The 144,179-nt window shown below is 40.2% G+C and overlaps 1 protein-coding gene across 2 annotated transcripts; it reads left to right on the plus strand.

Moving 5' to 3' along the window:
- Nucleotides 1–30,717: 30,717 nt before the first annotated feature.
- GREB1 (growth regulating estrogen receptor binding 1) lies at nt 30,718–90,529 on the plus strand. Of its 2 annotated transcripts, none has more exons than XM_059835049.1 (32): nt 30,718–30,874; nt 38,358–38,477; nt 39,194–39,370; nt 45,968–46,150; nt 46,464–46,607; nt 47,916–48,041; nt 49,917–50,039; nt 50,919–51,056; nt 51,241–51,426; nt 51,996–52,346; nt 53,041–53,169; nt 54,998–55,123; nt 55,589–55,786; nt 55,877–56,057; nt 57,894–58,086; nt 58,696–58,832; nt 59,505–59,844; nt 61,112–61,227; nt 61,940–62,139; nt 63,967–64,056; nt 66,235–66,851; nt 73,395–73,497; nt 75,830–75,988; nt 78,430–78,572; nt 79,344–79,505; nt 81,196–81,400; nt 82,218–82,392; nt 83,349–83,567; nt 85,860–85,995; nt 86,531–86,731; nt 88,348–88,486; nt 90,366–90,529. In XM_059835049.1, the coding sequence occupies exons 1-32, from the start codon at nt 30,718–30,720 to the stop codon at nt 90,527–90,529; spliced, it is 5,838 nt and encodes a 1,945-aa protein (XP_059691032.1). The 2 variants fall into 2 exon arrangements, with proteins under 2 accessions (XP_059691032.1, XP_059691038.1); XM_059835055.1 differs by having other exon boundaries at nt 66,241–66,851.
- Nucleotides 90,530–144,179: the final 53,650 nt, after the last annotated feature.

Here is a 144,179-nt window from a genome sequence, read left to right on the forward strand (position 1 = left end):
CCTCTTTTTTCCCCTCTTTTCTACTGTTTGCTGGTATATGCCTTATTTTTTATGGTAATAAATGAATATAGAGGAGAAGAGAGTTTCTAAAGATGGCAAGATTCTTGGTAATTCTAATCACACTCCATTCCTTTTGTGAATTCAGTTTCACTCTTTTCCAATAGACATCTACATTAAAGTAAATAAACACTGGCTGAGATGAGTAGATAATATTAGGTGATCTAGAACTGGCTTTAAAACAAGCATTATAAATCCCCATATTTGCATTACAAATTATGAATAGTTTAATTTTTAAAATGTTGGCATGTATCCTTTCTTTATCTGTTGCGTTATCGCTGATATGTCATTGACTTATAAATTAGGAGGAATATTGTCAATGTAGAAAAAAATTATATCAATGCCAGTTTGAAAAAAAAAAAATCAATGCAAAACGGTTTACCACTTGGGCATAGACTTTTAAAAAGTTATTTTAGAAGAGTGTATACTGTGAAATCCATCAAAGTTTGAACTAGACTGTGCTCATTCCCAGCAATAGAACTTCATGACAGAACGATATTTTAGTGGTGTGTTGCAAAAGTGGTTGTCCAAAGAACAAGAGACTGAATATAGACACTACTTTGGACTCCAAATTTGTACATACTTATTGATCATCAGTAAGCTTGTCTTGTTAGAGTTATTACTTACATACGTGATTTCATTTACGTATCTGGAGTGGGTTTTCAGCAGGACTTGCCATAATCATGAAGGGGAGAAGGGTGTTTCCCTAGGTGTTTTCCTGACTGAGATTGTGCAGAAAATGTTGTTTAAATGCTGCAGGGAATGTATTGTGTTGTTAATGATGTTAGGGGACTCCCATTGTCTTGGTTAGATGTGTATTATTTCTATTTGACCATTTTGTTCAATTTTAATCCCTCAGAAAGGGGGAAAATGAAACTGCTTGATTAAAAGTACCCATGGTCATCTCTGATGGTTTTGTGGAAAATCTTTTCTCTAAATATCCTGGAAAACAATGGAAACATGATCCCATTATCAATCACACCGTGTGTAGCATGGAAAAGATTTTGAAAACCATTAAAATTACATCTCTTTTTAAAATATGAATAAATGTATAGAAATTTATATCAGTCCTTAAATGACAGCATGCATGCCATTTAAAATGTGTAGATTTATCAAGTGAAATTACATTAGCAAGCTCATACATCTTCATGTTAAAACTGGAATTCTCTGACACTGATGAGGTAGAAATACTGGGGGTACGTGTACACAACGTGGCGTCATCAATAAGCCAGATTAGACAGAGTAGTTTGTGAAAGAAAGTAGATGTTTGAGAATGGTTTCAAAACCAGAAAATTGAAAGTTTTTTCTCATTGACACTTTTCCTTCCGCTCTTTTTGTAAAATCTTCTTAGTGTTCCCACTGGTACATTAGGACACAAAGCAATTTTGAAAAGCAAAAGAAATCCGTAGTTTATTGGCTAAATTTGGAAAGAATTTTTGACATGGCTGACCATCCTTCAAATAAGATCTTTGTGTCAGAGTGCAGAGGTCAGGGTATAGAAGCCTTGGGATATCAAAAGCTGGTGAGAAGAATGGCCGGGATTTCCAGCAGCCTAAGAGTGCTCTTTTGTCTCTAGTGGTCAGTTGTCGAGGATGATGCCTCTGGACATCAAAGAAATGTCTAAACAGTGTTATCTAGGCCTGTCCTTTGCCCCCTGCCATGTAATGGGCCTCCTTTCAGGAAAACATTGGGAAAGCTGAGAAAGCGAGTTGTCCTATGCTAGTGCTGTTAAGAAGATCTGCAAGAGAGCAGATCAATAACATTTGCACTAACCAGTAAAACAATCTGTTAGTTTCTAAAAATGTAGATTAGTCAAGCCTATAAATTACACATTGCACATCCAAGAATCAATTTTTATGGTTTTTTCATAAGGTATATGTTATGAGACCTTACTTTCTAAAAAATTCCTTTTCTGCCCACTTAAACATATTATGGAGAACTGTTCTGACAAAACAAAACCCCCACCTTTCTTTAACACTTGCAAAGAAGTTTGATTTTTTTAATTCATGGGTTGTATGTACTGAGGTACTTTTAAACTAAAAAAATGAGCTGGTATTTGATGCAATTCATGCTTAAAACATTGACTTTGATGTCTGGAAGAGTTATGCCATCATTTTCAAGATGAATTGCTTTCCTCATCAACAAATAAAAGTTACAGTATCAAAACAAAACCTGTACTTAATACATTTCGGCTCCTATATCGCCTATTCACCCTGTTTGTACACTGGTGAAGGAATAACGATTGCTAGCTGTTTCTTTGTGCTAAAAGCAATAAAAAAAAATGTATTCTGAAAATGGTATGAGAAAATAAGTCTATTATGAGTATTTTCTAGCGTTGCTCGTGTGCAAAAGCAAAACATATTGTTTGCTCCTTTTCATTTTGGATTTCTTTTTAGAGATGAGAGTTCTCTAAATCCCCAATTTTGCAAAGAGGTATTGCAAGTTTTAGTGGTGAACAACCAGGGTGATATTCCGGGGCCCAAGCCATGTGAGAGCTCATTAAGCCTAAGATAGGTAGCAATAGAGAGGAAGTCAAACTAGAAATGGGCCTTTGCTTGTGATTCCAGTGAATCTAACTCTCGGGTTTTTTCGTTGATTCAGAACCAATGATAGTGCCTATGTCATTATGCAATACCCCTGTCATTCTTGAATTACATAGACACAACGTGAAAAACATTCTTTGCAGGACTGAGGGCTAAGTACGATTTCTGGTTATGGATCAGTTTCTAGGAATATTTGTTAAAACCAGCTTTTAGGAGTCACTGCTCCCCACATTTTGCTAAGAGTGTATTATTAATTAGAATATACTTGAAATCTTTACTAATAAATTAGGCCACATCAATATACATAAATGCATTACTGTCATGAGAAAACTGTATGAATTCAATATCAGATACTTAAGCCAAATGGTAAAGTAAGTATTAAAAGTAAAACAAACCTGTGGTTGAATCAGTAACACTTTCTTAAAAAGAGGAAATTGGAGCTGGGATTTGTCAGTACGTAGTTATGTGACATCTTTAAATATAGCTAAAAATGTAAGTAAGTGCAACGTGGTTTCAAAAGTCTGAAATTAAACTTTTTAAGGAGAATGTGTTTCTCTACCATATTTCATTTTATTTTATGTTAAGACTGAAGAGAAAACTTTGATATAAGTGTATGAGTTAACTTTAACTAGAAGAACATGTATAACAGTATCACTGTTGCTAAACTAAACTTAACAGATATTGCACTTGAAAACTGATATTTTGGGCTGCTAGATGACTCACCATTACTTACCTTCGTACACCCTCATCCAGTAAAGAAGATGAAAAGCTACAGATTTGCTAGCACGCCTCAGTGACCCCAGAGAGGCTAGATGATTTTCATTGCTACACTGAGAGTCCAGAGTAAATGCTTCTTACTTTCAGAGTATGGATCTTGAACATCGAGACTGCAGCTTGTGTATTCTATAGTTAATATATTTTATAATATATAATTTAATATATTACTTTTAGGAAAAAATGGAGCACAAGGTATTGCACCTCTTATAATATTTTATGCTTTTTCTTATTACACCTGTATTGTTTTTCTTGTCATAGCTGCATCCTGATTTTGCAAACACCTCTGCCCCTAGCTTTATACGAGAGAACATTTCCAATGAGTGAAGAAGGACGAAGACCGCACAAAAGGGGCGTGTTTACACAAGTGAGATCCTGATCCTGTAGTTAAATTCTGATCCTATGACTAAATAGATAAATTTAAATTTTTATCAGAAGTGATACATGACTACAAGTATCATATTTCAGCAGTGGCTTAGATAATAGACATAGCTAACGGATAGGTCACTGCTGTTTGCCAGCTGAAGGCATATTCTATTATGTCACAAATGCATAATTTATAGGTAAGGATAAGAAGACAGAAATCAAGGAAACAAGAGAAAAACATAATTTTTCTTATAAAGATTTCCAGACCATCTTTGAGGTTTACAGAATCACCTCTTTATTTATCTCTACTGGACACTCATGCAGAACTTTCTGCTATATGAATTTATGAACAGTCTTTCTTTCCCCACCACCATTTAAAAACGTGTTTTTAAAAATAGATTTGCTGTATAATATTTCTCATGACTATGGGCATCATCACTTAGGCAGTTACTGCTGCTGGTCACTCATTCCCACAACAGTTGCACAGCTGCATAGGTGGCATATGCATTCATGTGGCTATATGATGAAATAGTTTAAGGGACTGATCTGGCTGAAAATTAACTTAGAAAAAGAAGCAACAGATATTTTTTCAGCTAGGTTGTGCTCTAATCCCACTTAACATGTCCATGTATGAATACCTGTGCCCAAACAAAATAATAGACATGAATGTGTAGCTTGGGTCAGCCCAGAAAGGAGAGCTACTCACTGCACAAACTGGTAAAACTACTGAAAAAATTATTCAGAACCTGTGCTAGGGGAGAATGGATTTGCCCTACTGACACCTACTTGTACACATTTGCAAATATTCACATTTGAAGTAAGAAGTGCAAATGTGACATTCTTAGAAGCACAGAAATTGCCTTTTCCAAATTCAGATGGGCTGCCCTGTCTCTGATATTTCTGTATATCTGCTGCAGAACACTTGTTTGTCAAAATGATTTTGAAAAAAATCCTTTTTTAAGTGCTGGCCTTCATTCTACATCATTCAGTCTAGAGAAGCTTAATTAGAATTACAAAAGCTGCTGGAAAAGTCATCGTAACTTTTGTAAAGGGAAGTCAGACATTGTAGATTTCCATCACTAATTGTAGGGTAGATTTAATGACCTAGTACTTAGATGATAGATAGTGTCTAGTGTTATAAAAAAATTAAAAGTAATATATATGGCAACTAAATATCCATGCATAGTGATGTGATCTGAATTAACTGTTCTCCCTTAAGAGACAGGTTTTAAAAGTTGTTAGGTCAAAACTCAATGGCAGTTAGGCAAGTAAAAAATGAATGATTATTAAGAGGAGAATAAAGGAAAAAAAAAAGGAAAACAGTATTTTGCCACTGTATTAATCTGCTGTCTACCCATATCTTGAATAATGTGTGCAGTTCTAGTCTTAGAGTAGAGTAGAGCCAGAGGAGTCCCAGAATGGAGACATGAACAGCTGGAGGTATGGAGGAGTTTCGTAGTAAAGACTGGATGGGCAAGAGTTCTTCAGGTTTGGGAAGCACAGGAAGAGGGGATAGAAGTTCTAGAAGGTAATGAAAGATAAGAAATTGTACTGGACCTACTTATTCACTATTTTTTCTAATAAAAGAATTGGGGGAGCCACTGGAATTATCGTGCAACAGATGCCAAGAACTAAAACATTCAGCAATGAAACAACTAATACTGACACTTACACACCATTAGGCTTTAAAATTATCATTGTTATGAAAGATTAAGAAAGTTGCCTTTTGAGTTTGTGTTGCAGACCCAGAGGCACCATCGTGGTTGTATTGCAGCTGCACATATACCCATGCAACCATGCACGCAAGCAAAGCAAAACAAGGAATTCATTCAGTACTTCCCATTGGCAGGCCATCTTCAGGAAAGCAGGGCTCCATCACGCGTAACGGTTGCTTGGGAAGACAAATGCCATCACTCCGAATGTCCCTCCCTTCCTTCTTTTTACCCCAGCTTTATATGTTGAGCATGACATCGTATGGTATGGAATATCCCTTTGGTCAGTTGGGGTCAGCTGTCCCGGCTGTGTCCCCTCCCAACTTCTTGTGCACCCCCAGCCTACTCACTGGTGGGGTGGGGTGAGAAGCAGAAAAGGCCTTGACTCTGTGTAAGCACTGCTCAGCAGTAACTAAAACATCCCTGTGCTATCAACACTGTTTTCAGCACAAATCCAAAACATAGCCCTATACTAGCTACTATGAAGAAAATTAACTCTATGCCAGCCAAAACCAGCACATAGGAATAACTAAAAGTTATATTACTGTGTAAGGGGCATATTTTGTCTTTGCCTTTTGTGCGAAATGCTTGTGGGGTCATGAAAGTAGAGCAATGAATGTCAACTGATGAAGGAAACTACTGCATAAACGAGTGTCATGTTACGCATTGATAACTGAGCCTCAGCCTCAGGACACATAAGACTCTGTGCATATGTGTGCATCTGTATGTGTTGATATGTGTGTATGCACAGGTAGTACCTACACACCTGATTTATTTTTATCTATAGCTGGGATATAGCTATTGCTTAAAAAGAGCTTCTTAATAGCATACTAGGACACTGTTGTCTGAAAAAATTAAGACGGTGATAAGCAGAATTTATTTGAAGGAAGCAAAGCTTACTTATAAAGTAAAAACCTATTCAGTAAGAAAAAGTTTTATAAAGCTCTAGTTTGGTAAAGAATAAGCACCTTAATGGGAAGATGGTATTTATGTAGTATATAGGCTGTTAATTGAATGGAGAAGATGATGAGGAAAAGATAATAATATACTATTTCTAAGTTCATAATGACCATCACTGAAAGAAATCACCAGTCACGGTGACAGAAGAAAAGGAAGGACTTTGAAAACAATTCTAGTAGAGATACAGTTTGCAATTGTGTGAACCAGTTATTCCTCCCTTTTCTTCTTCAAAGCTTTTGGCACAGGAGACAATGAAGAAAAGTAGTATTTCTATCTGAAAGTGACCTGGGCCCCTTGTGGGCTTGACTTTAGTCAGAGATCATGTTCCTGAGGCTTAGACAGCTTGTAGACAAGCAGCAGTTATAATGGTTATTCTTCAGTACTTATGGAGATGTTTCCCTACATAGGGTAAATTCTTTAGAATTCTTCATGTATTGTTCACCCCGTATAGTGTCATAGAGCTACTTTTTGGGTACCTTTAGTATAATGTTTTACTTTATTCTTCAAAAGTTAAGTTCTAATGGAGTGCTGTTTCCTGAAAGTTGTTGTAGTAGCATGTAGAGATTAGGCAGTACTTTGGGATCCAAGGCATTTTCAAGAAACTACATTTTCAGTAAGTAGAATTATCTGTATTTTTCAGTGAGAAACTATATATAGGTTTAGAAAACAAAAGCTGAGATCATAACATTAATGTATTAGGAAGTGTTGTAACAAATTAAGATAATCTTAAGCCTCCCAAAATCAGAGACATGGGACAAAATATTGGGACCAAGGTGCCCTGTGGTGGGCAGGTGAAGGGACCTTCTTGGAATCAAAGAAAATTGTCATTTTCAAAGTTTGAATTAGAAATCTAAACTTGTTGCCTGCTGATCTTGTGCTAACATTTCTGAATGCATCTTCCTCATGATTTCAAATTATACCATAAAGCGAAGATACATTTTTCTGAAAGGGCCTTTATCAAATGTCTAGGAAAAAACCTGTCCTTTATAAGAAATGTTTACTGCTGTTGAACAAGTGATATGCGTGTGTAAAATATATTGGATGCATAATTACAGGGAAAATAGATGCTGGCAGATGTGAAAGCGCCACCCCTGTAAGCAAAGAGTTTTGCTCTTATTCAAAATACAGGATAAATGGATGCTGGCAGACATGGAAGAGTCAGCCCTTTAAGGCAAGAATTTTGCTGTTACATAAAAGCTTGTTCCTAACATTTAGGTTGGTACAGTATGTCCAGTTGTGGTGTTTCAGACATACCATTTTGTACTGTTCATGCTGTCTGTCTAGAGTGCTATTCCATTCTTCCATCTAGTCCCATGAACTCTTCTTTTAAATCTTTCTTGATCATGGGAGACTGTTCTCTGCTGTAGGGACAACGTACAATGGATAATACTTAAACGTGAGAGCAATGTCCAGCTTTTTTGAAAAATATAAGGCACCATCAACCAAATTAAATAATGGCATTAAGAATAATATAAATGACAGAGTGTCCTAATTTTTATACTTGAAGATACAGTGAACTATGTGTCCTTACGCAGCCTTGGTGTGCCAGTCATGATTTTGCAGACTTCTAGCGTACGCCTCTAAGTCACCTCTTTTCTGTTCCGAAGAGGCTCAGCCAACTAGATAGTCCTGAAGCTTGTTAATCCTTTCGGTCTTCCTTCTTGTCTTTCTTTGAACCTTTTCAAGTTTTACTATGTCCTTTTTGACACAGTGGACCGAAAGTACATACAGTGCACTCCAGTGTGAGCAGATTATGGATTTATCCAGTGGCATAATCATGTTTTGTTTTTGCTCTTGGCTCCTTTCTGCTTAATTCTTAAAATCTGATTTGCTTTTTTGCTTGCTATTGAAAAAAAAAAAGTTAGAATGTTAGAAGTTACTAAGAAAGTCACTTAATACACTGCTGAGATTGCTTTTCTCAACCAACACACTGACGTTCTAGGCCATTTTTTACTATAGGAGTATAAAATAATTTCAGGTACAAAAAAATAATTCTTAATAGCCATTTTCTTTGATCACTATAATTACAAACATAAACACCATAATCATTAGGATTATACAACACATACAACAGAGAAAGAAAATGTGATTGTCATTATGTGGTATATAATTGCCATTGTGCTGTCTTAAGATTTTTATGGTAAAAAAAAATTGCTACTTGTAATTTGTATTCCTTTTTGTACAGATCTATTGCTCTGGATTGCCTCTCCTACTAATACTTTTTGTGTATATGTCATATAACATGCAGTAATGATTTCAAACCAGAGCAAGACAAAATGTCAAACAGGGCAAAAATGTCATAATGACAGTGTTCTTCCTCTCCAGCTTCTTTTCTGTAGTATGAGGTGTTGAAAGATGGTAAAGATCTTAACATTGCTTTCAGCATAATGTCAGAAATCACACATCAGTCAAATTAAGTTCTGATTTTGTTGAAGAATTTATTATCATTCTGCCAGACTTGAGTCCAGAATTGCCTTTTGATAAATTCTGAGGATAAAAGAGCAAGCATTACACTTATCATGTAATTTTATAATAAATGCTCGCTTTTTTAAATTTTTGCTTTTTTTCCCCAAAAGTCAACAGCCTCATATATAGTCGCTATGCTATTTCAGCACCAAATTTTGGATATGCAGAATGTTAAGCAAAAATAGATTTTGTAGGACCTTTGCCTTGGCAGCTTGACACTCAGTATTCTGTTAAAAGCTAAGTTTTGAGGCCTTGGAAACCACTAAAATTTGTTTGGTGATAACATAATGAAAGTATTTTCACATTATTCATACTATGTTCACAGCTGATAATTCTTATGTACTCAGTTGAAAAGTACAATGATATTAATACATGAGAAAATGATGCAAAATTAGTTCCTTTGTATTTTTTGCTTGGGGTCAGTTGATAGACTAAACTTGTTTAAATGGCTGTGCTGTTTTGAATTAGGTATAATAAAGCTTACAGTAATTATGAACGGATTCTCAAGAACAGAATGTGAGAAAATGGATCCAAAGTTTGCAAAATAGTGTCCATAGCTCCTTCAAACAACTGCTTCTCATTTTTATGTAATGAAAAAACAAAGGCAGCTAGATTCCTAGTCTGCTAATACTATTTTATGCTATTTGCATATACTAGACCTGGTTTGATTTTTTTTTTTAAATGTTAGAAAAATCCCTATGTACAAGCAACTGCACTGTCAGCTACAGAACTTTCCTAGGTAACGAGGTAGGTACCATAAAACTGGTTCATGCAATGTGAAATCTAAAATAAATACGGAATCCTTTATTCCTTTCTTCTGGTTCTTCCATTTTTAGCAAATAGTTACATAAAATTGACCATATCCGTGTCATCTGCTCTTGTCATATCTCTAGGGAAAGGGAAGAAGGCATTTCAGCAGGGCTGGAGGAGGCATGCTGAGCTGAGTTCTGCTTAACCTTCATTTTTACTATTATAAGCACCAACAGCTGTGTCTCCTGCTAGAATTTACTCTGCAGAAGAGTTTTGAGTAAGCCATTTTCACAACCTTTCTGAACTCACATGTAAAGATATTTGGTTTTGGGCATGATTCTGGTGGGTGCTATTCTGCTGTGCATTTACAGGCCTTACCAAAAGGCGGCTACCATTAGGATTGTTCACAAGCAGCCCTACAGATCATGGATGCAGAGGGAGTCAGCATTTGTATAGTCCAATTTATATCCTGTTTCTTAGGTTGGAACTTGTTCCATAGCCTTCCAGATGCAAACTGAAGCAAATTTAGCTGCTTACCCACCTTTCCTTGGATGAAAACAAGTATTTGTTTCTTAGTTGCTTGATACTGACTTTTTTAATAGAGTCTTGAGTAGTATTCAAAGGAGTCTGTTGTTAACTTGCCTATCTACTTGGGTATCTAAAACCTACTGTGAGCTCATGATTGCAGCATTTCAGCATCTTTGAATTATTGGCCTATTCATTTTTATTCCACAGGTAACTTCCCACTATACAAGGTGAGGTTGGGCTGGGGTACCTGGGTGATGAGAGATTAATATGGAGACTGCAATGCTGGCTAACACAGTGTAGTATCAACTAGAATAGTTCTGTATTGACTCTCAGTTCAGCAGGACCTATCTGTACAACCCATAGTAGAGGACTAGACCTGGAAGACTATACTATAGCTGTAGTTACATGGCCTATACTTAACCTGATAGATCATATGAGATCCAAGTTGGTTTTGCTTGGAGTCACACTGAGACCCTCTGTACCTCTGGCATAGCTAACACCCAAAGCAGGTAACACTTGCATGGATATTTGAGAGTTGCTGATTTATTGACATTGTATTTTGTATTGTTTCAGCATTACTTTGTTCCAGTGCTGTTAACCTTTGTAGATGTGAGTAATTTTCAGTGTAAAAATTTGCAAGATCTGTTCTGTTTTCTAGTAGAGCCATATGACTGATAACTATGAGAGCCTGGCAAACTAGAGGAGTAAGATGCTAGCTGTGTGACTAACTAAGTGCATTTTAGAGGAGAACCTTTTCTTAAATTTCTGTAACACTTATAGAAAGTTTGATATGATGATGAATTTGCACCGGAGCATACAATATTTTAATGAATGAAAATCATCAGAAATTCTGGTTAATGTCTGAGATAATTCATAAAACAGTTGAAAAGTATGTCAGGTTTGACCCAAGGCATGTTGATCTTACTGTGTTTTGATCTCTACTCTTATTGCAGTTCAATTAAGAAACTGTAGAGGAAGATGACAGGAGATAGGAAAGCTGTATGCTTTATTTTTCCTCATCCATAGCTTACAATAATTTAGAAGTTATGGGGAATTTCTAGCACCATTTACCTAAATAAGGAAAAAATCTACTTTTTATTGGAAAACTTATTTCCAAGGTTGTTTCTACATGGTGGTGTCATTAGGCTTTCCAGGTAGAATTACAGAAATTGAAAGATTAACTCCTCCACACCCTCCAAACTCCACACATATACCAGCATTTAAACTAAATAGGTAAATATTTAGTAAGATGCTAGAACAGATGATGATCCAGTAGAGAGAGGTATCCCAGGAGACCTGCACTCAGATCAGGGCTTTTTCATAGTTCCTGTATAACTTTGATTGGAATATTTGAGCTCGGACTCTTTAAAGCATGTAGAAAACATAACTTGCCATGGATTTAAGTTGTAATTAGGGATTCAGATGCTCGTGGGAGCTATGCTAATATCAGTTCAGATTGTAATCTTCCATCAGTAAAATGGAGGGAGAACATAACCTTACTTCCCTGTGGTTCTCTGAGGGTGATATTATTAACCACTGAAGTGTTCATGAATTATGATACATAATCCATGGTCTGAAGAAAGAGAAATTGGAGATTCTGGTGCTTCTCAAAACTAAGAAGGCACAGTTTTTGTTTAAGTGAGATTGAAAACTATGCTGTTGTGAGCATTCTCAGTTAATGCATCCAATATGCAGCACTAGGCTCTTTCATATCAATCAAGCAACCAGATGATAGAATTCTTAAGAAAAATGTATATAAAACGAAGATAAACTAGAGATTAAAGCTCTAGTGATTCCTAGTAATATAAGTAAGAGGGTCAGATAGAAAGTTGTGCTGTAGTACAACAGCTGTGTGTGTAGTTGTGCTGTGGTATATTTGTTTTGCTTATAAGCAGAGATATGTATTCCTCTCTGATTCACTGAGTATGAAAAAAAGCCATCCATTGGTACACATGGACATGATTCCTTCCCAAGAGTATGTAGGGGTTGGGAACATCTATAAATGGCAGATTGGGAAATAGGTACAAAACATGGCAATGACAGTGGAAATTGTGTAAGTATCTTTAATAGTTTGCCGTGTCTTTGAAGTTGGAGATAAGTAGTGGGTTAACGCAAGCGTATCAAATCACACACACTGAGCACGAGATTTGTTCCATTAGTTTCAGTTCCTATTCGCAACAGAATGTAATGTGCTTGTTCCCCAGGTATAAGATGGTGCCACATCTTGTCTCCTGACCCAATGTACTGTACAGTGTCCTGCATCACATGGCTTGGCATATGAGGTCTTTCACAATGAGAGCGAAGAAAGTTGAGAGTTCTTAAGAGCTGTTTTTCTAAGCACTCAGATGGATGTTACTCAGCCTGGAGGTTTGGGGGTTTTTTTGCCAGTATGACAATTACCAGAGATGAAGGAACACTCTTAAGGAAGTGTTTTGAACAGTTAGAGCCGTTAATAGCTACAGAAGTATCAGTCAGGCTGTAGCTTTTAAATTTTTAAAAAATGGGTTTTGAACATTCATTTAAGAATTTTACACAGGTACAGCATGACTGAACAAGTAGTGGGTGCTTTTGTGCAGTGTGTGACTAAAAATTAAATGTGGGTGAGATACAAAAGCATCAACAGTTTCAGTTACTGTTAAAAGCGATGAAGAAACAGTTGTGACACTCTGAAATGTTCCTGTTGTGCACTGAGAAAATGAAGGCTTTTTCTGGCATAGGTTATACCAGTTGTAAAACAATGTGTCTGATTAATAATGCATTCTATTGAAAAGGAATGGGAGGTTTGCTTAGGTATGATTCATCATTGTCTGTTGCAGTAATTAAGTCTGTTGCTTGCCTTAAGGTCAGCATGACCCTGTTTATTTTAGTTTTTCAGTCTTGAGGGTCTGTACAGTTGGTGTTTAAGGAGGAATTAGCAAGAGACAGCAAGTTTCTCTAGTTTTTGGCAAGTGTGTATTGCCTTTCATTATTTTCTTTCTTTTTTTTGATTTGTTATTGAAGCACTTGTTTGTTTTATAAAACTTAATTGACCTTTTATTTTATGCTTTAATAACATTTTTTCTCAGAGATTTTAAAAACATTTACTGTTATAGTTAAGATCCTTGTCAATTCAGTGATATGAAGAACAAAAGTACTTGTATGATTTTAAATACAAAGCAGTATTCAAAAAGGTTCTTATGTGCCTTTAATACACTATTCCAGCTATCCTGTTACTTTATAAATACCAGTTCACTAGACTTGCCTCCTCAGTTTCTTTCACATTTGTTAGTATTTCACAGTAGATGTCTGCACATTATTTTGCAGTTACCCTCAATGTCTTTTCTAAAACTCCTGTTTCTTTAATACCTACAAAAACTGAAGAGTAGTCTCCTGGCAGCATGATTGGAATAGCTTGCAATCTTGAGTATAACTGTTCTCTGCACCTTAGAGAAGTGATATTATCCCCAATTTACAGTCAAACAGTGGAAGGACATTGAGGTTACAGAAAAAAAATCCCACAAAAGAAAAAGAAAAAATGCTTGCAAAGGACTGACTTAGAAGAATTTACACAGAACATCCCAAACTGAAATCCTGAGAACCCTAATCAGTTGTTGCTACCCCAGAAGAACCCAGCTCCAATTCTTTGGACTCACAACTGTCCAGGGAGATATGGCCCAAGGGCTGTGCTGTGCAGTGGCTCTTACCCACACTGTTCAAGGTAGCATTCTTCAGAATGGAAGGGCTGTGTCTGTAGTGCTCTTCACATGACTTTTGAGCCTCTGAGGCACAGCTTTTTTTTTCACAGCTAGCCAGAATGGACTGTTCATGGTCTCATGGCATGGCATGTGCTGCATGCCTGGGAGCATGGAGTGAGAACAGGTGGGTGAGGGCACCAGACTTTTTGGGAAACTGTTGGAGAACTGCACAGGGCGATGGGAGCAAACCTTACACAATCTTGTCCATGTTGCCTAGAGAAAGGAGTGCCTTGTTTAACTACTAGCAGAACTAAAGCTGAGTGCAGAATGCCTGGATGTAAACTAACATGTATGCAGTGTAGACAATCGGGTGATCAGGAGCTAGAAGCAAACTGGAAGCCAAGTCATTCGACAATGGAGATGTATCCGTAGATGTGCCATTTTTTGACTTTGAGGGTGGGATTTAGTTTGAGATTAAGGATTTGATTCAGTTTCTTGTTTGCTTCTTTTGATATTTGAGATGTCCTCGGGTATTCTGCCTGGCTTGGTCTCCTGCAGGTCTTACACTGTGTTTGTGGGACCTATGCAGCAGTTTCAGATACCCTGGAGCATATCAAAGACCAGTAAACATTTATGTGTAAGCAACTGAATTGAGCCCCAAGACGCCTAATATCTACAGCTGCAACTCCTGGTAGTCAATGAATATATAGCCAATGTGGTCAGTGGAGCCAGGTGAGTGATTCAGCTCATGTTGAAGTAAATAAACAGTAGCGGCTGGCCAGCTGAATCGCTCTCAGCTCCATTGATTTTATTAATTATAATGGAAATTTCTGCCTAGTGAACCAGTAGACACCTGCAGTCTGATTCAGTTGCATAAATGTAGGTACCTCATTTCATTTTAAGTTTGTTGGTTTACCTGAGATGTCCATAAAGGACTGGCAGATATGACAGAGGACTTGCCTCAGACCTCTGCTTCTTTGGAGTAGCAGCTAGAATCCAGACAGGGTACCCCAGGACATCTCAAAGTTAGAAGATGCCTGTGGTTAGGCAGCTGAATCGCACTCTGTATTTCTAGATGATCTTAACGGTCTGCTTTTGTACACGTCCAAAGTACAAGATTGAGAATATTTCTCATGGAGAAGACCACCTGGGCTCCACATGAGTGAAAACCTCAACGTGACAGGTGTTTTTCGCCTATATATATGACATTATATAAGATTTTATACAAATTTCAATATTTCTGCATAAGCAGACATGGCAGGTATGCCTGCAACCATTTCTAAAGCATTTTGAGAAGGAAAGTAGTTGTCTTGCAGTTAAACCAGTCATTCTACTTGGCAGGACCCAGTTTTAGTTCTTTCATACACAATCTGCACACAGAAAGCTTCAAATACTAAGTTGTTGGGTGTTTTGGAGGGACAGTCTCCTTTTTTCCCTGCTAAAGCTGCTGGACAAATCAGTCATTGGATCACAAATAACTTTTGCTCATCTTCTTGGGGAAAAAAGCATTAAACTTAACAATTACCTCTTAATTTTCCTTTCTGGTTGCACAGTGGACCAACTCTTTCCTTGTTCTTCGTTATAAATGAATGTCCTCATAAAATACTTTCATGATGCTGTTTATCATTTTTGTCTTTGTATCTTAGTCTGTGCTTCGAACTTCTGAAAATATTATTACCCCGAGGTTATAACCTCGGGGTAATGTTTCTTGTTTCACTTCTATTCCAGTGTTCTCAAACTTTGGAAAACATGCCCTGTAGATTCCTGTAAAAAAGAAGATTCTTTGCTGTAAGTACCTAGGATACGAGGTATATATTTTACATACCTTTTGCTGGGATAATTACATGGTCAGCTTTCCCCTAACAACTGTTCTGTCAATTTATCACTCACATTGTTGACTCACTTCACACAATTTCAGCAACTCATTTCAGCAGGCAGACCCACTCTTTTCTGATGTATGTTGCATCAGCAGCTGCATAGTGACCAACTCCCACTGGTTCTGTATACAAGATCTCTTGTACATAACCTCCATGCTCATCACCCATTCCTGGCATTCCTGCTCTGGATACTAATCAAGGACAATAGGCCCCTCTGTGCTTGCTTGCCCTTCCTCCTTCTCTGGAACTTCTGCTCCATGCCTAAATCCAACATAAGCAGGCCTCTTTTACTTTCTGCATTCCATGACTGAATATCAGGTTAACCTTCTTTAAGACCTACCCTATACTAGTATTCTTTAAGAGTGATGTGGTGTTTCCAGCTCCAAAGCAAAGTCAGAGATAGGCACTGCAGCATCCTAGACTTCATTCTAGACAGCACCTTGCACAGCATGCCAGAGAAATTTTGTTCATGAATGCACTACAGTTATGGGGCAATTATATTTGGCTGGCATCAATCAAGTTATACCTCTTTCAAATGTGAATTTTCTGGCTAGTGTTATTGTTGATCTGGTAAATGATTAGACGTGACTCTTCCAAAAATCACGTGCTTTTACACACACATTCATATGTATTTCTTTCAGTGTTTGTTTTCCTTTTGGATTTCTCTAAACTTTGGCTGTCAATACAGTCTTTTATGTGTCATCTTGTCAGGTTAATATGTTTAAGGTACACAGTTGTACAGTGCTGATAGGAAACCAGACAGTGATTTCTGCGTTCCCTAGCTGAATGATTTTGTACCCTACTTGAAAATGACATGACTGAGGTCTCCCATATTTTGGCATTAAGTATAGAACATTTGTAAAACTTCTAGTTCACTTCCATAGTAACAGAAAAAACATACCAGTCACTCTCCTGGAGCATTACTTACTACTTTCTGTGCAGTTCCTTTTTCACATTCTTTCAAACAGTTTCATCTAAAATTTAAGTATAGAGTATATATTTTTAAATTACCAAATAAACAATTAAAGCTTTCCATTAATAAGAAAATAGTTTTGAGTGAAACCTGCTGTTTACGAACAGGGAAGGACTGGTGGGAGAAGTGAAGGTCGGAGGCCATCTTGGGCTTAGAGACCATGAAATCATAGAGTTCTCAACTCTTGGTGAAGGAAGGAGGGGGGTCAGCAAAACCACTACAATAGACTTCTGGAAGGCAGACTTCAGCCTGTTCAGGACACTGGTGGAGAGGGTCCCTTGGGAGACGGTCCTGAAGGGCAAAGGGGTCCAGGAAGGCTGGGCCTTCTTCAAGAAGGAAATCTTGAAGGCACAGCAGCAGGCAGTGCCCATGTGCCGCAAGAAGAGCTGGCGGGGAAGACCATCGGCCTGGCTGAACGGGGAGCTTTTTCTGTGACTCAGGAAAAAAGAGGAGAGTTTATCACCTTTGGAAGAAGGTGCAGGCAACTGAAGAAGAGTACAAGGATCTCGTTAGGTCATGCAGAGAGGGGATTAGAAAGGCAAAAGCCCAGCTAGAGCTCAATCTGGCCACTGTCATAAGGGATAACAAAAAATGTTTTTACAAATGCATTAACAACAAAAAGAGAGCCAAAGAGAATCTCCATCCTTTACTAGATGCAGAGGGGAACATTGTCACGAAGGATGAGGAAAAGGCTGAGGTACTTAATGCCTTCTTTGCCTCAGTCCTTAATAGGCACACCAGGTATCCTCAGGGTATTCAGTCCCCTGAGCTAGAAGTCAGCAATGGAGAGCAAAATAAACTCCCTGTGATCCAGGAGGAACCAGTTAACGACCTGCTACGCCACCTGGACACTCACAAGTCTATGGGACGTGGTGGCATCCACCCAAGGGTGCTGAGGGAGCTGGCGGAGGAGCTTGCCAAGCCACTGTCCATCATTTATCAACAGTCCTGGTTAACAGGGGAGGTCTCAGACGACTGGAGGCTTGCCAACGTGACGCCCATTTACAACAAGGGCTGGAAGGAGGATCCAGGGAACTACAGGCCTGTTAGCCTGACCTCGGTGCCAGGGAAGATTATGTAGAGGTTCATCTTGAGGGCGCTCACAGGGCACGTGCGGGATAACCAAGGGATGAGGCCCAGCCAGCACGGGTTCATGAAGGGCAGGTCCTGCTTGACCAACCTGATCTCCTTCTATGACCAGGTGACCCGCCTAGTGGGTGAGGGAAAGGCTGTGGGTGTTGTCTGCCTGGACTTTAGTAAAGCCTTTGACACTGTCTCCCACAGTATTCTCCTAGAGAAGCTGGCGGCTCGTGGCTTAGACAGGTACACTCTTCGCTGGGTAAAAAACTGGCTGGACGGCCGAGCCCAGAGAGTTGTGGTGAATGGAGTGAAATCCGTTTGGTGGCCGGTCACAAGCGGAGTCCCCCAGGGCTCGGTTTTGGGGCCAGTCTTGTTTAATATCTTTATTGATGATCTGGATGAGTGCTCCCTCAGTAAGTTTGCAGACGACACCAAGTTGGGTGGGAGTGTTGATCTGCTCGAGGGTCGGAAGGCTCTGCAGAGGGATCTGGACAGGCTGGATCGATGGGCCCAGGCCAATTGTACGCGGTTCAACAAGGCCAAGTGCCGGGTCCTGCACTTGGGTCACAACAACCCCATGCAACACTACAGGCTTGGGGAAGAGTGGCTGGAAAGCTGCCCCGCAGAAAAGGACATGGGGGTGTTGATTGACAGCCAGCTGAAGATGAGCCAGCAGTGTGCCCAGGTGGCCAAGAAGGCCAACGGCATCCTGGCCTGGATCAGAAAGAGTGTGGCCAGCAGGAGTAGGGAGGTGATCGTGCCCCTGTACTCGGCACTGGTGAGGCCGCACCTCGAATCCTGTGTTCAGTTTTGGGCCCCTCACTACAAGAAAGACATTGAGGTGCTGGAGTGTGTCCAGAGAAGGGCGACGAAGCTGGTGAGGGGTCTGGAGCACAAGTCTTATGAGGAGCGGCTGAGGGAACTGGAGTTGTTCAGTCTGCAGAAGAGGAGGCTGAGGGGAGACCTCATCGCTCTCTACAACTACCTGAAAGGGGGTTGCAGAGAGGTGGGTGCTGGTCTCTTCTCCCAAGTGACTAGCGACAGGACAAGAGGAAATGGCCTCAAGTTGCGCCAGGGGAGGTTCAGGCTGGATATTAGGAAAAAGTTCTTTACTGAGAGAGTGGTGAAACACTGGAACAGGCTGCCCAGGGAGGTGGTGGAGTCACCATCACTGGAGGTGTTCAAGGAACATGTGGATGAGGCATTGTGGGACATGGTTTAGTGGGCATGGTGGTGTTGGTTGATGGTTGGACTTGATGATCTTACAGGTCTTTTTCCAACCTTAATGATCCTGTGATTCTGTGATTCTGTGAAAACACTAAATTATCTAAGTCTCCAAGGGATTCCTCAGCAGGCTTTAAAATTCAATTTTTTTCCCTTTGTGTTTCAGAAGGAGAATCTGAAGGTGCAGTTTTAAGATTTAAATATGTTATTTAAAGCATTTCCATAACCTGGAGAAAAAGACCCTGACATGAGTTTCTGGGCCTTTTCTTTTGCATGTATTAATGGCTGTATATTTTATGCATAGGTAGTTGAGGGATCTGATGTAGCTGAACATAACCCTACAAAAATTACTAGTTTTCAACCATATCAGCTCTGATCCATGCCACTGAACAACACAGGGGGAATATATGATCAAGAGTGAGAGGCATTCCTTTTCAGCTTTAACTTGAGTTTAGTGCAGCTTGAATCAGTCATGAAACCATACCCTGAGAGTGAAGGGTGAAAATGAAGTTTCACAAGCTGTACTGAAAAAGAATCTCTTTTCGTTGTTCAGCGTATCCTGCATACAAAGGTTATACAGAACCCAAACTCAACGGAGAGCCTAGGCAAGTGCTTAATTTTACTAATTTCAGTGATACTTAACTCAGTTTAAAATCAAGCACATATCTGAATGTTTCATTACTTGGAGCATAGAAAAAAGAAAATTCAATTTGCAGATGTACTGCAATTTGTGACCTAAGGAAACATTTGATAAATATACTTTTACCAGAAATAAACATTCTCTGTACATGTATTCTAGATGTATCTTGAAAAGATGCAGTGTTTGTTTAAACATGATACAATAGCTGTTTCTTTGTATATCCAGCAGTATATTGAACATAATCTCTCAAATATTGTTTAGATTTCCTATCCTTTTATTCAGAAGATACAGGCATAGTACCAACACAAACATAATATTGCTACATATCTAATTTCTGTTCTGCTGATAATCTTTCCTTCTGTTAGCAAAATGAGGTATCCCCAGTGTACACTTTATGCTTTCTTTAGTGATTTCGTTATCTATATAGTGCAAAAGGACACTTCCATTTGTTTAAAAAACCCCACCTTCATTCCTTCCAAAAATCTGCAACGGAACTGTTGACGTTAATTACACTTCAGACTGATAGATTGATATGTGCCTGACCAGGAGCACCATGACCCAGCACAGCACTTCTGTATTAATAAGACATAAAGTCAGACCATTTATCATTTAGTATAGCCAGCACACAAATTAGAGAACAGCTTGCCAGGGTATATTGTGGTCTCATTACTTTGTTTTTGCCATAATTGCAGAATAGATAGCTTTGAAACCTTCCTGTGTTCTACTGTGACAGGAGAGTGTTCGTGTCGTGGCGACCTGACTGAGTTATTCAGTTGCATACAGTGCTGACTCAGGAGCCTTAAGTGTCCTATCCAATTCGCCAAGCAGCAGACTCTTCTACATCAAAAGAAGGAAAACTCCATAAAGATACAATCACTGGCAGTTACCACAGGTGTAAGATGTTCAGCAGTGCAATCAGAATATGACAATTTGGGAGTAATTTACTGGATGTCACTGAGGAGCACATGCTTTCGTTACGGTACAGTATATTTTTTATTACAAAGCTAGTATTTCCGTGCTGAAAAATACCGTTACTGTTTAATGAAGATATTAACATATCATAAGGTAACATACTCACACTACCTTATATGGGTTACTGTTCAAATATTGTAGTTCAGAGACATTTTACAGCTAATGTTAATGTTTTAAGTGTATGCATTTGTCTGCATTTTGTGTACCTCCTGCCTTGTCAGTCATTTGCTGTCTTTGGGGTGAGTGATTTCCCCTCAGGAAAACTTTGAAATATTAAAAAAAAAGCAGACAACTTGAATTTTTAATCCCTTAAAAAAGACAGCTCAGATCTCATACTGCTAAGTTCAGTTTCTTAAATGGATAAAATTTGAGCTTTGCAGTGGTTCTTTAGGTAAAGATGCTTCTTTAATGCTTTTGGATTGCATATTTATGTTCATGAATGTTTCTTGTTTAATATCTTTTCAACATATAATACATGTGCAACTGATCTGATTGAGTACAACTTGATGCTCGGTTTTATTTTGCAATGTAATACATTCATCTAGAGATGTATTTGCTACCCACAGATGGTGAAGCATACTTTAGACTGCTCCCATTGTATTTCTGTCCACTCTTTCTTCATTGGGTGGAAAATATGATCAAGATCTAGCATAGTGTGCTCTGTCGGAAGAAATCAGTGAAGATATCTTTCAAGCAGTGAGACTCTTCTCTGTGAATGAGGTGAAGCCTCTAAACCTGTGCACTCTGTGTAAATCCTTGGAGAACAGCCACAGATACTGTCTGGATCTGCCTCTGCTGCTCTGAAAGACAGCTTCAACGTGTCTTTAAGGTATACATCCCGCTCTCCCTGTGTGCATGTGGCTGCCCTACATACGGCTGCCGCACTGCTTCCAGGAATGAGCCTAGAGGGGTAGGCTTGGGGTAAGGCAAAACAAAAGTCAGTTTTTGAGGATGACTTAAAAGCTAACCTGTACAATCAGTGTAGGATTACCCTTTGTATATTCGTTTTGGATTCTGGAAAGATTCTCAGAAACAGCCTCGAGCACCAGTGACTGGAACAAAGAGTAATATACCCCATGTGCTGATTTCTTAGAATTTTCTTTGGAAAACAGGCATTTCAAGATAATCTCCTTCTGGCTTGCCAGTCTGCTTCCTACTGCTTTTCTCTAAGATTTCAAGTGCTGCTGTATTCAAAGGTACAGAGCAGATGTGTGAAACAATTCTTGGAAAGAGAGTTGTATCTCTTTCCTGGGTAATAGTGAGAAAGCCTTTGCGCTTACGGAGCTGGGAAAGGGAATGACCTAGACCTGTACAACTTAGGGAGTATTTTTTACTAATTTTCCACTTACCACTTTGATCATCACTTCCTAGCATTGATTTGTGGCACCTCCTTCCCTCCCTTTCTCCTCCCTCTACTTGGCTTCTTCCTGCTGCTTAACAAGCTCAATTGGTTTTATGTATGTAATTCTTTTTTTAAGAGAGTTTGAAGGTGGTCTCTAAAAGAATTGCTTTCATCCAAAGCCAGGAGCTGATCAAAGCAACACACAAAAGCCGAGTGGGAGCCAAGGCAGAGCTGCCTGACCAGCCATAGGGTCAGGGTCCTGTGCTGGAGAAATAGTAAAGCATATCAGCTGAACTATGCTGGAAGCTGCTGATAAGGGGTTTTCTCTCCAGTAACACCTGCAAAGTTTATGAGATCCTGCAGGAAAATCAAAGAAATCTGCATCAGAATACGTTGTCTCCAGCAGAGAGGAATGTGAAAGCATTTACAGGATGAAGTGCTATTGCCTAAATGTATTTATTGCCATATCATATATTAGGCTCAGCCTGCACTATTATTACAACACTGGACTATCACCCAGCTCTACATTTACTTTTATGAAGTGGCTCCTTAGCCCAGTTGTCAGGATATTAAGGAATGACGTGTATGATATGATTGCCTATGAAAAGAAGGTTCACGCTAAATCAAAAAAGCAAGTAAATGAAAATTAGTGTTATCATTGTGTCTGAAAATAGATTTCCAATGAAAATTATAATTAAGAAACAAGATAATAATAGATTTTCAGTCATCTATGAAAAGTCTAATTAAGATTTCTTCCGAATTCTTTTTGCAGATACAGCTTTTTGCCAGGCATCGGTCCCAATAGTGACTATGATTATGATTTTTTAAAAATTTGAGTCATAATCCAATGTATGACTTTTCACAAAGGACTTTCTGCTATGACCAGTTTGAACTGTGTCTGGCATTTTTTCTTCTATATTAAGATAAGCTAAACTAGAGTGCCATTTTTAAACAAATCATTACTTGAAATGTCTCAGAAAAATTCAACTCTAGTTTGAGAGTAGGCATAGAAGTTTCTAGGGTGAAGGAAGTTAAAGTTTTCTGTAGACGTAGAGGAAGACTAAGCTATGTCTTAAAACCAAAACAGCCTTTCATCCTTAAGTAATTAAAGGAATCTGGTTGCAGTTGGAGTTTTCTGTTTCCCCAGAAAACTACAATGCAGGCTGTCACTAGATTCCTTGTCACTAAATTGCCAGCATGCCTTAGTCCAGATGTCCAAGCATTGCTGTATATTTTAATGGGTTTCTGACAACTTAGATTGGTTTGTATTTAGTCAAGCTTTTTTTTTTTTTGGTTCAGAGTAAAGTTGAATTTGTATGAGAAGTTTAAAAATATGATTTTTTTTTTGGTAGACATATCTGGAAATTCTTTTTTCCTTTTTCTGTAGAAAATATTCACTTGCTATTTTTGCTACTGTACCCTGCATGAAGTGTAGCATTTTCATTGAAAAATGAACACTCTGTCCTCAAAAGTAATGCTTGTTGGTTTGCAGTTGAAAAATTTCAGCAAAAATAAGAAAATACTTGTTAGCTGAAGTTCTCTTTCCAGCGGCCAAAATGGATGTGAAATAATTTCATATTAAGAATGATCCGTTAAATAGTTTGATTTATTATGTGCCTGAAGGAAAAAAGAAAGCAACAGCTTTTTAATAGTGTTTTTATTGAGGTTGTTTAACATTGATTTGTTCAAGTCTGTTTTCTTCCCTTTTGATATGGATCTGTGTGATTTTTTTCCAAGGGCACAGAGGGCGGTTAACAAATGGGCTTGATTTTTCAGTAGGTGGGGAAAATGGCATATATTTTATTTCATTGCTAAGGTGTCCATATTAAACTCTGCAGTGGTGTCCTGAGAATAAAGACAGCTTCCTGTTATTTACTTCTGAAGTGAGTGAGAGAGCTGATTTCAGTGATTAGTAAAAGCAATTTGGCTTGGAGTCTGAAGTTGCCAAGAAGCTCGGTGATGTCTTCCCACTTCCCACTCTTCCCAGTGCAGTTGAAAGCCTGGCACCTTTCGATCTGCACTCTCGTTCCAGCATCCTGTTGCTTGGAAACATGAGTCAGCAGAGGAAATTATCTCACTGTTAATGCAGGAGAAATCCCTTGCCTGTAGTCAGCCTGATTTTCAAAATCAAAAGAAGATATCAGATGAAAGGTAAATACAAAAGAAAAAGAAGTGGTAGAGAGATCTGAGTAGTCTTCTTGCAGTCCGTCCTTTTTAGAGAAACAGTAGCAGAATTGTTCTTGGCTGTATAAAGATGATAGGATTATGTTCCCTGTGATCTGTCATCAACAGAGTCTCTGTGTTTAATCATGAACTACTTTCCAAAGTGGCATTATTAGGAAACCATTAAGTTTAATCTGGTCTCGTCTGTAGATAACTTCTCTAATATAATTCCACAGGAGATACATGAGTTCTAAGATCTGGTAACAGAAAAGGAGCTGGAATTTCTGGCAAAGGTAACTGTGGTTTAAGTTAAAGGTTTTATGTTGCCTTTAAAATGTAATGGCCAGATGGGGTCTACTGAACTGCCATAACTTTATTCATATATGAAACACAGAACGACTAGAGACTTTTCAGTGATCTGACAGCTTTATTGCTGTGGAATAAATTACCTCACTGAAGAAGTGGATTTCAGTCAGCAGATCCATATGTGACTACTGATTTTAATCTTATTAGTACTACGGAGTTGAGCTCAGCAGAGGATCAGAATGTCATTTCTCAGCAACTTTTGAAGTTCAGATTTCTCTTTCTGGGTAAGACTAACAGCAGAAATTCGAACCCTTTTTGGAGATTTTGATGAAAATCGTAGGAATAGTAAAACATTGGTCTGGAAGTCATCTCAAATGAGGAAATGTTTTTAAATGTTTCCCACACTCCAGCATTGTATCATAACCATCAGTCTCCTGAGCCCTTTTTTCCCCTCTTTTACTGCCAAGTCATTCTGGCAGAATATTGTGAGGAAACAGATTTGACTTCCAGAAACGAATATTTTTTGCAGAAATTGGCAATAGTCCACCTATTTACTATGCCTGTAGATGGCTTTGTACTAACAAATAAAAAAACTTTGTAAATTACTTCTACGAGTGATAATTTTGTGGTACATGAACAACCAGATTGCTTTCTGAAAGAATAAGGTTTTCTTTGTCTTTGCCCATATGAGCTACAGCTGTATTAGTAAATTAAACAGTTGCAGGAAAAATTCCTGTGTGCCAGAAATCAATTTTCTGTTGTAATGTCTTGGCTTGGCTCTGGTGCTAGCACTCACTCTCTGTAGCAATTCCCAGGCACTTCAGAAGTTACGAGGGGCTAGTGACCATTCCCAAAAGGCATTTTGGATGTAGTAACCTTGTTTTGGGGCTAGTAGTAAAGACATAAGCTACAATACTATGCTGAGTCTGGTGGGGGGTGAATATCAGTAAGAGGTTCTTTTAGTTCTCCTGAATCAAGAATTTTATATGTGGGAATAGATTAACCACACAGTATCACTTTTACACAAGACAGATATTAATATAGAAGATTAAAAATAACTTATTCTTCCAAATCCAAAACTAAGGAAAGCACTGTCTGTAATTACAGATAGCTTCATGGAAATAAAAGAGTAAAACATGATTACAGTCATGTGGCTGAACTGAATCCATGAGGAGGATCTTACAGTATGTATTACTACCATTGAAGAGAATCAGTTTTGTGCCGTCTCCAAATTTACTTTTCTTCTTATAGTTACATTTATATATAAGTCCCTGCCCTAGGATTTCTTTCTCCTTAATCAGATTGTTGTTTTTAATACAGGTTTTCAAGAATTACTAGACACTTTACTGAAATTTAGAAATATTGATGGATTTTGAATGTTACTAGATGGATCTAACTCATGTTCAAAGAGCAGAAGGATCACACTAACAACTTTTTGGGTACTGATCTGTGAACAAATTGTTAACCTGCAGTAAAGAATGCTTTCTCCTCCCAGACAAATCTTAATAGATAGCCTTTTGGATACCTAAATCCATAGTTCATCCAAACAAACCTCTCATTTTATGCAAGTGAGGAACTGCCTCTTGCCATAGCGATAACAAATTATTTTGGAATAACAGTGAGCTTGGAAACATCTTACCATTATCCTCTTAAAAACAATACAATAGAAATTTCTCTGTTCGGCCATTTCAAAAGTATGAAAGCTGGCTGCTTGAACTGGGAAAATGTATCCATTGCTATCCTGTTTTGCTGGAAGGATTAATATATTAAAGGGGTAATGTCAGTTATATTTTATAATGCAAAAAATTCATAACTTAATATGAAACTTTTCCTCCTGTAATGATTTTTAAGTCATATCTAAGATTGAATTTGTTAGTAATTAACTATGTCTTCCTAATTTCCCACTTAGATCCCTTGACTATTTTTTCAAGCCTTCTTAACACAGCCCACATATTCTTTACTTTACTCAGTTTCTGCTGAAGTCAGACTTTCTTTATCAGTCTATTTTAATGCAGTTGTCAAAAGCCCTGGGTTAATTTCCGTGCTCTGAAGTCCATAGCTTTCCTTAGGATACCCTGCCTGTCCTAGGTACAGGATAAATTTTGTCCAGAATTGTCGTGCTAGATCTTCAGCCTTCACAAAATCTTAACACTCCTCACTGACCTTTATCACAGACAACTGCAACTAAAAAGTCACTAGTGTATTACTGTCTTTGTTCCACTGTGCAAAAGATCTCCCTCCAAGATCTAGGTGGTGGGACTGCATGTCCTCCTGCTGCTGGCAATCGTTCTGCGTTATCGTGACCAGTCACTGTCACGGTTCTCGTGGTAGGTACTGCCCTCGTGGCCAAGAGGGAACTCCTTTTGTAAATCATAGCAGCTGGAGTACAGGGTCATAGCAGAATAGTGCAGGTTTTCTTCAAAACCTGACTAGTTCAACTGCAGTTGAACTTAAAGTTGACTTTATATGTGACAGACATTAACCCTTAAGATCCCTGTTTTTCCTAGCCACGTAATCCCTGTTTACCACAGGTATCCTGACAGTTCCTTGTTTGGAATTTGAGGGCTGTTCTCTTTAGTGACTAACACACTTCTACTCTCATTTCAGATGCTTGGACTTGACATCTCTCTTTGGCAGCATTATCCATGGGTTTCTAAGACATTGGCCTGACCTGCTTCATTTGTATCTGCAATTGTTTCTTAGGCTCCCAAGTTCCTCACAGTGGTTTTCTTCTTTTTATCATGGTTTTAAGCAGCTCTTCCAGGTCCAGGTCTTTCCCTTTTTTCTCCCTTTTGTATTGACAAGTATTTTTCTCTGCATGCTCTCCATGGAAACTGACAGTGTGATAGGGAGGTGCCCTTTGATTTATCAGTAGTTGGGGTCGAGGGCTATCCTTCTATGTCAGTGTGGGGTTGTTTTTTTTTTTTTTAACAGATCTGGTCACCATCTATGTTCATGGCTTGGAATTTCACAAGCATTTGAAAGTTTAGCCTGTGCCACCCACTTGTATCCAAGAGAGACATAAATCTGGGCTGGGACCCCTGAGTTCATTGGAGCAGGAAAATAGGACTCAAAGCCTTTGCTTCCTGGTGCCACGGAGTCAGAAATTTACAATTCAGGTACCACAGCCTGAGCAGCTTTAAAGAAAAGAAGGGAAGACAACCATCATAGAATTAGTGAGAAACAGCTTCTCCCTTGCTTGCTTTATAGAAGTAATTTCTCTTGCAACTGAGTCACTGGGACTCTGAATGACAAAGGCTGATGCTGGCAAAAAAGCTCCTGCAATGCCCGTTTTCTGGTTCCAGTGGTGTGTGTATGATGATGAAAAATGGCTATAAAATACTTATCACATCTTCCAAGGTATGTTCATGGATTGATGATTGTGTTTGGCACTGCGATTGTAAGATCCCACAGGTACGTGAGAGCTTACAGGGTGTACAAATCCAGAAAGCATATTTTTGTTTCATTTTACAAGCCCATTGACACAATTAAATTAGCACCCCAATGGATAAACAAACACACTTATATTGTAAAGGATTCCAGGATCTGGCCCTTGCACAAATAACTTAATCTTAACTGATTCCTTATCTGTAACATCACATTGATAAGATGCTGGTTTCTGCCATCCTCAGGGTTAAATATAGGGTTTCTGTTTTGTCTACTGGTGGGCTCTATACATCCTGAGCAAGTATGTTAAATCTTGTAAAGAGTGTATCTATTTCTGTTCCTAATAAACTGTACAGAATAATAGCTGACTGTGTCTATGGAACAGAGTTCATAAACAGAAATACTACAGTTTTTTCTCATTAATCACAGTCAGATCCAGATAGCGATAAGTAGACCAAGTAAGCCTTCATTGCATGAAGCATTCTGTGTGCCTATTCATCTGATGTAATGCTTTAAAGTTGTCTCAGTATGTTTTGTCTCACTCTGGATGAATTTAAAAATTTCCTATTTTTCATGTGCTTTAATGAAGCTTTTCAAGACGTAAGTAAGTAAGTAAATTTGAAAATCAGGTAGACCAGTCTGCTTTGCATGGTCATGTTGAGAACAGGTAGAATCCAGCCCTTTTTAAGACAAGCCTCTGCCAGTGCAGTCAAACTTTTAGATATTCTCTTTGTGCTCTATCAGTGAATTTGGCTCTGTATTTAAATAAATAAATTTAAATAAATAAATAATAAATAAATAAATTTAAATAAAGCAGACTATGTAAGAAAGTGTGGAATGGATGATAACTGAATGCTGTTTCCATTCCTGAAGGTGTAACTTCGAATGTTAACACATTGAGAGCATGTTCATGCATTTTTATTTCTCTTCAGTCTGGACTTTCAAGATTGTGATGAACAGTCATGTAGAACCATATTGTACCTGCTCCTGAAAATGTAGAGATGGGTCCCTGAGCCCGCAGATGCCTCCAACCTAACAAGAGAAAATATGAGTTCATAATATGGGAAGGAATTTAAAAGAACAAAAAATTAAATAGGTATCTGTCAGGTATCTTGATACTTATTTGTCCTTGTTACAATAAACATAAAACATCAATGTAACAAAGACAAATAATTATCAAGATACCTGACAGTCATATAATGGTTGAAAGATGGATTAGAATTAGAACTAAACACCTTCTAGTGCTTTTGTGTAGAAACAGCATTTAGTATGATTCATTTCAGAGCTTGACCTTGGGTTTCCTGCATACACCTCTGATAAAGCTTTTTAAGGACAATACTGATGTCAGGCTTTCCTTGTTGTCTTCAGCTGTGTTTGGCATAGGTGAAGCAGTACTTAAAACAAAAGGAGCCAGAGGGTTCCTATCAATGCGCAAAGGGAACTGTAATCCGTTTTTTGTGTTGGAAGAGAAGATGCATCTTCACTTCCATATTAGCACTGAACATCACTAACAGGCTTCACAGCTTCCCATTTACCCTTCACCAAATGGATACATCAGTACTACTCACTGCAACTTTCTGTTTGATTTTGTGCATATACACGAATATCTTGTCAGTAGTGCCTGTTTTTAATCTAGATCATGTTCTTAAATGCTGCCTGCATTGTTTTATAGTTCTTTTTGTGCTTCTATTAATACTATATATATAATACCAATATGCTATATTATATAGTATTAACTATACTATACATATAGTATTAACATGATACAAACAAGTATACAAAAATTTGATTATATATGTAAAATACGCTTTACAAAGTCATGAAAAGATATCCAAATGCAACTTTGTATGTTGTTCCTTTTAAACCCCTTTTTCCATCAAGAGCAGTATTTGGTTTCGCAGTAGTTTTTCTTTTGCTTGACTGATTCCTACAGGATGCTTCCTAACAGGCTCATTTCCCAAGCAGCACCCAGTGCCGAGGAGGGGCTGTTCAGTGTTTAGGAATTACTGCCACAAACAGGAAGCGTTTCATGCTTTCTATTCACAGTTACTTGAGGAGGGAAAGGACATGGGGCCCAGGGCAAGAGCTACTTTGTAGTAGGAAAAGAAAGCTGACATGGCTTTTGGTTATACCAGTTCATTGTATTCGCTGTGGAAAGCAGGCGGCAGTTAAGTATGCGGGATATTCAGCTGGAATAGACTGACTCCTCCATGACAGAATGAGTAAATTATGCGGTTTCACTAACAATAAAGTCCTAATAATTAAATGCAAAATCAAATAGATAACAGATAATGTCTCATTCTAAAAAAAAAAAAAATGCATGTTATACAGGGAAAAATGCTGCTTAAGGTGAGAAGGAAAAGCCATTATATTTCACAATATCTGAGTTAGAGCAATGCTACATTATTTATGAGACAGCACCTCTTAAAGAAACGTTGAACTGCTTTAGCCATGAGTTTTCAGCCATGATGGGCCATGCAAAGATAAATGCACAAAACTGTGCTATTCCCCAGATACCTTAACGTTTATTCTGTTCAAATCATGTAAAACAGAAAGGCAGTTTAAGAGATGAGATTGCTGACTGTTGAAAATGCATCTCCTCAATTGCTATATAAAACAAGGAATTACTCAAATCAGATTTCTAGCCACATCTTCAAGAAGGTGTCAAAGCTTGCTGCCTTTCTGCTGAATTACAGAAAGCTGTTACTTTCAGATAACTTCCTGTAATTTACCAGCAGGATTTGCTCAGCGACTGCTGCAGTCAATGTTCTTTTCCTTTGCCTTTCTTTGTGGACAATGAAGCTCCTCTCTTTCATGAGAAATGTTGTAGTCTGACATCAACACACAGTGATCGAGTTCTGACTGCTAAAATTGAAATATCTTTTTTTTTTTCTTTTCTTCTTGTCTCTGTTTTTTTGAGAAGATGGGAAATTCTTACGCTGGTCAGCTCAAGACAACACGGTTTGAAGAAGTGTTGCATAATTCTATTGAGGCCTCTCTCCGCTCAAACAACTTAGTTCCCAGACCAATCTTTTCTCAGTTGTATTTGGAAGCTGAACAGCAACTGTCATCACTGGAAGGTAGGAAATAGTGGAATTTATATTTCTGCTCACAGGCAATTCTGCCGTTTGCTCTCCCAAGGCTCAACATATGCATTTCAAATCAGAATACAGAAAAACAAAAGTATTTAAAGTTTTTCTTTGGATTTTTTATGATTTACAAATAGATATATGAATTAGAATTGGATTAAAAATACAAACGGGATTGCCTTTTTTTTTATTGTCAAAATTAAGCCACTTGTTTGCTCAGATTTATCAATATACATAAATTGAAGTACCAGGAATTGTTCCATTAAATGTGTGGAGGAATCTTTGGAGAGTTGGAACATAAATCTGTTTTCCTATATTTTATCATACGCTACTGAAAGTTATACAGTAAATGATGGTAAACACATGATAGATTTATAAAAGATATATGCTAAGACTGATCTTCATAGTGAATAAATACAGCAGAAATATTTTTAGCTTTTAAGAAGGCTTGTAATTACTTTGGGCATAATATTTTTAGTTATTCTGTGGTTGCAAAGGCAGAAATTTAGGATGTGTTCTCTCGTAAACCCTGCACAAGTTGGTATTTAACACATGGGATTTCTCACTGAATTTTTGTGTGTGCTAGAGAAACCTGCTTCCTGAATTTCATTTCCTCAGTCTTTTTTTTTTCTTGGAAGTAGTATAGTTTAAATGAACTGTATAGATCTGATAATCAAACTCATGATACAATTTTGTGTTTTGGTGTGATGCTAGGTGTAGTAGTCTTGTGGTTTTCAGTGAGTTTACTGGCATATTCAGAACACTGGCATGTTGGTGCAAGGTTATGTTTAATAATTTCATTATTTAGCTATTTCTGTCACCAGGGTGGTGTTTCATTTCTTTTGACCAGGTCTACTTCCCCTGTCATACTTTTCTAAAGGTGCCTTAGATATATATGTAATGAAAAATGCATAGTGGTTAACAATCTACAGCAACAGAAAAAAACAAAATCAGCCCAAGAAGGTAGTAGTAGATAAAAGTATTTTGCACAGATTAAACTCTTTGTTATTAAATCATGGTAACAACTGAGAAAACATTTCTTGAAAAAGTAAATCTGCTCACAGCTCACACGTCATTAGTCATTTCTTCTTTTTTTTTTTTTTTGCTAATATAGGACATAATAATGAATACACATTCAATGTTTAAATATATATGCTGCTTATTCTCTGCACAAAGTGATCCTTCTATCAAACCCTTCTGTGAGGATTTCATAAACTTTTCCATGGCAACCAACTGTGATGTCACAAAATGGATTATGACATCAGTTGGGAAAGATGCTACAGGAGCAGATGCATTGTTCAGGAACAAAAGTGCGATTTCACACTTCTGTAACTTCTTTCTTTCAAGGCTTTCAAAGAACTTCCCAAACCTTGAGGGGCTGATTCTGTTTTCTTTGCAGTTAATGGAAACAGAATCGAACTGTAATTAATTAAAAGTCTCATAACAGCCTGGCAGAGAACATTCCTTTCATGAAAGTTTCAGACAAGGGGAACTCTGAAGGGACCTGTTAGAGAGTTTTTCCTACGTTGTTCCTCATGTGGCAGTGGTCTGCAAGCTGGCGTCATGTACTCCAGCCCCATCATAAATTGAAATTTCCACTTACAGCTACATGAATCCCTGTGCTCCAAGGGCCTGGAAGCATATGAAGCAGAGCGCCATACTTGGGGTCTTGTATAAGGCCCTGTGCTCCCCTCTCATTGTTATCTTTCTTTGGCCCTGGCATTCTGACATGGTGATATACTCGGACTGTCCTTGGTCATAGCTGCCTGTTGGTCCTCAATACAGCAAGTGTTTTCCTATGGTGAAGCAGGCATGATATAAATAATTTAGACAAGATATTGCAATGGGTCAGTGCAACCCAAGTGTTTTGGCTTTCCATTTTGTGGACTGATAACACATTATAGATGTTCAAAGTAGCATTTAGCAATAAAACCAGCCACTGGTAACTAAGGCTGATATTATGGATTTTTGTCTGTGATAGTGTTACAGTATCAAAATTGCTAGAGACCCTGACAACTGAGTATATAGTCAGTGTAAGAACAGACATTTGGAAATGGTTTTTTTAAGCTTCATAAATCACCTATTGTAACTTGCCTGGCTGAACGGGAAGCTTTTGCTGGGACTCAGGAAAAAAAAGGAGAGTTCATCACCTTTGGAAGAAGGGGCAGGCAACTGAAGAAGAGTACAAGGATCTCGTTAGGTCATGCAGAGAGGGAATTAGAAAGGCAAAAGCCCAGCTAGCGCTCAATCTGGCCACGGTCATAAGGGGTAACAAAAAATGCTTTTACAAATACATTAACAACAAAAAGAGAGCCAAAGAGAATCTCCATCCTTTACTGGATACAGAGGGGAACATTGTCACCAAGGATGAGGAAAAAGATGAGGTACTTAATGCCTTCTTTGCCTCAGTCCTTAATAGGCACACCAGGTATCCTCAGGGTATTCAGTCCCCTGAGCTAGAAGTCAGCAATGGAGAGCAAAATAAACTCCCCGTGATCCAGGAGGAACCAGTTAACGACCTGCTATGCCACCTGGACACTCACAAGTCTATGGGACGTGGTGGCATCCACCCAAGGGTACTGAGGGAGCTGGCGGAGGAGCTTGCCAAGCCACTGTCCATCATTTATCAACAGTCCTGGTTAACAGGGGAGGTCTCAGATGACTGGAGGCGTGCCAACGTGATGCCCATCTACAACAAGGGCTGGAAGGAGGATCCAGGGAACTACAGGCCTGTCAGCCTGACCTCGGTGCCAGGAAAGATTATGTAGAGGTTCATCTTGAGGGCACTCACAGGGCACGTGCGGGATAACCAAGGGATGAGGCCCAGCCAGCACGGGTTCATGAAGGGCAGGTTCTGCTTGACCAACCTGATCTCCTTCTATGACCAGGTGACCTGCCTAGTGGGTGAGGGAAAGGCTGTGGGTGTTGTCTACCTGGACAAAAAACTGGCTGGACAGCCAGGTGGTGTTGGTTGATGGTTGGACTTGATGATCTTGCAGGTCTGTTCCAACCTTAATGATTCTGTGATTCTGTCATTATTTTTACGTATATATTTTTTTGTTTAAAAAACGTTTTTCTGTTTTCTTTTTGATGCATAAATAACCATCTAAACCAGAAAAAAGTACCCAGCCACTGAGACTAGCCTAATATCATTACATATCTTCCATGATAATTTATGCCTAAAAAGAACTTATTTGGGCCAAAGAGACTGTAGCGTGCCTGGAGACAAGTTAAATGAACACGTTAGTCCCGTCTGGCCTAGATGTTACATTTTTTGCAATGAACTTGCAAACACATATTTTCCAGTGAGTATGATTTTCCAGTCTACACATTCTAGATTTGAAAAAAACATACATATTATAAACGCATGCCTTTATAGTCATTTACACAATTACATTTGCCTGTAAAATTATTCATAGCTATGTAAATTAAAAATACTGTGTTCATCTAAGTTGGCTTAGACCTAATGTCAGATCTCTTTGGCTCCAATAATAGTATGTAATATGTTTTTCATTCTGTTTTTTTTTCTGCCTTTTTATTATTGGTGTGTTTCCTGTTTTCTCCAGACATGGCAAATTCATCTAGTGCTTGAAATAGTCCAAAAACATGATCATTATTTAAACAAACCTCTTCCTTGATTTTTCATTTTATCAAAAAGCCTACAGTTTGCTGTGGTCTCACTGGTCGTACATTTCTAATGAGGGTCTTCTAAAGTCTCCTTAATTTTCTTAGCCTTTGTAATTGCAGAACATATCTGCAAATGCCAATAAATGGTCTGAATGTTCAGGAGTTTTCTAGGAATGTGCATTAAAAACTCTTTACAATAGAAGGCAAGGTTATTTGGATCTAACAGGTTTAGATTTCTTGCATATCTCTGTTTGCCTAGTTATTACCATATAAACTGGAAATTAAACCTGTGGACTGGATTGCCAGTTATTAGAAGTCAGTATGTGCAAATCAGTGAGGGTCTTTAATCTAATTCTTCACTTCTGAAATCAAAATTCCATTTGAATCACAATCACATTCACAGTTTCAATTCTCTAATCACAAAATATATTTCTTCCATTTTTCTCTTGTGCTCTTAGATGCATTTGGGTGCCATTTTTTAGGCCTGTGTATTATGTTTGTGCCAGAGAGGTATGAAGCTGATTACAAAAGTTAATGACAAGCATTATTTTTCCATTAGCATCCAAGTCCTATACCACCATTATCACTGGGACTTCAGTGGGAAAAGGATGGGAAGCAGCATGGCAAAGCAGCGCAGAGCAGCAGTGTGGCAGTTGGCTCCACTGCAGTGAGGTTGTTCACTGAGTGTTGTATTCAGCTCTGATAGCAGCACCACGTTCTGATGTGAACTTTGCAGCGAACTTGTGTCTACGGTTAACTGGTTCCTTCCTTGATCTGCATTTAAGGGAGGCTGTCTGTTCATGGCTACAATATATTTTGTGGCTGTCGATTTAAGCCCTGATGCTGCGATCAGTTTGTGGATAATATCGGCCCTATGAATAGTCCCACTGAGAAAAAATTGTATTCGCACAACTTAACTTATATTTAAATTATACCTTAAGGAGAGAAGAATTTTCCACATGAAAAGTCTTAATCACAACTGTATAAGCATAAAGGGCTAATAAATCCTTTGTAAGAACTAAAAAGAATTCCTTAAAGCAAACAATGGTGTTTATGGTATCTATAAATAAATACAAATTCAATAAAATATGGACAAAACCTTCACAGTATATCTGTTGGTTTAATGGTGGTATATCAAGTTACGTTAGCTTAGTAGCCTAGTTCTGTGACACAACAGAACTACAGTTGTGAGTCCATTGTTGCCATTATCTTGTCTCTTGTTTTGAGTGCTTGATTGTGTGTTCTTTTGAGATTGGTTAAGAAAAGATGTGGAACAGACACATGCAAACATAGAGTTCTTTGAAGGGCCCCTGCTTTAAAAGTAAAATGGAAGCAGAAACTGTAGATTTTTCTAAAACGAGCAGCAGAAACCCTAATGATGCCCTTTACAGGTGACAGCAGCTCATTCTTCTGTATTATAGGTACGTATTTGCTCTTGTACTCTTTTCATTTTCAACCTGAAAGAGCTGTAGCTCTCCTATTTCTTAGTCTCCACTTCCATTTCTTGTCTCTGACTTTTTTTTTTTTTTTAATGTGAAATTACCTGTTATGGCTGAACAAACCTAACAGTTTACCACTGCCCAAAGGAGAAAATCCCACATCTTGCTCCCCCCACTCCTCCTAGCCATTTTCTCCCTTTTCAACAGTGTTGGCATTCTTTGGATCTTCCACCGAGCTAATTTAATACATAAACCCAGTAAAAAAAGCTGGTCATCTTTAGTGATCACTCTAGTGGTCACTGGTTGGTTTTCTGCTGGGTTAGCAAGCTGGGATGGCTCAGCACAGGCTCCAGTAAGTGTCAGAGCTGGCACAAAGAGGAAGGAAGGAATTTCATGGCTGGAAGTGTGGGAAAAGAAAGGAGAGCCAGACTCACCCCTTTTGCATTGCATTTGGATGTTAGTCAAGGTTATGTCATAACACATAACTTGCCCCTGACTTAAATAGCAGGGACGGAGAGCTTCACTTTTTGCTTTGTTCACTTTCAGCATTTTTGTCTTCAGACTACGCCCTTAAAACAGTCATGTTTAACGTTCTGTCCTTATCTGTGTGCACCAGGACTGAAGCTTGATGTTTAGATACTTAAAAGTAAACATACCCTTCAAATCCTCTTCTAGACTGGGGTGTAAGACTTAATAACCTTTAGAGACAAATCTTCAAACTCCAGATTTACTTTCTTCAGCTTCCTTCCTAATTCTCATTTATCCTGTAGTATTTGTTTAGCTGATTCTACAATAATTTGTCAATAAATTAAAAAGATATTCTGAGGAGGGTCATAGGAAAAAAAAAAATCCTTGATGAATATCCTATGGGATTCTGAGCATCTGATCCAAAGTCAGTTGAAGCAAAAAGAGTATGTTCAGTTGACACTGAGCTTTGGAGGATGACTGCAGTGTGCTTCATTGTTTTCTGTTTCAAGACTAAAAGCTAGATCAACAGAATAATGTAGGAGCCTAACTGCTGTTTTACTTGCCCAAGTCCAAATAGCTATTTGACTTCTTGCTGATCCTCAAGTACCTGAAGCCCTTCATGACCCAATTTTGCCAATGCAAGCTCTTTGTGTTTCCTGCAGGTATGTCTCTACAGAAGCCAAGAAGCTAGAAACCTAAGACATAAAGCCCACTGGGTTCACTTAGCACTTGTGCCCTATCTCTGTTGTATGTAAGGCTGGATCTGGTCTGAAATTTTCCTTAGTCCTGTCTGTAGAAGTGTTCTCCCCATTTACCGTTTAGCTGCACTCCTCTGCTCGCCGGCTTTGTCCCACTTACCATGATTGTGTCTGAGCCATAAGAAGGGATGGAGTCCTTGCTCAGTACATTTTGCTGGAGCTAGTGCATTATGCATGAAAAATTATTGTCCTATGGGTGGAGAGAAGGAAAGAAGCAGTCTCTAGTTGAAAGGCTGAAACATACACCAATAATATGCAGATGAATTCTCTTAACAAGCAAGCTATCAGGTAAAAAAGCTTATTTAGGTAGCCAGCACACCAGAAAAGTGCTTTGCAGCAGAGAATCTGAAGAAGAAACACCTAAAGTCCTCTAAAAAACGAAGCCTACATCATGTATTCTTCTCCCCAGCATTCAGTATTGCCTTGTAGACTGGCACAGTCCATGCATAGGCTACTGTGAATCGTCTTCCTAGACATCTGCCTTTCCTTGACATTGCACAGGGAGTGGCAGTGCTTCACTCAGAGCTCTAGATTCTGGTAGGAGACAGACGGCCTGAGAATTAGGTGTTCTTACCATGGCATCATCTGTGGTGAACCTAGTTTTAAGCAGGAACCATTTCTTCAGTTTCCTGTACAACATCAAGGACATGGTCAATACCTAATTAATAAAATCTGTACTTGGACTGTAGCCAGGACATTCTAAAGTGCTAAGAAGTAATGACTTCGGGTTTATTTTGGCTGTTAATATTATAAACAAAGGATACAGTTACACTCTTATGATCAGCAAGAGTTCAAACACCAGGAGTTAAGCCTCTAAAAATTGTGAGGTTAGCTTAAAAATAATGAAATTGTAAAAAATAATAAATTGAGGCTTCTTTTTATTTGTCCTTTAGTTTTTTTACTTTCTCAGGTACAGTTGGGTCATGCTTTTGAACGTTGTTTTGCACAGGAGCTAAAAGCTTCATTTTTTTGATGAAAGACATTCTATTGTAAGCATGAGTGGAAGTTGGAGCTTTAAGGAAACAACAAATATCTTAAGAGTTGGCAACAGTAAAGTCATTGTCAAGAGGAGAGAATCCAGTTTGCTGTAATACTTTCTGTAACTGGGTCACCCTGTTCATTCATTGGTTTGTTGCCAGCGTTTTCTGTTGTCAAAGTCATTTATGCTATGATAATTTGTAGCAGGCAGCAGAGCAGATAATGAGGAAGAAGAAGAGGAGGAGGAGGAAGAAGGCTCAGAATCAAGTAGTCCTGTTTCTTACCAGATGAAGCCTCCCCCAGAAGGATGTTGCACTACTGATGGTAAGAAATGCACTAAACATGCTGTCAGAAGGCATTTGCCCTACTGAAAAGGTTAGGACTGGGGCCATTTCCCCTATAATTCATCAGAATGACGTAATCTATATGATATAGAAATCCTAAAAATTTCAGTGTTCATTACCTGCCAGATAAAGCTGGATTGCTCTTGGTTGCTCTTGTATTTGACAGGGTCTTTGCCCAGTGTGTCAGATAAGCATTTGTGTTGGAATGCCTGGCACCAGGACAGAACTACTGTTCTCTTAGGCAATGCGACCTTTAAAAAGTTGAGTTCGCAGGCATGGCGTTTGCTAAAATAAATGTGGTAATGCTTATGGCTTTATCATTGCTCTTTTCTATTTAAAGTGTACATCATTCAATGTTGCTGTAAAAAATATTCAAAACCCCAGGAAAAGCCAATGAAATTCACCAGATATTGAGAACTATTATCTCCATTTTTGAATGTCTGTATGTTGCAAAACATCATCAAGAGAAGCGTCACTGTACATTTTCAGATTTTCGTTTGTGTTTTGTACTGGTAGCATTTGTTTATGGCTGACCAAAAGGCAGGGAAAAAAATTATCTCTTAGTTTGCCCTTGACCTCAGAGGATACAACATTGTTTTGCATTAAAAACACAGGAAGTCCTTTAATAAAGGCAATTAAGAGTGTTAAACAAAAAAGTCTTGTCAACTTAAAATATGTTTAATTGATTTTTTCTAGGTTTCTGCCAGGCTGGTAAAGATTTGAGACTGGTTTCAATTTCCAATGAACATATTGAGGTACCATCAGGGTTTTTACTTGTTGGTGCAAAGTCACCAAATTTACCTGATCATCTTTTAGTGTGTGCTGTGGATAAAAGATTCCTGCCAGATGACAATGGGCGCAATGCCCTGTTGGGTAAGTGTCTGTGATTGCAGTAAGTAGATTCTTCTGTGGGCTACAATTAATAGCTAATCTTTTTTTTCAGGGTGAGTTCAGCAAATCTTATTTCCATTCCACGTCCACAGTAATACTCACTGGTGATGCACAACAAGATAACAACTCAGAGCTGGCTATGTTTGCTTTGGAAAGATACAGAGTGAGCCAGTTCCTTAGAAATGCTTCATCACCTTCTATCCATTAGTCCAAAGCTAAAGTCGTTGTTCGATCAGTTTATGTCCTAGTTGCTGGAACTGCACATCTGGTAACTGGACTAGTTGAACTGCTGCCTGTCTCTATTTTAGCTTTCCAAATACTGACAGGGACAGACTGTAGGTCTGTCAAGTGGAAGTTTCAGGCTACTGTATACACATAAACAGTTTGACGATAGTTTGGACTACAGAAATCTATGACCTTTTTGATTTATCTCTTTGAGATAGGGGTAGTATTCTCCACTGTGTTTGAACAATAGCATGGGTTCTGGATCCTAACCTACGACTTTTTGCTATTATCACAATATAAATAAATATGAATGATTATAAGTTGAAATTTTTCCTATATGTCTAAGCAGGTAATACCGTGTGTTTGAATAATACTGTTTGTAGGACACTTCAATTTCTTGCTTTTCATCTATGTAGAAGTCTAACTTCTGACATAAAACTAGGTCCTTCTATCTATTTTTATTATAGCCTTTCTGATGGCCATTAGCCTCATCCAAATGAACCCAAATAGGGAAGATCTGCAATCATGTGAATGAATGAACTGAATATTAATGTTATTAAAATGGAATAGTTTTTATAGTGGGAAAAGTGGTATATAATCGGAGGGAGAACTCTTTTTTCAATCAGGCATTCTCAGGTTCTTATGTATTATTTTCTTAGTTAATTAATCAAACAACGCTGCATCATATATCTGTGTACCAGTCCGAACTTTAAATAGCAAAAAGAAAACATTTGTCGTGTCTTTTAACAGTTTTCTTTCACAAACAGTGAGGAATATGACATGAACTCAGTTGTTATCTCGGTTTGAGCAACTCTTCAAGGCATTTGGGATGACAGTGTAGTGTGAAGGTGTATAATGTAATTCTATGTACAGAATTTCTTTCCTCATGAGATCTTGCAGAGTTGGATTGGTCACAGTACATTTGACCAGTGATTGTAAAAGAATTAAGAGGGCTGTAAATCACCCGCGTGTTGTCATTTTAAAGATAAAGACAGGAATGTTGTACCACTCAAGTCATTCAGTGCTAGCACTATTAACAGCTTAAGCTCCTTAGGCTGTTAGCAGAGAGGAAGTAGTGTATTTGTTAATTGCATGCTAAACAAGAGCAGAAAAAGGCAACAGGAACATAATGGAGAGGTTTTTATGCTACTTACCTCCTCAGCTTGCTTATTTAATACATTTTAGTTTCCTGAAACCATTTAAATGCTTATTTTTGGCTGTTGTTATACACTTAAACAGCAGTGAATCACATTCTTTTGCATAGAATTTTAGTAATTCTGTAGGATGACTTTAATGTATTCTATAGCAAGCTTAAATATGAGACAACTTACATACTTTAAGATCCAAAGTCCTCACCTGGAAGCTAGGAATAAAATAATGTTCCTGGTCCCTAATCTAATGAAAAAACACTATATATCTTATTGACATGAAGATAGCATACTATTTGTACAATAGATCACACTGTAGATAGAAATGATTGTTTGATTCTGGTTTTCGTACACTGATGCAAGTCAAATCAGGGTAAGTATAGTTAGAAGGAGACAGGAATAGTCTCATGGCTTCAGACACATAGTGAGATAAAAGACAGAACCATTCTTGCTTTAAATTATCTGTCTATTAGTCTAACAGAGTGACCTCTGTCTTGTGACAGACTTAAGTTGAAAACATTTCATATGAAGAAGGGAAGCTCTTTTTTATTGTCTTGCTTTTAAAGACGGTATAGAAGGCTTATTTTTGGTATTCAGAGTTTGGGTGTTCTCCTTCAAACATGTTGGCCTTTTGAAACAACATGGAAAGTGGTGCCTTCAAGCCTTTCTAAGTTTAGAAGGAAATTGAATTGGATTAATTTTTAATTGAAATGAGCTGTCATCGTGAGTATATCCCACACTTTTGGTAAGGCTTGGTGATACAGGCACATCGCTTGTAACCCTTCAATCCCATTGTTCTTTTCTTAATGTCATACTTTTTCTCTTAATATACTGTGGTTTTATAAGGCAGCTGTTACTCAGTACTGTAGATTTTTTCCAAAATAATTTATTTGAAGGGAAAAGACACTTACGAAATACCCAATAGTTTCCTGATTTCTCATGGTCCGCCTGCATATGTTTGTGAAGATGCCTGTGGAGCATACAAAAATTCCAGAAGAAAACAGGAAATGTCTCAGTAGTTTCTAGGCCAGCGTTTGACTTATGGTCTTGTTCCCATTAGGGGCTGTTGATATGCCTCTGGGGCATGTGCCAATTTATTGATTATGCTAATAAATTGTCCCACCATCAAGGCATATGTGCTTGTGATTTGAAAGTCATTTCTGTTGGAGGTTGTTTTATTTCTTTGTTTTTATAATTGATGTATTATTCCATAGAAAAACATCCCATTTTCTGGAAAAGGCTATATTTTTGGCAAGCAAAAAGTTCTCTGTGTCTGAGCATGTACCTCGTATGCTTCTGTTTATCAAGTTAGATCACAGGTTTAACTACTCTGCAAACCAGATTCAGCTCTTTGCCTTTAGGAAGCTGTTTCTTGGGGTTTTTGTGACCTAAAGGAATGCTTACATGGAGGAAGCACTTCTGTGATAGTGCGATATTTATTGTTTCCTAATAAAAGCAGCTAACGTACCACTCCCAAAAGTTTTTTCTCTTTCATTTTTTTTCCCCAGTTCTCAATCATAAGGAGAATCTCTCATGATAAACAAAGCAGCTATTCAGCCATCATTTTCCTTCCGAAAGGACCAAACAGCTGCCCACTTTTCTATCAGAGAATAAGAAATCCTTTTTTTTTCCAGTGGGTCTCTAAGATCAGAATGACAGAGGAAAAGATTAGTTTGCTTGCATTGTAAGCTGTGTGTAAGATGAAAACACTGTAGTATAAAATACTGTGGCTTTTGTAATAGTAGTGAGTTTCTGTACAACGGAGCTCTCAAGCTTGACCATATTGATTTAATTTATTTTTTAAATTCAGGACTGGTACTGAGTGGTGGGAAATGGAGTGGTACTGAGTAGGTGGGAAAAATGTGGAGCATTGTCTGTGTTTGTGCGCTTTTTCTTGTGAGTGGAACTGAAAGGAAGAAATACTTTTGCTGAAAAGTTGAAAATATAATCATTCTTTGTCTTAAGCAAGCTGCCGTCTTTCCACAAAGATATTAACATTAATTAAAAGCCTGTTATTCATTTAAAAGAGAAACAGGAAGAAAATTTTCTGCCAATTTATGAAAGATTAGATTATGAAATATTAGACTATGAAATATCAGATGGATATCCTTCCATCCTGAAGTCCTCTCTTTATCCCTAGCACAAGCTCACTGTTGATCCAAAGGAACCATTTCCCCAGTAAGAAGGTAGGTCAGGTTTCATACCCTTTTAGTTCAAGGTCCTTCTTCTGACCACAAGGTCCCTACTGTGGAAGAGCTTTTTAAATTATGGGCAATGGATCATTGTGATGTGAGCAAATTCAAGCAAATGCGTATGACAAAATTCCAGATACAATCAAGTACCTTCTGATTAAACAGTCTTCAGAGGGTAACAGCCTTAAGTCACTACTGAACTGAGTTGGATATGAACTGGTGACCTAAAGGTGAAAGGCTTTTAGCCCCTAAACTCCAGGCATTGATTTCTAATTCTCTTGTGAAACCAGTCCCCTGACATAGATGTATTGAGTCACCCTATGGCTGCCCCGACTCCCCTGACCTTTGTCCTCTCTGTAATGTATGGAAGAATATTTAATGCAGCTTGTTTATGAAACAAGCTGTCCCCTCTATCAGCTGCTGCCTCGGGCCATGGCACGTGAACAGGGCATTCAGAGAAAGGAGGATGATGAAATATTTGGGTTCTCCATGTTACTCAATCTACTGCATAAAGTGCAATGAGCAATGTTGGCAGAGCCCTGCAATGGGTAGTTATTGAACAACATTTTATTAGATTGGAATTATAAGATCATGCTGTGTTCTATCTGTGATGTCAGGGCTGAGCTGTATTAATGAAGCAATGGCTGTCATCAAAGAGAGTGTCGCTCAGAATGAATGGGATGAAAAATGGTGTTGGCAGGAGCTTGCAAGAAAGGACTCAGTCTGACTCAGGATCTGGGCAAGCCTAAGGTGGAAGATGATAGTTTGACTTAAAAGAAAAATTAAAAATAAACTTCTAAAATGTTTTCCAAGGACTTCTCAAAACAAGTGGACAATTTAGATCTATTTAATCCTTACTAGGGCTCACCCGTATGCTATGCATGGTGTAAACTAATTTTCCAGTAGACCTCACAGAGTTAAAAATAGGTGATTAGGAAAAAAGGTTATTTCAGGTAGAAGTTATTGCTAAATCTGGTTTAGGCAGATGATGATTTACAAAAGTCACCAATAATGACTGCTCTAAAGTCCACGTGAAAAGATTTTTTGTCTACTGTCCAACTTCTGTTGAACAAATATTTCTACCTGTGGCTTTGGCAAGTTGGTGGGCACTCTCAGCAAAATGATAAAACCTAAAAAGTGTACAGGTACTTCTATTTTACTTTTGGAAATGGTCCCCTCATGCTTGTATTTGAAGACAGTAAGGGCCCGTAAGTGGCAACCAGGCAAAAATTGCAGTGCTGCTGGTCACGCTCAGCATGTTGCCAAATGTATGGGAAGTTTTGATTTACTAGCAGAAGCATTTTTTATGATTTCTTAATCTGCATAAATGCATGCAAACTCTACAGCTTTTGCCACATCCGTTCTAATTTTGTTTCCTTTTGTTGTTGCTTTTATTGCAGCTACTGAAGGCTCTGTGATGTTAGACAGATGCTTTTGTGCTGACTGATATAACACAGAGGATTCTGCAGAGTCATGACTTGTCCTGATTTTATGAGTCATAATGACCTTTATCATCCTACCAACCAGGATCAGAGAGATAATAGGCAGCTTTCAATAGTTGTTAGCCACTTGTTCCCATGGATACCAGACCAATTTCCACATGAACTTAGGTTTTTAATAAATTCTTCTGAGCCATTTGAAAACTAATGAAAGTGCTTGGTTGTAAGCCAAGCAACAGGTATTTACAAAGCATTATATTTCAGTGCTTGTATTTTACAGAAGGAAAAAGGTATTGACCATTAATTTGAAAACTTGATTTGTTTGAAATATGTGATTGTAATAATAATTTTCATAAATTTTATCTACCGTATAGTTGATCCTTTACTCCCGTTATTTATTTCCGATGTTATTGTCCGTATGTTATGTGAAATATATTTTCTTTAGTTTTGCCATCTTCCAATTCATTGAACATGCCCTTTCCATTTCAATTCCTGTGATGACGCATTAAAATGTTCATTATATATGATTAAAATAAAAGCAAACTTCGTGCTTCAGGTCATATGTAGGGAAGAGAGAGAAAATTTTCGTGGGGAAGATTATCTTCTAATTGCACACTATATGATTTCTTTTTAGATAATAAGTATTTTTCAGACAGTTGCACTGGTCTGATGCAAGATGAAAATTTCTTGGGCAATATTTTGGAAAATGGACAAAATAAGTTGTTTAAGAATCAAAAGACAGATAGTCAGCTGTGCAACAAATGCCCTTTATTTACGGTGATAATGACATCACCATCACAAGCCCCTCTTTGAGGCTCAAACTGTGTATCTCGGAATGAGAGGAAATGGCAGTATCCCTGGAAATGCCCCATCAAGCCTGAGTACAATAAGCTTCTTTACATGCAAGGACTATGTCTCTGTCTTGTCTATAAAGTTGTAGACACTTTGTTTCCGTAATCATAAATAGTTTAAACTGCTGTGAAGTGCTAACACAGTCCAGCCATAATTTGAGAACGCTACTTTAAATTAATAGCCCAGGAAGCCTTAAGTATTTTTTCCTCTCTAAAAAAGCATCTGTAGTAGGAACTTGGTACTTAAATATGCTTAGATCTAATTAAATATAATAGATGAAATATACTTAATTTCTTGAGGCTTAATTGCATGTTTAATTTCAATGAAAGCTGAAACAGAAGTGAAGCATCTGTTTTCTGTGGTGTTGAATAGGGCTGGGGTTAAGCACATGATTCAGTACTCTTCAGTCAGAAACTTCTTGATTTAATGTTTCACAGGTAGTTAATAAATAGGAATTGTGATCTGTTTCTGGTGGGAGATAATGAAAAAAAAATGGCCTATTTTAATTGTTCTGTAAACATGGGGCTCGGTTTTTGCAATCTCGTAGCCAAAGTGCAATACAGTGGACTTGGTGTAATATTTTTTGGAGGAAAATGTTAAAAAAAAGTTCACTCTCTGAAAAAAGTATAAATACAGCTTTTCTCCAGGAACGAGTCATGTTTGGATGTTATTAATAGTGACCCACCTATCTCATTGGATAATATGTATTGTTTATTTTATCAGGCTTCTCTGGCAATTGTGTTGGCTGTGGCAAGAAGGGTTTCTGCTACTTTACAGAATTCTCAAATCACATTAATCTTAAACTGACCACTCAGCCCAAGAAACAGAAACACTTAAAGTATTATCTGGTCAGGAATGCACAGGGAGCTCTGACCAAAGGATCTGTAATCTGCTGGAAAGGGGCAGGTAAGATAATGAAGCTGTCTTCCTCGAGCTCTGGTTTTCATCATCCAAGCTTAGCTATCACAGGGACTGGCGTCTGTGTAAAACCTGAGAGAGATCAGTTGAAAGAAAGACTCTTTAAAGCTAGCTGATTACTGGAGCAGCTGTAAAAAGCCATTGACTGACCTAATATGAGGATGGCATGTCTGAAGACATCGGTTCCTCCCTTCCAAGTGCTGTAGCCTCTAATTCATTCATGTGTGAAATTATCAAATCAAATATGCAGAGAAAAAGGAAATGCCACTGTCAGGGGATAAGAAGTTTCTTTTTTGTTAAGAGTTCAGAGGCCGGCAGTCTTCATCCAGCACCTGCTCAAGCACATTGTTCCAACTGCCAGAAAGTTCGGGCCTCTCGGGAAGCACCTCAAGTGAGCCGCTCCCAGCAGCAAACCCAAGCGCTCCAGCTGGGACTCAGCAAACAGGTACCGCTTAGAAGGAAAACCTGCTGGGTTTCCACCTACACTTACTCTTCTGTGCATGGGTATTTGTGTGTCCTTGCGTGAACGGAAAGATAAACAAATAAGCACACTACCACATAAAATAAAACAAGTTGAATAGATATAGAGATATATTACAAATAAAGAAAGCAATCGTACTTTGAAGGCTTCTCGCTGTCCATTTTTCCCCCTCAGCTTTATGTATAAAAGGTTAGCAAATAATGAAATAGGTGTTCTGCAGCTTGCTCATAGCTAAGACAAACCAAAAATTTTTTAAAAGCCATTATTTTTAAAGTTTCTGAGAACAGGTATTACATTCCTCGAGCTGTTACTTATCTGGTCACAGATGACAAATGTTACAGGAACCAGTGTCATTCCAGCTTTTTCTTCTGATCCAGTCTATTTTACATTATGACCAGAATCCTCTTTACTGCACGTATTATATAGGCATCAGCTTAAAATCGTCTGAGTTTTTTCTTCTGCTGAGAAAAGTAGCTTTAATATTAAAAAACAAACTAATGATCAGTATCTGTAAGTTTTTGTTGTATTAAGAATTCTTCCTGAAACATTTACTATTCCATTAGCTTGGCTTAAATGAAAGGTCATGGATGATAGAGGCTAGAGTGATTTCTCTGAGCTTCTTCATTATGAAAACAGCTCTTTAGTGTCTTTTGACTGTTACAGAGATTCACACAGGAGAACTGAGGCACATCTGTTGGTGGTTATATTCTCTCTGTGAGATAGAAGCCTGTTAAATAATTGTGATCTGGAATACTGGTATCCCTCCAGAACAAATCATTAATCTCTTTAGAATAGCAGATTGGCATTTTTTGTCAGAGATTACATATACAAAAAAGCTACATTCATTACAAGCATATGAGGCTCGAGAAAAAACTCTCCTTTTAATGCAGCATAGTTAAAAAGAAGGTTGGAAAGAGGATGTCAAATTGGACTGTAAGCTTAGGAGATTTTTAAATGACCTCTCTCACTCCTTTAAGTGATTCTTGAGTAAACTTCATGTAGGAGCTAGAGTCCAGCTGCAAAGAAGCTAAAGGATCTGACATATGTATTTAATTGCAGAATCAAATTTTACCCAGGCACTTAATTGGGAGTCAGACAGCAATAATCTGGTATGAGATCAGAAGCAGGTTTGTTTTATTCATCATTGCATTCACTCTGAGCAGATCCCAAAGGCTCTATTAAAGTAAATGATGGAGTGATCAGTTTATTATATCCACTGGAGATCTTGACCTAGAAATGTTTAGTGTAAATACTTTGGTTTTTTCTTGCCAGCTGCAGCCATAGATCACATCCCATCAACAGCAGCATTCAGCTCAGCAGTTTATAATGGCAAGGAATCGCCTAAACAACAGTTGGTGAAAAATAACCTGTCTGCTCTGACAAGACCTTCAGTGTTAGGTATTTATATGGATTTGTTGTTTAATAACCCTAAACTGTATATTCCATGGGTATAATAGAGGCATTGAACGAATATATCATGATTGTAATTTCCTGTATTAATCGAAATTACTATTCCCTTCCAAGTCCTTTCTCTCCATAACACTTTTTTCTGTGTTAATTTAAAAAAAAAAATATTGTTTCTATGTTTTCAGCCATAGCTTTGTTTCAGTTCAGATTATTAATTGGAAGTTTTTTGTTATATTTACAGTTCACTCATTTAATAGAAGTACAGACTGGATTCTGAATCCAGGTTCTTAAAGAATGCATCAGTTTGCATCAATCTCACCAACAGGTTTTGTGAGGGGAATTAAGAAAGATTTATAAGTAATCACTCATAGGATAACTCCTATGTTGCAGTTCACCTTGGGATGGAGCACTAGACTTTGACGACTGGCTCCGAATTAAAGAAACTGTCCCCACTGAACCATTATTATCATGATTTGTGTTAATTATTCTCTGTCACAAACTGTATTCTGTGTCACTGGCTTGTTTAAGCAAGAAAGTTAGTCTTCACTATGGCTAGAAACATGCTATAGCTCTATTGTAAAATAAGTTTTCCCAAGTTTCCCTGCTGGCATCAGGTCAAATTCTTTTTCTCGGCCCATTCAGGTGCTTGAGCTCTTTCTTCCATGCAGCAACATATTCTTGCCAATTCATTTCAGATAGATTACTTTCACATCTCTGCAGGAAAGAGTACGGCATTTTCAAATAAAAAAATTCCTTGTATTGCTCTAAGTATCTTGTGACTTCTGTCACGTTTTGCCAGGAAACTAAATGAAAGAATGAGTAGCCCAAATGGGTAAATACTGCCCTCACGTGGTAAGAGTTTAAAGGCCAAAGTAATCTTTGAAAACCTGTGAGTACAGTTCTTCTAAAAGTGAACAATCTTATTCTAGATCTGAAGACTTCAGGTTTATTTTTAATTTTAATATATTTTGCAAAATTAAAATCCCCTTTTTATATAAGATTCTTACTCTGTCTTGAATTTTACGTGGGACTAACCGTTTTGCCAGGAGATATAGCCCTGCCAGCATGAAGTAGTGTTATGGCCTCTGCATAGTCATGTCCAGAACCAGAAATAGCTCAATCCTGCAAGATGCTGAGCAATTCCTGGAGGACCATTGACTCTCAATAAGCAGAAATACTTGATGTTAGTGGAAGCTCATCATTCTAGGACTTTGCAGGAGTATACAAGAAGGTTTAAGAAATTAATGAAAGAAAATTAAAGAAATTAATCATCAGGATCTCCTAGAAAAACTGTGAGAAAGTTATGTTTTTACAGACAAAGGTGTTGGAGCTACATGCTAGGAGTTAATACGCAATAACATAAAACCAAAGATGGTAACCAGGAAGAAGTGGCAAAAATCCTGTAAATGGGACAATTGTTGAAAAGAACTCAGATCTTTCATTAATACTACCCTGAAACCCTTGAGAATTTTATTTTGCAATGTTACATGACAGACTGTCGTGTGTTCCGAAATAAAAGGAGCAAAATGCCCACAGTGTTGACTTCAAAATATTAACACTTACAAGCATTCTTAGTAAACATCTCATTCTTACTACGTTATTCTTAGTACAGAGAAAATAGTCGTATAAAATAAGTGAAGTCTGCCTAGATAATTAAGAGTTCTCTGCACCAGAAAGTTCCCAGAAATGTAAGCAGGACATAGCAAAGTAAAATAAAACCCATAAAAAAAGATTATATTCATGGAGTTGACCCTGTCTACCAGTGCTTAATGCACACATTCAATCTATCAAAACATAATGAATCACCATGCACAAAATCGAATACATGTTATTCTAATACTTTTCTGAAATATTACTGTTATTTAGGCACTTTAACAAATCCAGGGCCTCCAAAAAAGCGCCATAAAGGTTGGTCACCAGAATCTCCATCATCTACTGAAACTTGGAACTTGCAGCTCAACCCACAGGCTCCAAACAGAATTAAAAATGGTAAGCTATACCCAAGGTAATGATAATGTTTGTTTCATTATTCAGAAAATAATGGGGGAAAAGAGGCAATATTTTAAAGACGCATGCAGATTTGCATTAGAGTTTTGAAAGGTGTTTGATACTTACATGATCACCTACATTTAGGTCCTTCATTTCCATTGATTTATTTTGAGGCTTTGAGCTTAACTCTCATTAGGATCCAGTCATCAAGTCATTATTAATAAATCCCAGCAGGTGCCTGTGTCTATCTTTAGACACCAAAACGCCTTTGGGATATTAAAATTAGTGTTGTAACTCAGGTCAAGGTACCATCCATTGTTTCCATTATTTATCACGGTGTTCTTGGCACTTGGATTTTATAGTCTAGATACAGACTAGAGTGACATGCAGTGAAATAAACCTGCTTTCCCCAAAATGTTTTCTTTTAATGTGCTATTGTCTGAATTAAAATTACCATGAAGAAGTTACAATTGAGCAAACATTGAATCTTATTTTTTTCTTTCTTGCTATAGCAAGAAAACCTGTTTAGAAGCAGTGAAACTAAATATATCACACAGAACACACAAATCATAACTGTTTGTGCATTTATATCACTTAAGTCTCTGTATTCTTGCATTCATACCTGGAACTATTGTTTATAAACATTTCAAAATCTTTAGATGCGTGTATGATGTTCAAGGTTGCAACAATATAATTAGTCCTTCAAGAAAATTAGCATAATAGTATGGGCTGTAGTAAGAGCTCATGAAATGTGTGATGTAACCATAAAAAGCATCTAATACTGATACCAAATGTGGGTATGAGATGATGTTGAATAACTTTTCTTTGAGGAAATCATTATTAGACCTGACTCCAGTAATAATATGTCTAAAATCTTAGACGGAGGAAGCCTATCATCTTTACCACATTCTGCTTTGGTGGGGCCAGCCTCATCTCCGATGGTGGGCTCAGGAGAACCAGTATCAGTTCCTGACAACTTGCTGAAAATCTGTAAAGCAAAGCCAGTTATTTTTAAAGGTAAAAACCCCAACCCCCCAACAAGACCTTAAATCTTTTTTGTGAGAGACATAAAGATACGTCCTACTGCTAAACACTGCTAAAGCTGACAATTTTTAAAAAGGTTTACTATTAAAACTGTTTAATGCATACATGAAAAATTATGAAATTAATGTGATGTGTACAAACATTGTTTATTTTGTAGGTCATGGAAACTTCCCATACCTTTGTGGGAATATTAACGATGTGATAGTGAGTCCTTTGTTGTACACCTGTTACAGAAATTCGCAGTCTTTATCTAGAGCATATGAACAATACGGCACCTCCACAGTACAGCCTATTTCAGAGGAAATGCAGCTCTTACTGACTGTCTACTACCTTGTTCAACTAGGTAAGATTATTTTACATCCAGATAGACTGCAATTAATATATTGCATGCTGGCAAATGAGAAAGGGAATATTAGGGCAGGACAATACTAAATATCAGTCTTAGGACATGTGATATTAAACAATTTCATTTGTGGTAATGAAACAAAACTAAATAATTAGTTCTTGAAGCCCAAACAGATTGAAATATAATCATACAAAGTTCATCTTCTCCTATAATCTGGGACCTCAGCACCTAAAAATAAAAAAAGGAAAAGAGCTGTAATTCACTGTTCTTGCACACAGTCTGTGGTTTAGAAGTAGTATTATGCTGAGACAGGCAGCACTCAACCTCTTAAATATTTCTAATTACTGATACTCAGGTTCCAGTTAGGGCAGCTTTACTTGAGTATCACAAAAGCACTTCAAAAGGAAAAATTTGGTTCACATCTGCCAAAGGCAATAGAGTCATGCACGCATAATCTGAAACATGATCATCTCTAAAAAAGTAGATATTTTGGAAAAAAAAAAAGTTTTTAACTCAACAGTTTTGTTTAATTGTTTCATAACACTTTCCTCTTAATTTTTTTTTAGCCTCGGACCAGGTCCCTTTGATTGAGGATTTGGAACAAATATTCATGCGCTCATGGCGGGAATCACACCTGTCTGAAATCCGTCAGTACCAACAGGCTATTCCGCAGACCTTTCCTCAAGTGGCCAGCCAGATCGCACCAGTGACTTCAGCTCAGCTCCCCTGGCTGGCAGGCCTCGCAGCCAGCTCCTGTAATGATAGTGTCCATATCATTGAGTGCAGCTACTCTCTGGCTGAAGGGCTCTCAGAAATGTTTAAGCTGCTCATTGAAGGAAAATTAATAAAGACAAACTATGTGGTGATCATATGTGCCAGTAGAAATCGAGCCATTGATTCCTGCATCGTGATAACAGGTGAGATCCCAAGGCAAAACAGTAATTCAATGCTATGAGGAGTTTGGTTGGAGTTTCAATAAGCTGCCTCCGAAAGCAGAACTTTGACCAACAAATAACGGGTTTTGATGAACCCAACTTGATGCTGTGCAGCTGGGTCTCTCCCCAGCAGATCACATTCTGCCTGCATTATCCTTTTTCTCACCAAGGCATCCCAGCCAACACTACTACAAACAAGTAATGGTGAGTTACAGCACACGTGGTGCAGAAAGCTCTCCTGCTCTGTGTGTGACTGGGATATTACTGCGAGCAGGGGACCAAACATTTTCTTAGCTTCTGAAAGATGGTCTTTCAATGTCATTGCCTTCAACAACCTGTTGAGGGCTATGCTGATAATTAAATAAATTATTTGAATAGCCGTTCAAAGATTCATTATGAGTGTAAGATAACTGACAATTCCTTTGACTATTTATATGCTCTTTTTATATACTGCATCAACAAATATTTCCTAAAAAGGGAACGAAACACAAAGAATTATAAAACATGAATCTACCATACAGGTGTCTGGTGCGTACATGTATAGGAGACAGAAAAGACTCATCTCTGCCATTTTTGTGTGTGTAGCATTCATTTGGCTGGGTAGTATTTTTATTATGACTTGGAACATTTTTACTTCAGTTTGAAGTGCTTTCAAAATTACTTTTTTGTCTTTTAGGAAAGTATCAGGCAAGAGTTCTGTCTGAGAGCATGCTCACTCCTTCAGACTACCAAAAAGAAGTTAACTATCAGCTGGTCACAGGGAAAGTGGAAACTCTGGGGTCCTTCTTTAGCACACTATGCCCAGGTACCTAACAGGTTATAAAGAGGCGTGTTTCCAAGTCCCTGAAACTTTTAAGTCAGAGAAAATAGCTGTGCTTATTACCTTTCCAGAAGCAAGACATTATTAGAAATATATAAATATGCAGGACAAAGTTGTGAATGTACATTTGAATTGAAATTCCTCCTAAAAGTGTCAGTTTCTAAAATCCCTCAGTTTCATAAAAATATGCCAGCAAATAGCTGAGCATATTATTCTTAGCTACACAAACCCATACCCATATGAATGTATAAATTCTTTTGCCCTAAGCACAGAATTCATTTAGACCATGATAAAAGAGAGTTACTTTATCAAAGGAAGGATTTGTCCTTTCAACTTACCATACTGTGAACTTGATCATGATGCATGGGAAAGAGAGGAAAATTGCAGAGAGCCAGGATCAGTGGATCATTTTTTAACTGAGTATACTGAGGATTGCTATAGGCAGGATTATCTGGGGATGGATCCAGCCACATGGAAAGTTAAACCGTATCACACAACTAGAGCAAATGCAGCATATTTGTCAGTGTTAATGGGATGTCACAGTCCCTTTTGCCATTCATGTCACGTCGGTAAATCTGTACTTAGATCACAATAACCCTTCTGGATGTGTCATGATATTTTGAGCGGTCGCTTAAGAGAAACTCGTTTTTCTTGAACCATCATGTAGTTATGTTAGTGTATCTGCTCTTAGTATCTTCAAAGTACGGTTCTCAAAATCACTTTTGCTATTGTTATTGTTTGAGCAGAAGAAGTAAACAAGCATCCTAAAAATATTTGCCATCTATATCCACTGGATTGCACTTCACGGGGCAGACCGTGCCTTTCTGAGCTCAGTGCAGACGTGTTCAAACATCTTTTCAACTGCTGAGGAAAATATGAAATACTCAGGACAGACACACTGTATTCTCTGCACAGCTTTCATCTGTAAGCAGGGCCCCTGCTGAATAGAATAGGATATATTTGCGGACATGCACGGTTCAGTAAAACACTCCTTGCTTGCTTCAGCATTGCGTGCAGCTACAAAACTCATATTTCTATGTCAGCTTTACAGGGAATTATTTTTCTTTCTGTCTCACAAAAATGTTAAAGATTTAAAAATATTTATCAGATTTTCCAAAGCTTCTTGTAATCCTTGTTAGTGAATAGTATAGCTCCATGGTCTGAACATAAACTAAGCCAGTTTCATGTCTTTTTTGTTGCTGATTTGCACCAGGGCCTTGAGGCTAGTTTTCTACCATCCTCCATAAATGTCCTAGCCAGTGGTCTGCAGAGCTGGTCTGTCATTCCCTGGCCTGATCTGCCTTTTATTAGTGTGTTGTGGTTTATCCTTGGCCAGCAACTAAGCACCACACAGCTGCTCACTCTCTCCCCGCAGTGGGATGGAGGAGACAACCAGAGAAAAGGTAAAACACTTGGGTTGAGATAAGAACAATTTAATAGGACAGAAAAGGAAGAAAATAATAATAATAATGATGATGATGATAAAAAATATACAAAACAAGCGATGCACAATGCAGTTGCTTACCACCCGCTGACCGATGCCCAGTCAGTGCCCGAGCAGCAGCCGCACCCCCCTGGCCAACTCCCCCCAGTTTTTTTTGTTCAGCATGATGTCACATCGTATGGAATATGCTGTAAAAACAGATGCAATAGCAAATAACAAGAAGGTTCCTGTATAAAACAGCCAATAAGCCAAGGGCAGGATAACTAGCTAGCATATATAAAGCTCTTTAAGATCTATGAAACAAAATCAATATGAAATGCAGCACTTAATAACATGGATGTTTATTGCACTATCCCTTCAATTTGATAGAGGGTGACATTGATCTTTTGCTGGAGAAATTTTATCAGGAAAACCAAGGGCACATCTCTTCATCACTTTCTGCTTCAGCGAATAAACCAACAGTACTGAATGGAACTGGAGCAGCTGCCTGTACAAGTAAGTAAGGAGGATTTTCTGAAGAGGTAACAGAGTAGGGTACTTGAGACCAGGTCTCTGGGTGTGCAGTTATATCTATCTGGGCAGAGTCCTGGGCTCTTGAAGGCAAAGGTCCTGAGGCAAACAGCAACTCCTGTCTTGGGATATTCAGATTTACACTGATGGATGCTCTGCTTCATTCCACTGGGTATTGTAGTCTCTGAAGCCCTAAGTCTTACTTTTATGGTAGCAGAACACTATTGCACAAGTTCAGTTTCAGCTCTCAGACATTTAAGCGACCTATAGGCCCAAAATGTCCAAATGCAGAAAGATTTCTTTGCACAGTCCATATAGATTTTCATAAACTGGAACTCCAGTCCATAAGTGAAGTACCTTAAAGAGTAGATCATTCTTTGCCAGACTCTAACATTTTGTGTTAGATTAGACTTTGGGCATATATCTAAACAGAATTTTGCCTTTTTCCAGGTTATGAGATTGAACGACATCAGATTCGTCCATTCCAGCTAGCAGTGGCTCAGAAATTGCTGTCTCATATTTGCTCAATTGCTGACTCCAGCACTCAAAATCTTGATTTGGGTTCCTTCGAGAAAATTGATTTCTTGATTTGTGTTCCACCCTCTGAAGTGACTTATCAGCAGACTTTGTTCCATCTCTGGCACTCAGGTGCTCATTAGTTAGCTTTATTTTAGATTTACAGGAAATCGTTAAATGCATTTCTATCTGGAAATACTGACATTTGTTCCATTTCTTTAGGTATTTTGTTAGAACTTGGATTAGAAAAGGAACATCTTACAAAGCCGAGGCTGGAACAGTATGTTATGAAACTAGATGCAGAAGCGCAGATTAAATTCAAAGTCTTTTTACAAAACTCTGTGCAGAATCCACATACACTATTTGTCCTAATCCACGATCATGCACACTGGGATCTAATGAGGTAAGAAAACTGTATCTTATTTTTAGAGAAATTATTATTGTTTGCATTAGCTCTCAAGATCAGCTTCCTGATTTATCCCTTCCTTCATCTTTGTTTGCATCTTTCCGCTAACTTTCTCTTCCCATGCGTTGAGTAAACTTGTTTTCTTTTAAGGTCCTTCATGACTTACTCTTATCCTGCTTATTATATTATGCCTCAGTGGAACATTTCAGCTTTTCTTGCTCACCATTCTTATCTTCTTTCAGCCACAGCTATTGTTTTTTTGGCTGATTGTCATTTGTTCAAAGGAAAGCTTCCTGTGAAAGTACACAGAGCTCATTATCCTCTGTCAGTGTCCTCTGGGCTGTAAAATATGCAAAACCCCTCCACAGTAAGTAGACAACTAGTGAGCCAACACTGCTGCTTATTTTTTTAACTGATTGGGAATTTTCCAGTACAATGTTTTTTCTATCCAGAATCACTGATTTGTAAGAATTGAAAGCTTCCGTGGATACATAGTAATGTCAGGTAGACTTCTCAGGGAAGCAGGGAGGTTTCTATCTGTTTGCCGAGTTCCTTATCAGCTCACTTGTGTAACTCATTTCTTCCCTCGGAGAGCCCTGTTTCCTTGGCTTCTCAACAGTCTGCCTGCTGAGAAGTTGGGCTGCTTTGGCTTTCTGGCTCCTGAGGCACTGGGGAGCTTGGAGGACATAGTGAATTCCAGAAACACCAACATATTCCAACTTTGGGAACATGGTAGTGTTTCTGAAACCAAAAACTATGGACTCTTGCTTGTGAATGAAATGAAAAGGTCTTGTCTTTCACACTGGCTAAGAATGATGATTTTCACCAAAACTTTGCATTTGGCGGTTTCCTGTTCAACTCCTCTATATCTTAGGAACTTAGATGACCTACTACAGCTGTCACAGCCTTTAAGGCATCTATTCATAGAACATCCTTGAGTGGTAGGGAAGTACCTGTATTGCTGCTTAACTCTGATATTTTTTCCTCTTATCTAATAAACATATGTAAGTGACGAATATTTAAGTGACTGTTCTGCACAGCAGGATTCATGCCATCTAACTGAAGTCTGTTAAATGAGGTGCCTAAAACAGGAGTGTAATTGCCTGGGATTGCCCATATAGTCACAAAAGAGACACGGGCATCTCTGAGGGCTGACTTCGATCATGGGTGGACACAACCAATTTCTGGAGTTACTTATCTCTCTCTGCTGGTAACAGAAGGAGCTTGCAGTGACTAGGCTTGTAACTTAGTCACTGCACGTAAATGCCAAAAATTAAATAGCATGTATTTGGACGGAATTTTTACACTGGAGCAAGGAATTGACTGTAGGTGTTCCATGATGCTGGCATTTGCCCTAACAATAACTGTTCTTCCCTTTCATAATAGTTCTATCACAGGTAGTTTCCTTCTGTTTTTCTGTCATACTGACTTACTGTCTGTCATTTTCTATCTTGATTTTTGTAGGTAAGAATTATATTTTCTTGAGGGCAGCACTAACAATCTGGCCAAAGTTACTACAGGACTATGTGTCTATTGGTGACTGCCAAAACATCAGCTTCCTTTCACCCTTTATCTCTCATATTCTGGTAGCTGTAAGGGACTGGTAATTTGCTAGCTAGGGAACTTATCAAACTTACAGAACTCTTCAGCTGCAGTGAAATAATTTGCATTTCTTTTCCCATCCTTCTATGCCACAAAAGCAGGGCAAAGGAGAGTTCTAAGTTCCTTGTACATGTTTAACTTCGATTTCACATCCAGGTTAAAGCTATTCCACCAACACAAATGTTCCCTTGTGCTGATCATTTTGGAGCGTTTTGGGTTTCTTTTTTGCAGTGCTATGCATAGCCTTTATCCTCAAACAGAACTGTCTACAGGACTTGTTGATAGACTGTTGAACTGCAGGGAGGTGAAAGAAGCGCCAAATATTGTGACCCTCCATGTGACTTCCTTCCCCTATGCGCTGCAGACACAGCATACTCATATCAGCCCTTACAATGAGATCCACTGGCCTTCTTCATACAGCAATGTAAGATGGATGCTTTGAGGTGATTTTGTGAGATTTTCATAAGTTATTTCACATTTACATATTTGGCAAAACTGTGGAGGCCCTATGATTTTCGTAAACAAGAATGAAGTTTGCATGGCATCTTTTTCTTGTTCAGTCTGTGGCAAGTTCTTTTTCCCTTTGCTTATCCTATCATTTCTTGCTTTTTTTCTTTATTCCTTTTGTATCTTCTATAAACTGTAGTAGCTCTGCTAAAAATCTTTGAGCTACATAAATAGAAACCATCTGAAAATCTGTCTCTAGTGCCTAACTGCATAAATATATGTACATACATGGATTTTCTTCATATGTGTGCATATTTATTCCATACATAGCTGTTCTGTCTGTGTATATGTATATGTGGCGAGAGAAAAAGAGAGAGAGAAAGAAAGAAGGACAAATTGGGTCAAACTTCTGTTCTCTCAGAAAAATTATTTCTATTTCTTTCTCTCCTTGTTTTAATATGTCTGAGTAGATGTATGCTTATTAGACAATGTGATTGCAAATATATCACATACCAATGGTTAATCAATTGTAAATTAATAATTAATAGACTTTACCTTTATATTTTTATTGCTTCATTTGCTTTAGGGTGTAGATTTATACCGTGAAAACAAGAAATACTTTGGACTGTCAGAATTCATTGAGTCCACTCTCTCTGGACATAGTATTCCACTGCTTCGGTACGACAGCTCTTTTGAAGCAATGGTCATGGCTTTGGGAAAGAGGTACGGTACCCTCACACGTATCAGGCAGTTCTCTGAGCAAGCCATAGTTCTGCTTTTTACTGTGCACCTGGATCTCATTTCTGTGAAAACCAGAGCACAGGATGCTATTGCATATCCATGTCTCTCCCTTCCATAGATTGGGGATTGAGACGGGGTGTACCTGGGCTTGGGAACTTGGAGTGCTCATTGGATGCTGCCTACATGTTCAGTCCTCTTGGAAACAAGAGTGAGTTGGTTCAGGTTACAGCTTCAGTAAGAAAACAAAAGAAACACCACAATACCCCTGCCCCTTAAGAAAAACACATAATGAAGAATACTATTCTCAATGATAAGAGAATATATTTTTTATTGATGATATTGCTGAGTGCTTTAGCAAATATTCTGTGATAAATTTTGTAACAGCAGTAAAGTCTTGGTAAAGTAAATTGATGTAACCTTATTGGACTACTTGCTTAGTAAATCTTTACTAAGAAATGGAGAGACAACATCAGTTCTGATTGTGAAATGATGCCTTGCAAAGACTGTCCAACTGCAATTTGGTGAGAATCTGTTGTATAGTAGGAATGAAGGATTCTTTACAGGAGAAAATCCTGAGTTTTCTATATTTTGTAAAAATGAGCTTTTTCACTTTAGCCTTTAATACTTCACTATTTAATTCACCATTTATTTCAGGTTCCCCAGATTACACAGTGCAGTGATAAGGACTTTCGTCCTCATACAACACTACTCTGCAGCTATGATGGCAGTGTGTGGTCTTTCTCAGATGAAGAATTACACCTCAGTTGAAACTCTGGAAATCATCCAAAACCTAATAAACTCTTCAAGACAATGTCCTAGTGGTCATGGCCTCATGGTAGTGTTGAGAATTCCCTGTACTCCGCTGGCTGCAGTGGCATATGAACGTCTGTATAATGTAAGGGAAAGACTAGCCCTTGAAGATAACTTTGAAATAATCTTGGGAAATCCTAATTCTGGAATCACAATAGGGAAGCACTTTGTGGAGCAACTAAAGGTAACTTGCAGAATGACATATACTGGGAAGCTTCATTAGATGGGTAGGTGGGGAGACTTTACTGGTGAGAATTATGGTCGTGAGCTGAAGTGCGGGTCTTACTAGTAAAAATAAAAACTACCATAAGAAGCATTACTTTTATCTTTTAGACATACTGTCTGTGACTCCTCTACTGTCCTACCTCTGATTAATACTCAGTGGAATATTGACTAATGTGGCTAGAACTTGACTTCCAGCAGCAACCCCCCCAAACAGGTGAACTGCTTTTATCTACAGGAACCATGAGGAATAAGGAAAAAAGCCAAATAAAATTGTCACAGTTTTAGCAGAATTTTCTTGCAAAATCATCATAGTGCAAAAAGATTTTAATCAGTGACCAGTTGAGAGTTATATTATTCTTGCCACCAGCAGGTGGCATGAAGGCACCAAATCAGTGATGCTAGTTATGGGTCCTAGGACACCCCGGCATTCACAGCTCAGAACTTTATGCTTTCTGGACCATGTGTTAGTTTATGGATTGATTTATATCCTTTAGGTCCAGAGTCTTGGGTCATCTGTTTAACAAAAGCCTTTGATACTGCCTTGCTTTTCATAATATTACCATCATCTGATCACCAAAGCAAAAATGTATTTACATTCTAGGATGATATAATATAGGTACACTCTGCGCTATGTCTGATTTAATACATGTTAGATGAAGTCATTTGAGATCCATGAAATTATCAGGAAAACTGATAGCTTTGTGGGAGAGCAGGAGACTTCAGAGGGTAGCAAGTGAGGACAGTGGCACATGTGTGTTGAACACTTCCAGCTTTCCCCTATTCCTCTAAGGTGAAAAAGTCTTATTCCTAGCTCATTTTCTTCCTTGGACTCAGGCATCCATACATTATCTGCCTCAAGAAGCAACATTCTGTACTCTTCTCTCCCCCAAAGCTCCTACTCAACTTTACTGTCCATGATACCATATCCACTCTACCCATCTTTGCCCTGGCCTCAGTGCTATGCAGCTGGGAAGCTGGGAGCCTTTTCAGAATAGAACATACTATCCCAATCTCCTCAGACTTACAGCAGGCAGATTGCTACCTGTAATGCTCTAGGAATTGTGCAATCTACCTATGTTGAAATTGGCTCTGGTCTGTGGCTTCCCTTGGTGGAACATCCACCCACTGTACAAACCGATTCATCAAATGGATGATAAAAGTATGTATTTCCGTAATTTTATTTGTCCTATATAGATATGTCCAACGGTGTGTCTTACCTTATACAGGTCTGGCAGAAAATAGAAGATGTAGATTGGAGGCCACAGACCTATTTGGAATTGGAAGGTTTGCCTTGTATATTGATATTTAGTGGTATGGATCCACAAGGGGAGTCTTTGCCACGGTAAGAAGACCCAGTATTTTCTCAGTGGCAGTTTTTTATCCATTGCTTACCAAATGCCTAAAGATTAACTGTGTAATTACTTGTGGGAGAAGAAAACAGATTTCAGTGTCAAGATGTTTCTTTTCCATTTTTTGGCAGTTTTTATGTCATAAATACAAACCCCATATTATTAATAATAACCTCCTGTTTATAGCAAGATATAAATAGCTCAGAAAATATTATGAGAGTTGTCCCAGTTCAGAGGAGAGAATAACAGTATGTGGAAAAAAAAGTGTAGCTACTTTAGATACCTTAGGGTAGCTGAACATCTGCATGATGCTGGCATATATGCTATATAGGATGTGTGGAGAGGTCAGTGCCTTCTGGAATGGCGGCTGGAAGCTGGGCAGCATGCCCTGGGGCACTAAATGCTTTCGTATGTTCAACTGAATCCCATTCTGTCTGTTAGGCTTAGAACCCAAATGATTATTCTTTTTCTCATGCTGATGCTAAAGTTCAGTGCACTAGATTAAGCTGCATAACTAGATTAAGAAAAAGAAAAGTGTATGCACCACAGTGGTAAACTTATTAAGCACAAAAGATATACTGTGTTCTATCTCATCCATAGTTTAAGCAGATCATGAAAAAAATCCCCTTTGGCTGTGTTTGTAAAAAAAAATAAGGGAGTAGATTACAGTGAGTTTTCATACTACCCCTTCTTGTTTCTCTCCAGGTCACTGAGATACTGTGACCTACGTTTAATAAATTCATCTTCTTTGGTACGGACAACCTTGGAGCAAGAACTTGGTTTGGCAGCATACTTTGTGAGCTCAGAAATTCACACAGAGAAAGCAGTTGTGAATGATGTGTTAGAAAGTGACCCAGAGAAACTAAGCAGCACTGATAATGAAGATGAAGAAATAGCGACGGAAGGTATTATTAGTAGTGATAATAAAAGAAGCTGTAAAATGATTGAATTGTATTAGGAAAAGCAGGATTGTATGGATACCTACTCGGTGAGGGTTTCTGGAGTTAGGCTTACTGAGTCAGCTCTGCTCCTCAGTTTTGCTTCATCTCATTGAACCTGTGTTTTCTCACCCTCCCTGCCCAAGGACTGCTGCTGCTGCAGCATTTTAATCTCTTGCAGTCCTGCAGTCCTGCTGCTGCATCTGTTCTCTCTCTCTGTTTTTTGGCTTCCTTTTCTCCCCTCCCTCCCTACCTCCTTTGCCCCATATGTTCCAGCAGCCGCAAAGCAGAGCTCGAGTGGGTACATCCAGTGATGCTCGCTGTTTGGAGTGCTGTGCTGTGTCGCCCTCCCCGCAGCAGGGAAGTGTTTGCTTTGCTGTCTGGGAAGCAGTGGCCCGATCCCCTCCCTCACAGCAGGGGCAACTCCACCTAAACTGTCCCTGACTAATGCTACCGAACCTATGCTTACATACTGACAATGATGAAGATTCCTCCCAAGGAAACTGTATATAGTACAGCTGAGTAGTCTTTAGTTTGTAAGGTATTAAGTAGTATGGCTAGAAAATATAGCTGAACATAATAACTTCTGAGTACTCCTTGAAAATATCCATGAATTCAAATTGACAGTGTAGAGTTGGTGAGTTTATAATTTCTTAAGAGAGCGATTAAGAACATACAAATGTGTAATCCAACAAAAATAATTCACCCAGGAACTGTTGGGGTTTTCTTTGAGTGATAGTGGGTGGGCGTTATCAATTATCATTAAGTTCTTTACATTTTTCTTTACTGCCTATTGTGCCTTGCAACTGTGGAAAACAGAATTTTTATCTCTGTAGGTTATTTAAATCTCAAACTGCTTGCCTTCATTTCCTTTTCTATACTATGAGGAGGAAGAAAGCTGGTTACTGTTCACCTATGAGTCCTTACTCATTGATAATAAGGATAGCAGAACAAGCAGAACAAAATACTTAGTTTAATCAAATATGTGCTTTTCATAGAGGAATTAAATACCTGAGGACATACTCAGACTGTCTACAGTAGAGGCCTACTTTAGATGTGATGAGTACTTCTGTCCCTTTAGTTGAAGTACGCCGAGACTGTCTGTGATCTCAGTCAAATGGGCACCTAAGTTGTTAGGCATCTAAGTTGTACAGTTGCTCTCCTAGTCCATGAGGTATGGTATGCTCCTCCAGAGTCCAATTCAGAACACCTGAGATAGACTTACAGTCTAAGTTTTCTGCTGGCAGTGCTCATGTCTCTGTTTATGATGGTAAAAGTGTACAGAAACAAGCATTTTAACTTAGAAGCCTAAGCTAGGAACCTCAAATGAATATCCTTGGTGGCCGTCCAAATATGGATTTTCATCACCAAAAGCTGAGATATAATCTGGCCATAAAGCTGTAATGTATGGAGTAGGAGGTAATTTCATAACGTATTGACAAAATAGAGCTTGTTGCCTGTTGTTTTCCCTGACGCTGGATTAGTGAGGAAAGTAAGACATGGATAGAAAGAGAAAACATGGTTGAGACATGCGTAGCAGTTACCAGCTCCTGGCTGCAGCATTGATTTTGTGAAGCTATTGCAGCTCACCATAGTTAGATTAGCTCATAGGCTAATCCAATATTGTGTGGTAGGAACAGATACTCTCCACACTCAAAACTGTCAGAATGAGGACAAAACCCACACAAACTCTTGTATGCTTTTCGCTACTTTGACAATGTAGCTGTGCCTTCTTACAGGCTTACTGAAATTATATTTTGTTTTTGTTTTCCCCTACTACCACTCATGAAACAGGTTCTACTTCAGAAAGGAGAAGTCCTATGAAAAGAGAAAGATCTTGTTCCCATGACTCTGCATCTTCATCTCTCTCTTCAAAAGCTTCCAGTAAGACCTTCCTTAAGATCATCTCTGTTAAGTTACATTTAGGACATAAAAGACACCTTTTATTCAGCTAATTAGAGAAATAATAAAAGGCGTCAATCACTAAGGTTTTGGTAAGGCCTATTTTAATGGAATCACTAAAGATAACTTTAAAAAAAGAAGCATCAGACTTCTGAAATATAAGAAATAAGATCTTGTCTTTCTTGAAAAATAACCATAGGGTGGGGTGCCTAAACCAGGCACTTCTTTAATATGTGCCACTGAGGTATGAATCCTCAGTACCATGTGGCTGAGACTGTTCACTGAAGCTATGACAATTTATGAAAAAGGAGACATGCTTCACATTTTTAAAAAATATTTTGAAAATCTGTAGGAGAAAAAGCATGCTTGGCCTCATTGGTATTTTTACCTTTTTGTTTTTGCTCTGGAATGTTCACTCATTAATTTTGCACTGTTTGAAAGCTCTTTTGGAGGTCGACAATTTTTTAAATCTTTGGTTCCTTTTTAATCTACAAACTGATGTAGAAAACATGAGGCAATGTTGAGAACTACTACAGCTCTTTTGTCTGATAAATTTCTTTACATGCTTTTTATGCGGATAATATTAAGAGGAGAGTTGAATAAAAGTGGGCAATATAAATTGTATCATAACTTCCTAGGAGTCGCAATCTCATGCAGCTTTTTAAAACATGTTGGTTTTTGATAGTAACAGCAAATTCTTTTTGATCTAATTGTAGTTTTCAACATGGTGACATGCACAGGTGCATGAACACCTCAGGTGTTCAAGGAACGTGTGGACGTGGCACTGCAGGACATGGTTTAGTGGGCATGGTGGTGTTGGGTTGATGGTTGGACTTGGTGATCTTACAGGTCTTTTCCAACCTTAATGATTCTGTGATTCTGTGATATTTGGCCCATGATTTCTTTTCTACAGGTGCAGTGGTGGTTACAAAAGGTAAAAAGTCTTGAAAACATTTGGATAAGCTTCATTAACACTTTAATTTTCAAAATGTTTTTTTCTTCTTTAAAGTTGGGCTGCTCATCAGTTTCACAGTGTCCATGTGGCCTGCCTGTGGCTTTGGGGCCTCAATTTGCCTGTGGTTAAAGAAATCTTTTTTCCTTCCTTTTTTTTCTGGCATTTTGAGGGATATCAGAGTGGTTTTACTTGAAACCATTCATACTGCTGGCGATATTTTTGTATTTATTGCTAATGTCCTTTACTGGCTGCTTTAGATTCATATGCATCTAGAATATATCTTACTATTTCTTGAGACCAAGAGAAACTATGGACTCTTATTAATTCAAAATGTGGGCTTTTTTTGAGAACCAAGACTGTTTTTTTCACCATGAGAGGAAAGCTGGTTTTATTTATGTTCAGCTTCAGACATTCCAATTACCATGTGGAGACTGATTCCTCAGCCACTTCTCAATCTACTTTGAAGACTGTGAAATATTTGCATCTCCTCTTTGGACTTCACTAAGATGCTCAGAACCGCTTAAAATGAAGCCTTAAACTTTCAAGAAATCTTAGTAGTTAGAATATATAAGGTAGAAATACATCACTTTCAGAAAATCAGCAATTAGCTGTGGGGTATATCTACACGACATATTCAAGGCCGATATTCGTGAGTTCAGCATGTGCTCTGAGGTGACCAAAAGCTGTATGAATGCATTAATGCACTATGTAGCACCAGGGACTTGAGAGCCAGGTTTTATTAGACCAGACTAAGTGCTGCTGTGACGCAGACACATGAGTGTCAGATCAGATCTGACTCAGAGCTGAGGACTGTTTCTAGATGTCAGCCTGCACAGACATTTCTGTAGTCTGATGGGGTAATAGCCTGGGAATACTTATTTTCTTACACTCTTTTAAACGGTGGTTTCAGTAATTTTGTATTTATCTTGAGTGATGAAAGTATTTGATGAATACCTTAAGCAAGGAATGAATGAGTGAAGTAGAGGACAGGACAATCATTGACATCTTTCCTATGCACTTCAGTACTTTAAAAGCCACTTTCTGTGTTGAGATTATACTCCAAACTAGTCCCATTTTGACTTCCTGTACGAGAAAGGTGAAAGCAAGAACAGGAGTGGGATTGCAATGTTTGATGGACACTCTATCTAAATGATTATCACTAGCAGACATAGTTCCACTGTGTTGAAATACAAATTTTCTTTTAGTTACAGCATTCTGCAGTGAGTCATCTCCTCCTTTAATAGCAGCAGGGGATACAGCAAAATCCCCCCACCAAGTCCTAAGCAACAGCGCTGAAGAAACTACAAATAACTATGAAAGGCAGAAGCAGAAAGTAGACAAGGGGGCACAAACAACAATCAGCAAAGACTTGCCACCAGTAACTGAACAGCTGGATACGAAACAAAACATAAAATGTGCCCAAATTTCCATCACCTCATCATCCTCCTCACCTTTCTCCTCCTCTTCTTCCTCCTCTGCACCTACTCATAACTCCTTTATCCTACAGACCTCTCAATGCTCCATGACCAAAGCATCAAAACAGCCTCCCATAGTTTTCCTGCCCAAACTGGTTTATGACATTATTACTTCTACAGACAGCAGTGGACTTCCCAAATCATCTTCCCTCTTGCCTTATCATTCTGTTATGTGGGCAAGTTCTTTTCGTCCTCTTATGAGTAAGATGATGACTTGCACAGAGCAGTCTCTATACTACCGCCAATGGACGGTTCCCAAGCCAATCCATATGGACTACAGCAATAGAAATGAGGGCAGAATGGACACCTTTCACCCAAGGAGGCTGCTGCTGAGTGGGCCACCACAGGTGTGTAATAAGAACAAGGTATTATCATTGATTTATTTTGTTTAATTTTATCATAATCTCAGAAAAAATAGATTAGTTATTACTATTCATACTTGAAGGGTTTTTTTGGTGGCGAGTAAGTTGCTTATATTTTATTTTCTAATCCCTTCTAATAAAATAATCTTCCTTTCTTTACTGTTAGCCTGAGTTCAAAGACAATGAAGCTGCAGCAATGTTAATTTTCTGTCAGTCTCTCTCCATTAAAATGTTTTAAAAAATAGTTTGCTCAAGAGATAGATTTCATGTATAATTTCAGTTTGTTGAAGTTGAATATGCATTTACATTTTAAATAAAGATCAAAGATCTTCACAAAACCACTTTCTTATGATCAATCTGAAGACAGTTTCTTATGATCAGTCTGACAGTATTGCTCTCTACAATTACCTGAAAGGAGGTTGCAGAGAGGTGGGTGCTGGTCTTTTCTCCCAAGTGAAAAGTGATAGGATAAGAGGAAATGGCCTCAAGTTGCGCCAGGGGAGGTTTAGGCTGGATAGTAGGAAAAATTTCTTTACTGAGAGAGTAGTGAAACATTGGAACAGGCTGCCCCGGAAGGTGGTGGAGTCACCATCACTGGAGGTGTTCAAGGAACATGTGGACATGGCATTGCAGAACATGGTTTAGTGGGCATGGTGGTGTTGGTTTGATGGTTGGACTTGATCTTACAGGTCTTTTCCAACCTTAATGATTCTGTGTGATTCTGTGTGTTTCTTTGTAATTAAGTTATTTTCTCTGTTTCCTCCACACAGCAGACAGAAATAGAAGCTGTTGTAAATAATACATGCAAGAAGGCCAGTTCAACATTAGCAGAGCCATATTTACAAGATGAGTAGCTGACTCAAGAGTTGTTAAATTACTATGAAAAGATATTTAGAAATGGGTTTAGTCCTACGAAGTTTCTTCTCTTCTAAATTCTCTAAGAATGTTTAGCACTTATCTCTGAGCAAGGTATCTCCTAGTTCAATGCACATGTTACATGCTAAAGGTAATATTGTGCCTCTCATGTTCTGCTGAAGTACGAAGCAACAGGAAAAGCCACCATGCCTACTGAGAGCATATATATGTCCTGTGAACCTCAGAAGTCAAAAAGGGTAAATCCAAACCAAGATAAAGACCCATGTTTCCAGTTATTGTAACATCAACCCAAAGAATTGATCTAAAGATAGTTAATGATTTAACTTGCCACATGATCCACTCTTCTATGCCCATCCATTGCAAAAGAAAACTACATATTGCTATTTGTTAGATGTTTGTATTCCATTGTACATGCAAATTTATGGTGCAGTAGAGTAGAAAGAGCATAAATAAGCTTTTCATATTGGGACTTCCTGCAAATGTACTGTAATTCATAAAGGATTCCAGAAAGTACTCTGATGAGCAGTTTTTCACTGTCCATTCCTTTGTTCTAAATTGTCCATGTTTGCCAAAGATTGAAGTATTATGTGATCAAGAAACTGAATTTCATACTCAGCTGCAGCATAAAAATGAATACATTCTGGAAGAGAGTTGTTCATTTCCATCTCAAAGAAAAACACAGTCTGTGACAATTTTTGTTAGAATTTTGTATGCATACACATAAAACCCTAAAGCCACCCTAAATATCCAGATTAGCCGATAAGTAAATATTTCTTTGGCATTCATTTGGTTATGGGTCACAAATGTAAACCCGTGATTCTCAGAATAGTCATTCAGAGACTTCCTGACAATTATGTACATTGGAAGGCAATACATGCATTATTTTTACAAGAGGCTTTAGGAAATGCAGCAAAACCTGGATAGTTATAGAATAGATCTATATATTTATCTGTAAGTTAGCTCACATCATTGAAGTTAAGCCATTGGTTAGTGAGTATGAATAAATATGCACAACCATGAACAACACATATCATATCTATGGCTAGCAATCTACTCCCTAGTGCACCCAAGAAAATGCCTATAAGGAAGCCTAAATTCACTAAAATATTTTTCTCAGAAACATTCATCTTAAAGTTCCCCAAACTGCAGATCAAGGTTTTGCACTTTTGTTTTTTAACTGGATATTACAGCTTTGAACTAGCATTTTCCTTAAGCGTGGAAACTGCTCGTGAGCACAGCTCAGCCCTGTGGCACCACACCCAGGGAATGCAGCAAGCATGTCTTGAGACACTTTCTAAGGAAGAAAACTGCTGCCCATATTATTTGGTTTTCCTCTACTCCTATTAAAATCTTATTACAATGGGCTTATATACCACTCAGCTTATGTAAGAAAAATATAAGGGAAATACTTCCTATATCTATTATTAGCTGTGTTTTAGAAAAATGTAGCAAGTAGAAACAAGGAGAAGAGTCAGCACCATTTGACCAGCTGTCTGTGGACCGTCAACATGTTTTCTGTGAATCACCATTGGTTTGCACACCACAGTTTGAAAACCACTGCTGTGGTATGTGAAGAACTATCTCACCTGGAAATTAAAAGAGAAAAGCCTTATGGAATTATTTCTCCTATTGCCATATTTCTGCAAATGTGAAGACTGAAATCAGATGATACTTTATAGCAACATGTAAGAATAATGAAGTACTTCTAGTGGTCCTTGTGTCCAGTGTCTGGAACAAGTTAAAAAAAGGGAACTCATTACTGTTAGACCTGCTGCAACAGCACATAAGTGTGGAGGCACACACATGATTTCTCTGACTGGAATAACTCTCTCTTGGATTCTTAGACAGACAGTTTGTTTTCAGCTTATCCTTGATATCTGTGGCAAGCATAGTTCAGTGGTCAAAATCTTTGGAGAGCTTTCCACTCCTCTTAGGTAGTGTATGTCTTTGACACAAAAACTAGACCTTCATACCTCTTGAATTTTCTGCAGGAAGAATTTAATTCATATTCCTTCCTCCTGCTCAGCTACAGCTACACTCTTCATGAGTGAAGATCTGCAGGGTAAACATATTCTTAGTTTTTTATGGGCCAAATCACCACTTGCACTAAGGATGAAAATAGAAACCAAAATACTAAATCTTTGCAGGCCTCAAATTCCTCGGTTATCATAAGTTTTCACAAGATTTGAGATTTTTACCTTTAAGTAAGTCTTCTGGGATTTTCTTCTTCCAAGTCTGATTCATCAAACTTCTGTCTTCCAAATTCAGGTAGATGATAGAAACAAATTAGAGTAATGCTTCCATTATTTGGGAATACTGGCCCCCAAGTGCCTTATCTGTTAAGGTACTGGGCACTGCCACATGTTTGAGGAATGTCTTTCTGGGAAGAAGAGCTGTCTGTAGTAGCAGCACCCCTCGTGTCATGTACATTTTCTTTCAGGAATCGTAAAAACGCAGCCCAGTTCCAGGTACCTTCATTCTTTCAATCTGTTTGCAGCTTTTGTGTGCAGAGCGAAGACAGGATACGGAGAAAAACACCTTGCTCAGAGTACTTCCTTACCAGTTGTCATCTTTGTTAATATATTATGCTTAAGCCCAGAGTCACTAATTAGGATCCACAAGGCATCGTACTACATTTCTCTAAAGATGTGTAAAGCTACAGCCCAATCATATATCCAGTTTAAAATTTCTTTGCAGATCTTCTATTTTGTTGCAGTTGGCAGACGGAGGATGGGCAAATATGGGGCCTTATGCTTCAAAGTTGTACATATCCTGCTTGCAGGATCTCTTTGCAGCTACCTACAATGCCCAAACTATCAAAAAGAGGGGTGGTGACAGATGGGGCAAGGAGTCTTTGGAGACATGTGCAGGCTCTGTTTATTGACAGCTATTCAGTATTTTCAAACAAAGACCCTCTGTGCAGTTCCATTTTGCGTAGAGATGGTACATATAGAAAACAATAAAATAATTTTAAAGGTGCATTTACGTATCTGGGCATGCTACAAATTCAGTTGTTTAAGGTTCTTTTCTGGAGTAAACATTGATTGTAAATGAGAAATGATTCTTTTCTCATTTTCTTTTTTAAAATCTTCTCAAAACGACCTGGAAAAGGTGTTCTCTATTTCACCAATTCGTTTCTTCAGCAGCAAATGCAGGCAAACATGCAAGTGGATGGAGTCCAAATATGAATGTTGCTATGTGCTCAGCCCGATCTCTCTCCTGGCAGAGAAACATTCTGAAAATGTGGAGAGATTCCTGCAGGTTCCCACCAGCATTTTACATACAGTGTTGCTAATATCTAACAGTTCATAAAACTCACAGTACTGTATTGGACACTTTTTATGTGACGGATAATGAGATTGGGTAAGACATGATGCATGGAATATCATAAGTACATACGTTTTAGCTTAGTGGTTAGGGACTAGCACCTGTAGTCCTGTGGTTTCCAGCATTTTTGACTCATGACCCTACAGCTTTGTGTATACTTGAGTCAACTGACAACTAAGTAAGTACCACATAGTAGTAGCCTAGTCACTCCCAGACACATTGTTGAAAACCATTGGTGAAGACTGGTCCCCCAGGAAAAGAAAAATACATGATTTTGATAGAATAAGTTTTAAATGGTTACCAACAAGAAAAAGTAAGGTTTTCAGCCTGTTGTTCTGCTGACAATTCTAAGTATGTACTTCAAACAGATTAGGAATTAGTTTTAGTTTTTCAGATAGATACCTGATATCAAGGGAACAGATTGTGTACTTTTGACAAGTGATCTCTCATTTGTTTGAAATCAGGGAACTGTTAATCTGTCAGGACACCTTTTGTTTAATTAAATGATGATCAGAGGCGCTTTAAAAGAATATGTTCATAAGGGCATATAAAGGTAATTTCAGACTTGAGAGAAAACTCAAGTTTTCTCAATTGAAAGTATTTTCTTCTAGAACAAAGTATCATCAGGTTTGCCTCAGATATGGGAAGATAAGATGTTTTTGTTTAGCTCACCAATCACTAGCCATTGCAGCCACATTTAGAACCTTGTTTCAGGGTCAGTAGAAATATTCTCATTAGTCTCAATGGATTTTACATAAAAACCCAGACTGGGAGTTAGAAACATCTGGTCCATGGGCTGACTATGGTCCATGCTATCATTTCCTCTATTCAAAGTAATTTTTTTCTGTGTTCCTCCTAGATAACACAGAGTTGTGTGCTAACACATGGTCTACCATATATACCTGAAAGGCTTATTTAACCCTCCACAGGGATAACGGTCCCTTTTTCTGCCCTTGGCAAGCAACTGTTGGCAAGCAACTGTTTAAAATGCAGTCTGATTTATTAAGAACAATAGATACTGAACTTTGACCAAAACAAATGTTTACCTACTTTTGCTTCAGCTTTAAAGCCTCCCTTTGTCAAATGGTGAGAGAAAATGAAAATGTCACTTGATGTATATGGAAAATAGTAAATTCAATACTATATTTAATAATTCAACACCCTATGCTTCTGACATGTCCTAGCAGTAATGGCAGTGAAGCTGGGTTTTCAATTCTGTAGTAATATAGACTTAGTCCAAAATCTTATACCACTTTGTGCAATCAGACCGTTGCAGCAGAATATGTCCTAACTGATCTACAAGTTAACCTCCTCTGTACAGGTGTGACATTAGTCTTAAGTTGTCAGGTGGACATCAGTGCCATTCTGAGGCTGAACTATACACACACACAAGAAATCATGGCGTGTTCATTCTCCTGTGAGAGTGACATGAGCTTGCTGGTCTCTTTTTTCTCATTGAAACCCATTGTGTACTGCTTCCTCTCCAAGTCTAATGGTTTGTAAAGCTGTCTGCTTAGATATGGCATTATTTACTTGATGTTATCATCAGCAAACTTCCGTGTGGAAGACACAGAACAATTCATTGAGTAAATCATTAGCTGTGGCTTATACCTTTCAGCTGAAAAAACGATAAAAGGGCAGCAATACTATTCGGTGTAATGAAGAGAAAATGTATATAGTGTGTTGGTGGGGTAAAAAAGAAAGGAGAAAGTTATAATCTTAAGATAATTTTAAAACAAAGTTTTAAAAGGTAGTTTTAAAACAGTGGAAGGGAAATAATATATTTTCAGCACAAGAGGTGGAACAACACATCTTTACATATACTGTGTCCTCCAGGAGTGGAAGTGGCCTGCACAAGTTTTCCTATAGACGCATGCCACTTTGTTCTTCAGGATAGTCACTGTACTTCAATAGCAGTCAGTGTACTGATAAATTATGCAAATATGAAAGGATTGAGATAATTCTTTAGTTATCTTGTAGTTTGAGGAGGTTTTTTTGAACGTTTTATGAGTTTGTACGGATTTTTAAAAGTTTATTGCCTACGTAGAAACTATAACATCGGGAGAGAAAATTCTCATCTGTGGGCCTGTAATTAGACCTGTGATATAAAATGCATTTTCCAAACTAGGTCGCTGCACAGAGAGAACAAAACTGTTGAGCATTTAAGCATTTCATTTATGCCAAGGAATATACAAATACAGAGACATGCAAGCACTGAATATTAATATTTGGTTTCACTGCAGCTGCAATTTCCAAATATGTGGAAAAGTAACATGTTGAAAAATTAAAGTTTACTTTTGTATTTTCTAATTTATATATTTACAGATAGGAAAAACAGGTGCCTATCTGCAGTTCCTCAGTATTTTGTCCCGAATGCTGATTAGACTGACAGAAGTGGATGTTTATGATGAGGAAGAAATCAACTTTAGTAAGTTCTTGAAATAAAATTATTTGTTTCTGGAGACTGTAGAAAATTGTTATGTTAAATTGAAAAGTAGATGTCTGTGTATTCTATGCCATTCACCTTTGGAATTAATTTACATTATTGAAATATTTTAAGACAATTTTTGTGTGATCTTCAACTGATACTGAATATTTTATTATTTCACTTGTCATTTAGAGTTTAGTCTTTTAGTAAGAAAACCACATACTTCTGTTTTTCTTGGGAGGTAATCAACAGCATTTACGTATATTAAACGATATCCAGCCATTGTTTTTGAGTTTAGAACTGGAATGAATTTTTGTGGTAAAGTATACAAAAAGAATCAGTGAAATTCTGGCAGATTTATACCATGAGGAGCAATGTCATATTTTCTAAGTACATAAGACTACATGAGGGAGGAAAACAGTTCCTGCTCTCTAATAGCTGATTTTAGTCCAAACTTCCTTTATTTACACTGTATTACTCCCCTGTGTTTCCAGATGTATTTCTGTAATTAAGGGCTGGATTACATCATGGAAAAATATGGGTGATATTTTATGGGTTGTGTCTAATTCTGCACTAAAAGCATGCCCACAGTCAGCTGTGGAGAGTCTCAAGTGGGTGCTACCTGCCTGCTAGCTGCCTCCATCAGACCCTGGCTGGAAGCTGTTCAGTCATTTTACTCTGGGACTGTGCCTCAGCTCTTGCCTCTGAGGGCTTTTTGGGGCAGTACCCAGGAGTCTTCCTCCATGCTGAGCTGTGCTAGAGGAAGAGGCAACTATCCTCCAAGGTCGACAGCATCCTGGCCTGTATCAGAAACAGTGTGAGCAGCAGGAGCAGGGAGGTGATCGTGCCCCTGTACTCGGTGCTGGTGAGGCCGCACCTCAAATACTGTGTTCAGTTTTGGGCCCCTCACTACAAGAAGGACATTGAGGTGCTGGAGCGTGTCCAGAGAAGGGCAACAAAGCTGGTGAGGGGTCTGGAGCACAAGTCTTATGAGGAGCGGCTGAGGGAGCTGGGGTTGTTCAGTCTGGAGGAGGCTGAGGGGAGACCTCATCGCTCTCTACAACTACCTGAAGGGAGGTTGCAGAGAGGTGGGTGTTGGTCTCTTCTCCCAAGTGACGAGTGACAGGACTAGAGGAAATGGCCTCAATTTGCACCAGGGGAGGTTTAGGCTGGATATTAGGAAAAAGTTCTTTACTGAGAGAGTGGTGAATCATTGGAACAGGCTGCCCAGGGAGGTGGTGGAGTCACCATCACTGGAGGTATTCAAGGAACGTGTGGACGTGGCATTGTGGGACGTGGCTTGATGGGCGTGGTGTTGTGTGGTGTGGTTTTTTGTTTGTGGTTTGTTTTTTTTTTTTGTTAATGGTTGGACTTGATGATCTTACAGGTCTTTTCCAACCTTAGTGATTCTGTGATTCTGTGATTCTGTGAAGGTTTATGGCAAAACCAGTGGAAAAGGGGACCTTTGTATTTTAGGCAGAGTTTTAGAGGTAACTCGCAGTAAGGGTATGAAGATAATTTCACTATATCTGACTAATTCCACCTGAGTGTCATATTTACTTTGGGTGTCAAAAGACAGGGTCTCACCTGTTGTAAATAATCATTTAGTCTATACTCATAGATATGGAGTTATGGCCCTTCACAGCAGCTTACAGCTGGCCCCCAAACTGAACTCCTCACTAGTGTCCATTTTACTCTTGTGAGATCTTTCATCCTCTTGACAAAGGTAGAAAAGCATTTTGCAAGGATTTGTGTACATCTGGGTTTTTAGGTCAGTTAACCTGTTTCAGAAAAAGGCATGATTTCACTGCACATTATACCAACACCATTTGCTATTTTTCTCTTACCCTAGGGTGAATTATCTTTGATTACTCTGCTCTTATGAAGGGGCATTTGACTTTAACTGCACTGTACTTAATACTGCAATTCCTGAAGCTTTAAAAGGGCTTCTTTTCCTCAGTGAGAATAACGTATCTTTCCACAACTGAGTTCACAAATGTGGTAGTCAGTGGAAAGACTCCAAATACCTGGATGCAGGTAGATCAGCCTTACTGCACCCTTGACATTGTTTTCATCATCATCCCACCAACTGCTCCAGTAACATTACAGAGGTCTTAAATTGATAACAAGCGTTTAAAGGCCAGAATTGCATTGAGGTATGAGGTACATTTGTTCAAAGGTGCACCTCTTGATGCGTGATAATATTGCTTCCTCAGAACGATGAAAGAAAAAATGATGCAGGAATTATAGGCATAGCAAAACCATCTATAGCAATATAAAGAGCTTTAAAAATTGTAATTACATGAATTCTTACTTTTCAATAATATCATAGACGTAAAAGAAGAATCTGATCAATACTACCATCAGCCTGGAGATATGTGGCCAGATTTGGAGACATTTAAGAAGATGCCTTTTGACTACACTATCCATGACCCGAAATATGAAGATGCAAGTCTGATTTGTTCAAAGCTTCAGACTATAAACAGTGAAGGTTAGAATTTGAACAATCTAGATTGGTACACGTATATGTATTTATTTGTTTTTAATGTGAGAATCCTGTTAAACTTTGAAACAGAATGAAATTATCAGAATTGGACTTCACTAAGTAATAGTGAAGAAAGGTTTGAAGTATCCCAGATGAAGCACCAGAGTATGAGCCTTATAAACGTTTTATAGAATATTATATACGTAGTCTTTCATTAAAAAAGCTCTGACTCCACAATAAGTTTGTATATTTGAATGTTTTTATGTAGTAGCATTGTCCTGCTCCGTAGCAATGAAGTCAATTATGTGGGTAAAGTTATTTATGTAGTTAAAAGTGTTTATAGGTTTATTTTTTAGGTTTTGGTTTAGGTTTGGAAAGCATGAGATGCGTATGTCCAGATCTAGATTCCTGGAGTCCTGAGGTGTGAATTAGTCCTCTGAATTAGCCAGCTGGACATACACAAGCCCATGGGACTGGGTAGGATGTATCCAAGCATGCTGAGGGAGCTGGCCAACATCATTGTGAGGCTACTGTCTAGCATTTTAAAAAGGTGATGACAATGGATGGAGGTTCCTGATGGTTGGAAAAAGGAAAATGCCATGCCCTTCCTCCGCAGGACAGAAGGAGGACTGAAGCAATTACAGCCTTGTCAGCCTACCCTCAGTCCTCAAAATAATTATGGGACAAACTCTTCTGTAAGCCATGTCCAGACTCATGAAGGACAGGAAAGTGATTGGGAGCAGCTAGAATGGATCCATCATAGGCAAATCATGATTGGTAAACATGATTGCATTTTATGATGAGAAGACTGGCACCATGGACAAAGGAAGAGCAGTGTTTTTATCCTGACTTCAGCAAGGTTTTTGTCACTGTCTTCTATGATATCTATATAGCCAAAACTGGAGAGAGATGGTTTGGATAGGTGGATTGTAAAGTGAGTGGGAAATTGGCTGGACCACTGAACTCAAAGTGTGATGAGTGGCACAAATCTGACTGACAGCTGGGTATGCATGGCAATACTCAGAGACTGATAGTGAGGCAAATGCTGTTTAAGATTGGTATTAATAACCTGATCAAAGGGACAGAATGCAATGTCAGCAAGTTCATGGATGATACCAAATCGAGGGAGCAGTCAATAAGCAGGAACGTAGCTCTGCCATTCAGAAAGACCTTGACAGGCTGGAGAAATGGAACCTCCAAGAAGGAACCTCAGGAACAGGAACCTCATATAGCTCAACAAAGGTAAATGCAAGATCTTGCACTTGGGATGGAATTTTTTTTTGCAGCTTTTCAAGCTTGTGGCCAACTGCACAGACAGCAGCTTTGAGGAAGGTGACCTGATGATCCTGGTAGACAACAATTTGAACATGAGTCACCAGTTCTCCACTGGGTTAATGGCTTGCTAAAAATCTAGTAAGCAGGTCAAGGGAAGTGATTATTCTTCTATGCATGGCACCCGTAAGACCACATCTGGAGTATTCTGTCAAGTTTTTGGCTTCCCAGTACAAGAAAGACATTGACATAGAGAAGTGAGTCTAGTGAGTAGCCACCAAGATGGATAAAGGCCTGAAGCACATGATGTACATAGAAAATGGAAGAGAATTGGGTTTGGTCGGTCTGGAGAAGTCTAGCAGGGGCATCTGATTGCTGTCTTCAACTTCCTAATGAGAACTCATAGACACAAACTATTACAGATACACAGCATAAGAGCAAGAGACAACAGACACAAGTTGCAACATGGGAAATTACTATTAGATAGTATGAAAAATATTTCCAGAATAAAAGTGGTCAAACGATGGAGCAGGTTGCCCAGAGAGACTGTGGAAACTCCACTTCTAGTGATTTTCAAAACTTGACAGGACAAGGAAAAACCTTGAACAACCTGATCTGATGCTGAAAATCTGAGTGAAAGGTTTGGCCAGATGATATAACAGAAGTCCTTTTCAGCAGAAATTACATCTCATCTTCCTTCAGTTCCCCACAGAGGAGACCCTTTTTTAAAATGTGGATATTGCTAAAGAGCAACATCACTAAATTTGCCAAGTTCATTTCACATAATCTATTGTGACGTCCATCACAGGACGACAAATGACTGTCATAAGACTCTTTTTTACTATTTATTACTTTTGCAAGCATTCAACCCATAATAACAACAGCAACAATAATAATTGTAATAATCCGGCTTTGCTTACACCTCAGCCGTATGTGAAATCTGTACAGAATTCTCAAAATCATGAATTTGCAGATATTTCTTTGTAGTCCCCTTTGCTGTACATAACAAATTATAAAACATACTATGCTCAGAATGAATTAATAGTTTGTTTTGTATGTGTTTAATCCTGCCATTCTTCCTAGAAGCTAATTACAGTGACAGAAACAGCTTGTCACAAGGGAATACATTCTGGCCTTGAATATATGTTACATTTAAGTTGTTTCTTTTTTCATAGACAGATCAATGAGCAGGAGACAGGAGGATATGTATACACGCCGTCAAACAACTAGGATGAGACTGTCCAAGTATGCAGCATATAACACCTACCATCACTGTGAACAGTGTCATCAGTATATGGGTTTCAATCCCAGGTACCAGGTAAAGGTTTCCAGATATTACTCTGCAGATCAGAAACTGAAGCAGACAAAGCCCAAACACAGTTTTGTGTACATCCACTGTATTTGAATTGGCTTAGAATTTGTATGTATGTGTTAAAAACAGCTGATACATAGATTTTCTTATTTCTTGAGGTTTGTCTGCCTTGACCAGACTGCAGGTTTGGGGATGTCAGAGGACTGATCCTTGCCTCATTTACACTAGTTTATTCAGTGCTGTAATCTGCATTGTACATGTATACTACCAGTTAAAACTACTTTACCAGTAAACTTTTCCCACTGGGACTTGCTTACATCTTTACCTGAGTAACTGCAAAAGATGCTACTTCTGATACAGGAGTAGTCCAACACAGAATAGTCTATATGTGGCATACAAACTGTTATTACTCAGAGTAACCCTCCAGTTTCCTGCCTATTAGAATGTGAAGTAGAAGGTATTAGCAATGCAAATACTGGTTTTTACGTGTCAGTATTTCTGAAAGCCGAAAGTGGCCTGTAAGCATTGGTACCATCTGCAAGACGAAGCTGAAACAATGGTTTCAAAAGAGGGAACAATTTAATTCATATTTTTTTTAGTGTATGCTCTAGCCTAGGGGGCATTGCTTAACACCTAGTGAATCATGAGGTAAAATCTAATGCAATACAGTAAGTGATTGTAGTTTGTTTGGTAATGTTATAATTGTGTATTAACTACACTGAGACCTTGTAGTTTGACTCTAACCACTGGAATTATCCTATTTTTTCCCATCCTCAGCTTTATGAGTCCACTCTGCATGCATTTGCCTTTTCCTATTCTATGCTGGGAGAAGAGATCCAGCTGCATTTTATCATTCCAAAGTCAAAGGAGCATCATTTTGTCTTTAGCCAACCAGGAAGACAATTGGAAAGCATGAGGCTACCACTAGTCACAGATAAGGTAGGTGGATAATTATATTTATGGCCATATATGGGAGAGAGATGCTTCCAGTTTTAACATTTGTTGAATTAGGATTCTTTACACTTCTGGTCCTGCTGTCAAGAGATAATGATGATGTCCTGATACTAAGCTTGTATTTTCTCCCAGAAAAGGAGACATGAAGCAAAACTGTCAAGCCACCAATAAGATGGGTTTTTTTGTTCATTATCAAGGTTGATCCTTTGGTATAAACACTCTTATCTGGGGCAAAAGGTTTTTGGTTATGAGTTTAAGATGTTAAAGTGAGAATGGTTTCAGCAATGAGCCTCAGAGACATGGTTTTGTTTATCGTACTGTTACTAGGAGGAAGCAATTTTTTACTGTAGAGGAAGGCAGCAGATTATCCTGTCTTATCCTGCATAAACGCTCAGTTGCTTTCATATAAAAATAAGGCTTTCAAAGAATCTTTGCCATGGCCTCAAGACTGTCCAAAGAATCACATGTCACGCTTGTAGAAAACACTTTGTAAAGTCATCCATCTGACAGGCTATGCAAGCTCTGATGTTGGCCTTTACAGTGACTCCTAATATCCATGTCTAAGATGAAGCTGTGCCTTGCTCAGGCCACACTGCTTGGAGTATTGAAGCACTTTGTGGAACAGTAGTAAGCAGTAGCACTTCTGTTCTGGAGAAAATAAGCTGCTTCCAATAAACAGTAATCAATCAATACCACCCTCCAGTTTGGATTTTTATGTCCAGTTCAAGTTTGAAATGGGAGAACCCAGGCAGCAGCACAGCAGCAACTGTGCAATGTGAGGATGAAACCACCTGCTCTTCCTCACCCGGTAAACTTGTGCTTGGCTATGCAGTCAAAACTGTGCACTGGGTCCTTACGGATTCTTCTCCTGCTTCAGCCACTGACCTGCTTTAAGGTTTTGCCAAAACCATTTATTCTTCCTTTGCTTCTTTTTCTACTCACTTGCTCCAAAATGGTGCCAGCAATCTTGCTGCAACCGTGAAAAGTGCTGTGGGGTATAAACCTAGATTATTAAACCGTTATAACCTATTTTTCTTGTTTCACTTTAAATTCCCTTTCATGAACTCCACTAGCATCAAATCCACCATTTTGTGCTTTGGCATTTTTAAATCTGGAGTGCTTAATTGTGAGGGTTTTGGAGAGTCTCTGTAAAGAGGCACACTTTCATTCTGGGTCCTTAATGACCTTAGTAGAAACCAGGCTAAAATCAGTTGCCCAGACTGGAACAGTCTTGGATGTCTGTAGAAACAGTGTTTTCAGAAGCTGTGCTATCAAACTTGGAAGCACCTTGAGAGTTTCAATGCATTCAAGATTGGGTGATAGCCAGTCAGAAGGGTTGTACTGCAGTTTTGGAGTAAGGTGTTTCTTACCATCTTATGCCATATGGACCTAAATCCTTTTCCAGATCTAGCCTCAAGGTGTCTGTGCGCTTGGCAGGTCAAGGTTAGCAGTCCTATCCAGGCCACCACACACTCACCAGTTGAATGAGCTAAGTGACAGAATTTTCTTTTTCTCAACTCTTATGAAAGTTGCTTATTTTCCTATTAACCTGATTTAAAATGTAGCCATTTGTCCAGTGTCAGTGAATCTGATTTATTCTCCTGAAGGATCTGGTTCTCTTCATTTAAACATCCTCCAGCTTAATACAGAAACTCACACTTCTTTTTATTTACAGAGTGAAGATTACATAAAAAGCCCCACTTTTACTCCCACCACTGGTCGTCATGAACATGGACTTTTCAATTTATATCATGCAATGGATGGAGCCAGTCATTTGCATGTTTTAGTTGTCAAGGAATATGAAATGGCCATATATAAGAAGTATTGGCCCAACCACATCATGCTTGTTCTTCCAAGCATTTTCAACAGTGCAGGAGTAGGTAAGTATAACAAAAAGTTCTAACAAATGTGGACACACGACTTGGGCCCTTGAGGTGTTGTTACTCAACAGTGAAATGTAGACACGCGCCTTGTTGCTAGCATATCTGATCTGGTGATCTGGATTCTCTTTGAAGACAATGTGTGACAGTCGAAGATGCAATTCACTTAATCCAGGTCACCTAAAACAAGCCAGATGAATCGCACCCTAGAAGTACGTACTCTACTCTATTGATTTTAAAGGGAGCTGAAGGTGTTAATTCGGATGGAGTTACTTACTCTGTTTCCTCGTGGAAATAAGTTATGTACTATTTGCATAAGCAGTGATGCACTGATTAGGTACATCTGTTAGGTAAGTTCTGCTAATATAATATCTGTGAAATATTCAGCACCTTGCTTTTAATGCTGGAACAACTTATAGACAGCAGTAGTGACAAACATTCAAAGTAGATTGTCAGGGGAAATTGTTACCATGTTATTCAGTTGATCAATGAACATCTCTAGATGTTTGCACTAAGAGATGCTAGTGGAGCCAAATATCTGTCAGGTTAAAAGAATCAGTCACTAAACCCTTAAGACATGAGCAAATCTTTACCATGGAAGTCAGGCTTCATTTTGTGTGCTTCCCAGCGGGGTTCTAGAAGACACTTGCTTGGCAAGTGACAAAGTAAGTTGGCTTTGGGGAGTGTTAGGGTGTTAAAATCTTCAGAGTGATTCATACCCTGGTCTGCAGAAATGCTCACTTCAAAAGGCTTCCAAGTAAAGGCAAACAATTTCTGCCCCTACTTTTAATGTGATGGTTTATGTCCTTGGTTTCAGGTGCTGCACACTTCCTGATAAAAGAGTTGTCTTATCATAACTTGGAGCTTGAACGAAATCGGCAGGAGGAGCTGGGGGTAAAACCCCAGGATATTTGGCCTTTCATTGTCATTTCAGATGACTCCTGTGTTATGTGGAATGCAGTCGAAGTTGATTGTTCAGGAGACAGGAAGAGGTAAATAGAGTAATAAATGTTTTTTCAGCTGATCTCTTTTAACCTTTCACTGCATATCAGTTTTGAAATTACGTTTGATACACTACAACTTTTACGCTGTAGAAGCAGAGAATAATATTTGCCTAACGAGAGAAGTATTTTCCCTAGATATCTGCCTTTGCATAGCACATAGTTTAGTGCCTGTTTTTCATTCCTGTCCCCTGAGGATTTAAGTGCCCTGCAGCCTTTGCTGTATAGCTTGACTCCGGTTCAAACTAGACTTACTTGGACTGCAGATTTCAGACTCTGTAAACAATGCCTGATACGTTGGGCAAGCATGGGCATTCACATGTACATTTTTAACAGGATTTTTCTAAGGAAGCTAAAAGACATTTCTGTGCAAATTGTGCAACTGCTTTCCTCTGGCTCTTTTGTCAGTCCCAGTCTGTATGGCTCCTTTATTAGCTCCCCAAATCCCCAAACAAATATTTTTGTTTTCATTAGTTTAGAACATTGTTTGTACTAGATATTTTTATTTATTCCCAGAATGGTGCTATGCAGGTTTTGCAGCAAACCTTCAAAGGGAACTAAACTCAGTGAAAACAGCTTTACGGGCTCTAGGGCTGGGCTAGGAGGATCTTATACTTTGCACTTAAGTTATGGCACAAAGTCAGCAACCCTCCCAGAGTCATATGGAACGTTATCCAGGTAACTCTAAAAGTTTACGTGTCTGAGTGAATATTTTGAAAAATCCAGACTAAATTTCAGATCTGTCATACCAGTCCCCACCACATAAGCACCAGTTAGTTTTAAGTTTCAGTTAGAGTGAGAGACAAAAAGTTGCAGTAAAGTAGGAAAACACTGAAGTTATCTACCTGATACTCATAACTACTTTCAACAGTTAAGAATTGCTTTTCAGCTGAATGAGATTCTGAACATTCTTTATATACTTTAACACATTTTTGTAATTATTGTAGTGATTATACATGGACTGAAAGGAATGTTTCCTTGAAGCAAATTCTGCAACATATTGAAGCAACTCCCAATGTCACTCACTATGCCTTAATTGGGATGAGGAAATGGTCCAGTAAAACAAACAGTGCTGAGATCAAGGAACCATTCTCCTGCTGCCATGTGCATGATTTCATTATGCTGAATGTTGATCTGACACAGAACGTACAGTACAATCAGAACAGGTAAGTGAATCAGTAGCATCTTTCAATAGAGATAAAGAACCAAATAAAGGAAGTTTTACAAAAGCTCTTGTTTTTTTGGGAGGTTGTTAATGGGATGCAGACAGATTTTGTTTTCTTACTGATGGTTCAAATCCTTCCCAAATTGCCAGCAGCTGAAAAAAGGCATTAATTTCCATAGTTCCAAATAAAAGTCATATTTGAATTACGGGGTAGACTCACTCAGCAGTGTGCCCTGCAGTATTGGTCGCCCAGTTGTCTAGTCCAAGTGGCCTTTTGGTAAACACTGTACTTCCCCTCCTGCCCACTTACCTGCACTCTCTTCCAAAGGCAACAGGGGTGTATGGGTGAATGGTGCATAACCAAGTCTTGTTCTGACATGGAATTGAGATATAGCTGGGCTTTTTACCCTGAGTAGCACAACACTGGAGCATACTGCATGTGTGCTCATCAGGACAATCAGAAGAAAGGAATAAATAAATCTCGTTAAGACTGGTGGTTGTTTCTCACATTCAGCTGTCTCAGAAATCCCACTTTTTCATTTATTGTGCCACATAGAATATATCAGATTATAATATTGCTACACACAGTATCACCACAGTTACCAGAACTGTATTCACTAGGTACACCATCCCACAGAATTTCACTGATCTATGTGAAATAAACTGTGGTTTTGCCCCCATATCTGAGGGACCAACATTTATTACAACAGAATGAAGTAGATATCACTAGAGGTGGGAGTCACTTGTCTAAAGCCAGTCTTTAGGCACCTCAGAATATGCAAGATGTCCATATGGGGCTGACAGGTATGACATGAAATCTACATGTGTTTTTCTGTAAGCTAGGTGGGATACCCCAGGTAATCTAAAATGGCTCTATACACCTAGACTTAGATAACTGAACATCACTCACTGTACTTCTCAGAAGAACTCTCCTATCTCAGGAAGATGTCTTTTGAAGCCCAAGTTTACTTACAACTGCAGAGAAGCACTTCTGCTTTCATTATTCTGTGGATAAACAGATGACCTAAATTTCTGTCGTCACCTGTCTGACACTTTAAAAGAGCATTTTAAACTTGCTCCCGTGCATGCCCTAGTACAGAACTTGCTCCCGGGCTGTCTAACTGTATTACCTTATGAAGCACGATGAAGGGCTAATGAAGAGAACGATGATAAAGCAAAATGATACGAGTACAGGCAGCAATGTTAAAATGTCAGGAATGCCAGATCACACCACCTATTTCCTGCCTGTGTCTTTAAACCATGCGTGGCTCACCATAATCCTCTGTGTGGGTGCTGTTGAGCCTGAAGTATTGTATGACATTCCAAGCCTGGGCTGGCAGAGAAAAAGGTACATTTTAAAACACAGAGACACTGACAGTCAGGGATAACAAATACCCATGTAAATATTACTAAGATCAAAGACAAAATTTTAAAAACCTGTAATTAAATGCCATGTTTCTCACTGATGTCGACTGTTGCAGTAATTGTTCAGCTCTCTTAAATCCAAGCCCTGGATGTTAATCCAATGGTTCTGCACATCATCCTGTTTGCTGTGTAATATAAACATTCAAAATGGAGAACTGAGTCTGAATTTTCCAAAGGCCAGAGTATTTGAATTTAGTCAGCTTTAGAAGCTTACCTTTATTCTGTTCCATCTTATTTTTAAAATGGGTCAAATTTAGCTCAGGGATGTTTGGCCTCGTTCTGCTTACTTTATTCCTATGTCTCAGCAGTTCTGTTGTATTAAGAAAAGACTCCCTGTCTTCAAATAGTTTTTATCTCTAATGTAAAATGTCATTATTTCTGTAGAGTAACATTGAAAAATTTACTGGATATTCGTATGCTAAGGGAAAAATGATAAATCAAATGTAGGGCCTCATCCATTTCCTTGGAAGTCAAAGGAATTAATTTCCTTGACCTTATTTGGGGTAGTAACGTATGTAGCTATTTTCTATGACTGCATTATTGTAGAAAAAGGCAAAGAAAATATTTTAACTCCTAGGTCTTTTCAGTGGCAATTTACTACCTTTCTCCTTCCACTTTCCTCTGTGTTTCTGGTCTTTTCCCTTCCTGAGCGGTTCCCTCCCTCATTCTGATCTGCTTGAACTCATTCTAGCCTAGTTTGTTATTACAAAGCTGAAGCCTCTTTCCCTGACTGATAGGGGCTGGTGGAGGGTCAGTATGTTTGACACCTGTCCTTTCTACAGTGCTGATCAAAGACCCTGAGTGCCTGTATTTGTTAGTGTGGGATGAGAAACATTCCTCTGAACTGCTATGATTTTATTCCTTCCAGATTTACATGTGATGATGTTGACTTCAACTTGCGTGTCCACAGTGCTGGCCTTCTCATCTGTCGGTTCAATCACTTCAGTGTCATGAAAAAGCAAATTGCAGTAGGAGGACAGCGATCCTTCCACATTAAGTCCAAGGTGGGAGCTGAGACCTCTGTTTCATTGTTGTTAAAATTCTGTTTTCCTTTTTTGTACCATGTAACCAGGAGAGCTGAGGTATTTTGGTGCATCGCCAGTTGCCAGTAATGGGGCATGTCTGCTATGTATTTTTTTTTAAATTTATTTCTGAAAGCCACAATATTCTTGGCATAAATGCACCTTTCCTTAATAATTTTCCTTTAAAAGTTTTAAAAACACCTAAAATGTCTCTTTATGATCCAAATAACCATTCACTATGAGTTTTTTATTTATAGCTATTGAATCGCTCATCTTCATATGACTTCATATGTAGGAGTACTTTGAGAAGAAACCTCGAAGACTCTATAAATACAAATACAATTCTGTGAAACTCTGAAAGTTTTTTGGTAGTGGATACTTTTGGCTGAATGACTTTGCTTCTTATATAAATCTTAGATTTGTAGGATAGAGATATATTTTATACCAACCAAAATTCAGCTAAGTACAACTTGATTGATCAGGATTGATCTGTACCAGAAATATTTTTTCCTCATAGGTATCCGACACTCCAGTTTCAATCTCCCCTGCTCAGTACATTTGTGCTCCTGACAGCAAGCATACCTTCTTGACAGCACCTGCTCAGTTGCTCCTTGAAAAATACCTCCAGTATTACAGCCATCGCTTCTTCCCTCTCTCACTGAAGAATTATAGCCATCCAGTGCTATCTGTGGACTGTTACCTTAACTTAGGACCACAGGTACTGAACAAAATAATCTTCAAGCAGCTCTAGAAACATATAGGCTATGTTTTGGATGAGTTTGTTGATGCATTCCTTAATAATAGTTACACGGTCTTTGAAGAATCAGGTATTAGATCCCTATAATGTTAAAATCAAATTCTTAGCCCCATAGAGATATTAGAGGCTTCAAATAAAGTACATGGAAAACAATACCACAGTTGTTCTAAATACTAATATGGTCTGTGAATTATATTAGATTCTGAATTAACACAGAGCACATTTTTCTTTAAGAAGTGCTTTCTCAGTTTGCTATAATTTGGGCCTTCCTACAGCAAATTTATTCCACAAGAGTGTTTACTAGCTAGCCCTTAGAAAGCACTTCAAAATACAAATGTTTTAGTTCACTTTTGACTGTTAAGCTGAGGCAGAGAAGCAAATACCAAGAAAACAGTCAGAATGGGAGAAGCTGACATTAGGTCTCAGGAGCTGTTGGCTCTCTCTGATGAGTTTGGATCTAAAGCCAAGGTCATACTTAAACTCAAATGTAGGTCGGATAGAAGTGTGACACTAAGGTTGTATTGTTCAGGAGAGAGAAACTGTTTTTACCTTTTCACCTGACTTGAATACTAAACAAAATTCAGTCTTGCTGGATTTACTAAACTTCTTTACCGAAACAGCTGTGTAATGACCTTCCCATATATGCTGCTCCCAGAACATTTTGAACTGTATCTTCTAATTTTCTTTCTGGCTGAGCTCTTACAGATCTGTGTTCCCACCATGTTTGGAAAAACAAGCTCTGTGGAAGGGCATTGTACTGTTACTGTTTTCATCCATTGCATCCTTTCAGCTCTAACCCATTCAGCACATGAAATGGGTTCAATTCAGTTCTGAAATTGTTACCTGAGCTGGAATATGATACAATAGGATTGAAGGAATATGGATATATATAGGCGTCCTGGGCCAGAGTCTCAGTTGCGGTGGGTCAAACTTCCTGCACTGAAACGTGCTGATTTATGCCAGATGAGGGTCTGCCCCAACTAAGTAGTACAACGGCACTTTGGAAACAAAGCCTTGTGTGGAAGATTCCTTAATTTAAATTTATAAATCCTGAAAAGGTGCTATAAATATTCCCAGTTCCTAGTGGATTTGGGGAGTAGCCATAAAAACAGACTAGACATGACGAAACCTCGCGCATTTATGTATATGCACAACTCTACTGACTTGAGTAATCTTATCGTAATGTAAATGAAATTAGGCATTTCTAAAGGGTTCTTTTCGTGTCCGTCTGCACAGTTACTGTATTTACTCATGTGTAGATAAACTGTGCTGGGCAGGTCACAGCATTATGGTTGTGGGGAGGTATTGTTACCGAAGATTTCAAACCCTATCATATCTAAACCTTATGATATAGTAATGAATAGTAATGACTAATACATAGTTATGAAAAATGCTTTTATGTAGATTTTGAAGAAGTAGAGGGATGTTTAGGAAGGAACTAGAAAGATCGCAATATTTGGAGTTGGAAAGCAAGTCTGAATTTGAATCAGGTGCAAACACTGAAAGCTTGATATCAAGCCTTAGCTCTATATAGAAGCTTGAAAAATGTTAACTTTTTTTTTCCCTCTCCCAATCAGATTGCAGTTTGCTACGTGAGTTCTCGGCCTCACTCTCTGAATATCAGTTCTTCTGGTTTGACATTCAGTGGTCTCCTGCTCTACCTCTGTGACTCCTTTGTTGTAGCTAGCTTTTTGAAGAAGTTTCATTTTCTTAAAGGTGAGCTGCAATGATTTTGTTACAGAGAATTATATGACCTGGTCTCTGGGAACCTGGGGAAAAATGTATTTCATATGAAAATATACATGCATATATATGTATATGGATGTATTCATATTTGTCTTTATGCATCCACCCATCTTTGATGCTTGGTCATGGTGGCTCTGTACTGTAGTAAACTGGTATATAAAAGTGCTGTAAGTTCTGCAGATTTCTAAGTGGGGACAAATGTTGGATCTATATCATTATGCCTAGTGTATATGCATAACTCCTTACTTTATGTTTGAAAGCTGAGTATTTAAGATTTATGTATGACTTGCATTCTTGCATGTTTTCTAATTTTTGATAGAAAAATGGGTGATGGACAAGCCTCCATCAAAATCTATTTACTATCCTTGGAAATAGAAGCTGGCTCATTTAAAATTTATCCCTAATAACTAGTTTCTCCATGTAGTCCTTATGATAGTGGATAGCAGTGGAGACAAGTAACTTCCATTTCTATTGCAGGCAGTCACATTGCAAACTTCTTTCATATTGTTCTGCTACTATCTTAGGCATTTAGTGCTCTGGGGATTTGTTTCACTCACAGCTATAACTGTCATTGGAAGAAGAACACTGTGGCAAATGCCTTCTTGAAACAGGCACAGTTGTTATGAACTGCTGTGTTCTTTGTTGCAGCTAATACATTTGCATGTTGGTATGTGCAGCAAAGTGCATATTGGGGTACATAGAGATTTTACCTGCACACACCACTGAAGCCGCATGAGTGCCAGTATCTATGCTCATTCTGGAGAGCATCCACATTTTAATCAGCCTGTAGTTTCTCTAACAAGGCTAACAGAGTAACTGCAAATGAAAGCAGTGCTTTTGTACTGCATTTTTTGAGTGACCAGAGGCTATCAATCAGTTTCATTTTGCATGAACTAGCCAATTTTTATCACGTGTAGCACAAAGTGTATTTGATTTGGGTTCTCTCCATCTCCCTTGGCAGTCTACTAGACCACCTCACCAGCCACGTGAGCATTAAACACCACATGACTGTCTGTCTTGTTTCTTTTTATTATATTTTCAGGGTTTTTTTGTCTTGGGCATTTCCACTTACCTCACCATCTCTCACTCAGATTATTGAATGCTGGTGAGGTAATTATTTCCTCTTAATTGAGTACTTTTCTCAGAAGCCAGGAAACCATGCATGCAAGTTAAAATGGTATCAGCATGCCAGTTAAAACAGTTGATACTGTCTACCAAAATATGATATTTCTTACTTCAGCATTCTGGATTTGCCTGTGTCCATAGCCATACAGACCAGATTCTTCTTTGCCAGAACATTAGCTTACCAACCCGAAAAGTTTGTGATTAGTTTTAAGGACATGTTTAGACCATTTCTGGTCAGCAAAGCACAAAGAGCTTAATCAGCCATCATGGTGATTGACTTGTGGTGTGAGTGTTTTGCTGACTGTGGGTTTCACTCAACAAGGTAATGATCAGCAGGGCTAGAACAGTAGTGGATGTAGGGCTTTACCTTGTTTTCTTCCAGGACTCACCACCACCTCCTTAGACCTGACAGTTTTACCCTTCCTTACCCTAAAGAGTAGGGAATGTATTTGTTAGTCCTGTTTACTAGATGAAGACTAGATACCTCAAGTTACACAAGAAGATCCTGATAAATAGGGAGCTGAACATAGCTCTCCTCAGTCCTACATGAGTGTCTTAATTTTTTCCCAAGCCCATTTGTAACTCCTGTTGTGAAAGTGGTGGATTTCTACATTGTAAGGAGTGGTGGGAGCTAGGTGATCTGAGAACAAAGGGGATACTCACATTTTCTTTTTAAAAGAAAGTTTAAAAGAAACTCACGGTTTCTTTTTAACTGTTTGCTTAGGTGCCACCCTGTGTGTGATTTGTCAGGATCGCAATTCTCTTCGCCAGACTGTGGTCCGGCTAGAGCTGGAAGATGAATGGCAGTTCCGACTGCGGGATGAATTCCAGACTGCCAATGCAAAAGAGGACAGACCACTTTTCTTCCTGACTGGACGACATATTTAATTGAAAGGAGACACATTTCCTAAATGAAGCAAGAAACTAATTGCCACATCTCACGAAATTACTTTTGAGAGGCTCTGCTTTCTGAACAGAAACAGGATTGTTTTCCATTGTTTATTAGAATGATATCTAATCAGCCAATTTACACTCATATTTCCATACACTGAAGTGACTTTTCTAATTTAATTGTCTGGTGGAAGTCATTCCTAATTCCTGGGAGAGACGCAGAAACTTATTACTCCGCATGGCGGAAATCATTTTGGATCAGAAAGGAGGTCAATGAGTGCACTTCTTCTGTGACAAAAACACCACATGCAAGTTCATAAGCAAGAGTTTTAGAAAACTTTTTGTACATTCCAGATATAGGAAATGTAAATTTAGGAGCAGGTCTTGTTTTACAAGTCTTATTTATCTAACAGTTGGCACAAGGCAAGAGGAATTGTTACAGTTTTGTAGTATACTGCTACTGATGGATTCAGGTAGGCTTTTTATATGAAGATTTGTAAAGTATATTTCTTTAATAGTAGGAACTCAGTGGGAGCCTTAATTTTTGGAACAGGTGCCACACTGGGTAGTTTTAGCATACAAGGACTCTTGGGATAGAAGCATAATTATATCTCTGGTTTTATTAGTATAAGGAAGAGAGTCAAGAAAGTAAATTTTAAAATGAGATCTGAACATTTAAACGTGAAATTGAAATTACCTTGAGTAACTGAAGAGACCAAATGGTGAGACTGACCTGCAAGTGACTTATTACATCTAGAACAGTGGTGTTTTCTGGTTTCTGATTAAATTATTGCACTGGCTGCAGACTGCAAGCTGGGCTCAGTGCGCTCAAGACAGCAGATGAGATGGTTCTGAAACACTCCCAATACACTTTCTGGGGATATTTTCTTGCCAAGGTGCTTCAAAAGAGTGAGAAAATGGAGACTACATCTCTGAGAAAGTCAGGTGGAACGGCATCAGGCATCACGGTATTTTCTATGCTCTAAATGTGAAGTCAGTGATCATGGTCTTTGTCTAGGTTTTTGGAAATATTTTCTGAGTTGCAAACTTCGTGTTTGTCTTTATAGAATCAGTGTTAATGTCACTAAGTCCAGGTGCAGGAAGGATGAGTATAGACATTGTCAGAAGATATCTAATGTTTGGGCAGTCCATATACAGTATATGGGAGGATCATTGATTTTATACTGATGAAATGCCATTAGGTGGCTGAGACCATTACAGTACTGACCTTGAAGTGGAGGCATCAGTATGACTGTGCCAAAGAGCTAATTTAGGTTCATTTACAGGGAAAAGATAAGTTCAGTAAGTTTGAGAGACTTAGATTGCTATTTACATGATAACTGCTAGAAATCAGTGTGTTTCTGTATTTCATTGCCCTTGTTTCAGGGTGAGAATATACTTTAAGTTTTGGGAAGGAAGGCAGGCATTGTCCTATGTAAATAGTATTACCTGTTCAGTTTTCACCAGTTGATTAGTTAATTTAAACTTTTTAAAATAGATGTGACATTCATGTCTAATCCATCCTTTACAAATAAAGTTCATGCTGCATAGACATCTGTCTTGGTGATGTATAGTACCATCAAGTACAGTTTTGCAGGGAAAAAAGGAGAGGGCTGGCTGAAAGGAGTTAATATAATTAAGGAGTGCCCTGGACTGATCAAGAGAAAATACAGTACTGCTTAATGGCCTGAAGCATAACGCAGCCTCAAAGGTATAAGGGTTTTTACAAGAACTCGGAACTAAAGACAGCAGGTTGAAATCTCCTTTCCTGTAACCAAATACTTAAACAACTTCTACCAAGTGTCTGTAAACTTGCCCTGTGTTTTAGACTTGTGATTTGCTTTGCAAGTCTTTAGACATGCATTTTCTCCAAGTAACTGAAAAAAGGCCTAAAAGTATATATTAATAAATAAATAAGAATAAATCACGTACTTTCTTAACATTCTCTTTCACCAGGAAGTCTTCAAAACTTTGACAAAGTGCAGCCACTAGTGGGCTGAAACCATCATACTCCTGAGTGTTGTTTCACCATTATTAACCCTTTGCTCCGTGAGTTACCTGCCTACTGTATCTGGTCTACAGGATAGGAGTCTCAGGACCTGGCGTCACCAGACGCATGTCTATTGCGTGACCAAGTGCAATCATTCTTCATCATGGAGTATATACAAAAGCAATCGTATATGATGAAACTTGCTTGCAGAGCCCATTGTCTGATGGAGCATATTCTGTTATAAGACCAGATATGCACTTATTTTATGACCAAAATGCAGTTACTTCCCATCATACGACAAACTATGTACCCAACATGGTAGAAAAATACGGCATTTTATTCACAGGATGCCAAAAAAGTAATGGTGGATGAGTCAGGGAGAACCGCTCTCCGGAGCTCCATTCAAAAGTTTCTTCATCCCTGACATAGTTTACAAGCTAAGCTCCCTTAGAGTGTAAGCTTTCAGGGAGAGGGACGACATAGGGTTCGTGTCCAACTGAGCCTCTGAGGTGATACAATAATACAAATAATCATGATAAATAAAAGCAAATCTGTTTGGGTGGGACTGGCATCCTGTGTTGTAGTTGTTTACCATAGGTGCATGTACAGGGTGGGGAACCCAGGTCCCAGCTCCACCCTTCTCTCATCTCACCTTTTGTGGGAGAGAATTATTGCCTTTCAATTCCAGTGACCTTTGTGAGAAAACTTGGCCCCTGCCTATTATGCAAACAGATCTTTTAGTCTTTCCTTTCTGACTTTGGATGAGGCAAGAAGATAGAGCTTTCCATCACATAGATTGACCTGATAATGTAGTAGCAACAAAATAAAAGGCATTGCCTGCATACTTTTACAGACTTTTTACAGCCTCTACCTTCTTCTCCAGTGCCTTCCATGCTTGCTGGTTTAGTCATCCGGTGTTATCACCTGCCAGATAGTATTGTTAGCATGTTCCGTATTGTGTGTCAGAGGGTAAAGTATTTTATGATTCAGCTTCTGCAAAAGACAGCATCCAAATATAGAGAAGGTTACTGGGAAGGTGACATTATTTTCCTTCTTACCATCCTCTCTCCACTATCAAAGCACTCTTCACAAGCACTTAAGCACTGATATCTGGTATTTGAATAGCATAGGCCTAACAGCTAATGTGAACTCTAGAGGATGTAAGGGATTTCATCCTTCTTCCCTAGCATGTGCCTCCCGTTGTGGTGATGGGGAATGTGCAGATCTCAGCTCCCACTCTGCATCTAAAAGCAGCTGCTAAATATTGCTTGAGAGGGGGCTGCTTTTCAAAGGCTGTATCTGTGACACTCTGTGGTGAAATGTGTCACTCACACAAAAAGAAAGAAGTACAAGGAATAGACAAACAACCCAAAGGAAGGCTCAGGGGAGAGGTTTACAGGGTGAAAAATGCAGAGCAAGGGAAGTGGGGGCCATGAATGGAGGCAGCAGCATGGAAGAAGCTGGGGGGCAAATAGGGCTCCTGGCTGTGGTAGGAAGTGTTTGCTGGGGCACAAGGATCCTGGGCAGGGACTGTGTGCAGTGCGAAGGAATCAGGATTTCCATGCAAGGGGAATTCAGGTGGGTGGTGTGAGCACCCAGCTCAACAGGTCCTGGCCGTCTGCCGCGGGCTGCTGGGCTGGGCTGGCTGTGGGGCTTGGCGGGGGACCACAAGACATCACTCCTTCCTGGGGTCTGTTCCCCAAACACTGCCATGGCGCCTGTAGCAGAAATGACCGTGCCAGAGCTGTTTCCCAGAGCGGTAATGCATTGCAGTTATCTTAAAGACCAACCTCTGCTTGCACCCATCTGCCATGCGCTGCTTACCCAGTGAGCACAGTCCTGCACACCGGCAGGCACCCACACACCCACTGCACAGCCTCACGCCACACCACGCACAATCCAGCACTCTGCCTTTCCACGCTCCCACCAGAGTCCTCCGCTCACACATCATCCCCCACCCCTCAGCAACCAGCCTTAATATTTCATCAGCTGTCACTGACGTACGGTGGCTATGCTGGTGTGAAATAAAATCTGTATTCTTTCCTTTTTCCTACTTCCTTAAGGACACAGCTCTACAATGAAAAGTAAAACTAGTCCCATACATCCTCTGCCTGTTGACTGTCTCCTGCCCCTTATCCCTGCTCCAGTCTTCACCTGAAGAAATACTCAGTGGTTCTGGTCATTTGCAAATGTTTTTATAGCATTTCCCCTCCTGCTCAGTGAGAAAAAGATGATTGGGATCAACTGCCATCATTTTAAGAAAGGCTTCATAAAGCTGCCTCATATGTAAATGTGGTTTTGAATAAAATCCTCAAGAAAATTGAAATGTTTGATTTAGATTTACATAGTAATCTGTGTAATAAACAGAAGGAAATTCCTTCACACTTGTTACATAAATGATGTGTTGATTATGCACTTAAACTCTGAACATACTAAGGAGTATGTAGTGTACTGAGGTGCTATAGAAAATGTTGAGTAGCACTGTTAACAGCAACTTAACAATTTTCTTTATACTTAGAGGCAACAGGATTGATAGGAAAGTGAGTTTTTACTTGTTACTACCTATGGGGACCAGTAACAGTTTGGAGAATGGTTATTGGCTCACAGGGTATTGCAGTAACCACTGGATTAATTCTGCATCATATGATACCTATGCAGAACGTGCTTTGGCAAAAACACACCACCTGGTTTTTGGTGACGGTGTGAGTTCTTTCTATTAAAACTTAAATTATTCTTGTAAATACTTTTCATTTATCACCTATAAATCTCATAGATCTGTCCCAGACAAGATGGCACCTGTGTTGGGGCAGTTGGCAGCACTGTGTACCGGTCTGAAATCCCCCAGTGGGCTCATGCTTGGGCTCAACATGCAGCTTCTTCAATCTTACCTCTGCAGGAGATGCAAAACAGGAGAGTTACAACTCAGCAGCTGCATAAGGTAGGTTTTGTTCTTGCTTTCTTAATATAGCCTTATTTCAGGTACCAAGGTGCTATAAATTGCCATAGGTGTTTATGAGACAAAAGCCTTTACAGAAAGAAAATAGAGAAGAGCAGTTCCATACGCTTTGTCCACGGCAACTGCAGTAATGTGAAAAGGCTGGAGAAAGTTAAACTCTTTTAGGTGAGTGATGCTGTCCCAGTACAGTAGAGTTGTGGTTGTATTTAAAAATATCTTAAATGAATCTTTAAGTTGAACAATTATTCTATTAAAAATAAGATGACATAATCTTACAAGTTCAGCAAAATAAAGTTCACATGAAGGTTACCATGAGCTAATATTACTATATTTAAATATTCTGGGATGATTACAAATTTTTTTTTCCTTCTCATGATACAGCGCTTACAAATGCTGTTTATAAAAATAAGTTGGCTACTGTTTACCCTGTGACATGATGCAGTGAAATCATTAGGCAATGTTTAAAACTGACATCAAGATTTCTGTTTACACTGCATCAGTATCCAATGAAACTTGTTGCTACAGGATCTCACAGAGGCTACGAGCTGAGCAGGAGTCTGAAAACCATTGTGAAGCTTGTGTGAACTGTGAGTCTGAGAATATCTTGTGTGAATTTTGTGTCAGCCCCTGTGTTCCACGTGTGTCTCTGGTTGAAAACACCAACTGGGGAAGTAGCAGCAAAGTCGTGAAGTCCTGAGAGTGGGGAAAAGGGAAGGGAGTGAGGGAAGAGCAGCTGCTGAGGTCGTGGGGGAGCACTGGGAAGGAAGCAAAGAGACACTGGCCTGGGCTGGCAGCAGAGGAGATGGGAAGGGGAGCCGGTGGTGGGAATGGCAACCTTGGGAAAAGGCTGGAAACCACTGTCCTAATTTATGATAATTATGGAGAAAGTTCTTTTTACATCTGGTTATTATTCCATTTCTGGAGATCTTGAACAGAAGTCTTTGGCGATGGTCACCCTTGAACATAGGATACCAGACTGTCAGATGCATTGATCTAGGAGCAGCAGTCGTTGGGTTCACATATGTTGCACAGAAGAAATGCTCGTACTTGTTAGTGCTTCCTGGTGAAAGCAGAAAGGTCCTGAAGCTGGACAGTGCAGAATATGACAAAGGCTTCAGAAATACAGTGTGCTGGGAAAGATGCACAGCCACTTCTTGAAGAATTTTACAAAGAAACATTATGCAATGTATTACAATGATTTAAACAGTATTTCTGATAGATTGTTATACTTACCCATCACAGCTTGAAAACAAATTTAACAGAAGAAATGGGTGGGATAGTGGAACAGTACTCTAACAAACAGTGGTTCCTATCTTTTAAGTTTAGTGAATAGACCTTTCAGCAGAAGTAGGAATGCCATTGAAATCCATTAGGTGTGGCATTTCCCTGTTTAGCTGAAATGAGAAGAATTGTATTGAATTTCCTTCCCCGAAATTGTTCCAGAAAGAAAATGTGATCTGTCAGATAGCTAGTAAATGGGTTTCTCTGCTTACAGTCTTAACATTTGGTGTCCAACAGAAACTAGTAACTTGAGCAACTTGGTGACTTAAGTGCTGTGCTGTTTTCTCTTGGAAGTGTTAGCCTACAACTTGAGAGCGACTTGGCTGTTGGGCCACTTCAGATTCTGAGTTTCTAACGTGAAACGTGGAAGAGTCTAAGTAAGCATCAATTTTTCTGAAAATCAGGTCTCTTCCAGATATCTTCCAAGTCAATGTCCTGTGATCCTAAGTTACCCATCAGGAGGGATGTCCATCAGGGACTGGCTCCAGTGGGCCAGAATGGCAGGAGCAGGTCAGAGATGGCAGCACGAGGCTGCCTGCCAGCACAGGAGGGATGCTGAGGGCAGCCCAGCGGACTCCCATAGGCCCAGTAAGTAACTGGAGTGAGCCGAGAGTGTGTTGTTTGCACCTGATGCCTGTCCTGTAATGCAAACTGGCATTTCCTTTGCCATGTCAGACATTTGCAGCAGTTTGGCAGCTGTGTTAGTTTTGGTTGATGCACAGGAATAACACCTCATTCCCAATACTCCCAAAGCTTAAACACAACTCCATGCAGCAGTGAGATTCCACCTCAGCTGGGTGGTCACAGCTCTTGAGACTCCAGAATAAATTGTTCTGGGAAACTGTTTCAGACTTTAAGAGGCCCTGCACGTAGTTTGGGATAAGGAGGATGATGGAGGTAAGTACAGCTGATGCTGATGTTGCTGTTGAAAACAACACACTGTCAAACCACAGATTGTGCGATTGTGATACCCTAATCCTCAAGTTGACAATGCCTGGTAGGCTGCCAGCTATGAGAGAGGGCTGGTTTATATTTCTGAAGTTTTCTTCTTCTATCACTTAATTATTTTCCTACTTACTGAATTTGCATATAGCTTAAGGTCAAGAATCAAACATATTTGGGTATATTTGTTCATTTGACAATCATTATCAGGTCATAGCTAATGCTAGGACTCTCCTGCAATGGTGTGCTATAAATAGCCCATTTCCTTATATAACTCAGTGGAAAGGTTTAAAAGCCTTTTCCCAAAGTCAGAGGTGTATCAGAAGGGTTCAGGTTTTTTGATAGCAATTTTATTTCACCAGCTACTGCAACCAGATGCCTTATAAGCAGAGGAATAATAAATAATAAAATTCAAGCTAAAGGTTGTGACTTTGGAAGCATTCTATATCCTAGCTGTGAATTAGGGGTCAGTTCAGGCACAAAGCCTTCCCTAGGCCTGATCTTGGAGACAAAGCTGCCATTCCTGTCAGCTGCCAGAAGTGATTTCAAGATGCTGGACTCGGCGGTCCCCTCTTACAGAAACAGAAGTCTCACAGGTATCAGGGCAAGTTCGTCTGAAGTCACACAGGGTGAGATATAGGGTGAGAGTAACTGGATTCTGCACTCTGATACCAAACCCAACAGAAACAGAGGACCAAAGGGAACAAATGGAAAAGAAAATGGCCCTCTTTCAAATTTGATTGCACAGAAGAACAGAAAAGCTGTGCTGCCTTCACATCCATACAGTTATTATGGTCATGGAGTTATGCGGCTGTGCAGAATGGCAGAATAAGATTTTGACATTAAGGACCTGTCTTGAAAACAAAATTAAACCATTAAAATCCATACTAAATATGATTAATGATGGTAATAAAATGTTGGCAGTGAAAATTCCTTATATTCTGTTCACAGAATTTATGACTCAGCAAATTGTCTGACCATTAAAAATCTCATATGAAAGTAAGGATACCGAGTGGAAGTGTGTTTGTGTTTGTCAGGCTCTATTTTTTCACTGACTTATGACTTAATTAGGATACTTGAGGAGTCAGTTGCAAGGAAAGTGTGCTCTGGTTTCCTGAGCTCAGGTTTCTTGCTCTGACTGTGCTTCCAAGAACTTCAGCAGGTAAAATTAGCAAGCAAACATGATCACTGCGAAATTATATTCTCTGAAGCTTTGTTGTCAACAGCTAAAACTTGAAGGCAGCATTTTTGTATATGGCCGAAACCAAGAGTGGTTTTAGTAGTGTATGCAAAGAATGGGGGAAAATGATCAGCTCAGGATGTCGTCTGAGGAGGAAGACCAGCCAGAGACCCTTACCGGCTCCCCTTGGTCTTGGGTAAGAGCATATGCCCTAAGGTTGCATAAATAACCAAAAAAAAAGCTTTGTAAAATAGTAACAAGCTGTGCTGTGTGAACCTAGATAGAACAGAGTGCCATCAGCTTTTTTACTCTCCTGTGCAAGTTTGTGTTTCATTAATGGTTAGGTTGTCTGTTCTAGTTCTACCTGTGGACGTTTAAAAAAAAATTTGAATGGGGAACACCTTCTTTTGCTTCTGTTGTGTATGCCAGATGCTACAAGGAAACCTGGCTGATTCTCTGCTGTTTGCTTTGCTGTCTCACCGGCCATGTAAAGCAGCACTGTTGAAAGATACCTTTTAGGTATAATGGAGGGAAAATGATGTAAACAGTAGTGTAAATGTTTGATCTGAAGGTCTTCATTAAGAAAAGAGCCAGTGAGATCCCTATTACAAACACAAAAATGTCTTGCCATAATTTTTTTAGTAAGATAGAAGCTGCCTTAATGAAAGACAATCTGCACTGATGGTCCACTAACAGTAGTTGTACAGTCCTGTGTTTTAAGATCTGGGCTTGATGCCTAATGCTGCTAGAGAGGATGTGGGTCAGTATGGTTTTCTGATGGAAAGACAGAGGTGTGTTCACTCTGAAAGGACTTCGCATGGAAATAGGAACAGCTCTACTGAATGGTCTGGGAATTCTCTAAGTTTCAGGAAAAGATGGGGGGTACAACCAAGGCTTTCAATTACTTTTAAAAAAGCATTAAAACAATTAAAAACAATTATATGTCTTGAAATTAGTATTTGTGGTTTCATAACCTTGAATTTCCATGTCTTTTTATAGACATACACATCTATGATTTTTCTGGAAATGTCAATGTTTGAAATGGTTTCTAAGAGTTTGTGGCCAGGCACGAACGTGTGTGTAAGCATGGAACTGATATTTCCTGCAGGTACCCAAGGAGTTATCAGAGACAATTGCTTTTTGAAGGTAAAAGGCATAGAATAAATTGGTTTAGCTGATGATAGGAATGTGGATTTAAAGTAGTCTCATCTTTGGATGAACATGGAGGGAGGATGAAAAGGAGTACCACTTGTTCTCACCATCAGGACACAGGTTTCCTGGCGAGTAACAGCATTTGTGTGTTGGTGTATGTCTGTTTTTGATGGGTAGGAAGATAATTTACAGATGTTGATTTCTTAATTAAACATAAGTGGAAACTTTCTATTTCCACTGAAAATCCCCTACAGACTGAGAAGAATGGAGGCTGGGTGCGGAGAGATAGGTACTGAAGAGTTAGCAGATGGCTGGAGCACTAAGGAACATATAAACTACATTCGATAGAAATCAAACTCTGAGAATAAACAAAGGTGGCAGGGATTTTTTCATTTTTTTTTTTAAACTTCAAACATCAGTGTATTTCTGGCTATCAGTTTTAGTAAAAATTAAGATGTCCTACACAGCATTTTAACTATTGCATTTCTATGATATGTACTTTAGCTTAAGTTTCCTTCTGGGAATTTCCTTCATATATGTCTCTTAAATTGCCAAGGGAAATCAGGGATCCCACTGCTCCATGGAACAATCTGTTCTGCAACAAATGTGTAAGTTTCATTACAAGTTAAATAAACACGGTTATTCAGTATATAAAGCATATTGAATTTCTGATAGAAATAGATGTGCTAAGGATCATTTGAAACTGTTGCTACTGGCTTTTAGGAGTTGCTGACTCTGGGCTTCTGCTAAGGACTTCAGAAAGGAAGGACCATTTTCCTCCATAGATTTATTGAAGTGCTTCTGCATGTTGGTATATTGTACAGTACAAAGAAAATTGTGGTCCTTGGAGAGGATGACAGAATACATACATTTGAGAATATTAAAAGCTCGTAATAGAGAGCTCTTTGATAAAAGGATTCCCTAGGTATGCAAAGATAAACATATAAGCTCTAGGCTTTGAAATGTAGCATGTGATTAAAAAACTACATGCTTCCAGAAGCCAAAATTTGTTTTTGTAAGCATCTAGACCTCAAAACACTTCCTCTGATTTACCACGATGTTGCAAGAGGAACACACAAATATGATTTCATGCAGACATTTTCTTTCCCTAAGGATATGAATGAGATTGTATACTTCTGTCCTTTTCAGAGGAGGAATAAAGAAAAAATAACAAATAAATTATGCACCACCGAGAGAAGCTGATATAACATGGTGGGGATGGTGGTACTTCAATTTAAACACAAGTGCCCTTAGACTTGAAACAGAAAGATACTTAGGAAGACAGCTTTACGGTAACTACACAAATTAAGCAGCAAGAAAACATCACCTTAAAAACCTGTATGATCAGTCCAGGGTTTTTTCCGCTTTTGACCAGTCATTGGCAATGTGACAGCATGTGAAGTTTCAATAGAAAATTGTGACTAACCTGTGTTGTTGGAAATGGGAATGTTTGGAAGGGAAGACTCTGCTGGAGCAGTGTGACCTGAAGCCCAGGTTGCTGCTGGACTATTGTTGTGGTTTAAGCCCAGCTGGCAACTAAGCACCACACAGCTGCTCACTCACTCCCCCCAGGTGGGATGGGGGAGAGAATCAGAAGAGTAAAAGTGAGAAAACTCGTGGGCTGAGATAAAGACAGTTTAATAGGTAGAGAAAAAAAAACCACACGGAGAAGCAAAGCAAAAGAAGGAATTCATTCACCACTTCCCGTCGGCAGGCAGGTGTTCAGCTATCTGCAGGGAAGCAGGGCTCTATCACGCGCAGCGGTTGCTCAGGAAGACAAACGCCATTACTCCGAATGTCCCCACCTTCCTTCTTCCTCCCCCGGCTTTATATACTGAGCATGATGTCATATGGTATGGAATATCCCTTTGGTCAGTTGGGGTCAGCTGTCCCGGCTGTGTCCCCTCCCAACTTCTTGTGCACCCCCAGCCTACTCGCTGGTGGGGTGGGGTGAGAAGCAGAAAAGGCCTTGACTCTGTGTAAGCACTGCTCAGCAACAACTAAAACATCCCTGTGCTATCAACACTGTTTCCAGCCCAAATCCAAAACACAGCCCCATACAATCCAAAACACAGCCCCATACTAGCTGCTATGAAGAAAGTTAACCCTATCCTAGCCAAAACCAGCACATTCTCCACCCCTTATTCCATACCATTTACATCATGCTCAGGTCTCACACTATCCAAAACGTTCTCACTCCCTACCATTGCCCTTACCATCCTTTGATATAGTACACAGATATCATTCCCTTAGTCTATGGACCACCCCTATGAAATATTTGTAAAATGTCCACAAATGTCCATTGAGTTCATGTAGTCCATGACTTTGGGCTCCATCTGTTACAGTGGTCACTCAGGACAGAAGAGATGTATTGCATGGAGTTACTGGGCACCACAGCTAGCTCAGGTCAGGTCACTGCTGCACTTGCACTGCTTCTTGTGAAGGCTTGTCCTCCATTGGTTCAGGTGGTTCCTGCTATAGTAGTTCCTGTAATATATAACTCAAATTATGGATTAGTTTCACCCAGAATTAAATCACCTTGAGGTACACACTGGACTTCCCCATTCTTCTGCATTACCCACCAAGTGCACCCAGGTCCTTGAGCAAAAACAACCCCGTGAATAGGTTTACCTTTTCCTGAGGAAGGAATAACCCAGACTGTTTTTCCCAGCAAGTTCCTTATACGTACTACGGGAATCTTATCTCCTTCCACAGTGCGCAGGGGTTTTGACTGGGCAGGGCCAGGTCGACTGGCAGAGCCTCTAGTGTTAACTAGCCAAGTGGCTTCTGCTAAATGTGTATCCCAATGCTTAAATATCCCAGCACCCATTGCTTTCAGTGTAGTTTTTAATATTGCGTTGTATCGTTCAATTTTCCCGGAGGCTGGTGCATGGTAGGGGATGTGATACACCCAGTCAATGCCATGCTCCTTGGCCCAGATGTTAATGAGGTTGTTTTGGAAATGAGTCCCATTGTCGGATTCAATTCTTTCAGGGGTGCCGTGTCGCCATAAAACTTGCTTTTCAAGGCCCAAGATAGTGTTCCGGGCAGTGGCATGGGTCACGGGGTATGTTTCCATCCATCCGGTAGTTGCTTCCACCATTGTAAGCACATACTGCTTCCCGTGGCGGGTTCGTGGTAGTGTGATACAATCAACCTGCCAGGCTTCCCCGTATTGATATTTCAGCCATCGTCCTCTATACCAAAAAGGCTTCAGCCGCTTAGCTTGTTTGATTATGGCACATGTTTCACATTCATGGATAACCTGTGCAATGGCATCAGTGGTCAAGTCCACGCCTCGATCACGAGCCCATTTGTATGTTGCATCCCTTCCTAAATGTCCTGATGTGTCATGGGCCCATCGAGCTATAAATAGCTCACCCTTATGTTCCCAATCCAGATCCACCTGAGCCACTTCAATTCTAGCAGCTTGGTCCACCCGCTCATTGTTTCGATGTTCTTCAGTGGCACGACTCTTGGGTATGTGAGCATCTACATGACGTACTTTTACAACCAGGTTCTCTACCCGAGCAGCAATATCTTGCCATAATTCAGCAGCCCAGATGGGTTTACCTCTGCGCTGCCAGTTGCTCTGCTTCCATTGCTGTAGCCACCCCCATAGGGCATTTGCCACCATCCATGAGTCCGTATAGAGATAAAGTACTGGCCATTTCCCTCGTTCAGCAATATCTAAAGCCAGCTGAATGGCTTTCACCTCTGCAAACTGACTTGATTCACCTTGTCCTTCAGGGGTTTCTGCAACTTGTCGCGTAGGACTCCACACAGCAGCTTTCCACCTTCGATGTTTTCCCACAATACAACAGGATCCATCTGTAAACAGAGCATATTGCTTCTCAGTCTCTGATAGTTTATTATACAGAGGGGCCTCTTCAGCACGAGTCACCTCCTCTGGCGACAGTCCGAAGTTTCGGCCCTCCGGCCAGTCCATGATCACTTCCAGGATTCCCGGGCGGTCGGGGTTTCCCATCCGAGCCCGTTGCGTTGTCAGTGCAACCCACTTACTCCATGTAGCATCAGTTGTGTGATGCGTAGAGGGGATCTTCCCTTTGAACATCCAGCCCAGCACAGGCAATCGAGGGGCCAAAAGGAGCTGTGCTTCAGTACCAACTACTTCCGAAGCAGCTCGAATTCCTTCATATGCTGCTAATATTTCTTTTTCAGTTGGAGTGTAACGGGCTTCAGATCCCCTATATCCCCGGCTCCAAAACCCCAGAGGTCGACCTCGAGTCTCCCCAGGTGCTTTCTGTCAGAGGCTCCAGGTGGGTCCGTTATCCCCAGCTGAGGTGTAAAGCACATTTTTCACATCTTGTCCTGCCCGGACCAGCCCAAGTGCTACTGCACGAACTATCTCCCGTTTAATTTGTTCACAGGCTTGCTGCTGTTCAGGGCCCCATTCAAAGTCGTTCTTCTTCCGGGTCACTCGATAGAGAGGGCTTACGATCAGACTATAACCTGGAATATGCCCTGTTTACAGGGCCTTTCTAGAACTCCTGTGAAAGTAAGATAGTTATAAATCCTCTGCAATTGTTACAGTGCATTGCCACAACTTTGTATGGCTAATGCAAAGGTGGATACCTCTAGCCCATTCTTGCACCAGTTTAGCCTATGTCTAAACTGGGGAGAGGCTGCTATATGCTACAGTGCTCTCTTGTGTTGGGGAGACCTTATTTCACAGTTCTGGATAGCTTTGGAAAGGGCAGACTAAAGCCTCCCCAGTCCACCCCTGCCCCTGAAAGCACTGTACTGGCAATATCCCCAGACTGCACCGCAAAGGTGGGAGGAGGTGATGGCTGGGGAGGTGAGAAGCTCATGATGTACAGTAAGAGGGGTAGAAGACAACATGTCCACCTCAGGGGAATGGTCTGGCTGTGATGGAGGAGTCAAATGTGGCAGTGCTGTGCCACCGGCATTTTGACAAGGCTGGCTCTTCCCCACTCTCCTCTTCCCACTGGTGACAAACCTTCGGTGACAGACTCTACCAACCTGCAGACAGCGACAGTGTCTGCAAGTGTCTGACAAGCTGGGCCATGTGTTACTGGTGAGGAACTCATCCCAACCTCACCATTAGCATAGGGCTGGCACTGGGACTGGCAACCACGTTTGAGCATACTCACCAAACGAGATGGGCTGGGGGAGCTGGAGAGGGCAGGGACCATTGCTGCACTCAGCTGTGCCTCCCTGAAACCGTGCTCGCCCCTGGTCCCAGCGGTCAGACACTGCTGCGTTGTAGGGTGGCCCCGTGCTGCCCTGTTTGCTCTGCTCTGCTGGGGCAACTCAGCAAGGTGGAAGAGCCACTATGGCTTGTGCCCACACGACAGCAAAAAGCCAATCCAGGCCATAAATAACAACAGCAGCAAAGGGATGCCGTGGTCGGGACGGCTGTGTGCTGCGCACGGAAACCTGACTTCCCATTTTGTGACCGGGACAGGCACATGTACGGTGGCAGCTGGGCTTGTGCCACGTGCTGTTCTTGGCAGCCGGGCGCAAGCGTGATGTGTGGGGATGAGGCTGGTGACGGGGATGCGGAAGAAGGCCCTTTATCCCAGTGATTTGTTTGTTTGTATTCCAGGTTTTTCATTATTTCACCAGTTCAGCTGTGGGTTATTTATTTTGTTTTTAAGAATGTGCTTGAAATCCCCATGCTCCGGGTCAGGCAGCTGTCTTGCCAGTGAAGGGTGATGGGGGGCTGCTCTGGGGAAGACACGTCGGGCTGTATGGCTGCTGCTTTGCAGGGAGAGCCACCAGCTGCAGTGAAGGAGTCCCAGGGCGGCTGTGGAGCATCTCTTCCAACCAAATACTGCCCAAAATGGCCACTGCTGGGTCATGTGTGGAGAACGTTTCTGCTCCTCCAGCCTGGGGCAAAGAGCAATCCTATTCAGCAGGGCGATGGGGCTATCTCAGGCGGAGACATGGTGCCTGGCCTGACTTGGACCAGGAATCCCTGGGCATTGCTGCCCTCCTGCCGCGTTTCCCCAGCAGCCCCAGCGGCTGAGCCATGGGGGGATTTTTCCAAGTTACACTTTGTGGCAGGCATTGAGAACCAGTAACATATTTAGCAGAAAAAAAAACATTGGAGAAAAGAGAATATTATTAAAACATCTCCAAGCTCTCCACATGGTGATGCTTCTTTCAATTTGACCCCATAAAGATGTTTTTTTTAACCTGATAACTAATAATATACTGTGGGCTCTGTAGCTTAGCTAACAGGTGCTGTCAATGCTGTTTACATTTAATTACAAAAATATCTAGGAGGGACATTGAAAGTACTCACCCACTCTCATTATCACCAAATTTTAGATCAGGACTGGGCCTGTCAAAGCATAGCAGACAAAAGGAGATCTGTGTAAATTCCTGAATCAAATACAAACTTCCCATATGGCCCTAGGCAAAATTCAAGTTTTATTTTCCAGTGTTTCCACTTATTGTAGGTAGCTCTGCTCTGAGATCCCAGCTCAGGACCTTCCCATCCAGAGGAATTTCTACAAATTTCACTTGAACTGCAAGGGCTGAGCACCTGTGAAAATCCACCCTGAGCCGCTTGTACTGGGTACCCAAACAAAATGGGCGTTCTTGAAAACTGTAACCTTCATTTCCCTCCTCCCTGCAACTTTTTTGGGTTAATTCAACTTGAAGCTTGTATTGTAGTTTGAGATCGTCTCGGAGAAGCCTTGTTGAAATGCAAAGCCTTGCTGTAGTTAAGTTGCCATCTGCTGCCAGTGCTACAGCTGCAGTTGATGCTGCCGTGGGAGAGGGACTGGTTGGCTTCTCAAGGGAAAGTTTCTATCAGTCTCTGCCCAGTCCCAGTCCAAACCACTGGGTCATTAATAAAACACTGTCACTTCTGCAGGGCTGCAGGGAGTCCTGGATTTAACAAATTCTAGTGGGGGTAACAATTTAATCAGCATCAGTTTCTTTGGAAAGATAAAAACATCTGCACGTCTCTCACTGTGAGACTTTTACTGCAAGAAAACTGTTATCCTGCATAAATCAGAAAAAGTGGATTAGGGCCAGAGGCTGCTCTCACCCCAGTGATGCTGTGCCAGCTCAGACCAGCTGGAGATCAGAGCCCCTTTACCGGGTGGCTGCGCTCACCTCGAGCTTCCTGCACTTCACAGCAAGGATGCCTCCAGCTGCTCTGACAGGAGGACTGTTCCCAGCTGTCCCCGCAGACGGGAATGGTCTGGGCTCTGGGACTGCCCCATCCCATGGACCTTCCCCAGCGAAGGATCTCTCACACGGCGCCTGATTCCTCCATGGCTTTCTGACCTGCGGCTGATCTGTACCACTTCAGTCACAAGGATTCAACTACTGCCCTATGCACAGGGTCCACGGTGTGTGCTCTTGTTCTGTTTTATTTCAGTGGGCCTTTTTGCAGCCATCAGCTGAGCAGATCTCACTCAGGCTTTTCAGAGGCAGGAGCTTTTCCCCCCCCCGTGGCCTTGCCCCACGGTGCCCAGCAGGTCAGCAGATGCACCCTGGGGAGGAGGTGCCGCCTGGTCGCAGCCCCTTGCTCCCATTTCGGAGGGCTGACACTTCGGTGACTGGAGGATATATTTTTGCAAGGGTAAATGAGTCTCAAAGGTATTCACTGCGGATCTGCTTTCCTTCAGCATCAAGCATGTGTGCTGCCTTCCCACCAACTGAAAAACAAACAGTAAATTGAACCCGGACCCTTCCCTGTTGTTCACCCCAGAGCTCCCAGACCATCTCTCTGGGGAGCTGACTGGAGACTGAGTCCTTTTGCATTTTATCTAGAGCAGATGGCTGGAGGTCAGCAATCCCTCTGTATCTGGAGATCATGTCTCAGAGAGCCTGCCCTGTCTTAATATAGATTTGAAAGTTCAGCTTGGTCCACAGGGACGAAAGGCTGTGAGGGCAATAAGCGGTAGGCAAATAGTATCAAGGCTGTCAGCTGCTTCACCCCTCAGTTCCTGTCGCCTACACTGCCTTTGCACGATAACCTTTCTTTGCATGATGAGTAATGCTTTAATAGCACTTATTTATCTTATGCTGCCGTAAATGCAAATGGAGTATTAGCCTTTCTGTTTCTGACTCTCCTACTCCTTGTAGCAGTCTGGTACAGCTGAATGTCACCTGGAGCAGGAGCTTGTACTATGTCAAGGCCATGGTCTATGGACTGGTCAGCCCAGGGGAGAGCTTCAGCAGCCCTGACCCAGCAGCTAAGCAAAACCTGCACTGAGATCTGGGCTGCAAGTGCAAAACACTCCTAAAAGTGGAGCACATAAGAAAAACCCAGTCCAAACAGGCAGAAAGCACAAACACTTCTCCAAGAACCAGCGCTACCTTAAAATCTGAGATTTTTGAAAGCAGTGATACATATTTGTTTCCTGATACCCACTTTCCGATGTTTGCATTTAACAATTTATCAAGATCTTACCAGTCATGGCGAAGGTTAAAATTTTTTTCCATTTAAAGTCTCCTGTCTCTGGAGATAAGAAAAAGCTTCCTGAAAAGAAGCAGAACTCTGGCACTTACACTGCAGGCTCCCAAAGAGCTTCTACTCCAAATCAACGAGCAGATAAGGGCTGGGCTGTCATCAGCTGAGTGTTTCCCACTGCCACAGCGCCCACGGAGCCACGAGGCTGCGGGTGCCATAATGGGGTATGCAGGAAAAGGGACCATCATGTTGGCACCCCATCCTCTGGTTTTAAAGGGCACAAGCTGGGGAGATCATTGGAGAAGAGCATTTATGGCAAAACAGTTCAGGAAATGCAGAACTGTCTTCTACGTTGCTCAAAATTATATATATATGGGGAGTGTTCAGGAAATGGGAGCAAATGGTCTGGTGGATCTCACTGCTTCCACAGAGCTAGAAATAATTAAGAAATTGCAAACAGAGCTGCATGTGTCCAGGGCTAGAGATGGATGTGGAAGTGAGCGTGGGAGCAGAAGGCAAAGCTGTGCTTGCCTGTGGAGTAAAGGAGCAGCGAGAAGAGAAGGGCATGTTTTACTGCAAAGCCTTGCATATGCCCTTCCTGAGAGGGCACGCTGCCTTACAGCTCAAGCCCCATGCTCCCAGTTTAAATGCACTGTGTATTAGAAATGAGGCACATCCCACCTGGGACTGCAGTTCATAAAATGAGGAGGAAAAGTGACCCTGAGACCATCCTCAGAATGAATTTTCTCTCTTTTGGGTCCAGTAGCCACCCTCACAGGAAAATCAACCACCATTTTTCTGAGAGATTACCACTATGATGTCATATATATGACTGCAGAAGGAAAAAGAAGTTCCTGAAACCATTTCTTGTTTAATCTATGGTCTGTATTGTTCCAGCTGAAGCTGGCACCTTCCATTGCACCTTCATCGCCAACCCTGAGCTCTCTGTACACCTGCGCCACTGCCTGTCGTTGCTGTATTGGGATGGTTTCTCTGCAAAGCTAACAGCAACGGAGAGTCTCCAGTCAGCTCTGCAGAGCCTCTTTGCATTGTGTCCTATAAGGGCCTGACACTCCCCTCGTGGGCAGCAATTTTGTGTGTGCATGTGAGTTTTGTGTAGGTTTCAGCAACTGAAGTAAATAATGAAGTAAGTAAAAAAATGTTAAAAAAATGTATTTTTAATAAGGCCTTTGGGGAGATGAGATTTCACTGTCTTGGAAAATTCTGCAGCACTGCCATGGTGCTCAGGGGCAGGAGTCAAGAGCCTGTTTATCCCTCCGTAATACCATTTAGAATTTATAGCTCTTTAAATCTTCAACAATTGGCAAGCTGTGATTTTTATCTTTACTGTCTCCCAGGAAGTTCATTATCAAAACCACAGACCACAGCACAAAAGAGCAATCATTTACTCAAACACAGCAGGCACTATATTACAGGCACTGTTACCAGGCAATAGAGACGTGCCCATTCACAATAAATTCTCCATTCTTCCTTCTGAAAGGCCAAGAAGAAAACACGTGGTGGAGGTATTTATGTGGTTTCTATATTCTCTTGCCCTCTCTTCCTTTTTTCCCTTCTGTCTTTTGAATTTTGCAAAAGCCTTGGTCTGATCTTGGAGTAACGCTGGTTTTGTGGCATTGCTGCTAAAATGCACTGCTATAATGGATGAACAAATTGTCCTTTGCCCAACAGAGATGGGGAATACAAGGGATGAAGGGATTGCATGGCAGCTCCCAAGCAAGAGAGGCCAGGAAGCAGCCCCCTTTCACGAGAGCCTGAGCAAACAAGAAAAACTGCAAAAAGAGAGGCTGAACATGGAGGCTGGTCTAAAAAAACTTTTTTATCCAGACACACTCTGCTTCTGAAATAAATTGTATCAATCATCTAAGGATGACCCCCTCAAAGGAGTAAGGTTTTGTGGGATTAAGCCAGAAATTAATCCAGTACACAGAGTATCGCTACTTTTCTTTGCTCCTTCTTTACTTCTTCAGTGGTAAAAGCCTGAAACTTGGAGCCTTTGAGCTAAGTGGTAGATATCTAATCCACGGATCAGGTGAACAGTTTTAACATTTTCTTCTTTTAAATACAGAGCCAGTAACGTGTATGCATAACTACAAAGACAAAAAATGTTCTTTTTCATTCTAACCCAATCCTATAGTTGTTGTTTCAATTAATTGATTTATTAATGTTATTGTTTTTAAGGCCAAAATAGCCACATTGCAAAACTCTGTAATATGGAAAAAATTTAGTGAGAATAGCTGTTTCATGAAGATAATTTGCTATAATTCCCGGAAGCCCTTCTGGGCTACAAAATATGCTAAAATTAAATAAACACTTTACAACGAATTTTCATGAACAAGTTGCAGACTCTAATTGTGCTCTTTTCTGCTTTTGCAGAAGTTGTATTGCTGCCAAAAGGCCTCTAAAGTAGAGGATTTCTAAACCAAAAGTGACCTCCAGTGGTCATGCACGTTATTTATGGCTGATGCCTAGTGTTTCTCTACCTCTTGTTAGAAATGAGGCAATGTGATAATTAACAGCTTGCAGCAAGCATGGTCAATTAAATTGGATGTATCCTTTAAAAAAAAAAAAAGGTGAGTTAATCTAGATGTATCCATGCACCCAGATATTTTGTATACCTGCTAACCAGTATGAAAGTTTTTAATTTATTTACCTTTATATCAGTGTTTTACATCTCAGGGGTGTTTTTTCTGCATTATGCTGGGGTATAATGCATCATTCTCTTTGCTCAACCTCTGCACGTAGTACAGCTTTGATGCTAACATCCTCCATACAGCAATCTGCTATGGGATGGAGGTGACCTTTTAAAAAGCAGATAATATATCATCAAGCATCTCAAGGTTAATTTTTACTTACACAAGCAATTAGGAGTTCTGCATAGCTTTGCTAATAAAATCATTAATTTTCCTTTAAGATCTGGAAATCATGATGAATTGCCTAATCTTTTTCTAAGTCTTTTAGGATCCCATCTACTCATCATTTCTTGGATGCTTGAAGGCAGAGAAACATGAGGCAGAGGTATAAGTCAGGGCTTTGTGGGACCTCCATCCTAGTAAATATCTCTGAGAAATCTCTAGAGTGCAGGGATCTTCTTTTGACATAAATGTCTGAGCACCTCCAGTTTGCCAGCTTTTGCTTAGAGGCTTTTATGAGTCAACGGCATCTGCAGGGGGGCTTTCCTGCACAGGGACACTTAGGAAGTTCAATGAAAATACACTCTTTAATAAATAAATAAATTGCAAGAAATATTTGTATGAAAACTCTCTTGAAAAACAACAGTTTCCTTAATTTGTATTAGCCTAATTTAAAATAAAACAGATTAAACTTGAAGGAGAGTTTTGCCATAAGTATTTAAATGTCCTTTGTCTTTATATCCTTAGTTAAATTGGATTCACTGGCTGAGTCCTGGTATTTTTTGGAAAGTCAGTGGAAATGCAACAGTCATTGCAATTGAGCTAATTTAAAGCAATACAGACATGACCTTTGGTAAAAATGTTTGGTTACTCATAAATCCCTTCCCCTGGAAATTTAATATTGTGTGTGCAAGAGAGGCCAAAACTTGAATGTAAGTCAATTAAGGCTTGGCTCTCAGCTAAGATTGAGAAATAAACTGTAGCTCTTTGCCTAATCAGTGCAGTGCTGGCCCAAGACAGGATGACGAAGCTATTTTCCCTCGTGCTGCTGGATGAGTTTCAATAACCCACTGCAACTGTCTCAATTGCTCCATCTGTTAAAGGGGGATTATATCTTTTGTAATATACTTTGAGATTCACGGAGGCTGTGATGTATATAAGAGAGGGGTAATGCATTTAATAAAAAGATTATAAACACAATAAAACTTTTTCCCTCCTCCTATGTAAAAAGTAACATTAAGTGAAGGAAGTTAAAATGATGGAAGAAGGAAGTTTGCTTTATTTTTCATTTCATGTGCCCCTTCTGCTCTCCCTCCAGCAGCTGCATTGGACTTGAAAAGTAGGAGCCCATGAAGATGGCCACGGAACACTTCTGCAGCAACACATTTTGATATAAACTGGGCCATAAAGCTTATGTTTTGCTCAAAATTAACATTCTTTCTCTCTCTTCCCCTCCTCTAGGGTGGTAGGTTGTGCATAGTCAGGCCCTAATGGTGTACCTGAGAACAAGTAGTTTTCTGTAACTCTTATTTATGTGACTAGTTCACTGATTTTGATATTCATCCTCTTGTAAGCGCTGCCACAAATCTCAGTAGATTAGGAAACAGTACAGAAAAGAAAGCTGTGTTAGGACCTGTGAAACACAAAGACGGATGGTAGAAGGGGAATGGCATTTTATCTTGGCATAACTCTGCAACAGACAAAAAGTTGGTTTATTAATAGGGGTTTGGCAGACATACTATACCAGCACTTAATGACTGCAAGAATAAGACTTAAGCAGGTGTCTAGTTTCCTGCTGGCAGCGTGTGCCTAATGGGTGACAGGTTAGTGCAGCAGGAGAGGCAATGGTCAAGTTTCCTGACTTTTCTCGGTGGTTCTGGGCAGCTGGGGAGGAGAGGGAAGTTTCTGTGATGGTTGAGGCACTATGAAAATGTTCTGCACTAAGCATTAACCCAGTGCTTACTGCAGGACCCAGATATTCAGCTTTCACATGGGCTGGGAACTTTTCCTGTAGCCTATAAGTAGGAAAGGACTATTAGCAGGACAGCCTGTGGGGTCGGAGCCAGGTTTGGAAGAAAGGCTGGGCAGAGATGGGGAGGGTTAAAGGCAAGAGGGAACTGGAGTCAGGGGGTGAGGGATGACAGATCCAAAGGGATGGGGGCACTGGCTGGTGGGGAAAAGGTTTCCCTTCCACAGAGCACCCATATAAGATGTATGCAAGAGCTGGGCTGCATCCAGCCCAGCAATGCTCTCCCTTAGCTTCTGGCAAGGAGCTGGAGGGAGCCTTCAGCCTCCACCGAGGAGGGCTGCCAAAGGCCACAGGCATCAGCCAGCCTTTAACCCTTCCTTGCATGGCATCCGGGGAAGGACCCTCAATGCCAGCCACTCCTGGAATTCCCACAGGTTCCCTGGGGCTCCCCCCTCCTGCCTTCCCATGGACTCATTTCACCTCCACGCACATCAGAGGGAGCAAAATAGGATGCTGCAGGTTTTTTTACCGCATTTGTGTCAGTGGAAGCAGGGGGATGTCCCTACAGAAGGGCTCATTTCCCCAGCTAAAGACAACACTCGTGTTGGTGTAAATCAATCCTTGAAACCGTCTCTACCTCTGCACTGCCTGCAGAGGGAAGTGTAAGCTCGCTTAGGCTTCGGCCAAGGTCAGGGAAGATGCCACTCACTGGGCAACTGCACGACATTTCCACACGGGAGATGCAGTTCCTCACTTTGGTTTCTGCCAGTTCAGAGCTATTGAAAAACGGTGGCCTTATTTGCTTGGTAATGTCAGTGGTTTATCTTCTGCTTTGTAAAAGGCCTTTATAAATCCCCAGATAAGCATCCCTGAAACCAGGACATCGGGAGTGCTGGAGCAGACATACCTCCTGACCGCTTGCCGGCCTTGTGGCATGTTCCTCACCCTGCCATACACATCAAGCCAAATTTTCAGCTCATCCTATGCTGCCTACATTAACAACATCTTCTCCTTATTATATTAATAAACCTGGTGACAAGCAGCAGCCAGTGAATGACTGACCAGACCTTTGAATGTTAATATTTGGAAATCCTTCATTTTCTTAAATTAGAGAGGATTGCACAAAAGAGAGATCAAACACAACCTTTTTGGTCTGTCCCTGTATAGTGTGTGGCAAAGCGGGCCACAATTAAAGCATCGAAGCACTGCTAAAGGCCAGCAAACAGCAGTATAAAATGTGAGTCTTAGTGCATGTCCTTTTCCTTTGTAAACCCCGGGATAATTTAATACTGACAAAAATGAAGCTCTTTTGACTGCTGTACTGATTTTCAGGATGTATTTGCATTTGTTTTCACTTTTCCACTGCCCACAAGAGCTTTGCTGAAGAAAAGTTGACTTTGTTCCATGGAGCTGCAACCCCTGATGGAAGCGGTATGCTTTAGGCAAGGTACAAAAGCAGATCTATCCTGTGGGAAAAAAAGGTGAAAAATGTAAAGGAAAAATAGCAGGTGGTTACAGAAATGGTCTTCCCAAGACAGGCCAGAGGGCCGTTTACAGAAAACAGGATATATTTGAGTGCTCCATGTTGTGCCATCTTAAGGTAGGTCAAATGGATCATGCTCTAGCAATGCTACACTTCCTGTTGATTAGGAAGGGAATCCAGATGTAACCATCTTCGTTATGGATGTCTAAGTCAAGAGGGCCAGCCCAGCATCTGATCCCACTTAAGAAAGGTGGCCTTGAAGTCAGGGGGACTGTTCTCTGTCCTTCAAGTCAGATAGGTGCATCTGGGCTGCATATAGGCGGGTTCTTACGTTAAACGTCTTTGCATTGTATACCATGGGGACTCCAAATCTAATGCTGTCTCACTAAAACTAACACTAACAAACCAATCCAGAGGCAGGAAATCTTTCTATTCAACTGGGGCCACATAGTGAAAACTGTGACCTGGGTGAGAAAGGCTCTGAAAAGGTAGAGTCCTGTGTTGCCACCTCAAGCAAAACAAGAACAGCTGGACCTGTGTGCTTGCTCTCTGCAGGAATCCCTTCACACAGGAATAATTACATTATGGGCATTGCATAAGGAAAAGAAAACAAGGAAATATGCTGGAGCCTGCTACAGTGAACAGACAATCTCTTGCCACTATCTTGCTTTTTGCTGACTTCCTAATCTGTGAAGTGAATTTAAAAATGGAGTCTGCTAGCCCGGAGTATCAGGAGGTGTTCATTATTCACAGAGCAGTTAATAATCCTCCATCCATCTGAATGCAGGAGTACCTTTAAAATCCAACATACTCAATAAAAATGATTCACAAAATGGAGCTTTGAATTCCTTGATTTCACTTCTGGGGAAACCCAGCCCTGTGTAGGTAAAAGAAATACCAGTCAGGATCCTCCACTGACAGACGTAGATGTCTGATGTCCTTGGCCATGTCACTGGACTCTGGGAGAGGTTTGTGGTACAGGTCTTGAGACCTGTCTCTCCATATTGTTCTTAAGCTATGAATCTAGAAAATGGAGAGCCCCAAGGCACTCCTGAGGGCAGCTGGTTGTTGCTGTATCAATCCAGTGCTGCTTCACCACCAGCCTAGCAGCAATGGCATCTTCAGGACACTTGTAGATAATAGACACTTGTAGATAATGTTAAGACCTGTTGCTCTATGTCGGGGTCAGCCAGCCCCATGTGGAGCTGGTGATGTAAACTGCATTCTTTACAGCTGGGCATCTGTAAAGCTTCACCCATAGCATTGCGCTGCCTGGAGAAAAACTATATGACATTTAACAAGAGAGCAATAGATGCCAGGCCACTGAGCCTGGTTTAGGCAAAATACTGAGGGAAGTAGGAGGAGAGGCAGGGAACCTCTAAAAGTGTGATATTGTGACATGTTGGAACAATTTCAAAGCCATTCCAATTATTTTAGTATTAATTAAAGCCCAGTTAAGCCCAAGGCATTATTAACATGTTCTAAAATATTTCTAAAGACTTTTAAAGCTTTTTATACTAAACTTTCTCCGCAGGAATAATACTCTCCTGCCCCATTGCATTCTGTGATGCTTCTCCTCAAGAATTTAAGTTAAAAACTTCCTCCTGTTCTGCATGTGCTGTTTATCGATTAGTCAGCAAAGTTGTAGCATATTTTGATTGTTTTTTCATGACTGCCTTCTTCTTCCTAGAAATAGTCCTGAACAGCGTGTAGCGTTAGTGAGAACAACAAATCACGTGCAACGAAAGGCACGCTTAGCTATCCCCTCCCCCTTATTTTCTGATGTCCTGGATAAAATCCAGTAGGCAACTCTTTCCAAAGTCTATTTATGAACTTGTGTTTACTTTTACATATACGTAGTCTTTACTACGTATGTACTGACCCAAGGAACTCAGAACCGTTGTGAACACTGAGAAATTCAGTTTCATAACAGTAGTCTGAGGTTGATACTGTTTTCACTATTTTATATTTAAAAAAACAGAAGCTGGGTTGTGCAGCAGAGCACAGAAAGCCTGCAATAGTGCCAGCCGCAATGGAAGTTTCCGAACTTCCTGACCCACCCCTCAGATGTGGGATTGTTTTTCCTCTCCTGTTGTTTCCACTTCAGAAATCTGATCTTGGGACAGAAGTTCCATCCTCTCCATATTACAAACATACCCATGTTCCACAAAATTACCTAAACTTACTCCCTAAAAGGCTTTGGCTAGCAAATCCCTTTAAAAAAACTATGAAGACTACATATAAGACAATGATACATTTTTTCTGCAGTTAATAATGAGCATGTGAGGCTTTAAGATTTGACTGCATGAAAGGTTTGAAAAAATCATAGCAAACTTACCTGTATTTTTCTTGTCCCAGATGGACAGAGAGAAGTGGAAAAAACCCCACGTATATTTTAATTCACTTGCACTTTAATGCAGGCTTGTTATCACTCTTTCAAACCTGTCATGAAGCCGTATCTTAAAATCTGATGTGCGCATTGGTCTGTTGGTACACTTGCTGACTCTGGATAGTAACTTATACATAAATACTTAGATATCAGTACTGACTCGAAGCAACTTCAGCCTGTGGCAAAATTTAATCTGTTCCAATTAAATTGCATTCTGATGGGAGGCTTACCACAAATCAATGGGCAGGGGGATGGGAAGCATCACCTGCCTTCTAAAATAGCTATGATACCCACAGTGAAGACCTCTGAGTAAAAGTCTACAAGCAAACAAAGCGAGTAAACAGACAGAATAAAAAGCCCAGCTGATTTTTAAAGGTCAGCCCCAGATGTGACCATTATCTCCCACTTGCTGCCGTGACATTTATGCCATGCTACAGAGGCAGCTGTCTTAGACAAACAGACAAAGGGGTCAATTCACAACACGAAAGGCTCGTACAGCTTTTCAGCATGCAGCACCCAATTTTCTGCCTGTCATCTTCCTAACCCCATCCCCACTCCTGAAACTCATGTCCAGATTTATACAGAAAACAAATGGGATCAGAGAAATGCTCCTTTCTGAAAGCTCCCCCCACGCTTCTATAAGGTATTTGTATGTGACCTATGGCAAAATTTACCAGCAAGTGAAAACACACACAAGCTGTGCCCAGCGTCATTTAAAGAGCAGGCAGCAGCAGAGCAGTTACAGCAGTTTTTATTCCTGTGTACTTCTGGGTGCTGCAGAGCCTGGGGATCCAGCGTGTGTCACAAACCCAGTTTCTCAAGCTTGGAAACAGGACTGCTCCAGGTTTAGCTCTGCTGCCATACCTGTTTGACTGGAATATGTCTGAACTAAGCCAACAGCTTCTTAATAGCTCCTGCCTTTTTGTCTTCCTGAGGGTCCTCTGTGTACATGACCAAGCACGTATCTGGTGTCTCAGTATGAAAACCAACGGGGCAGGCATCAGCTTGGTCTCTTCTCTATTTATCATGAAAAATCCAAAGTTTCCAGATTCTTCATGGGTGCAAATCCCATATTCTGCCAGATCTAGCTCTGAACTCCTCTGCCTCGTACTTAACAGTGAGGGTCCGGACGATCCAAAGCTTGCCACAAGGCTAAGCCCAACATGCAAGGGAATGTATGGTACGGATACCACAGGGATGCAGCTCCACTACCCACCAGCTTTCTGCCCCGAACTGTGAGGAGGAGGCAGTCATTTTAACCCTCCTCTGGCGAAAGGCGGGTATGGCCTTCTTCCGTGGTCTGGGGGAGAGCTGCAGTCAGCAGCCCCCATTTCCAGGCGTGAGGGTGAGGCTGCCCTGTGAAGGAGAGGGCTGGGAGGCCCCCAGGTCTGGAAAGGCAGAAGCCACGAGGGAGGGTGTGATGATCGGGTGATGTGGAAACATCGCCTCATGAAACGCCTTTTGGTAGCCTGGGGTAGTTCCTAAGAGGAACATTCCCAGGTGCGGTGTTAACTGCAGTCATCAAAATACCTGCCAAAAGCAAGCAGCAAGCGTGGCGGTGGGGCCACCACAGCAGCCAATGGAGGCGGCGGTCAAACACGCTCCTCCAGCCGAATGGTTTGGCAGGGATGAGGAAACAGCCTTTATCAGCCGTCAATAGATGTGTCATAAGATTTCAGATAAACAGCGGATAATTTTCAATGTGACTAACGTGGGTTAAGAAATGGGAGGAGCTCGACAGAAAGAATTCAGACCTGGCCTAAGGCACCTGGACGGGTGTATTTCAAAGACCTGCACTGGAGTCTCATGCGTTAACCCAGTGCTGAGACGTACTCAGTGAGGTGTCTGGCTAAATAATTTAACTGTCGTGTAGTGTTCCTCCTACCTTTGCTCACACTCACTTTAAAATGTGATTAGCAAACCACAGTGCCTGGGCTCTGCTGCACATTGCAGCAGTCCAACAGTTCCTCTTTTCCCACTGATGCTTAGCAAGAAGATTGGAGCTCCAGGACAGAAATGACATGGATGCTGGATTATTAAAAAGCATTCAGCATAGGTCTAGATTTTAAAATAATTTAGGAACTTGAGGTAGTGCAAAATGCCGCATATTTTCAGCAGTGACGGGGCAGGGAGAACATCGTGCTCGTGCTGCAGGAGCTGCCCTGGCTCCCTCGCTGTCCCTGGAGCAATGCAGACTGTGAGGGCTGGACAAGTGTGGAGGCTCCAAGCTGCTTGGGATCTTCTCGCCCTATACCTGTGCCTCTCTCTCCATGTGATGCCTTGGGACCCGGAGCTACCAAAATGCTTGGCCATAACGGCTCCTTTGACTTGAAAGCAATGATGCAGGCCAAGTTTGAGTGGGGTGCTAAAGGAGAAGTGGTTTCTTGTTAGGTCTCCTCCACTCCGTATGTTAAAGCTTGACTATGGTTTTCATGTTGCAAAGTACTTAAACTGTGCTGTGCTGATCTCCATGTGCTGTCGCCCCTTATGCGGCCTCGTACAGACCAGTGGCTATATTTTGGTAGCCTTCTTGTAGAAAGTAAATGTCGACAGCAATTCTTTGACTTGGTGGGTTAAGACGTCGGGCCATTTGACTAGGAACTCACTACTGCAGTTTCTGACAAAGCTCTCTGTAGTTACAGTTCTTTGACATTATTTACTGATGTCCCAAGCTTCACCTGACTCTAGCTACAACTCTCCAGGAAAACTTTGTGTTGTCAGTCAAACCTGACTATTCCACATACTAGGAAATGGTTTTCTTTCTTTAGGCAATTTAGAAAGGCAATTTGGTCATGTGCTGAATTTAGGATTGTCATCTTATCTTAAAAGAAGGCGGCCTGGCCCTCCTTCCTCTTTGTGGCTTAAAAGATGGTCTGTAGCGGAGATAGCATTCCCTCATCAAAGGTATTGGCTCTGGGTCTCTGTGAAAGAACCGATCCACTGCTCTGCAATAGGCATCCACACTACAAAGAAAATGTAAGTCACCTCTGGGCATCAAAGGTGGGTCTTACAACTGTTTTTTAAAATCAGATAGTCCTCAAGGGAAGAAATAGGATGTTTCGGTCTGGTACTAGCCGCAACGAAGCACACGTACAGTGTGTACTTAACTACATTAAGAGGCATGATTACTGTAGGAACCAGATTTAAATTACCTGTGTAATTCACAAATGAGTAACTTTGTTTACAACATCTGTTGCATCAGTGTGATGAGTCAAACACCAGTCAGGTGATGTCGTGAGACTGAGTCGGAAGTTCGAGACAGAAGAGCCTCTTAGGTCACCAAGTCCATCCCTTCGCTACTCTGCCACGCTTCCCTACAGCTCGTTTCTGCACTGTTTTCTTAGTCGGATTCAAAACATTTCATGGAACAGGGTTTTTGCTACCAGTTTCTGCATTTTTTCCACTGTGAGGTTTCATTGCTAGGAAAGAGCTCCTGAAAATGCAGCCTCATCCTGCCATGTCACTTTATCACAGAATAATAGAATACAAGGCTGGAAGAGACTCAGAGATCATCTGGTCCATTTCTATGCCTACAGGTAAATTCAACTATAATTAAAACATTTCTGACAAATGCGTGCTCAGCCTGCTCTGAAAGATCTCAGCCTCTTCCGGCAAGCCATACCAGAGCTTGCCTGCTCCTGGTATTATGAAGTTTTCCTAATGCCTAAATGTTTCCTGTTGCATTTCATACTCACTGCCATCTCCATATCTCTCCTGAGGAGACATGGATGACATTTACCACCTTTTCCTTTTTTCCTTGCAATATTTTTATTTAAGACACATTTTTCACTCTAGTGAGAGTATGAAGTATAGACTAATCTGTTCTCCTGCAGATATCATGCCATAATATCTATTATCTCTGAAGCTTCTCTTGTTTTACTCCATCTCTTATCAACTATAAGAAATCTCTTAATTCTTAAACGCTTCATATTTAGCTGGGAAAAATACAGCTTGGCTTAATGCTGCCAGACTGGTCAAGACAGGGTCATAAAGCCTCTCTTTAGGGGTTATAAGACAAATTTTGCTTTGCACCACAAGTTAGAGTTCTCTTATGAATATTAATGAATTTACACTGACAACTTAGGAGGATATTATTCCTGTTAGACATCAGGAGAACTCAGCAGCAGGGCTTGTGATATGTCCATACTCCTGGAAGGAAGAAAGCACAGGTAGCTCCAGAGGAGATCTGAATCTTTTGGCTACACTGGTGCTAGTGAACTAAACAGTGACAGTGCCCATCCTCCAGCTTTGATGCTACCTGGTGTGATCTAGTCACCTCCATGCTGTTAAGTTCCTTCAACCCTCAAAACCTGTTGGCCCCATTCAGATGCCTGTGGGAAATGCTCTGTGCTTATTCCCAAGCTGGTTGCTGGTAGCTGGCCGGGGCTGCAGCCATGCCAAGCAGTGTTCTTCCAGCGTCAGGGCACAGACCAGAGTGTCCCAGTGCCTCCACTATGCCCTGAATCTTTTTAGTTTTCTTGTACAGGAATAGCCCTTGCGCGCTATTTCACTAGCTTAAGTGCAAGGTCATCTTTCCCTGCGTGGGCTTTGTTCTCTAAGGTCAGCAGAGTAACTACAGAGACTGGCACTGCTGAAGAAAAGATTTGATGCATTCTGTCTGCTTAAAAATAATTTTTACTCATGTCAGTTTGCATTTCCAAGCCTACTAAATAGGAAAGGCAGACAGTTGATTTATAACAGTCACTCTAAACAATGGACAAAATATCATTCAATAAATACTAAATTTTTCCATTAATTGCAGGACTGAATGAAAGCTCCTCAGGGCTGTTTTTCAAATGCAAGCAGGAGCAGAGATCAGACAACACTAAAGATCAAATACTTAAGTGCAACATTAACTGTACTTTTAAACTGCTGGCAGGGATCCTGGAGAGTCGCGTGGTTGTTACACCAGTACACAAAGAATGTTTTGCAGGACTGTCTCTGATCACTGTTTTTCAGAGGAACTGAATGCACAGGCAGCAGCACTATTGTACAATTACCAACTCTGTCGCAACACACTGTTGACTTTTCTGCTAATGAAACGTACTGTTTTCTTGTGGCAGTTCCTATTATCGTGTTTCTGAGAGTTATTTATTTAATCATGGATGTGACTTATCGGGAACTTTGTTTTTAAGAAAGAAAGAAAAGAAAAGTCAGAGGGAGAGAAAGAGGGAACAAAAGTGAGGGAAAGAAAGAGAGAGAAAGAAGGAGAAAGAAAGAGAAAGAAAAAGAAAGAAAGAGAGGGTCAGTCTAATCCTTTCATGAATATAGATACTTGAAAAGAAACCTACTTATATGAGCTGTTTTCTAGCTGGATGGTCTCCAGAGCAGACTGCAAAGGTTGGAGAAAGAGGAAGAAGGGATGAATTAATACAGAAAACCCTTGATCCACTCTGCCAACATGTCCCTGATGTTTGGAGTAAGAAGGTGACACCTCCTACTGTACTGCTTGCTTTCACAGCTGCTCCTTCCAGCCCACCCCCAAAGCAGCTATTCTGGACCCAGCCGTGTGCACAGGTGGCAGACTGGTACCCTGACTGGTTCTTGTTTTGCACAGCTGATCTCCTTTGGGAAATCCGGAGGCTACAGCCAAATTGTGGGGCAGGCATTTTCCAGTTGTTCCCCAAACACTGCATCCAGCTGGCACATCTGGGTTTCCTTCTTACGTGGTCAAGACATGTATGGGGCTGGCACCTCTCCCTGGGAGGTGGAACTGCTCCTAGAATTCAAAAAGTGACAAAGACTAAAGATATACACTGAGACCCACACCTCAGACTCCATAAAATGGGAGGAAACTTGCCCTAGCAAAATACATATACCATATGTATTTTATATGCACCAGAAATACAAAGATCAAGTATATAAACACTGAATGTGAATTTCATCTGATATTTCGTGTTCAAAATATTTAATGTTATCCCCAAGCTGCCAGCTGCTATGATACCTTCAAGCCACTGTCTTGGTCAACAAAGCAGCAAGATACATCTTGAACACAAACAGGCACATACAACAGGAAAATGTAATTATATTAAACCCAGTATTTGCATACAACACACGTCTGTATTTGAATTAGTAATTTAGCCTGTAAGAGTATTTCTGTTCATTTAACTATTGGTGCAATAATGCCACTATTTTTGTTCTGCTTCTGAGAATAGAAAGAAAGGGTAGACTTGTTAAAACAATGCACTATATAGAAAGAGATCTGTTTCTAATTCTGATGCTAGACTTCCTTTGTAACACAGAGTAAGTCATTTAATCAGGGTGTATCTCAGTTTCTTCATTTGCAAAATGAAATTAATAATACCTCCTGGCCCATAAGGTTGTTGAGAGACTTGGTAAATTGTGTTTGAATAGTGTGGTGCAATCCCTAAAGGAATGCTCAAGTGCAAGGTATTATCATGAACAGAGAACGGCTATGTGCCAGACTTCTACTGTCTTCTCTTGATGGTGCCGCCCCAAAGTTACTCTTCACATCACCCACATGAAATGTTATTCTAATTATACATATACCAGAGTGTGTGAGTGAGTGTAATGAACATTAATGGAACCCTTAAGAACTGCACCTACCCAAACTGGGTGAATTTATTTCTGTAATGCTTGATTTTCTATTTCCGATTCCTCCTTATTTGTTATTGTTTCATTAGCTGTATTTAAAGGAGAGTGACTTCAGAAAAGGGATCATTTAATGCCTTTTCTATTTGTTCAGTAAGATTCCACGGAGTATTCTGAGTGTCATATAACTTGAGAATGATAAAGAGTAGAATGAGTTTGGTTTTCTTCTGGTGAGCATTTGTGCTTGAAAAATTTTGAGATTTAAATATGAGGGAATATGAATGTTTTCAGAACAAACACCACTAGTAAACCTGGCCATACTTTAATGTTAATTTTTCTGCACACCAAAGGGAAATCTTTCAAATTATTTGTTCATAACATCATATTTATCAGTCCTGTGGAATTAGTCCTTTCAGTGTAAAATTTCACTATGGAATAAAAAATAGAATAAAATGCAGTATAGAATTTCTCTTCAATAACTTTTCCTTTTATTTTAAACATGAATCCCATCATCTCCAGCAACACTGGAAGCTTACCCTTTTTACTAGGTATTAATTTATTTCAATGTGTCTTGTGACTGTGGTTTCTTTAAAAATGAAGTCACCATTCACCCCTACTTCTATGCATTCAGAAAGAGGTTGTCACTATAGTTACGTGCCACCTCAGCTTTGGGGCACTGAGTCTGAAAGTACAGCCGCTCTGTTGAGGCTCCTGTGCTGCCCGTCAGGAGGGGACTACTCAGGGCATAAGGTCCTGGCTCTGCCATGCAGCCCCTGAACTCCAGGTCGCTTCAAAGGGGCTGAAATGCGCTCTTCTTGTCCTACAGAATTCCTTTTCCTCTCCTACTGGGTATTAGAGGTCTTCCTGTACCACAAACAGATCTAGGGATGCTGCCACATGAAAAGATCTTTTCCCTAGGCAGCACGGTGGGATTACAGCTCTGCCTCTGTCCTTTGCATTGGGCACCCACATCCTGCAAAAGAATAAACAGAGCTTGTTGTGGTCCATGCTTCTCCAGAGCTCACAGGGATCCCCTGCTTCCAAGCTCTCTCCGGCTGATGATACAGGTCCTACTAGCAGAGGATTAAATCCTTCTGCAAAAACCCTGAAAACGGAGATGGTGGAAAGAGAGAATCAAAAACACCTCTCAGTACAGATAAAAAGTGAGGATGACACAAGGGCAGTGAGGCTTATAGAGGAATCACAGGAGATACTCTTTAGAGCAGCTGGGTCTCAAGGACCATAATTGAGGCCTGGCTACAATAACTTCTGTGCATACTTAATTAACTGTATTATTCCTTATTATTCTTTTTTTCTTTCAGATTCCACTGATGAAAGATCCCGGTTGGATTCGAAATGTCTGGACACGCAATCTAAATGTAGGAATTTAATTGTTCACTTGCATTTTAACTCCAGTGCCTTAGGGCAGGTCTAGCTTGAAGCCTGGTGGGTATTTGGGAAAACAGGATAAGGCAGTTGCGAACTCTTGTCCACCCTCTGGTACTCAGCGCAGCATGTCCAAGTGCCACCCTTTGGACACTGTGTTACTATATGTCCACTGTGCTATTATTATTGCTGTGAAAGGTTGGGTGGCTCTGTGAAACTGCTGGCCCTCACATGTGGCCGGTACCAGCAGGATAAGGAAACAGCACAAAAATTAGGAAATTTGGCACTTGACCTGGGCAATAAACACAGAATCAGCAAACCTGTGGCAAATGTGAGATGCGAGACCTGTCCCAAGGCGGGGAAAACATGCCCAGACACCCCTGCTGCTGCTCTCCTGGAAGGCAGAGAGCACATCTGTGAGGTGGTGGTCTTGGGACACAGCCATGAATTGGACAGAGGAACCACTCAGGATAAATAATGAGAGAGGGAGAATGGCCACCCCAGTTATAGAGCTGCCACTGCTGAACGATTGATGAAGGAGGGAAAAGAGGCAGATCCAGGATGACAACCTGATTATTTCCTAAGTGAGTCTGGATTGTATTCCTCAGCGCGACCTACTCTTACGGCGATCACGGTGCAGAATATCTAGAGGCTGATGTGTTTGAAATGACAGGTAGGACCACAGCATTTCTACCCAGCACCAAGCAGAGCTGCGTAGACACGTCCGCTTAGCTGAGCTATTGGAGTCACTGCACAGCTCTGCGCCGGTTTCACAGGAGGCGTATTAGCCTGGGTGGAGTGTAATGTTAGCATAGCTATACTGCTATCTCACATAGATCTCACTCAGGTGTTTCCATGCAACTTGCACAGTGTAGGATATACTCTCTGGTTTATGGAGGAACCTTCCTGATCCAGGAGTCTATGGCGACTTACATGTAGCTCCTCGGTGTGCTACCTGGTTGGTAGAGCCCGGCAGCTTTTCAGTTTGGGTCTGGCAGATGTAGGTCAAGATTTCCGTGAAGGTACGTCAACTTTTACAAATTGAGGATCTAACCTTTCTGACAGATTTGATATTAGCAATGTCATGTAAACTGGACAGGTGGCTAAGTCAAACAGGCAGTCTGAAATGAGGGTGAGGTTGGTTGCTGTTGGCAGGGGCTGGGTTTGGACATCCAATTCAGCAGCTGAGCTATGCAGAAAGGTACCTGGGAATTCAAAATGCCAGTAAAATAAACAGGGAAGGAACTCCAATTAGCAAAGGACAGCATAAAATCTGAAAATCAAACACATATCAAGCAATACTACAGATGTAATCTTTCCTTTCCAAACTTTGGGAACATTCGGATCTGCATTCAGATGAGATTCTGAAATTCACAAGAACAAAACATGTCACATGAACTTGTACTGTAACTTTGAAAGAACTGAGGATAATGCATTCTTGCAGTGAGTTTATACTTTAAGAAGAACCATTTTATGTTTTATTTGGGAAAAATTTTGAATTCATTTTTATATATCATTATCACACTGTTTGTCATAGATTTCTTGTAACGTAGTACAGAAATACATGAAGAAGAGGCAGAGGAAGAATTTTGTAACATGGGTGTGCTATATCTAAAATGCGCTACACAGAAGGGAGATCATGGGAAATTAGCAAACCACTAACGATAAAAAAGTCCCAAAGATGTTGCAGACAAAAGATGTGTTCGCACTAAGCTGTGCCGATGTCTGTACAGACACGTTAGCGGTATGAAACAGAAAGTGAGGAAACCATATCAAACTGAAATCTGCCACAGGAAGCAGAATTACACAGGATAAATTACATCTGACCTGGACAAGGTAGATGAGCAATAAGCATGATCCCAACCCTATGCAAGCAACATGCAAAACATGCAGGGTGAATGAGCTGGGCTGTCACCCAGGGCTGCAGGGGAGGGGCAGCGGATATCACCCGGATGACTGCACAGGGAGGCTTTTTTCTCTGTGCCCAAATTGCAGCGTGGGGGTGGGCATGGGGAAACACAGGGTGTCTGAAGAGTTCAGATCAGAAGCAGACATGTACCTTGACATGACTCTGAGCTACCTGTGGGTATGACTTCATTTTTTTATTCTATTAAATAGAATTATTTTCTGTATTTTTCTGGCCAGGCCTTTGTCTCTTCTTGTACTATGGTAAAGCTTGATACAAAGCACTGTCTGCTTGCCTGTTCCTAGTCTTGCTTTTTAAAAAAAGATTTCTACCTGTTTGAAACAATGAGCAAGACCCTTTGCTTGTGTAATACAGAGTTCACTGGCTTGAATGGGATTATGTTGCTTTGTGTGAACTGAGCATCAGGCCTGATACTTTTCAGGCTCTGAACTCACTGGGATGGGAATTCTCTTTGCGCATGATACGCTGAACACAGTGCTGCTGACGTGCAAATAACAGTAAAACAAGCTTATGTTGCTTTTGTGGGCAGAAGCTGCGAGGTTTGAGAGGCTGTTCATGGTATGTAGATGTGTCTGCAGTAGATAAACTGTACAGTAAGCTGTGACGAGGGTAGCAGGAATGAGGCAAAATCTCTGATGAATTCTCAGATTTGCATAACGGAATATGTAAAGCATACAGCCTGCCAGGACAAAGGCTTTCTACCCCAGAACATGCTAGACCTAACAAATGGATTCCACTAATTTCACTGAACTAAATGATTTCCATAGACTTATGCAAAATGCTTGCTTTAAGAAACACCTCTGACAAATTTATGGAAGAGGGATAAATGATTTTCACAGCGTGCTAATTCTTGAATGCAGCCATTTTCTCGAAATACCTCTGAAACATAATTTTAAAAAAAAGTGCTTGTATGTATGTGCAAGTGCTTGTAAGCTTTTTTCAAATTGTGAACAGAAATACATGGAGACAGAGTTGACCCTCATTGGCTTTTATGTAAGGACAGGATCTAGAGAATGATACATAGAGCAGGCAGAGTTGATTACACATTCATTCACAGTACTTTAATACTGGATTAACTAAAATTGTTTCAACTTTCTCAGTTCAACATTAAATTAGATTTCATTATAACAGATTATTGCCTCCTGAGAGCCATTCAAATACATCATTCTTTCCGGCCAGATTACATATCCATAATAACCCCCCTTTAAGACAGGTGTTTCACTTGCAAAAACTTTTATACATTTTATACTTCAAGAGTCTTTTATATTTCAGAGGCTTTGTTCAAATATTAATATTCAAATACTGAAATTTCCCATTTGGGTAAAATTCCAATTTTTGCTCCACTTTCAACACAACAGCAAAAATCAGAAAAAGGAAATACTTCCTTTCAATCTACAGAATGTATTTCCTTCATTAAATAGTTCATTTTCCAAATCCAAATTGGCTGATACATTCTTTGTCAAAGCAAACCTAAGTTTAGCTTTCCAAATAATTATTTTTAAACTGATGGAGATGAAATGCTGTTTAATTGCAGTTCTAAAAAACCCATTTATTACCATGTTCAGGGATTGTAGTGCTATAACACTTCTGGAGACACTACACTCATTTTGACATAAAGAATATTTTGAGGAAAGGATTTACTACTGCATTACTAGGGACACTTCTCTCCTCCATAGAAATTTGAACATGAAACTGAAATAAATAAAAAAAAAGTACTATTTTCATTATTTTGAAAGCCGATCACATCTATGAACTATGTAAGTACTCCAGATGCAGAAATCATAAAAATGAAGCCAGTTCCTCAGATAAGGTCACATAGATATGCATGTTCTTACAGAAGATGTAAAGAAAGATAGCAGGTGAAAAACTGAAATAAATGACAATGTTCCTGCTTTAAAATACCTGATTTAGAGGCACCAGTGAGAGTTTTATGTAAGTCCTCAGCCTAAACCAGGACAGTGAACTGCTTAGATAAGAGAAAGACTGCAATAAACAATGTTATTTACTGAGAAATTGCTCAGACTTGATGCAAGAAATTTAAGAGAATTTATTGTCTTATGACTGCATGCACAGGATTTAATTCTGTGTGTCAACTTATTTCTAGGATTTCAGTACAATCTTGATCATTATATCTTTATCAGTAACAATATATTCATGAGAGCAAATCATGCTGGAATCAGTAAGTTTAAGTCAGCTCTGATAGCAAGCAAGACTGAAAGATCATTTGTTTAAGTGAAATATATTTTTAAACATTATCATTGTTCCATACAACTCAAATTTTGCCTAAAGAAATTATTATCACAAGCATTCAAAGGATGACTCTACTTTAAATCCAGAACAAGCACAGTCCTTGGCATAAACCATAACCACTAAAATCCCCAAGAATGGAATTGCAAAGAAAATGCCTCTAAGACGGGTTATCCCAAAAGAGTATCTCACCTTTCCCCCCAAATCACCTGATACTGAGTCTACAGGTTAAAGATCAGAGAGATCTGAAATCCGTGCTGCCAGGTTAAGGTGTCCTCACAGCTCGGCACACGAGAAGGAGTGAGAAGACAGTGTGGAAAGACCTGAGGGCCAAAGCTCGTGAACAGACTTGCACCCCCGTGCCTGCCTCGCTGCTACAGAAAGCCTTGTGGAGGGAAAGTGGGTGCCCTTCAAACGGAGGCGCAGGATCCACACCTGCTGCACAGGCTGAATTGGGAAAAGTGCCCTTCTAAATAATACACACAGTCATTGAAAAAAAATCCCCTACTCTGGTTACATTCTACCACTTTAAATATTCAAGAAAGTTGAGTCTTAGCGGGAGAAAAAAAATAGTGGCAAGGGGTTGGATTATCTCACTTTTTTCAGCAAAATTCATAATACAGGGGTGAAGAGGGGAACTTTAGGGCAAAGCTTGCAGAGGCTCCCCCATCAGTTCACTGGAGCGGGAGAAAGCAGCCAGGGTCTGCCTCTCCTCGTGACAGCCTGCTCACAATCCTCTATCTATCTGCCTCTTTCTTGAGGGGACATTAAACCCCTTTTCATCCAGTTATATAACAGCCTGAGTTAATGACAGTACCTGAGATAACGCAGAATTTTCTGACTTCAGAGCCATGTAAACTTGCTTTTTGTAACTACAAGCAAGGGACAGAGTGCCCCTTCATTCACCAGGAGCCACAGGCAGAACAACCACTTTTAGACTCTGGTCTGCAGAGAAGTGAAGAATTTTTCTGTCACAGTGAGAAGCACCAAATATTGTTACTTTTATTATAAAACTGATTTTAGACACTTCACTTTCTCAGTGGAGTTATAGAATGAACTTCAAGCTGGGCTCTATTAGCATTTAATGCTTAGCCTACCATAAAAAAAAGCTTTATACAAATTACCTCTTTATCTTCCTGTTATCTTAAGTTGGCTATAGCTGTTACATCTTTGCTAGCTACAAGAAAGAGGGACTAGTTTGCATAGTAAGCACGTAACAGTACAGTGAACTAATCAAGATGTGCTACTTTACAACCCCTGAGCAATGACTTTCAGAACCTGTTTGCGAGGATAATTCAATATTGGTAGACAGTCTGACGTAGAAATTGCAGACAGGAGGCTGAGAAGAAAGCAACAAACTACTTAACAGAAGGAGTTGGCTTCCAAATATCTTTTCCTCTTCAGGATTAAGCTTGCTATTTTAGTTTGCAAGAGATGCAGGAATAGTAAAGAAAAGATTATACCCTGGGAAGTAGAGCAGCTTTGTTTGAAGTTCTCAAAGCGTGTTTTGTACTATTTTGTTCCAAACAAATAACACTGATCATCTTGCTTTTGATTTGCTGTGCTTTGAAAACAGTATTCTAGGCAAAAGCTTTGCTAATCATGCATAGATTTACCGGACTGATGAAAAGCTAGCTTTTGGGCTGGAAAGTATTTCAGTCCAAAACAGGGTGGAGGGGTTTTCCACGGAGTTGTGTACGATCTTTCATTTAAACATCAGTATGTATTTTGCCTGAGCAGAGTACGGGTCTGTGTTTGAACATGCCTGTGCAGGAATTCTGGGCTTTGGCTGAAAAAAAGAACATGATGATTTCACTGTTATACCCTTAATTTCATACATTGTGATTGCTTTGCTTTATCAGGACTCAAGATTTTCTAAGCTTTCTAAGATTACGTTTAGAGAGCTCAAGTTCGGTTATTTACAGATTTGGAACTAAATTACATCCTGATGAGATTGAACTGGTACAAATGGACCTCCAGCAGGGTTGGTATATTTACCCTCTCTTGTTCCTAATTTAAATATTCCTACACTCTTTTGCTTTGGCCATGTTTGGATCATAGGAGTCAAGAGATGCCTCTGTTTCTCAGTAGCCATGTATTTTGTAGCAGAGAACTGAGTTTTGATTGTGGAAAGAGCTCCTAGGATATAAAGGAAGCATTGCGGTTTTCATGGTTTTGCAAGACTGGATGTGGATCTAGAGGAAAAAGAAAGGCTCTTTTGAGAACTTTCATCATCAAGACTTGTTGTATTCTGAGAAGGAAAAAAAACCTTGTCTGTTAGTTCGTCACCTACAGATCCTCTTTTTGGGGCTATATTTTCAGTGAGGGGGAAGAAAACCAGCATATCTGTCACAAAACCAAGTCCGAAAGTACTTGGTTCAAGATCAAGTTTGGTTATGCAATGCAAGCCCTGACAGCATGAGAGCTGGTAAGCGTGTTGTTACAGGTGAGCATTTTGGTAATGACCAGTCCCTCCTGCCCTGTCTCTAATTTCAGCTGCAACAGTTCCTGGAAAATCACAATCCCACATTTGATCATTTGACAAAATAATCCTCTCAGTTTCCCTTTTCACCTGCACACCCCTGCCTCATCGATGACTTAAACTTTATAGTACTTCTGATGACATCACAGTCCTCCTGAGGATGATGTCATCATCTCACCTCTGAATAGTGAGGCCAAAGAAGGAAGGTAAGAAATTATGTCAGAAGTGTATTGGCTAGCAGGTGCGACTGTCAGCAGACAACCACAATACTCGGGAACTGTGACCATATGGAAAGCAAAATCCGAAAGCTAATGTTGGCACAGTGCAAGGAGCTCAGGCAGGGCAGACTTGACGGCTGGTGCAGGCCAGGAGCATCTGCCTACATGTGACAGATTGAACATGCTGCCAAAAGCAAGACGGTTTCATACGGAATAAAGTATAAAGTTTGTCTGTATGGCTTTATGTTGGACAAGGATGGCATTCTTTCTCTTTTCAAAGTTGTTTAACACTCAGATCTTCAAGCGCCCGATACTGAAACAACGGGAACAGCTGATCCCAGAAATCAACAAAGCAAAACCAGCATGACAGACAAACTGGCAACAAGCTGAAGTCAAGGGGGCCAAATGTTTTAGAAATCTCTGCAACTAAATAACTTCTACTTTTTTAAAAAAAAGTTCGCAAATAAATCAAGCACCAAGAGGCAGATTGGTGCCAGGATTTGCATGCTATAAAAACCAGCACTACCATGCCTTCAAATGAAGGACAACATGAGGTACTAGATAATCAGACTTGAAGGGAAAAAAGAAAGGGAAAAAACAATGTGAACCAGACAGAGAATTCAGTAGATTATCACAGGTACTGTAGGTACGGTATAAAAATATCTACTTACGTTAGGAGAACGATTCCCTTGTTAAGATGGTGGGACACTTACTTACGTAATTACAGAATCAGTGTCCAACTACTTTCTGATATTTACATGGGAATAAAACTAGATCAACTCTTGATTTATACTGCCTGAGCTACTCTGAGTTTGATACTAATACAGAGACTGTCAGCGCCAGGCTGCAGATCCATCTTTGCTTATGAGTTCATTATAAATTAAAAGATAAAAGCTCGACTTTTCTATCTACTGAATCATTTTTACATGCACAGTGTGCATGCATTATCAATTGCAGTCATTCATAATCCAGATACTATGTGCCTGAACATGAACTCCAGTTTTAGTGGGGGAAATGCCAGGCATTTCTGATAATGCATTAAATAATTAACTTCTTGGTTTGAGTGGTTATTTTCCTCACTGGCAACATACGTGCCAGGAAAATCTAGTGTCCCAAGTTAGAATTGAAGGCCTTTTTTTTCCTCCCCGCATGAACTTACGTACTGCTCTCTAGGAATCTGTTCTTGAATTTTATTAAACTCTTCTGTGCTTGTAGACTTTTTTTTTTAACCCAGTTTTATTAACTTAAGAAGACTACACAGCTCAACTTTCTTCTTACTTGTATTTTCATAGTAACTATGAGCCCAGATCATAGTCTAGAACTCCACTATGCCAGAACTGTACATTCACAGAGTGAATAAGTAAACTATAAGCTCTTTGGGCCGGGAATCACGAGTTAGGTAATAATGGCCGGATATAAACAGACCAGCGAAGGAGTGGAAAGAAAAAGCTTCCATGAGCGGGTCCTTCCAAAGTTTGTGTCCAGTTTTAATTCAAACCTTGGGAAACAAACTCGTGTTGCCCAACACAATGCCTCCAGAAAGAAACCTGTCAAGGGGGAAATGTTACAGGAAGAAAATGGTAATAGTTCAGAACTCATCATTCCTGAGTGCGTTTTGGAAATGATACCACCAGGGACTGTTCTCTTGCAAGGGCAGAGCATGCCTCTTGAGCGTACAGTGAAACTCCCTCAGCCATCTAGTTTTGTGGGTAACTCCAAATTACTTCTTAGGAACCATCCTTGGCCATACTGTCCTCTAAACTCTGCACTGGGCTGAGCCAAAACCACAGCCACGACCATGCTAAAGCTTGGATGGTATGGAGGATGATGTGCTAGTGCTTGGTCCTCTATATAGATATAACTGGTGAGAATAGTTATGAGTTGAAGTGCAGCACAAGACAAGTAAGGATTTCAGAACCAGTTGGCAGACGTTGTTGCAGAGAAGTAATCTGAGGAACGCCGCCCTGCACCGTGGTCACACCGTCAGTAAAAACAGAGTAAAAAAGCACAGAAGGATGAAGATGGTGCCCTGCTGTTAACGGAAGGTTACTGCTGCTGTGCAAGCATTTGGCACTTTCCACAGCATCTCGTGGGTATCACGGCTATATTTACACTGCTCCATAGGGAGAGAAAACATGACCTCGCACATGGAACCATTAAAAATGTAGAGCATTATTATGTGGGTTATTTTACATCAAGCAGCAGATGGTTGGTCATGATAAATAACTAAACAGAATACAGTACTTCCAAAGCTGAGGCTTTAGCTTCTGGATTTCTGGAAGAAGCAGAGAAGGATGGGTGTCATTGAGGTGGTGGAAAGACAGTGGTTTTGATTCAGTGTGTTACGATCATGTTTTTGTTTTAGTACAGTAGTGAAAGACCACAGTGGAACAATATGTTAGAGCAATCCTGGACGGTGATGGCTGGAGGATACCACCCCCTTGGAGGGAACACAATACGGGATCGTATTCCATACAAATGTGGTGGGCAGAGCACTGGTCAGGATCCACAGCTGGCACAGGCACCACTGCTTCTATTTACATCAGGGATGGGATTATTTACCAGCACGCCTCATTGCCTACTGGCTGTCCACTGACAAGGGATTAGATACGATATGCCTGGGAAACGCAACTGCAGGTATTTCTGGGCTCAGTTGCATATTGTTTTCTCTTCTGGATTAAGTAAACTCCCTTGTTTGTTGTGCCCGGGCAGGAACTGTCTTCACTGACTTTTTTGTTCTAAAACTGAGGTGAAGTCGTTAGCGTAGCTATGTAACTGGGAATGGAGGAGAACAAGAAGCAGGGATTCGAGTCCGTGAGTGTGCACCAGGCCCCATCACCCAGCGATTCTGTTGTAGCCGTGTGCTGTACAAAGACTAGCCAACGTGGAGACAGAGTTAACAGAACTACCGGAGGAAGACGTGCCGGAGAAGAACAGTTTGAAGGGTGACAATCAGGTGATGACCTAGAGGACATTGCACTGAGATTGTTTTACAGTGTCAGTGGAGAGTTAACAGAAAATGGAAAGCTTAAGCACTAATTACTCGACAAGGAACTCTTCCCAGGCTTCAGCCCTATGTACATTTTGGGGACTAGAACATGTAAATGCATGAAGTCCAGCTCTGAAAAAATTGTTTTCAAGCCTAAGATTAGCAGGGTCTTCTTCAGCTAATGAACTTTGATCCTTTTTTTCTGCATATTTGTTGTCCTTTTTTTTCTGTGTTACTCTGTTTCCCGCTCGTTTGTTTTGCACTTAGCACTGCCCTCTCCTGCCTTCTGGAGACAGACTTGAAAAAGCCTGGAAGAGTCCTCCATCAGTTAGTTTTTATCACGGAGATCCACTTCCCTATTTAGCTGCGTAAGGCACCCAGTGTAAAAGGACATACGCGTACAACATGATTTTAATAGAAGGGAACCACTACCCGGTGGAAGAACTTTTATTTCATGGCATTTATTTACCGTGATAAAGAGTATGATACTGAAAGAAGTGCTTCCTGTGGCCGTGAGTTGTTGTGCTCCGGGAACCCTAACTTCAAGCGGTGCCTGTCAGGGACCTGCCCATCCGTCTGGGCTGAACGATTCCCTTTTCCACTCTCTGGTTTTCCCATCTACAAACCTGATAAAGATGTCTTTTTTTGTTAAACATTTTTGACATCGACTGAAATGAGCTGGTAAAAAAAGAAGGTATTTCTGTGATTATCATTTCAAGCTTGAAGTAACGGTTTAAGTAAACCCCGAGCTGCCGCAGCTCCCGGCCGGCCCGGCACAGCCGCGGGCGGTGAGTCCCGGCCGCGGGATCACCTCGGCGCGCCGCCCCCCCGCGCTGACTCAGCGCCGCCACGCCGCAAGGCCGCGGCGACCAACCGCCGCCGCGCGAGGGGCCCAACCGCCGCCCCGCGCGAGGGGCCCAACCGCCGCCCCGCGCGAGGGGCCAGGCCCGGCGGCCGTTACGCGATCGCCCGGCGGCCGTTACGCGATCACCCGGCTGCCGGCCCCGGTGATGCGGGCCGTCGGTAGGCGGGGCCGGGCCTGCCCGCGGGGGAGCGCCGGCGCCCCGCGCTCCCCGCGCTGCGGTTCGCCGCCGCCGTGCCCCGGCGCAAGGCGGGTCAGACAGGGACAGCTCCAGCGCCGGCCCGGAGCGCCCGCCCCGCCGCGCCTTCCCCGGGCGCTGCGGTCCCTCCCTCCGGGGCGGGACCGCCGGGCAGCCGGGTGAGTCCCCGTCGCCGCGGCGGGTGGCGCGCACAAAGGCGGCGGCTGCGGAGCCTGCGTGAGGCGGCGGGCGGCAGAGGTGGGTGCCGGGGCTTGGGGCGGCCGCTGCCCGGGGAGGGGGAGGAAGGGGAGCAGTGCTCCCCGGCGCTGAGCTGGGCGGGGAAGGCCAGGCTTGCCCCGCCGAGCGTTGGAGCCGCTGGAGGCAGCGGGTCCCTCCGGCCTGGGCATCCTGGCGGGGCTGCGGTCGGCTGCCCGCAGCACCTCTTTTTCCTTGCCGAGGAATCTGGCTTTTGGGAGTGACAGCAAGCAGCGGAGCTGCTTGAGGGAAAGGGGAAATCTGATGCTTTCCTGGTTTATCTTCAGAGCGAGGTACCCAGCGCTGGGCAGCTGCGGGGAGGTGTCGGTTTGGGGTCCCTGCTCCTGCCGAGCTGCGTGAGCTTGTGAAGTCCAGTGCCCCTCTGTGCCCTACTTCCCCTTTTACGTTAGGGATGATATTTTGCCTCCCTTTGAGTGGCAGCTGCTGATGCAAATTGCTGCATTAGTACCACTGCTTTGCTAATACTTTCCCTGAGATGGAATAATGGAAGCAGTAACAGGCTAGAGGGTTTTAATGGCATAGCAGAGCCTGGCTGGCAGTAGTACAGTTGCTACATATGAAACTAAACTTTCAGATATTTTGGGTTTCTTTTATGTGATTTTTTTTTTTTCCCTTCTAGAACAGCTATTAGTTTTTCTATTGATTAGTGTATCTCTTCTCCCTTCAAGAAGAGAAAGTAAAAGAGAATGTATCTTGTGGAGAGTGGGGAGGAGACAAAACTGTGCAATATTTTTGTTCTCTCTGTCAAAAAGAGGAATTGTGTAGAGGCCTGTACTAGTAACAGGATCTCAGCACTGATGTTGCAGACTAACTAGCAGATCATTTTTCCTTTCACATGTAAAGTCATTGGCCTCGATAGATCTATTGACTTCTGATTCGGTTCACGGTCTGGAGGGTGTTTTGGAGTGGTTTGTTTATTTTGTTTTCTGGGTGGCTTTATCTGTGTCTCTGCTGTCCTAGGAAACAAATACCAGCAAATGTTTAGTGTACATAGATAAGGTTTTGCTGTCATCAGTGTACCCAGTTGGAAGTCAGATGGATATACTCCTATTACAGTAAAATGAGCCTAATTCCATGAAGAGAACTGGAGAAAAAGCGGGGAGATGGTGAAGAAGATAAGATGAGAAAGACTCAACATAATTATGTTATGATTTTATGCATAAAGCCATGAAAATAGGTTCTAGTGGTTTTAGATACTTTCTGCTTTTTTGATAGCTCCATTTCACTAATGCAGAATATAGACTACCTGATAATATCTACTTACCTGACTCAGCGTGGTCTGTTTGTAAGGGAGTTGGGCAAGTTTTAGTCTTTGGCCCTTTTCCATACCTGTGGATGTGCAGGTGCACACATTCGTTTATTTATGAACATACATACACTCAGCAATCATCAAAACAGTTGAAATACAGTAAGACCTTACTTTAAACTCTGAAAATGTGGAAAATGTAAAGTTATAGCCTAATGAACAAATTTGTATTCCAATCCCACTGAAACAAAGGACGCCGTCACATGAGGTATCAGCATAGAGTAGAGCTGCTGCCGTGTTTCCACTCTGATTTATGTTCCTTCTCTGACATCAGAACAGTAGCACAGAACAGCACAGTACATGATCTACCATATATTCTCCAGTTATTTCAAAAGTTCTCCGTTTCAGGCATCGGTTTGTACTTTTCAATTTGTTGTGAAGTTTGATCCTATTTATGCAGCGTCAGCGCAAAGAGGAGTCAGCCCTTGTGTACGTTCCCTCAAAGGGCCTCTGTGAGGAGGGAGGCAGTGTACAGTTGGGAGGCTGAAGCACAGAGAGATCAAGGGAAATGTGGAAGGTCTCCCAGGAGATCTTTGGGAAAGGAGGAGACAAGTCTTGAGGTACGATTTCAAGATTGCCTGAAATGCCAGAAGAGGTGTCCCTGGTACTACCCACGGTCGACTCTTTCTCAGCTTCTCTGTTTAGTTGATACTAGCAATTGTGTGGGTATGTGGTGAATCAGATCATCCCCTTGATCCAACTGAAAATTATTTTTGTATGGTTTTAGTGGTGTTAGTTTTCATTGCTGACACAAGGAGAAGATTTGGGAGAGTTGGGAATGTACAGTTGGGAGGTTGGTGTGGGGACCGTGGTCGTACTCTTAAACTGGCTGTGAAATAATTCTCTTGGACTCTTGAGTGCCAGTCTGGTACCCTGTCTGTGGGACTATAGGCCAGTCCTCCCTTCGCTGGAACATGAGGATTCATTACAGGCAAGTTTTGAGTATTCAGTTTGAATTTTTGATTTCAGCTACTCTCAAGAAAATATTCTGTCATTTACGGGAACTTTATCAAGTATTGGACCAAGTAATGTTTCAGATATTTGAAAGGTAGTGCAATACCAGAACCAAGTGAATAATCATCTCATAGTCAAAAGTCTGTATCTGTGAGTGAGTGTGAGTGAGTGGGAGGGACTGGCAGCTTGGCAGATAGTTTGACATTTGATCCATTTGACTCTCTGGCCATTATAAGAAGTCACAGTTTTTGGCACTGGCCTTGGCTAACTTGGAATAGGAGTCAAATAGTTCCTAATAGAATTAATCCCAGAATAATCCCAACCCTGAAGTATTTCTGGAGATTTGGCTGGCAGGAAGCAAAATGCTCTTAGTCTGGTATAGAGCCAGCCACATGCTGCATGTTGTTTTCTGATTTGGGATGTACAGGTGAATTGCAACTGTCTCCTTATTGACCAGAAGTATTGCCAAATCACCTGCAGGAATGCGGTCTGTCCCATGCCACTGTGACTATGGGGAAGTCTGGAAAAAATGTGCACATAATCAGGTTTGGACAGAGTTCGCCCTCCTATTTACAGCACAACCAGAATCACACTGCTCAGCAGAGTGCTCTGGAGTTCTCCCCAACAACTTGTCCAAATCAGGGTCATGACTGCTTATGGCTCCCTTCCAGCTCATGTGTCCAGGTTTCCTTACCCAGGAAAAAAAATATGTGAGGAGAATGCTTGTCTATGTCTCACTCTGGTGAGCTTGGCATTCTGCAGCTGAGATAAGGCACAGTGATAGACGCTTCTTGAAACCCATCAGTGGGAGTTGAACACCCTCTAAGATCTAAGCCTTTGTAACTTGCCCAAGACTGTGTAGGAATATTGTAGCAATGTAGGGACCTAAACTGAGGTCTCCTCATGTCCTGTGCAGTGCCTTCACCACTCTTCTAGAGAAAGCAAATCTAGGCTCTGATTTTGCTCTGAGAAAGGCACAACTTTTGGGTTCTGGCTGCGGCTGTGAATTTACTCAAAAAAGTGGAATGGGAATTCATGACAGGGATCCTAGGTTGGATTGATGTAGGAGCTAACAAATAGTTAAGAAAAAGGCTTTTGAAATTTCTTAATGGTTTTCGGTTTCCAACCTGAAATGAGTTAAAAAGTTAAGAGGTTTGAATGTGATGGTCACACAGCATTAGTCACTTTACAATGTGGTGATTGTTTACTAGTAAGCAGAAGTACCTCTTTAAAAAAAATAGAATCATGGTTATTATGAGCTTTTGTAGTTAAGAAGTCATCGTTACTGTGGTTGTGGTACAGACATGAAGGGCTAAGCTTAATTTTGAGAAAATTTATGTAGGAAATCTTAATCTGAGATATTTCCTTCTCCCCCTTACATTTTTATCATAAATCTTCTTTAGAACGTAACCTCTACAGTTTTTCATGGTAAAGAATGTGTTAATAGTAGAATTCCATTAATTGCTGTAGAGGGAATTGGTGTTCAATACTGCAGACAAAACTGAACTGATTCAGAGTCAAAAAAATAAATGTTTGATACGTAATAAAAGAGTAGGGGTAAGCACTTACCTAGGAGTCTTTGAAATATTGTCATTTATTTTTTTGTAAATGAGGAATAATTCTCTCGAAGGGGCCACAGTCAGACTCCCAAGTATAGTCCAGTCTCTCTCAAGCTTTACGTCTTCAAAGCAGAAGCCAAGGGCAGATCAGGGGACCAAACGGATCAGGTTTGTAAGATTGTCATTGTTTCAGTGTCAGCAGTACAGCTGCTGGCATTTACTTTAAATGAAAACTGGCACATCAATTTTTGGCTCCCTTTCACCGTTTTGCAAGTTGTATGGAGAAGTTCTTAGGAAAGTCGATCTGTTTTGTGCTTATGCCCCTCACTTCAGTTGTGGACCAGGGTCCATGACATGACATCAGGTATTAGAAGCATAACCTAAAGATGTGCCTGTATGTGTTGTTTTTCTTTGTGCTAAGCATTTGGTTTGTGTTAACTTTTACTGTTGCTGCAAATCTTCCTCTCATGACCTAAAAAACCAGTGCACAGTCATAACTGTAGAACGTGAGAAAAGGGGCTGAAAGGGACCTAAATGTTACAGCCCTGCCAGTGAATGAAATGGTGCCAAAGTCCATTCTTGGCAGCCAGACCAGCTAGCACCATCTGTTCACCTCTAGTCTATAAAGCTCTCTTAACCTTTAAAAGAAGGTGACTGCTTCTAAACTGGCCATGGGAGTAGTCGCCAGTCCATCTTATCTCATTAGCTGTACCTGGGAATTGTTGGGAGAGTGCTTATTAGGCTGTGCCTAAAATGTACCAGAAGCAGATTTTCTAGTTTAAATAGATTCAGTATAGATGACCAAATTGTAATGGTTGGGTCTGTGATGTGATACGGTTTGGTTTACTGCTTTGGACACAGGCACAGCATCAGTCTCTGTCCCAAAGATTACAATTGCCTGTTCCTAAACCAGTCCCAAAAGATGTTTGTCCTGCTCTTCAAAATTTTCTGTACTGGAGATTTCATATCTTCCAGAGGAAGTGTGTTCCAGTTTTTAATTACCCTTACAACATGCTACCTAAATCATGGCTTTTTTTTTTTTTTTCCAAAACCTGTCCATCTTTAGAGCATGTTGAATAGCACTTGTATCCCTAAGTAATTTAGACGTGTGTGGATATCTAACCTGTTATTCATTGTGTTGTGGCACCTGAGGAGACACTGGGTCTTGCAAAATGAAGAGAGGCCTTTAGTTCCTGTACCTTTCAGTATTTTATTTTATAGAATGCCGTAAAGAAAGATGAAATGGTATGGGGAAGAGGTGGGCTGTAAAAACAGGCCACAAAGAGTACAGTTACCAGTTTTTCCAGTGGAATTAGGACATAGTCTGGTGTACCTGTATGAAAGAAGCGGATTATCTAGATGACAGTGTGTTTGATCTTACTGTAGCATCCAGTAGAGCGGGACTTTAAAGAGCTGACTTTGTTAGGTCAATCTTTGCTAAGTTAATAAATCAGTTAAGTCATAAGGTAACACCTAGCTATTTATTTTTCACTTATTTTTCCACGAGATGATCAATTCTGAAAAGTGACTGCTGTCTTTAACAATCAAAAGAGCTGGAAATTTTCTCAGCCTCCTGGCAGGTGATGCTAGCTAAACTGACATTAAAAAAATGTCAATGTAGCTAGAAAAACACTTTAAAAAAGTATTTTAAAAAGATACCTTTTAAAGGTACCTTTTAAGATATCTTTTAAAAAGATACTAGAAAATACTTTTGTTTTCATAATAGATGCATAATGTAGGGCTGTGGAGTGTCTCCTGGCAAAGAACAAAACTCAAGCCATTTGAAAATCCTGACAGAAGCAGTACAGACTGTTCTTACTTGCTGTAAGCTTACATCAAAAGGATTCTCAATTTTCCCAGCAGCAAAAAATATTCTGTGCTATGTCCATTATTACGGCATGAGAACAAGAGTTTTAGTAAATTCAGTATAATTAACAGGCAGGCACTGGGGGTTTAACCCATGACATAAACTCATGTTTACTGCTGAAGTTGCTGCTGTCTGGTCAGTAAGTGAAAGACTTCTTGGAGTGGCCAGAGTAAAATGTTGCTCCAAAACCACATACAGTCTCTCAGGGGTTTGAGGAATGCTGGTTTCCTGGAGTACTGACATATTATGGACTGGCTTTAGGTTCAGAGTATAAGCTTACAAACCTCCAACTCCAAGCAATCTCAGCTTTGCTTGGCATGTATGAAAGTTAGGATAAAGGGCCTACATCCGTCAGAGGCCAGTTTCTGAACTCTCCCCCATTTTAACTACAGCATCTTTTGTTCCCTACGTTTGAAATATAAAACCATTTTTGTCTAGTTTCCTGAGGAAGTGGGGTTTATGTGATTAGTCTCCCAGTCTGTCTTTTAATTCCGCAGTGATTTTGTTGCACAGGCCAGGTTCAGCCCAGCTTGAAAGGAGCGTCTATCACCAGCTGACAGTTTGAATGTGACGCTTTCTTTTTAAGGGAGATGAGATTTTCACTGTATGGAAGCAAGCTGTGCTGTGCCAGTTGGCCTCAGGGCTTAAGGATGGTGTCTAACTTTTTTAATTCACGAGTATAAAAATAATCTCTGTGTCCTAAGACAGGGCAAGCAGTGTGGCCAAGATTTGTTGTGAACAAGAATAGTTGCAAAATTCTCTGTTTAGGAGTTTAGGAGACCTGCTGGTGTAACTTGTTAAGAGCATGTGTGAGTCCTCATATTTGGATTGTTTGCCCATAACTCTCCTGAACAGTGGGGTGAATGTACTGTCCCAGCAACTCTTTCCCCACCAAGGAAGATGTGGCTGTTTTGCACCTAGAAATTTTGTTGCTTCAGCAGACCAAGCATTAACTGGGGTGAACTACACCGTGTAATTTTGAGTCTAATTGTAGCCATCTTTAAATTTAATCTTAGCTCAGTAAGAAATGTGTTTCTTACTGTGTTTTAGGTTAAAAAAATCCCCAGTAGACACTGAAGTATTTTTCCAAAGCAAAGGGATAATTTAAAAAATTTACTTACATCTGTCACCTTGGAGGCTCACTTCTGAACTTAGTTCTGTGCCTGTGTGGTGCCAGCTTTTTAAAGAGTTCAGATGATGGCCACCAAGATAATTAGGGGGCTAAGAGCTTATGACTTAAAAGGAGAGGCTGGGAGAGCTAGTTTTGTTCAGTCTTCAGGGTATTCAGTTACCTGTTGGGTGGTATAGAGGAAACAGAGCTGGAATCTTAGAGGTGCAGTGATAGGACAAGAGGCAATGGGCACAAATTGCAGCAAGGGAAATTCAAATTAGATATTGGGAAGAAAATTTTCGCTGTGAGGACAGACAGACGTAGGAACAGGAGTGCAGGGAGGCTGAGAAATCTCCATCTTTGAAGACACTGAGAAGTCAACAGGACCAAGGTCGTGGGCAGCCTGATCCAAGTTGGCCTTCCTTTGGGCAGACTTTTGGACCAGGTGACATTTAGAGGTCTGTTCCAACCTGTTGTTCTGTGACACAGCATAGGTGCAGCATGAGTTTCAAGTGCAGTTCCCTATGAAACAGCTTACCACTAGATTTGCATTCAGGAAGGCATGTTTCTAATGTGTAATAGGAGCCCAAAAGTGCTAATACCAGTTGAATGCTGGCAAACTGAGTATAATTGCTCTTTCTGCCATGAAGTTTTCATGTGTTGGCTTTTCAGTAGACAGCACTTTCTAGATGCCTGAATTGAAAGCTGTGCAGAAATGCTTCTCCAAACAGTGTTCAGGGATTGTTCTTTCATTAGTTAACACCTTGTATACTTAATACTTCAAAAAAGTCTGTTTGGTTTCCAAAGTTAGTGCCTAGTTTTAATCTTTTTGTGATTCAGCTCCCCAGTTGTCAGATGGGGAGACCATCATCGCTTTTCAGGAGCAATGTGATGACTATCATAAAGCCCAAAAGAACAAATAATTCTTCCTTCAGAGTATGGTTTGTGTCCTGATACCCGTGTATTGCAATAGAAACAGAGAAGAAAGCAAAGCTTCAGTCCACCCTATGTGGAGGGACTTTTGGGAAAAAAACACAGGTGATCATTAATTAATTAGAACAGCTATGTATGCAGAGACCAGCCTTAATTACAGCATTTCCTAACTTTCCAATTTTTTACTTTAATGCTTTCACTGTATTCTTTTTATAGTTTTTTGTTTCTAAGTATAAATCACACTTAAAAATTGGAGCTATTTTTACAGCATTTCACGCTTATATCTTTTTGTTGTTTATGAAAGAACACAGCTGAAAGAGAGTCTCTATTGTAGCAGATGATGCTGGTTAACACATGCCGTGCAGCTCAGTGCAGTGACTGTCTC

This window comes from Gavia stellata, chromosome 2, assembly GCF_030936135.1.
Source record: "Gavia stellata isolate bGavSte3 chromosome 2, bGavSte3.hap2, whole genome shotgun sequence".
In the NCBI taxonomy this organism is placed as follows: domain Eukaryota; kingdom Metazoa; phylum Chordata; class Aves; order Gaviiformes; family Gaviidae; genus Gavia; species Gavia stellata.

Excerpts from the sequence above, each read along its gene's own strand:
- GREB1 (XM_059835049.1), top strand. The coding sequence starts at position 30,718 with ATGGGAAATTCTTACGCTGGTCAGCTCAAGACAACACGGTTTGAAGAA. Across the intron at positions 83,568-85,859 it reads GTACAGTACAATCAGAACAG|ATTTACATGTGATGATGTTG; the intron begins GTAAGTGAATCA and ends TATTCCTTCCAG. Across the intron at positions 85,996-86,530 it reads CCTTCCACATTAAGTCCAAG|GTATCCGACACTCCAGTTTC; the intron begins GTGGGAGCTGAG and ends TTTTCCTCATAG.